This window comes from Anopheles coustani, chromosome 2, assembly GCF_943734705.1.
Source record: "Anopheles coustani chromosome 2, idAnoCousDA_361_x.2, whole genome shotgun sequence".
Taxonomy (NCBI): Eukaryota; Metazoa; Arthropoda; class Insecta; order Diptera; family Culicidae; genus Anopheles; species Anopheles coustani.
In genome coordinates, this window is record NC_071289.1 from 94697674 (window position 1) to 94841852 (window position 144179).

The 144179-nt window shown below is 37.2% G+C and overlaps 11 protein-coding genes across 14 annotated transcripts; 6 read left to right on the forward strand and 5 right to left on the reverse strand.

Moving 5' to 3' along the window:
• Positions 1-6605: 6605 nt before the first annotated feature.
• LOC131262072 (uncharacterized) lies at positions 6606-7386 on the forward strand. Its single transcript, XM_058263988.1, has 3 exons — positions 6606-6716; positions 6813-7145; positions 7207-7386. The coding sequence occupies exons 1-3, from the start codon at positions 6673-6675 to the stop codon at positions 7370-7372; spliced, it is 543 nt and encodes a 180-aa protein (XP_058119971.1). The 5' UTR covers positions 6606-6672; the 3' UTR covers positions 7373-7386.
• Positions 7387-7475: 89 nt separating this feature from the next.
• LOC131262070 (serine/threonine-protein kinase mos) lies at positions 7476-9339 on the forward strand. The gene is made up of 3 exons (XM_058263985.1): positions 7476-7736; positions 7813-8205; positions 8274-9339. Coding segments are annotated over exons 1-3 (1287 nt in total). The 5' UTR covers positions 7476-7734; the 3' UTR covers positions 9166-9339.
• Positions 9340-9377: 38 nt separating this feature from the next.
• On the reverse strand, positions 9378-13126 carry LOC131262071 (tafazzin). 2 transcript variants are annotated; one of them, XM_058263986.1, is made up of 6 exons: positions 12730-13126; positions 12357-12513; positions 11193-11321; positions 10569-10812; positions 10227-10479; positions 9378-10164 (listed from the first exon to the last, which is right to left on the reverse strand). In XM_058263986.1, exons 1-6 carry the CDS (start codon positions 12739-12741, stop codon positions 10114-10116), a joined length of 846 nt encoding a protein of 281 aa, XP_058119969.1. In that variant the 5' UTR covers positions 12742-13126; the 3' UTR covers positions 9378-10113. The 2 variants fall into 2 exon arrangements, with proteins under 2 accessions (XP_058119969.1, XP_058119970.1); XM_058263987.1 differs by lacking the exon at positions 11193-11321.
• Positions 13127-13724: 598 nt separating this feature from the next.
• LOC131267042 (ubiquitin carboxyl-terminal hydrolase 43) lies at positions 13725-20296 on the reverse strand. Its single transcript, XM_058269793.1, has 7 exons — positions 20210-20296; positions 18857-19436; positions 18097-18327; positions 17898-18032; positions 17673-17807; positions 14925-17612; positions 13725-14834 (listed from the first exon to the last, which is right to left on the reverse strand). Exons 2-7 carry the CDS (start codon positions 19361-19363, stop codon positions 14784-14786), a joined length of 3747 nt encoding a protein of 1248 aa, XP_058125776.1. The 5' UTR covers positions 19364-19436; positions 20210-20296; the 3' UTR covers positions 13725-14783.
• A 1635-nt stretch (positions 20297-21931) lies between these two features.
• LOC131265892 (monocarboxylate transporter 12) lies at positions 21932-23442 on the forward strand. Its single transcript, XM_058268232.1, has 4 exons — positions 21932-22003; positions 22077-22550; positions 22617-22895; positions 22957-23442. Exons 1-4 carry the CDS (start codon positions 21932-21934, stop codon positions 23440-23442), a joined length of 1311 nt encoding a protein of 436 aa, XP_058124215.1.
• A 295-nt stretch (positions 23443-23737) lies between these two features.
• On the forward strand, positions 23738-25323 carry LOC131263355 (otefin). Its single transcript, XM_058265542.1, has one exon. The coding sequence runs from the start codon at positions 23820-23822 to the stop codon at positions 25209-25211; it is 1392 nt and encodes a 463-aa protein (XP_058121525.1). The 5' UTR covers positions 23738-23819; the 3' UTR covers positions 25212-25323.
• Positions 25289-27754, reverse strand: LOC131263356 (xyloside xylosyltransferase 1). Its single transcript, XM_058265543.1, has 2 exons — positions 27670-27754; positions 25289-27585 (listed from the first exon to the last, which is right to left on the reverse strand). Exon 2 carries the CDS (start codon positions 27277-27279, stop codon positions 26044-26046), a length of 1236 nt encoding a protein of 411 aa, XP_058121526.1. The 5' UTR covers positions 27280-27585; positions 27670-27754; the 3' UTR covers positions 25289-26043.
• Positions 27755-28336: 582 nt separating this feature from the next.
• LOC131266334 (uncharacterized) lies at positions 28337-29276 on the forward strand. Its single transcript, XM_058268807.1, has 3 exons — positions 28337-28593; positions 28658-28739; positions 28816-29276. The coding sequence occupies exons 1-3, from the start codon at positions 28573-28575 to the stop codon at positions 29106-29108; spliced, it is 396 nt and encodes a 131-aa protein (XP_058124790.1). The 5' UTR covers positions 28337-28572; the 3' UTR covers positions 29109-29276.
• Positions 29254-60076, reverse strand: LOC131266333 (serine/threonine-protein kinase N). 2 transcript variants are annotated; one of them, XM_058268805.1, is made up of 13 exons: positions 59245-60076; positions 53790-54111; positions 52311-52768; positions 35782-36796; positions 35532-35722; positions 34153-34414; positions 33851-34107; positions 31949-32626; positions 31689-31878; positions 31440-31621; positions 31253-31360; positions 31043-31183; positions 29254-30974 (listed from the first exon to the last, which is right to left on the reverse strand). In XM_058268805.1, exons 1-13 carry the CDS (start codon positions 59263-59265, stop codon positions 30831-30833), a joined length of 3969 nt encoding a protein of 1322 aa, XP_058124788.1. In that variant the 5' UTR covers positions 59266-60076; the 3' UTR covers positions 29254-30830. The 2 variants fall into 2 exon arrangements, with proteins under 2 accessions (XP_058124788.1, XP_058124789.1); XM_058268806.1 differs by lacking the exons at positions 33851-34107; positions 34153-34414.
• A 1264-nt stretch (positions 60077-61340) lies between these two features.
• Positions 61341-63402, reverse strand: LOC131262653 (conserved oligomeric Golgi complex subunit 6). Its single transcript, XM_058264706.1, has 3 exons — positions 63188-63402; positions 61666-63120; positions 61341-61601 (listed from the first exon to the last, which is right to left on the reverse strand). The coding sequence occupies exons 1-3, from the start codon at positions 63377-63379 to the stop codon at positions 61371-61373; spliced, it is 1878 nt and encodes a 625-aa protein (XP_058120689.1). The 5' UTR covers positions 63380-63402; the 3' UTR covers positions 61341-61370.
• Positions 63403-96070: 32668 nt separating this feature from the next.
• Positions 96071-118497, forward strand: LOC131267504 (potassium channel subfamily T member 2). 2 transcript variants are annotated; one of them, XM_058270397.1, is made up of 24 exons: positions 96071-96160; positions 96725-96799; positions 97086-97169; positions 98078-98172; positions 98432-98615; positions 98818-98907; positions 98983-99081; positions 99455-99633; positions 99693-99833; positions 100404-100553; positions 100652-100851; positions 104271-104525; positions 104598-104751; positions 105759-105899; positions 106930-107035; positions 107135-107350; positions 107436-107599; positions 107690-107801; positions 107886-108071; positions 108385-108516; positions 114332-114537; positions 114617-114902; positions 114972-115157; positions 115217-118497. In XM_058270397.1, the coding sequence occupies exons 1-24, from the start codon at positions 96140-96142 to the stop codon at positions 115457-115459; spliced, it is 3705 nt and encodes a 1234-aa protein (XP_058126380.1). In that variant the 5' UTR covers positions 96071-96139; the 3' UTR covers positions 115460-118497. The 2 variants fall into 2 exon arrangements, with proteins under 2 accessions (XP_058126380.1, XP_058126381.1); XM_058270398.1 differs by lacking the exons at positions 96071-96160; positions 96725-96799; positions 97086-97169; positions 98078-98172; positions 98432-98615 and having other exon boundaries at positions 98821-98863.
• The last annotated feature ends 25682 nt before the right edge of the window (positions 118498-144179 follow it).

Genomic DNA, 144179 nt, shown 5'->3' on the forward strand with positions numbered 1-144179 from the left:
CAGTTTTACCCCACTTTCCTGGCTGCTTGCAGGAGGTAAACAAATTTCCAACCAACTGTCAAAAATATTACTACACCCGCTGGGCAATTTCGAGCAATCCTTCTAAAAACGTCCTGCATTTGTTTCATCCACATACAAAAAAGTAGAACGTTTGTTCCGATATTTCGAGCTGCCTAGCTGGCGGTTTCTGGCTCGTTACATGGTACCACTTCTTTTTTCGTTGATCTTGATTTCGCTTTTCTCGGCGTAAACTCGGAGAAGTTGTAGACTGACCGTACAACTAAACAAAAGTATTTTCTGGTCTTAGATAAAGATATCTTTCATAAATTAATAAAACCTGGATGATACAGGTAAAAGCTACTGTACAAAATCTAACTTTCTATGATATTTTTGATTCAACCAAATGTGGAAGCTTTTTTAATTCAGAACAAATCATTTAAACTTAAGTTAATAATTCATGTGTTTGATCGTGATACATCACTTTAAAAAACTAACGAAGGCAACTATTGTTTGAGAATCACCTTTTTAAAGATGTTGGTAAAATTTATGTAGAGCAAAAGGACAGATAAATTAACAAATTAAATATTTTACGAAATTGTAAAGAAAAGTCGAGCTTTTTTCTTTGTTTTTTTTATTCAAATAAGATTTCGCAGGTAATTTGCTGATATTATATCAAATACTTATGTGTTTCCCATGATGACATCAAACAAGATAATATTGATTAACGACGAAAATGAGTTAATAGATTCATTCAATTCATTATGGAGCATTGCATACATATTATTTTTAATGTTATATATTAAACGGGTTGCTGTTGCTAGGAAATGCAACTTAATCGTACAATGTATGTCATACGACTACGCAAACATAACTGAGATCATTTGTGGTAAATTGAATCGGTTAAAAGTTCGTTTAAGCAGATACAACTGGATTAGTCGTAACAGTGACTGATGTAACATTTCCACCACTTGAATGTTATTCCTTCAATTCTTCAAGGTTTCCTACGAATTTAATGCTTATGACTTGGTTCACAAGTTTTTCGTGGTAGGTTTTTAGTAGAGCTGCAACAAATCGATTTTTTTGGAAAATATAAAACCGTGAAAGTGACTCATCTCGTTCGTTCAACCGAGTAAACCTGTGCAGTCAGCGGATTTGGACATAGGACAGCAATCGAGTTAACCAATAAATAGATGGTCGAGCAAGTGAGTAGCGAATGCGGACGAGCGGTTCAATCGAGCGGTATTTGGCCATCCTATCCTAGCATGATTTGGTCAATCAGGCCACACCGCCGACGCTACCGGCCATTTAGTACGAATAACTGTTCATATCACTCCTTGACCTACCAGATTTTCTAAGGCATACGGTATAACTGCAAACCAATTTAACTGAATTTACATATTTCAATACGCATATGTCCACGTTTGCTTGCCCTGAAACGGCAACTTTTTTCAATTCGTGGTAGGCTATCGAATTCCTCAACGTAGCCGACTTGAAATTGAAAAAGTATTGAAACTTTACTTCATGAACTAGGAAGGGGTCATAGCAAACACAAAATATATCGTTTTTCACTTCCGCTATTGGCCGCTGTATCGTTTTTGATCACAATTATTTTTTTACGTTCGTAACCACATGGTCTGTGTGGTACATACCATCCTAAACGTCTCGATGATGTTTATCGTGGCCTAGTAGATGTGTTTGGTTTTCGTAAAATTAAGTAATTTTATGCTCAACATTAAACACAGTATCGGGAACGCAAGGGTAAAACAATAAATGAATCTAAATTTCAAACAGCTTTTCCTATTGTAATAACACTGTTACAGCAACACTATTTTCCTTGTTCAGCATAAACGAAAGTGTTAGAAGGAGAACAAGAAGAAACACTGTTGCAGTTGTGCAACCAGCAAACGAAGAAAATATCTTTCAAAACCAGCAAGCGAGCGAGACCTACATGTCCATGTTTTTCAAGTGAATTGCTTACTCGACTTATCAACGGAGATGTGAAAGGACACGTATGACAAAAAATTCAAACCCGATGGAGTCATCGGGCACCCAATTAGAGACCAACGGGTCATGATATACACTGGAACTGCGATGCTTTCAGCTTCAATGATTTTGAAACATGTGGTAACGGTTTGTTAGTCCTGCACCTCACGGCCAAATTATGTTCGACGAAATCGACGATTGTAATTCGATGAACGACTGTTTAAAAATCACACATCAAATAAATGAGGTTACGCCTCTACCAAACGTTGATTCAAGTCGAGCGGTAAGCGCGTGCCACGGACCGTCAATGTAAAATTACGTGGCGTGAACGGAGCCCAAATGTGCAACGCATACCGGTGTTACTAGACCGGGTATGTTGAACAATAAACGAAAGGCTGGCTTGTTCTGACTACTTATGCTACTGTGTACACGTGATGCAACCACAGGGCATCTGTACGGCAATGGCGTATGTATTTCATCCAGAGCGTAATTGAGCTGCCACAACGATCTCTGGTGCATTGCCACGGTGGTCTGCATGAAGTTAGAACGAGGCAAAGCGTGCGAGGCAGAAAACGTTACTGTACCAGTCGCGGGCCGGTTGGAAAAGGTGTTACTTACCGTTGCTGAAATTGATATGCCGCGTTGAAGTTGATGATAACAACATTTACGGTGTGGCGGGTGCGATGCGATGGATGAAAAAAGAATACAAAAAAAGAAACAAAAAACAATAAAACATCAAGTTCTAAATTTTTTGGCAAATGTAAATGACCTAAAGCATAACAAAAAAACATAATAGAATAAGACGAAACATAGGATATATGCATCTCAGTAGGGTCATAAATGATAAGATTCGTTCGTTATCATAAACACATAGGTCCAATTTCACACGAAACATTTTGAAACATTCTTTCATTTTTTCTTTTTTTACATTGCCTATGCTTAGCTTAAGCCTTTTTCCAAAAATCACGTCACTGCAAACTCACGGAAATGGTCTATTTCGATAGCGTAACGAGTGGAAAGTTCATTCGAAAATGTAACCAAAAGAAAATCGGCTGCTCACCAATTTCCTTTCCGCTTCACAAACGTGCGGTCTGAAAAATATGTTCCGATATGTTTGTGTGCCTTTCGATGATGTGAATGGAGAAAGCTGTTTAGATTAGATCGTTTTGTTAAAATTACAATTCAATACGGTCGGACTGACCGACATGATGATGCCAGGAAAAGTTTGAAAAGTTTGAATCATAGCGTGGAACCGACTCCTAGCAAAAGAAAACGAGTTTCACTCCGGCAGGCGTTACGGACCGTGTAAGTGTAAACAACGACGCGATAGGGCAATTTTCCAGCGTCTGTGGATTCGCTTTGTTTCATTTTATATATTTTTCTCGTTTCTGCTGTCTACCGAGATGTGAAATCACGTAACTAGGAAGTGATTTATGTTTTAATTATCAAGAGAAAGGGCAAACAATCTGATAAACTGTTTGTAACTTAAACTCGATTAACATGCAACAGTTCATACCGTATTATAACTAAGTTTTTCGATTAGTCAGTCCGTATGGGACATTCAGTCTGATGGATTATTTGAAAATGAAACAAACAAAATGTGCCGACATACAATTTCTATACAGCGACACAAAGAAAATTGTCACAAGAAATTCCAGTGCGAATCACGTTCTTTTGCGACAGGTTGAGTAGGGGTACTTACGGGATTTAATAATGTTATTTTTAGCAGTCTCAATCTTGAGCGTGATCTTATTTTCTGCTTTGGAACCCATTCTGCGCGCTATTGCTTTTCCAAATCCCTCCGGTATCTGTGATCGTTAGCTATCGTAGAGGTTCAAACCAATTACTATTTATCACTGCAGGCCGTCTTGTTTATTACTTTACGGTACACTTTTTTATTTGTCCAGGCACAAGAAGTTCAAGTGATCAAAATAAAACACTATTACTAACCACGAAACGAAAGCTGTGGGAAGATTCGGAGCAGAAAACTATTGTTGCGTAAAATATGTCAATCACTTGCAGTGAACGAAAGTAGGGGGTCTTCTGAATATGCGAGAAAAAGCCAAGACAAAAAGGAAAGAAGATTATGATTTGCTGTGCAAGCGAAATTGGACGAGTTATGTTGAAGCTGGATGGCGCCGACACATTATTAACTCGTTCAACATAACACAGCAAGGAAAAACATAAATCACATCCAAAACACTAGCACCAGTTGCGAAGAAGCGTAAACGGGATTCCAAAAGTAATTCTGTTTTGTTTAATATCCTCTGGTAATCGAGGATCGAGTCGGTTATGCTCTCGTTTCAACTTTCCCTCTCCGACTACAGCACCATTTATTATGGTCACATAAACTGCTGAAATTGCTAGATTTTATGATAACGTTCTTTCACCTCGAATTTAAGCTGTTTGTTTAGAGCCATTTAGCTTGCATTTGTTTCAAAACTATACGATTCGCAATTAAGGCAAACATGGCACAATTTTTCTCAATCTTGGAATAGTCTTCTTTCTTCGGTATCGCGTGGACATACCCAAAGAAAAACAAGAGAAAAACGCGACTTGCTCCAACACACATCCGTTCGCACTGGTGGCCAATTTGAACTAAACGACTCACGCAACGGCAGCACAAAATGCTGACGCGCAAGACGTCGCGCAGCCATACCCGACGATCTCCGAACAAACTCGAAGAAGAGGGAGAAAAGAAAAGGTAAAAAGCCAACCAAGTGCGGATATGAAAAGATCGTTAGCGTGGTTCGTGCTGACGTCACTTTGACCACCAAACAGATGTAACAAAATCATTGGTTTATGTTTCCAAACTGAGGTACTATTTCTTAAAAGATGAATGTCATCGTTTAAGGCATGTAACGCCATAAATGTATTACCTTTATTCAAATTAAACCATTAGTCTTTATAATGTTTTAATTGCTCTCGTAGCATTACAATTGCATAGCATTACAATATGCACACTTTCGCATAAATGTCAGCGTTAAATCTTAGCTTAATGAATGGAATTGAATTGAAAAATACGTGTTCCAACCTATGGAGATTTCGGGGTCCGCGACCGCCGAGCGGTAGCGCCGGTTAGAAAATCGGCACATGAGCGCCGAGGCTCACCACCTCTCGACGACGTGGGTTCGAATCCCAACCGAGACCGAACCCTCCCCTATACGGAGAGGACTGACTATCCACGTACACAAAGGGAAAAAGTATTGTAAGCCCTTAATGGGGGACAGGCATGACCAAGACGGTCGTTACGCCAAGAAGAAGAGATATACGTCACCAAATTCAATAAGATGATTAAGACGATAATAAAAATAAAGAATACCGGCAGCAGATATCCGGAGTATCGAAAGGAGAGATGACAAACGGATAGCATGAAAATGTATATCAGGGTTTGCAACTAGACTTCAAAACTAAGGAGGTTTGCAGTCTCCAACAAAAGCAAATGGAGCACATTCAACGTACTGCTTCAATCGAGTTTTTGGAGCCTTCCGATTGCATATTTTTGGTCCAAATCCTATGGAAAAAGAATGAGCTATGTACAAGAACGTTGAATGTATAGAGCTACGCTGAGACGATGAACAAAATACCGTTTGACTTGGGATAAGACGAATGTGTTTTTTTTACAACATGCAGTCTATAGCATGAACTAATTGTGACAAAACACATTGAAACACTTAGTTTTTATACAGGGATAAACGGGATCCTATGTACTTAATATTGCGCCCACAGTAGGAACTGTACAATTTGTAAGGCCACGTGTTTCGCTACAGCTACAACTAAAACCTTGGAAATAAATCACAGCTTACGACCACCTCTTGTGGCTTAGCTTCAATTTCTATCATAAAGCCACAGGGTAGAGTAATTTGTTCGATTCAAGTGCGATTGCACCTCGACGTGGCGGTTATTTACTCGGAAAGTTTCCTCTTTTCAGTACCATAGCCAAACTGAGGCAAGGATACGTAAGATTGTGATACAGGACAAGTCGGAACGATACTAAAATTTGGTTTTTTTCAACACGCAAACTCATAAAACTTGATTGTAATTTTTTGCCAAAGCGAGTGTGTAGGTAACAATCCACCACAAACTTCGCGCCAACTTGTAGAACTTTCGTGCCGGTGGATCACAACGACGCTAAGTTCCATAAACTGCCCTATAAAGTCGTACCTTCAACCCCCCCATTCTAGCGTGAAGTGAGACTTCTTTGATGTAGAACTTCGTTGAAGCCTCCACAACTTTCAGCCGTCAATGTCTAATTCTAGTCCAAGCGTTATGAAAAGCAGAGAATAGGTTAGGCTGTTAGTACTCGTTCGTGATGGTTTCATGTATTTTTTATATTCCACCCCAACAGTGGCACCCTCAGGGCAATAGAAAAGTATTGGCCTCTGGTCGAAGTGTTAAACTACTGACAAACACAGAACGGTGGATTTTTTGAAAAAAGAAACACACCTAGCCAATGTTCACTTTTGCCGTTGCCGACAGCGATTGAACGGTTGGGCATCAACACTGTGACCTATCTAGAGTGAAGTGGGCAAGTGAGAATATCGTTCCAAACCTTAACAAGTTTACCACACCACCGATGAGTGAGGAACATTGAAGTCTGTGAGTTAGTTCATAAACTACCACGGTACGGTACGGTTCGCTTAAAACAAACTGGTTGGATTAAGACGTTTGCAACGGACGCATCAAAGGATGGCTGTTTGGGGGAAAGTTAAAATTGCCAGTACAACCACAACGTAAGCAATGCAAATAGAAAACAACTGCCAAACTTACCATTAGACCGCTGTTTGATTACGTAACGGTTTGATTCCGATCTTTGTCTAAATCTAAAGCTCCAAAGCTCCTCTGACGCGCACTCCAAGCAAAGCCGGTGCATTGTTCAGCGAGACACTAACGGCGGCACTGGGGAAACGGAAGAGTAAATTCAAGGATATAACCGACGAGCTCAATCAGCATATCAATAGCGAGGAACGAGAGGAGCTGTACCAGCGTCCACTGTTCAATGCGGATAAGATTCGCCGCATGATGGAACGCATCGTTGAGAAGCAGTTCGACGTGGACGAAGAAGAAATGCGCTACGTTTACAATCCGGCTAAAAACTTAAAAATGTGCCAGAATATCTCGAAACAGATTAAGGATCGACTGAAGGCAATGAACTTTAAACGGTACATGTAGGAAACAAACTCGGGTTCGATGGATTTTGTGACATTTTGCTCTTTTTTGCAGTCATCGCATAATCAGCATTGCAACGATCGTTGAGAAACAGCAGCAAGGAATACACTACAAAATGAAATATATTCTAGACCCTATACTAGATGATTATGTGCGCCTGTACCATGAAACGCCACATTTTTACATTATTGCAACAGTTTTACTCGTGCATAAGGACTGACGTGCATTTTAAGTTTTTTTAAAAATCATTTTGGATATTTTTTTATTTAAATTGGTTTGATTTGTAGTGTTTTCCAATTACTACATTTTTATCCGACATTTTGTTGCGTGTGGAGAAAATATGTTCCTGGCACCTTGAGGTTAGATGTAAGAGCTTGTCAAATCAAATAATGGCTGATCTTTTGAAGGAAAAGGCTTTGTTCAAGCGGCCAGTGCACCGAGCACATCTAAGCAAGCACATCTAATCCGTCCCATGGACCAAATCCGCCTAGGAGCGACGTCAAAATTCGTCGGACTTTTTGACCGTGAAAGTTGGCAACGTGAGAGTTGCACTGGTGTGACCCATGGTAGAGAGGGGTGACCATGTAAGTGATGTTGTATCAGTAATTTTGTATTAAAATTTTCTTTTCAAAGGGCACTTTTACTGATTGTTTTGTTCAGGGCATCTACGAAACTTCACGTACCCAAACTAGATATCAGTTTCGATACACCCAATCGAGACCAATTTCTTCGCGAGGATTACCATAGCAAGCGTGATACCTATGAAATTCTAGGTCGGGGCAGTTATGGTGTCGTAATAAAAGCGTCATACCGGGGCCGCCCGGTGGCTGTGAAGATCCTGGAGAAAAAATCCTGTCAACAGCCTCGGTACGATACTCTGATGAACGAAGCAAACGCGCTTTACGTCAGGCACGATAATGTTGTCACTGTGCTCAAAATAGTCTCTGAGGTCCAGTATGGACTGGTGTTGATGGAGCGATTCGATGGCCACTGCTTACAGCGTATACTGGATAACCAACGTCAGCTTCCAATCCCTTTGCAACATAAGCTGTTGTGAGTATACGTTTACACTAACTCGCAGCAAAGTTTCTTTCGCGCTCTTGATCACATGTTCACTCTAGGATTCTATGTGATGTTATCAACGGATTGTATTTCTGTCACCTCCACCAACTGATACACTTGGATGTGAAGCCACAGAATGTAATTGTCACAATCAACCCTTCAGCCAATTTGGACCTAAAGCACAATGGGAGAGCTGCCTGCTTGTGTGTACGAAAATATCTGTGCAAACTGTGCGACTTCGGTTCATCGATGATGCTGACATCCTGGCGTAGGAACGAAACACTAGTCAACCGTGGCACGATACGGTATATGTCACCGGAATTATTATGTGGCCAACAGCGCACGGTTGATGGCGTTTCTGAGCGTGCCGATATTTATTCCCTCGGCGTTACGATGTGGCAGTTGCATGAGGGGCGTTTTCCCTACGAGGACATTAAATGTAATGAAGTAGTTGCATACAACGTAGTAAAGAAAGGACTACGACCTGACAGTGTCTCCACTGTACCGATTACATTCGGGAAGCGATCCACAAATCTGCCCACCCGGGGGCGCTGTTTGCACTGGAATGTTCTTCTTCCTGGGCCTTATGTTGGTAGCATGACTTATGACGCCCGCTACGAGTCTGAAGCCGTTGATAATGTTCTCAAACAACAGGGTATTGCGGTGGAGTACAACAAGAAGGTGCAAGGAACAAAAAGTTATGCTCTTGATACTATCTGTTCTGAAGCAACAGAATCAGACCAAGAAATTCCAACTGCTAGGATTCGCGCCTTGTTTGTCAATAACGTTAGGATTCCGAGGCGGGGGTGTAATCAAATCCATCAGATGATCCAAACTTTGTACAGGCAGTGTTGGCTCACGGATCCGTCCTACCGACCCGATGCGATTACGGTTCGTAACACCATCAACAAAGCGTTGGAAAAGTTTGTTTATTGCAAGTGTGTCAACTGATTCACCACGCGAACAGTTATTTTAAAGTGTTTTTGTGTCTGTTTGTATTGTATTGTTTGGTTATTTCCGGTTAATGGAATATTGCAACAGCGTAAATTTAATAATTTAAGTAAATTATTAAAAAGTCGTCGTTAGTTTTTAAGCTTGTCTTCTAAGCAAGTATTTCTTTTAAGATTTAAAAAATAAATATTTGTGATCTCTTGGCAATTGAATCCGATATAAATCATTTACCATTTATTTAAAGCAAGAATTTGTATTGCCTATTATTTTCAAAACTATTAATGTTTAAGAAATTGATACCGCCTTAGGAGCCTTCATTCTGCTAGGTTAAGTCGAAAAATATAAATGTAGCTCCTACCGTCCACCTTACATTAAACAGTTATTAGGAATAATATAACAGACAAATAATCATCATGGACGCCATATCAGGTTCATCTTATCAGCGATGCCACGACGATTGGCTCGGGTTTCTGGAGTTCAGCAGATTGTGTATAAGCATATCGCACGTGCCGAGCAACAAACCAGCACACACTATGGTTCCCATCCATCCACGTTTGCATATTGTCTGTAGAAGTACGTTGTTTTCTTCTAATAAATATAACAAACCTTTTGTCTCTTTCGACAAAACGATAGTTTAGCATCTTTTCGTTTCCACTACATGACTAGAACACTAACCAACGCCATAATTCATTATGGTCCTTCGATAGCCGTGTTTTCATTCATCTAATACGCAAATGCAATTCAATGCTGAATGGAATTAACAAGAGCTATGCTAATGGCTTTATCGGCGCACGATGTCGAAAAAGCAACTCTCAAGTGACGTAAGCGTAGAATCGTCAATAATTTCCGAAAAACGCTTCCTAATTCAACTCTTATAATGAAGACTTTGATGGTGAACATTGAGGCATGTCGTGGATTGGTCCGTTCTCCTTGCAGTCACCTACAGGCTCAACTTTTGATGTGTTCATTGTGTAATCGTTCAGTTTCTTCTTTGAGTGTCTAGAAAAAAGGATTAATAATAAATTGATTGCTTGGACTAGGGCATGATCCTATTATCTTACCATCATTTCTTCTTGGATTTTATCGGTGATGATTTTTCTCGCTTCCTCCTCATTAACCGGCGATGAACGTAACCTTTCCATTAAATTGGCCAAATCGATTGGTTTCCCAAAGTTGTACGTTAATTTCTTTCCCATGCGAAGATAGTAAGGAGGTTCATTTGGAAGAACGTCATCCATACCGATGTGCCAAATCGGAATAATGATAGGTAACATGGGTGTTTCATAAATTATTCGGCCGACACCCCACTTGAATCTGCAAAATACATGGAATCATGGATAAGTGAGCAAAATGTTTACAGCATTCTAGTATTCCAAAATACCGCCATTTCAACTTAGTCTTACCTGAGGTCCTCCTTTGTCATGTTAACTTTTCCCTCGGGAAATACGTGCACCCAGTGACCCAGTTTAAGTTTCTCTATGCATAGATCGACTGCCGGCTGGTAAACACCGGCTCCACGAACAACCGGGATGCATTTTCCGTACATGAAGAATAACGAATGGGCTTTGTTGGTAAAGCAAATATCATGTGCAGCCATTGACCACCGTATAACGTTTCTATTGCACACATTTCGCAGCTTAAGTAACCCTACAATGGATAACCAGCCGACAAAAGCGGGAAAATGTAAAAGGAAAGAAAGAAGACAAATTATTCACTATACATAGAACATCGACCAGGGCTATTCCCACAAATACGTAAATTGGACATGGGCTAATTACTGGTATCAAGGAGTCCTTTGCGTCCACAATGAGGTTGAGGGGATCGAGAATTGAAAAGTAGTAATAAACAATTGTTTGTCAAAATAGTATGTTAAAGATTTTCAAATTCCATCGTCCCGTAAATTAGGTGACCCATGCAATCCATTTCCGACGATGCGGTTGTCCATGCGAGATTAAACGTGATCCTCATAAGTTATGGACTGTTGCTAGGCTATTAATTACTGCAGTTAACATTCATACATCTCTTACCCCAAATGCCCGGATCATCGAAGCATGAATGATGGTTGGATACCGTTAGCAGAGGTGTTCCTTTTGGCCGCTTTTCAAGTGCATTCTCCAGGACTTCGATGTTGTGTACACGCGCTTTGTTCAGCCATACTAAGCGTGGAAGGGGTGGGCATTTAAACAAGAGAGAATAAGTTGGTACGTAACGCTTGGTAGAACTGGTGGATAGTAAAGGTGTACGAAACGCGATAAAAATATTCCTGCGACCCTCCACGGTCCATGCAAAATTATTACATAAAACGATCCCTACATACGCATTTGGTCTTGCCGTCGTTGCCATAGGCAAAAACAAACGTCTGTAGAGTATGAACGGAAAAGAAAGTAATAAAACCGGACTATACGCGAGAGACCTTGAAGAATCACTGTTGCGCGCCGCTCTGTTACCAGCACCTTTGCGGGCGCTATAAATGACTACTGTGCTTTGTGTTAGTTTGATTCTCTAGTGCATCTCCCATTCTTTGTATGTTTTTCATTGTGCGACAAATCCATAGCTTATGATCAAAGTAATAACAAAGAACCATTAATTTAGCTGGTGGGAAACATTAAGAATACACATTTCATTTGATGACCCCTCAACGAGAAAAAGCGTAAGTTTAACAGATTTAATTTGGCACAAGCGCCGAGCGCCAAACGGATGACCAAGGGTGTTGTGCAAAGTAAAACACACATAAAATGAAGCGTATGGGGCTGGAAGCAGAGCTACGCGATCAATAAAAGCCGTACATTTTCGTCGACCAAGTCGAGGTGAGATTTTCGTAAGTTGCAAGGGCATTGTGCAATTAAGTCGTCAGATTTCGTTATTTTCGGACAGACCGAACTGAAATGCTCTACGTTGTGGCCAAGTAGGTCATGTAAGGCATATCCATAGCTGTCCTATAGTAACGCTGAAGAAAAGATCAGTTTCGATAGCCGAAATTCAGCTTCGTTTCAGGTCAACCATAACTAGGCGAAAGTGGCGACCAAGGTTTGCTTACATAATTCCTACATATGAACGTGGTTCAATGCGTGCTATGCGCGCGCACAGTTTCCCACATGATTTTACGAACTTCCATTTCATACGGGCAGGCAAGGATCGAGTTTACGGGGAAACTAGTAAAAATGCAAGGCCTTTTTGAGAGCAATACTTACCGATGACAATTTTGGACAACAATCCCACCAGTCCAATTACTCCAGTACTGGCAATGTGCCACAATCGGTTTGGTCGACGAAGCCGTGGGAAAATCCAGTCAATATTGTACGGAATGTGCGGCTGCTGGACAGCACCATTTGGTGGTGGTACTGCTGGCTTCAGGAACAAATTAAATAGAAAGGAGCTCATGTTAGTCGCGAAACGTGGACACTGACTGACCAATATGTAGATGACCAAGCAATCGGGATCGATTCAACCTATCAGACTGCCCCTCGCGTGTAAACTGATGCATGACTACCTAGCGGCCACAGTCTTGAATCGTATCATCTTTGCGGTCACGAATGCTTTATTCGACGTCGTTTGTTACTGTACCTTGGAGTTCATGCTATTGCCTCGGGGATCCGATTCGAGGGCAAGGAGGCCCTTCCGCAGCGATTGACTGGTTTAATTTAATTAGATGAACTATCGTTCTCCCACCACCATCCGGCCCCTTGAGTCCCGGGCGATGCACGCACCACTATCTTAGGAGGTTCATTCACGAAGATCCCCTGTAGTATTGCGACCCGACGACGGCGTTGTTTGTTTTGTTTCGCTAGACCATTTTACTCTCATCGAATAACGTCACGAGGATGCGAAGGATTACGGAACGTTGCAACTTAGCAGATCTATTCCCATAGGGCTCCAGTGCTCTTGCGGGAAACGTAAACAGCACCGTTTGAATGATCTTCACGTGTTGTTTTTGGACTATCAGCAGACACTGTGAGAGCTTTAACTTTTACTACATCGAGCGCGCACAGTGGTAGTATAACAATGGCTGGAGGAGGGGGCATCATTTTGACGTTTCTTTTTTTCAATGACCAAGTCCATGTATTTCAGTGTTTCGAAATCAGCATGTATAAATAGGATATGCATGTGCTAGTAAGTTTTTTGTTATTATCTCTTGCGATCGAAAAAAATCAAATAAAAGCATCTTACAAACCGTCTCAGTCTCTTATACAAGAAGGCGCAGGGCTAATAAAAAGAATGATATAGCTAATGGCCTTACAATTCTGTCAATGCCGAGTAGCAAAAATATACAGAATGATTCTACCTTGTATGGTTAACAACCTTGGCACAATCATCTGACTTGCTTACCTTGGATCGCGTACGTTATCAAGAAATGTTAGCAAAGGAATGAAACTGCAAAACATTATCATCCAAGATTACAGATACACTGCAGTACCGATTATGCGAAATCATTGGCAAGGCAATTGGCGGATTTATAACGAAAATGTACAACTTTAGTTTAACACAAGTATCACAGCACTTATAGTAAGAAATGTGGTTAACAAAAAAATAAATTAAATACGAACTCTTTATTAGTCGTTAGTTCGACCTCTTTTATATTCATTCAATAATTTAAAAGTTTGGAGAGGTGACTTCTCACATTTTGCAACTTCGCTCCCTTCATTTTTCTACCCTGAATTTATTATAACTAACATTAAATTGTACTTGTCTCACTTCATTCATAGATGCTATGCTATGATTTGTAACTATTCGCACATTCGCTTTATATTGCACAGTAATTTGAATGAATCCGGTCTGACTGACTGGAAGAACTGGCTAACGAACGTTCAAAATCGCAGCATAAATCTGCCTGGGAAGGAAACAGCACGGCTTGCTTGTATTCGAATTTGGAATGGTTTGTTTGAAGTGCATTTGTTTTCCTGATTTTTTCTTTCCGACTCCATAGATGTATGTTTTTAAATATTTCTTTATGCATATTATATCCATCACTAGCGAGATCGCTTTCAAAGCGCCTGAAAGTGACGGGCCTGGTAAAATTTAATGGCTTTTAATATTAGCTTAGTAACGTAGTAGCATGCGTATAAATCTAACTACAGCCGTTCTCTTCCTGCTTCGTTTTAGGCCCTACTTTGTTTCATTACTTTGCAATATCACTACCTCATCTATCCACCATAATTTCTCACACTACAACGTCCATTTGCGCACAAATGATCCTTTTTTCATTTAATTGACCACTCATTCAAAGATTCTCACAGAATTATAAAAAAGAATATAGATAGATTCTCAAAGATAAGCAAGTTCCAGTATTTACAGGAATAAGGTATGCGACCATATGCATCCAAACTTCGGGTCGATTTGAAGATAATTTTAGCAATTATATTGCATACAAACTGTTCGGTTAAATATGATAATAATGCGATAAGGTAGGAAATGATATCGAAACGAAAGTAATACACACTAAAATAACATGAGAAAAAGCAAAATATTACAAAACACATTAAAGTTAATTTTTAAAATCTTCATCATTATTGATGCAACATTATAACGATCTAAGCCCTACAGAATGCTCCTATTATTGACAGTGGTTTGCGCACGTGATGTTTGCCTCCGCTTTTGGTGTATGGTTTCCACTGCATGCATTAATTTTTCGGTGACACTGTTATCAACTTGTGAGGAGTTACCGGTGAAATCTGGAAAAGAACCCAGAAAGAAAGAAGGTCAATTATTTGCATACATGTATAATCGATACGATAGTTTGGTGTATAATGCTTTAGCTTTACCCATAATGTACGACTTCCACTTCCAGGGAGAAGTTCATCCGGATCATCGTCCCCGTCATCAAGCATAACTCGATCGAGACCGTGCCCTTGTTGATCGATGAACAGAAGAGTATCCTTACTGCATGTATTTGCACCTCGAATTAACGATACAGCATCGTTGGCATCGATTACATTTTTGTATGTTGCAAATGACGAGGGTCTATGATGAATTAGCTCAGACACATTCTCACGCCATAGGATGTCTTGATACTGTTGAGAAGATGGCAATGAAAAGCGTCCACCGGTGCTGTGGACCACTGAACTAATGTTTCCTCCTAGTTTATGGTCAACCATACGATCTAGCTTTTCTAGACGTACAGAAAATGGTTCCTTAGATACCAAATCGTTTACTTCTAATATTCTTGAATCGGTGCCGGAAGTGCTGGTTGATCCAGAATAATGTGTGGTAGTTGTATCAAATTGTTGGAGTGGTAGCTTTTCAATAACCATCTCTTCAGCTGCCAATGACTCCTTGGCCTCTTTGGCATTATCATCGTCAAGTGCGATTGTCACAGCTGACGACAACGAAGCCGGTAAATGTATGCACAAGTTAGGTGATATTGAATCGGGGTTTTCGTATGTGTCTAATATTGGTTTTTTCACTTCAAGAATTGGTCGTTTTTCGATTGACGATCGATTGCCGTCTTGGGAATAATACTGTTTTTTTACAACCGTACACGAATTGTTGACCTGGTGTAGTCCGTTTTGGACTTCAACAAGTGTTTCAAGAAGTGGTTTATCAGCAGATCCCAAAACTGGAGGATCGCTATCAGCAGTCGATTTTGTGTCAACCAATGTGTTCTTATTAGACTCTCCCACTATTGAAGCTGCAGGAGACTTGTTTTCTGTTTCAGGAATACTGGCTGTAGTTGTGGTTGATGATGAGGAGGCTGCAGTGGAATTGCTCAGTGTTGATTTTATGCTCCGCTCTATTGTTGCAGACACAGCAGTAGCAGCATGGCTGTTGACTGGAGGTGGGACAATTATTTTCGATACCCAATGATCACCCGAGCTGGAACTAGAGCTTCCCGAGCATTCGCCTGTTGCCCCCTCACCGGTGTTAGTCGGAAGTTTCCTTCTTTGGTAAAACAGTAGGTAAGCCTCGTTGTTAATGATTTCCTCATCGATGCTGTCATTCGGCACGTGCGCCACACGCTGATCGTCGAAGCGATACCATTGCCCATCGTATGGATTTTTACAAGCGGCCGTATAGTGACCCGTTTCCAGTGTATCGCCCTGGTGGTAGCAAACTGCATAAAGATCGTACCGGTTGTCCATGGCAAACTGCCGACGTCCGTTTGCAGCATTTGCACCGGTGGAATGTGACTGTATGGAATGCCCACTACGCTTTATCTTGCGCCAAGGACTCCAGCTGTCTGAATCGGAATATCCTCGATGCTGGTTTTGATTCAGAGCTGCATTTGCTTGCGGACCAGGTGTCTTTTGGAGCGAAAGATCGCGCACCAGATGCGGCGTCATGTCAAAGCCACAGAGCGGAAATTTTACAAGATTTGTCAGCTTTGCCGCTTGAGTGCTGGATCGTAGCTGTTGCTGTCGGAAACGTTTCAAATGTATCACCATAATATCCGGTAAAGACCAGAGCCCGAGCGTCTTCACCACGGGAAGATATTCCTGGCAATGTGGACACTTCCAGGCATTGTCTTGTCCAAGCGTTTCTGCCTTGGTGTAGTGTTCGAAGCACTGCTCCAACGTAAGAGTAGAACTTGCTGGTATTTTCTCCTTCATCTGGCAAACACTCTCATGCTCCACGAATGCATCGCTCATATCACTAAAGAACCGCTCCGGTTCCGTCCACTCGATAAGAAGTTTTACGTGAGCAGGTCCAGCATCGGATGGTAGCACCGATAGAGCTAAGTCAATCATCTCCGTAAATAATGGATGCTCGACTGTTGTCTCCAACCACGTATCGACATCGCAGGAGGGATCCTGCAGGCGCATACGAAACAAGTTTTGTGCCGGCGTAGCAAACGTGAACACGTCCGATCGTAGTATACTGGACATCTCTTTAAGTAATAGCTTCTGTAGTTCACTGTAGGAAATATCTCGGTTTACAATCAAACAGAAAGGCGTACCGAAGCGTTTCACGCAGCCGTTGTCGTTCGAACCGGTCGCGACACGTTTGCCATTACAAAGAAGCAGCAAAATTTTCGTTCCACTCGATGCATCCTGCTGTCCCGCTGACAGCCCAGCCGGACACTCTATACAGTATAAAGGATCGTTTTCATGAACGGATGACATGAGATGTGAGTCGCAAAGCACGCGATTAAAACCCGTCTCGCAAATCTCTGTCAGAATCATACGATCGAGCCCAATCCCGGTATCAGCGTGAAGTTGCTCCCGCAAAGCTAAAACGGGTGAACCATGCGGAATACCTAGGCCAAGCTTCACCTGTTTCGGTTGTTGCGAGGCGTAAATAACTTTTACCAGTACTGGTTGTTGGGACAGCTGCGGCAGTGGTACCGACAAACAGTAAAAAGGATCGAACGTATTGCTCTGTTTGCCACAAGTAGGGCAGGATAAAGACGAGCGAAATTGGGCCTGGAAGACGGCCTGCACAAACGAATTGTTGCATCGAACATAATTGGCAAGTGTTTCAGCTGCTATCACCTCATCCGAACGTCCATTGTTCTGCAAAACGAAATAAAGAAAATTTAGTAGATCTGCATGCCTTAGTCTTCAACATCTTACCTTTATTGTTTTATACTTTCGCTTCGTTGCCGTATTCAAATCCTCATGAACTTTATCCAGCAACCAAAAGAGAAACTCTTGTGCATCATGCTGTGTAGAACTTCTGAATTGACTGCCATACCTATCCACCACAGCCTACAACGGCGATCAAGTGAAAGTAGAGAACTTGGTTAGAAAGTAGAGAACTAGGTAGAACGAAGCAATATTTTATCAACACTTACGCACCTTAAAGTTCGAACTATAGTCTGGAGCATCTTTGCACGTCCATAGTGATTTTAGCACCAGCGCAAGCTGTTCTGTTAGTTCTCCTTTGGTACCGAACTTTTTGGCATTAATTTTGTTGCGACGCTTCAAATCAGCCTTTAGAAAAGATAGTAATCTTGTCAGTCTCATTTCCTCCCTCTACTTCTAAGTGTAAGCTTACTTTGTACAGATCCAAAACGAAATACTGTGCCAGAATGTCCGTATGGCTGAGGCATTGTAGAACGGCATTCATAAAGCAAGTATTTCCATGATTTCTGAGTCCAATCACACCCGGCACGGTGTCTGGGGGCCACACAAAGGCACTTTCTGCTCCGTTACCTCCAGCCCGAGCAACGCTTCCATTTAGGGTGGCTTTTTGTGATGATTGCACCCTGTCGAATTTGTGGTTGTTCTACAAATTGGACAAACAAAAAGAGAATGAAATATCATTGCCAAAACCCACGTTTCGTATACTCTGTCTAGGCCCATTCCATGGCGCGAGCATTTCTGTTTTCAGAGACATTACAAAATAGTAGGAGTAAATGCCAAATGTATCTCCAACGAAATGAGATACAAAGTTGGGGAGATGGGCTGTAGTGCTCGAAACATAACATGTGTGATACACAATACGTATGATTGAATGATTGAGAGCAATCAACAGAGAAAAAGGTCAATTATTTCAGCAACCTCCAGTAGTGATATTTAAACGAGCAGAATATTTCCGATCTACTACGATGCACAAGATGTAAAAATACTAGGCTATGCTACGCATAACCCATATTCTTTAAATTGTTGTCTTATCGGAATCAGAATATGAAAGTATTCCAGCTCTACCAGCAAGAAGGGTGTCCATTTGGTCGTTCTTTTGCCCGCGCCATGTAACACACCCCACGTTGCAAGCTTTCTATGCCATGCCAAATAATCCATGCAAAACCACTTACCACCGTACGGTTGACATATGTCATTTGTTGTGCAATGCGATTGATAAACTTTTTCACTGATAATCGGCGAAAAATTTTTTTGTCACTGTGCCCTGCCACTCCTTCTCCTTCGCCATCTCGTGGACCAGCCATTTCATCTACTACAGACGTAGTTTTTAATTTGTTGTTACTGTTGCTGGAAGCTTTGTGGGCGCCGTCATGCTGACCAGACGATGCTGATGAGTACAACCTCGACGTATCAGTGGCCGACGACACATCACTCGTCACGTTTTTGCTGTTATTACTTCCATCCCCGTCACCATTGCTAGTCTTGGACGCAGCAGCTTCACTATCGTTGCTATAGCCACCACCCAACCTATTGCTCACTTTCGGGGTCGAGCTTCGCGAACCTTGAAACGGATTTCGCGGCATAGAAAAGGCTCGCTTTAACTTGCTGCTTCTGATCCGGGTGCTGCTTTCAGCAGGGACTGCCTCTGGTGATACTTCCTGTGCATTATAATTCTCCATTGCCGGCCTACTTCAAAATTGTTTCAGGTATCCTGTTGTCGTCGTCAAGGTTGACTCCTAATCAGGTCACGAGCTACAATCACAATGCATACGCAAGCACGCATGCATGGCACGCATAAAATACGCGTATTAATAACCTGCACTTGTATTACTTTCTGCAAGAAACTGTCATCCAATTCACTTGCGTCTAAAAACAGCTCGCGTTGTTGTCAGAGGTTCTTCAAATGGCTGTCCAATTAATGACTTTAAAAACCACGCGTCTTCAGGCATTCAGGTGTAACGAAAACATTCAGTCGCTAGCGCACAGGCTGCAGGAGAACGAGTGAATTTAATGAAGGAAAACGAACACAATTGTACGCGAACGAACGCGCCGGAAAGGTACACACAACCACGGGACAAGCGCTCATCATGGCCCATCATTCCTACAGGGGTTAGTTTAACTATGCCCCGGATGGTCGGAACACTTGACTAGGCTGGCGGATGCAACGTATCCACACACTATATCGGTTGACATTGGCTTAATGTATAGAATGTAACGCTATGCTAAATACCACACATCACTGAGCCAATTGTTGCCTCTTTGCAGTAGCTGAAGATGAAACAAGCAGTAGCTAAAGCAAACCGTTTTTGCTACGATAACATGTTGCGACAAGTTTGTTTGGCAGGGAAAAAAATATGCGACAAGACCACCACTCAATGAACTAATTTATTTCGCTCGGCGTAACTTTATGACCGAAACTTGCAGTGACCGCTCCCGCTCCATGCACAAGCAACATGAAGACAAAGTTAGCTTTCTAGTTTTCTAAATTGCTAGTTTAGCTGGTAATCGTAGCTGGTGCGGCTTACATTGATTGAGCATTCGATAAACTGGATTCAATTATCGTACGACACTATCGGCCCGTAGGTTCGCGTAGGTACATATTCAATCGTTTTCACAAAGATGTTTTATCACTTTGGGCACACGTTTTTTGAAGAAACTTTCTTTTACTTTGATTCATAACTTTTTGGTATGAAAACAACGAGACTAGTTGTCGAGAAAGCCGATGTCGAGTAGTGTTGGCAGAATCGGGATTCGGAAGATTTGAAGATTCGATCCCTAGACGGATTCCAAAGATTCGAATCCCATTTGATGGATTCTAAAGATTCGAATCCCTTCTGACAGATTCTAAAGATTTGGATCCCATTTGACTCTGGTCGTATACCGGTAACTGTATGAGTAAAGAATAAACTCTTCTTAGTTTTAAAGTCCCGTGTTGAGATGAGGTTGTAACTCTATTATTTTAAGTTGCACCTGAAGCATTCTTTTTCAAATGGACTCTAAGCGAAAACGGCACTCGAACCGAGGTTTATTAAGAGCAAAGCCGAAGTCTTGCCGAGGAACCATAGCACAAGTTAGTCGAACTATCTGAAGATGTGAAGAAAAGAAAACAAAGTTTTCCCAAACCCAGATTTGAACTACGGACCTGCAGAACATCACTCATGCACTTTGTATTTATAATTGTCAATTTCTGCGTGCAATCACAGCTAGCAATATTTATTTAGGTAAACTGAAAGTAGCACAACATCTTAGTTGAACCAAAAATAAAAATCTTAGTAGCTTTAATGTTTTCCCTCCCTCAAGGGCTTCAGGCTAGTTTGCAATAACAGTTAACTGTATTTATGCGTAACTTGTTAAAGCAGAAAAGAAAACACGAATGGCACTACACTGAACAATTAGATCAAGCAGTTGAACCGTTGCTCCAATAACTTTAAACCAAATATGGTTTAATTTCAATAGAAAGAATACTTTGTTCGTATCAAATGTGGAAATAAATTATTATTCATCTAGATCCAACTAAATATGGCAACTAGTTTAAATTAAAGCATCACGCGATTGAGTGTGTAACATGTTTCTTTATCTTGAATCCTATTGCCGATATAACGTGTTGCATTCGGATCACAGTGTATTGGTCAAATTTTTCATAACGCTAACTACCCGGATATAGGCGAGTTTACGAAAATATTTTTGCAGAGAATACACAAGCTTATGTTCGGCAATTTTGAGAAAAAAAGTCATTTGCTCCAATTTTGAAGACAAGGGGTCATTGCACGGAGGGAATTTGGTGCATTGTTGGCTTATCATTCATTGTACATATGCACTTACCACATTAAAATCCTTCTTTTGGAGGGTTTGCTCAAAATAATGATAACGATAACTACGATAAGATTAACAATAACAACAATTAAATTCGTCGCACGTTTGACTTCGCCTGCAGCTTTCATCACCCCGTACAGAATCACTTAGATAAGTTGAAAAATACACGTTGCGCTCACGCAGGTACCGTGCTATTGGTGTTTGGATTTATCTCGCAAAGCGGAACATCCGTAGTGGTTGTGGGGCTAACTAACTGTTTGCAAAGAGGAAAGATAAAATTCAGCAAGCCGGTCTAGGTAGGAACTAAAATGAGAATCAGTTGCAGGCAGCATGCTCCGGCACTTAGACATGGCAGTATCATGTTGTGAATCACACCGGCAAGAGCATTGTTTCTAATATTTTGAACTGTTATGGTGAATTAAAATAAATTAGGAATGCGTGCATCAAGAGTTCCACCAGATGGTGGCTATGGATGGGTCGTTGTTACTGGATGTGCTCTAGTCAATGTACGTATTGAGATAATTCATGATGTCCTTTAGCTAGTACAAAAATTACTGTGTCTTTTTAATGTTTTATTAGGTATTCAACCAATCTTTAGTGTCTGTATTCGGTCTCATGTTTGCTGATTATCTTACAAGCCTCGGGGAACATGCGTTTGGAGCTGCGTTAGTGATGAATGTTTGCAACATTTCTCTAAACTTCTCAGGACTGATTACTGGTCCTATAATCAATAAATTCAAACCACGGAAAGCTGCTATATTAGGAAGCCTTTTGACAGGGACAGCACTTACTCTTTGCTCATACAGCTCTAGCTTGTGGCAAATTGTACTTTCTTACAGCGTAACATTCGGATTTGGACTTGGTTTAATACAATCTTCCACGTTTGTCGCTCTTAATTCTTACTTCCGGCATCGTAAGGGTCGGGCAGTAGGTTTTGCGCTGGCAGGAACCGGAGTTGGTCAAATACTTATGCCTATGCTGGTTCAATTTCTTCTAAGTAACTTTAACTTCAGAGACACTACACTTATAATCGGCGGATTAGCTTATCATGGGGTAAGTTTTAACAGAAGGTGCTTAACTGAAGGTTGTAAAAAAATGATAATTTATCTATATTAATAGGTGGTAGGAGCATGCCTACTACAGCCTGTAGAATGGCATTTGAAGGAATCCCCTGGAGAGATCAATGAGGAAAGTCAACCTCTGCTTCATGATAGCCGCTCTTCGCAGTGTACTAATGGTAACACGTGTGGAAAACAATATGGTGCCTGGTCGAAACTAGCTTTATTAATGGACATTGCCATCTTGAAGCAGGTGTCATTTTTAAATTTAATCGTGGGCCTAGGACTAGCTTATGTTGCTTCTACAAGTTTTTCTCTGTTTTTCCCCTATTTTCTTCAGGTCGGTTGGTTCATTTTTTTACTACCAGTAGCAAACGACTAATAAGTTACTTTTTCAATAGACATCTGCCAATCTCACTATGCTTGAAGCTGCCAACTGTATGTCAATGCTATCCACGACTGACTTAATAACGAGAGTGACGGTCCCAGGTCTCGTGGACAGGATGGAATTTTCGCATCGAACTACCTTCCTTCTGGCTGGAATTTGTCTAGTGGTAGCGCGTTCAATTATGGCTGAGATGCGTTCCATGATTGCACTATTGATAACTTCTGCATTTTATGGGATCTTCCGGTCAATCACGATTGTTAACCAAAACCTGACAGTGGCAGAATATTGCAGCAAAAAGCGAATCGAGAAGATGCTACCAAACGCATTGGGATTCAATATGGTTACGAAGGGAATCCTCGTTCTCAGTTTAGGTCAGGTTTTGGGATGGTTGGCCGACTTCTCCGGAAGTTATTCGCTCAATCTTCACGCTCAGAATCTCCTGCTCATTACAACGTGCATATTATGGCTCTGCGAGATGTATTTCAGAGATGATAATTAATAGCAACAAATTATAACTGTATGTATTGTATTATAACTGTATGTACTGTATTATAACTGTAACTGTATGTATAACTGTATATGAAAATATAGTGAATAAATGACATCAAGCAATCTTTAATTGTTTCAATTTTCAAAAACTGTTACAAAAAGAGTTTACAAAACAAGATATTCCTACCCCTCTGATGCTGAAAAATTGCTCGAACTAAAGTACACTGCAGTTTAAATTGTGCTTATTTTTCAACGGTTGCCAATTGACATTTGGCATTGTTGTTGGAATGCTCAGCGAGCATCAAAACAGTTAAAAGCGTCCGACTTTCATGATAGCAAGTCTTGTAGAATATTTTTAATTGTTGTTTGTGTATCGCGATTGCAGAAATGGAGGAAAACTACGAGGATATGTCGAACGATCAGCTGCGCCTGAAGCTGTTGGAATACGGGTTCAACAACATGCCGGTGACGAGCACGACGCGGAAAGTGCTGATCAAGAAGTTGAGAAACCACATATCAGAGAACATAGCTAAGCTGCGGCGTGAGACGATACATGTGGCTAAATATTCATCTGACGATGATAGTGAACCATTGGGCAATGTAGCTTCGGGCAAAAAATCGCAAACGAAAAAGGAGGCAACTAATAGGCGTGCTACAATTGCTGGAGCATCAACGAAAATATCTAAAGCAGCTTCATCATTGCAACCAGCATCGAAAGGGCCTGCAGCGGCAGCCATTGGAGATGGTGTATCTGCCGTGCAGCCGTCAGATTCAGGATCAACATCGAAGCGTCGCTCGGGAAGAGTAACACCCGTTAAAGGAAAAAGTGCTGTAGATGCCAAGCTGACAACGATACCGCCGCAAGAAGCTGTCATCATGGAGGACTCGGATGACGATATGGTTCCACTGACGCAATTAAAACAACGCGATCGTAAATCCAAGAGTCCATCACTATCTAGGACGGATATGCTTACAACCTCCTACATACATCAGATAGAGATCAGTAAAGCCCCTCAAGTAGAGTCGATTGTTGAAGAAATGGAAGTAGATTTACCGGAACCAACCCAGGAACCATATTTGGAAACTATTGTACTGGATGACTACGACGAAGTTGAACAAGAAGAAATGCCGCCCCCACGGCAACCATCTCCTAAACCTAAACCGGTTGTGAAAGAAATCGTCCACAGCAAAACGACGCATCAATTCGACTTTCGTGGAACGTTTGCGGATCCAGAAATTAAATCAAAGGAAGTATCTGAATCTTCATCAATACATTATGGATTTGGTGCTGGATCTCGACCCTTATCAGGCATCACAACACCTTCCCGGAGTAGTACGGCCAACGCTCTTAAGGATAATACGGAGTCTAGATACGAACCAACCGATTCACCGTACCTTAGTGAATTTACTAAAAGGCTGTCTCGTTTACGTGCCGAAGCTGTGCAACTCCCAAGCAATGCCGGGAGGACAAGGGATTCGCCGTCAAGAAAAACCATGATAAAACAAGAAAGTAAACGTGTTGATATCCGTGCTTCGACTAGATCTGCGTATGACTCTAAGGATGAAGCTTCAACATCTCGCTTTAGAGTAGCTAATCGACAAACGTACGCCCCGCACTCCTTGGAGCCGATGCCATCACAAGGCAGGACGGAAGAAATTCGAACTTCCATGCGACAGAGCTTGCTGGCACTTGATCGGAAGTATTCGATTAAGAAGAAATTTTACTGCTTCCTTATTTTTCTTCTGGTTGTATTCTTATTCGTGTTTTTCTTCATGTGAAACTCAGTATTGAGTCCTTGTCATTACCTGTCTTTTTTCTTTCGATTAACGAATTGTACACTCATTCGTTTTTGTAATTCTGTTCAATAAACTATATTATCAAAAAGGGGAATTTTCTTGCCTTTATGTTTTCTATACTTTTGTTCAATTCACACTTTATTGCCATGCGCCGACGACATGATAATCGTATTTCGAAACTGCTTATTGCACTCTTTTATCGTTATGTTATGTTTGGAAACTAATAAAGGAAATGTAACGACGAAACAAGTGTCAATAATAATTATATACTTGTCTAGTTTAATTTGATTACATAGTCCGTCCATTTTTTTATAATGGAATGCACTTAAATAACCCGCTTACTCTTGCTCAAACAAAGACAAAAATAAACACTGGAAAGCTAGTAACAGAAATAAATTCTTAACATTTTGCAACGTGTCAAATGCCATGATGTGTTTGCAATACACAAAACCACATATTTATAGCACACAATTGAGATGTAGTTTTTAGTAAAACCGTTACATACATAAGCGAGAACGATTACAATATTGCTGGAATGTTCTGGAAGAGCAATTATGGTAATGTTAATGGACTTAAAAACTGTTAGCATTATTTGCTATAACTATTTGACAAACTATTTGTGGACACTATTTGTGGTTAACAAAACATCCGTATCGTAAGTACATGAGAATGAGATGATTCGATTGAGATCTATACTTCTATCCTAATATTATTAGACCTATGGACAACATAATCAACATTGCGAACAACTTCCGTGTCCTCCAGAAAAGAGCAAGCAAATCGATGGAAAGATTCACCTGTTCTAGATGATGTGTTACTCTGGCGCTCGTGTGTTGCAATTACCGTGATAAATTTTAACTGTTCCCTCGCAATGAAAGTAACTGTCGAAAATGTCACTGTAACCATGCTCTCGCCACCACGTGCATAATTGCCGGTTCCAGACGCAATCTAATCGATAAATTAATCCTGGAAATTCGAAACCCATCAGTGTATAAAAATCCTGATCACCAAGATGACCCTGAAAAGAGTACTTTTCAGCCATATTTTTAATGGTGTTCTCTTTAATAATTTCCTCATACAACCGTGATCGTCGAATGCGATCTAGATGCAACATGACTACACCCGAATTCAATCCAGGGTACCCTAACCGTTGTCTTACACTGGAGTGGATTGAGTTTTTGCTATGGCCTTCCTTAGCCAGTGGTGCATCGTCCAGAGGCGGTAATTTTTTTAAATAATACGGACTTCCAAAGAGCGTGTGCGGATTGTTCATTCTATACCGCGAGAGCACATGACGGTAGACTGGTGTTAATTCAGGTGCCAACCCAAATAGCTGATCCGGTGCGAAAGATTCAAATTGATCAAACAGTTCTTTAATAGATGACCTGAATACGACATCACAATCGATTAGTATGGCCAGTTGCATGTTTCTGTCAACAATGCGGTGCATTCCGAGGGATAGTAGAAATAAGGCATCGCTGTAATAGCTACCGGATCGGTAGTTGAACAACGTAGACATACTGTGCACTATATCACTGATCTTCTCCGCACAGTCGCGTACGTCATAGAGCGTGTAAAATGCCGTCCGGTGAAATCGTTCAATTTGCTGCTTGATCAGCTCTTCGGCCGATTGTTCACTCTGCTCGTCGGTGATGATGTGCAGATGCAATTCGATGGTACTGTATTTGAGTAAACTACGAAGAAACAATTCAAGCTGACTGTGGAGAATACGATTTTGGCTTTCCTTTGTATAGATGATGAAGACGTTGTACTCCGTTTCGTTTAGCCCTTTAGAAATGTATTTCACTCGTTTTAAGCGGTTTGCGGATGTTTCGCTTCCTGCCTCATTGCTCACAGTGCCGTTTTGTGTAAAGGTGTGGTGATTTTGATGTACTAGAGCTGAAGCCACTATCCCACTCATGTGAGCCGTTCTTGAACTGCCGGTTTCCTTCGGCAGGATACGGCGACTGAAAATGCTACTGTTGGCATAGATAAATAACAGGAAGCCACTGGCCACGATAAACACCAGAAGAACTTTGTTCATGCTCATCTGTCCTAACCGTGGCGGTGCGAACCACCGCCCTCGCTGCCAACCGATAGCCAGCCCGTTCTCGTTTTGCGTACCAAGTGCGATTGCACAATGTAAGATTTGTTTTACCACGATAGTCGTCAAATCCTTTTCACAGACTCGCGAGTGAGTTTAATGCTTTTGAACGAAAGGAAGCTGGTTTCATAATCACCGAACGTTGGAGGAGCCTTTTGCCTATTGATGTCGCACACCGTATCCTAGATCCGTCTCTACATTGCTTATCGATCCAATTCCGTCTACGATAACCGCTGCACATTCCCAAACAAGCTAAAGGCGAAGATTCGTAGAATCCCGATCAGTCGTTTTTACCAATCTTTACAAGTATAATGTATCATTTTCTTAGACAATTACCTTTACGTCTGATGTAAACCATGCCATACTTCACGTCAAATGAACCAAATGCTACAGGATTGGAAAAATATTCTCGATACTCTGGATAACTGATATTCTAGAAACCAACGTTAGATAGCAAGAGGTTGCCTAGTCTAAGTGCACTTGACAACTAAGTAGTCCACCATAATTAAAAAAAGCACACTGTATTCAGTTTATTGTTTGGCACCCTTTGAAATTTAAATGGCTTCCGTGGGAGGAATCGCTCAGAAACCCCCAAACCAATCTAGTGAAGTTCTACTCTAAGTTGATTTTAAAATGATAAAGAAATGTGTGCATACAGGGTTCCCAAATAACCGTAAAAAATGAACGGATCAACTTTGACAGAAGCTTTGGTAATACCTCAAAAGCTAACCTTTATTTCTATTGAGATTGGTTTTGCTGCTTGTCATCCACCAGTGATTCGATGGAAATGTAAATAGCACAGCAAAGACGAAAATCTTCATTCCATAAAAAACCTATTTATTTTAAACAAATTGAAAAAATCACGTGATTATGATGTGTGATGCAGCCCTTCGGAAACGATATAGCACGTAAACATCATTTGAGGGAATTTGTCAACATGGTCTTTGATTATGATGACGATGGGTAAAAAAATGAACAGGGACTTTTTATTTTTATTATTTAATTTTACTCAGAAGAATGAATGAGTCTACATAGTTTTGAGACACGCGCGTGTAAATGAGGACAATTGCAAGAACTAGTAGTATCTACACATCTCGCTGTAGTTCTGTCAGATGGGATTCGAATTTTTAGAATCTGTCTAGGGATCGAATCTACGAATCTTCCGAATCCCAATTGTGCCAACACTGCGCCGTATCAAACAACAAATAACATTCGAGAGGAGTTTGCCATCGACGATCGATGGTTAATTTACAAGAAATTGTAGGGTTCGTCTGTAAAGGATATGCGAGTCCCGTAGTACAATAATCCTCCTTTTTGTTTACAGCTAAAATCCATCCGGTCACTGGGATGCAATGATGAGGCAATCTGTTGTACTACCTATCGTATCTATGTGCACCTCTCGGAAGGTATATTTAGTTCATTCATAGCGGTATTTTCCGATGCATAAGTTAGCAAAATGTAATATAATGTTTTACTTTGTAGAAAGGAAATTTCACGACGTCCGGTACTATTATGACGAAAATCTCAATGGAATATATTTGACAGCCAAAAGAGAAGAACATGTGGCCAAATTCGAGGTTTTCCTTCCAGTGCAGGTTCCGGGGGAACTTTGTCTACTGGATATAGCGCACTATCGCAAAGTTGTCAAGCGGTTAAATCTCGAGGAAAAGGATACTATTGTGCTGGCCATTTGTGATTCAAGTTCTACCGTGCTGCTTTATGAAATTACGGCAGGTCTTCATTCACTGGGCAAAAGATCAATGATGAAATGTTAAAATATACGATAATAACCTTATAAAGCATCATTATTGTTATAGGTGAGGTTTTAGGTCAACATGCATACAACATAGTTTGCATGTTTGGTACATAATAATTGATGTCGAAAAAGGGTTAGTATAGAAAATACTATTGTGCAGTATATAGTTTTGACAAAAAATACCTGTTTATTACTAAATAGCATTCATCTGGCGAAATTGTTTGTTAGTGCTGTTCGCCACGTCTTTTTAATTTATTTTCGCTATAAAATTCTTTTCCAAATGTATAAGTGGTAAAGAAGAATTCAAACACAACATGCTCGAGACCAGCGTATAACAAAAACGACCTCATCTAGTCTTCATCTCAAAAAATCCTTTCCCCTCCCTACTGCTTAAAATAAAAAATGCATCATAAATAACTTTTCGCAAAGGCTGAGCGTACTGGGCGTCTGTATTTCTTTTGGGGTAACGGAAAATATTAAAAGTAGGAAATGAAGGCTAAGAGCAGCAGAAGGGAAAGCAGTATGCGCATAGTTTCAAAGTTTTTCTGATCAAACCATGGTCAAGCTATACTGGAGCCATAAAGCATGGAGATCTTTACGAGCTGGAATACGGTTATCTATTAATTTTAACAAAATGTTTCGATCTATGATCAGTATTCTTCCTACTGGAAAAAGGGTCTTCGTTGGTTCCCTGAATCGATGCATTGCAACCATGAACATAAATAAACACACGGTTTAGTTTTCGCATTCCATAAGCAGTCATTTGCAAAAAAACAGAAAAATCACAAGCTCAATATATGACCAACAACAAGCTCGTATATAATGAATACCTGTAACTCGAAATTGGATAATGCGCTCCTCACGCGAAAGGAACTCAAAGGAACAGATTGAACCGAATTATTTTTAAATTAGAATTTGATCATGACCCGTGCGCTGTAACTTATTGTTGAAACGAGCCATGGAATTAGTAGTAATCGTTATTATTAGCAGTGTTTTCAAGCCGATTATAGTTATTTAACATTTAATAATAACATTGTTTTAAAATAGCAACAGCATAACCGGAACATGTTAGTCAGCAATTATAATAATAAACATATTGGTGTATGCTTTCTGTACATTCCGGTTTTATCGTGTTGTTTATAATTCCTTTTTTTAATACGCTCTAGCTCATTCTGAATAACTAGCATTGGTTCGTGTGATACGTTGTTTGTGTGCTTAGCGCTTAGCGGTACAATTTCTTACATGTCTTTTCTTAGAGCGTGCAATTAAACGAGTCTAAATAAAAGTATAATAGCAAAGTCTGATTAACAAACAACCTAGAAGGCACTCCTTGTTTGCAGCCAAGCCGCTACATGCTAAGAAGATCTTCCATGCACTTCGTGTTGTCTTCCGTCGTTTTGTTTTATCTTTATAGGATGGTAGATTTCTTTTTATTTTGTCTATCTGCTCAGGGAAGGGGTAGGAGCGAGCTAAATTTCTGGTGCAATTATCTTGCCGCCTCCTATTCGCCACAACAAAGCAACGAACGATCTAGCAATCTCAATTATTTGCTCATGAGTCTTACTCGCTTAAAGCGTAGGAGGGAAGGTAAAATCACACCTGATCTAATTTTTCTGCGGATAGGGATGTTAATTTCAGGCGGTGTGGAAGATTTTAATATACTAATAACAAACATTAAAAAAAATTTCCACCAACTTCCATCAAAATTTGTATACTCTTCTCTGGTTCCTATTTTTTCGCTTTAACACCAGGCGGCCATGTACGTAAAGTCTTTAAAGTAAGTCTGTTCGTTCTCCGTTAGGATACGCGGATCTTTTGGAGGTGTCAAGGCCGGTTTTTCAGATGTAAATTCTTCATCAAAGTTTGAAACATCCTCCGGTGAGCGCTGAAAAAGAAACAAACGTTACATACATAATTTGTCTTTTTACATGTAGGAATGTTTCAACTGCTTACAATTGTTGGCACAAACGGTGGCTTCACTTTTCTGAGCAATAGATCATCCCAGCCAATGTTGCGGAAAAATGCTTGGCGCTTTACGTCTTCCGCGTCCCGCTCCGATGAACCAAGTCGCCGTTCCGGATTCTTACGAAGCAACTTTTGTCAGAAAAGAAAATATAAAATATATCAAAATTCCTTGAAGGATTTTGCATCATTTTTACATACTCTTCTCATTATTGCAATGGCCTCTAGGGAAAGGAATCTTGGATAGCGAACTTCATCGTTCACGATCGAATCAAACACTTCTTCCTCATCGTCACCGGGGAATGGGGACTAGACATTAAAAAAAACAACAGAAGTAAACATGAGAATGACCGTAAGGGAAACCGAATGCAGTTAAATCATGTCTTACCTCTCCAACTAACATTTCGAATATGAGCACACCCAAACCCCACCAGTCGACAGCACGGGTGTAAGACGTTTCTGTGAGTACTTCCGGTGCTAAAAACTCAGGTGTTCCACAGAATGTTCCTGTACGATCGCCAAAGCCCATTCCCTCTTTACACAAACCAAAGTCAGCAATCTTCACGTAGCCTGGAATTCATATATAAATCTTTTAAATTCTTTTTTACGAGGAACACAAAAAATAAGACATTTGTACCTTCCGTATCCAGCAGCAGGTTGTCTAGTTTAAGATCGCGGTATATAATTTTGCTTTCATGCAAATATTGTAAACCAAGCACAACGCACGCCGCATAGAACACGGCCCTCGGTTCCGAGAATACATCCGTGTGAATGTGCATCATAAGATCACCGCCGGCAGCATATTCCATCACGAAGCAAACGTGTTGCTATATGAAAACATTGACCAAATACGATAGAGGTAATAGAATAGAAGATAATACACACGTTTCTACTTACATCCGTCTGGAAGCAGGAAAACAAGTTAACCAGGAATGGATGGCGCATAGTGTTGGCCACCTCAAATATGCGTTTTTCGCTCAGCAATGATTCAACTTCGTCGCGTGCAATTATGTCTCCCTTCTTGAGCGCTTTTATAGCAAAATATTCACCCGTTGTTTTGTACTGAGCTAGTATCACCTTACCGAAGTGACCTCGCCCCAGCACGCTCAACAGTCGGAAACTGTCCAAGGATAAGCCTCCACTATTAACAGCGGCATTTGCGCCACCACTAACGGCTTGCGACTGGCGGCGGCTTTCGTACGCACTGTCACGGTACTGCAAGGTCCTGGCAGCTGGTCCTGGTCGTCGGTTAACTGGAGGGCCAACAGCTCCTGCCACGTTGTTTCCAGACCCATCTGCCAACGACGAAATACCACTTATATTTGAAGATTGACCTGTGTTAAGTTGCTGTGTTGAGGGTGGTAGAGATTGGGGCAATTGTTGTTGCTGTTGATACAAAAACTGCTGCTGTTGCTGTTGATGGAATAGATGTTGTTGTTGAGCCTGTAAAGCGGCTGACGCGGCTAAAGATGCTGTCTGAGCCGCGATTGCTGACGAAGGATGATGTTGGTGAGGGGCCACCAAATGTGGTGGCGGAACTACGCTGCTGATCGAGAGCTGATCAAATGGGAGGATCTAAAACAAGAGAGTAAATGTTTAAGTTTAAAAGATCGTCAATAACGAAGAAACACACATCGTGAGTTGTGTAATAGAAGCAACCCAAAGTAAAATTTAGAGCTACAAAACGTAAGCAGCAGAAGTGATCAAGGCGATGAAACATAAACGATTCGATCATGGCGAAAACATATACACACTGTTTTGAAGCAACTGAAAAAAATCTGTTCGTTAGGAAAATTAATACTAAAAAGTAAAGCATCAATATCTTGTCATTATCTCAACCAACAATATTTAAAACCCAGAAAAAAAACTTGACAGGCAAACGCACGCACGCACTTTTGTTGTGAAAGAATACTTATGTCGCCCCAATTATACAATTAAAAACACATATCACACATACCTAAATAGGAATATATTAGTGATGAACACAAAGATTTTCAATGGTTCGCTGAATGGCTCGATTTCAAATGATAGCAACATTCATTGAAAGCATCTTAGCACAGTTCGTTCATATATGGTACTTGTTGAAACTAATTAACAGCATAATCTTTAATAATTCGTTTCATTTCAAGTTTAACTCACTCAACTGACTATGACACTACAATGAGAATTAAGGTTAAGATTCTTAATGAACTAATTTAATTTAATTTAAAATTTAATCAGTGAAATAAAACATTTCGTTACAAGCGCTGGTTTGACACTCAGAAAAAGTTTGACTGCTAACTGTAAAGCCTTTGAAATTAAGTCTAATAAAATGGTATGAAATGCTTTGTTTATTTGTCATATGATAAGAAAAGAACATGCTATTATTTAAAAAATACGAATTTTACAATATAAGGTAATATTTTGAAAATTGCTACTATGTTGAGCTTGGTAGTTAGAGGCTCGGGGGAAAATTTGAGAAGAAGTCAATATAAACACAAATGAAACACAAATAGGGTTTAATTAGATAGTGTAGCATCCCCCCATCCCAGCCTGCCTTACTCTCAGTCAAGTTAACGGCGCTCACAGGGTTACCAAGACTTTAACTTTCGGTGTAACCGACGAATAGTTTTTGGATCCAATTATACAGGCGAGGTGGGGGTGGGAAGTTGTAAGAATATGCAGAAACTTTAGCAAAAATGAACAAGCCATTGAAAAAATGTGAGGTACGTAAAATTATCCCCACCAAAGATTGTCTATGAAAATGCGTTTGGTTGCTATGGTATAGATGAAAGTGTGGTAATTAGTGTAGTCTCTGACCTCAATGATGCTGTCGAACGTTTCCTCTTCTCCAGGAAACTGAACGTATTGCATCTGACTAGGTGCTGGCGACGGTGGTTCCTCTACGATCGGACTTCCCGTGGATGACACGGTACTGTAGTAACTATCTCGATTCTGTCGGTAATCTTTAATACCGTAAACATTACCATCTTGCACGCCAGTTCCGCCGAAGAGAACGGGGGGTGGTAGAGCGAGCAGCGGACAAAAAAGATCCCCGGAAAGAGATTTTTGTAATACTGTCGTCGAAGGAAGCGGGAGGGATTTAATTTGAGCTTCTTGACCTGACGGTAGCGTAATTCGTCCACTGATTACAGGTGGAGGGGTTGCCGGGAGCGCAGGTGGAACATCACAATAGTTATCTGCAAACGACGATGGAGGACTCACGGTGGTGGAAGGACTAGCTTCTATATCACAATAGTTTTCCTGCCCACTTCCTGCTGCCGACTCTAGTCGTTGCGGCTGTAGTTCGTTTTCATATAAATTAACACCATTAATACTATCGTGCTGGTTGAGGAAATCGAATTTGCTTAATGCATACTCCAACTGTGCATGAGAGAAAAAAAGATAAAGAGGTAGAGAGAAAGAAACGCACACATTTTCGCGAGAGAAAGAAAGAAATATAAAAAGAGGGAAATAGAAAATATTACACCAGGCGCGATAGAAAAACCCAACTGAGAAGTGTTAAAATTTATAAGTTTTTCCAGTCCAGGGAAAAGTCCAGTTAACGCAAAAATGGAACGAAGTTTATTATTTACATTCAACAGTAGACACAAAAATCGACAGCAAAGTATTGTTTTAAACATTTAATCTTGAAAGTATTGTTCTGAAACGTTTTAAATCTCTAGTAGAATTATTACATCATAATGGGAATGTTGGGAATGCTGTACAATATTCTATCCACTTACTAACCCTTTTCTGATTTTTTCGAAATGGATGACTGAGATAGAATGGCTCTGTGTTGGTACCACAAGTTTTTAATCTGCGATTGGGATTAAAGTGCAGGCTTCGTGATGCATCTCTTCTTTTTAATGTCATTTTCGTCACGTGTTTACAACGAGAGGCACAATACATTGCACAGCATAGGCGTGTAACTTCCACATTCTTCGATGAAAACACAAAATTCGACCAATTCCAAAGAGTACGGTTTCGCTACTGAATCACATTTATCAACATAGGAAGAAAAAGCTATGGAATGATAAAGGGACAAGCACAAGGTGGATATGAACTACAGAAAACAGTAAAATGTCATGGAATAGGAAACACAAGACCAATAAATTCCCCTTTATAAATGTTCGGCTTCCTTCCATTATCTGAACGACATAATGTAATCGTGATGAGATAAGAGATAAGTATTAATCTTTTAAGGAACCAATGAAAAAATACGATGTCAGTGTGGTAAGATATGCAACATCGAATTATCGGGGGCAAGGCAAGAAATAGTGATAAGCGTTTAAGCTAACACAAGTGTCATGGTATTTCCTTTTCGCCAATTCCCGCCAATTATTGGTCCACCGACAAAAGTCGCCAGTTCTTATTATCTGACACCGGACGGTTCTGTCTTAAATGAATCCAATCACCAGGAAACTCTTCAGTGTTCGGTTTCAAACAATTACTCAATTGTATGGCACTGAATTTCTCTTTAACGCAATGTGGAACTTACCTCGTGATCGATTTTTGGTGATGTCGCCTGTCGGGGCGATGGCATGGGTTGTTTCTTCTGCCTGAAACTGGATGGCGTACTCATCGATTGGGATGGAGGTAGACGTCCACCGGAGAGCACACTAGGAGTACCTTGGATTTGCAAGGAATGAGAAGAAGGACTTTCAGGCAGTACACTCACTCCATGGATACCTTAAAAGAGATGAAGTCATAAACTATCTGCAACCAGACTGTTATTTGGTGGATTATACCCAATGGTCGTCCTCCTCCCAACCCGACAACATTATGGTCAGCCGTTTCGCCTAGCGTCTCTGCCGGATCTGCTGAGGGCATTTGATCATAAGCAAGTACGGCAGTCGTGCCACTGGGTGTGCAAGGCGCCGTGGATGGTGTACTGGCGAGGGCACCTTGAACCGATATTCCTCCTGTTGAAGGTGAACTGCTTGTGTTGCGCTTCAGCAACCGACCCCAGGTGGCAACGTTGATGTTCATTTGTTTAGCTCGAGGAATATTCTTCACTTGCTGTTTATTGAATATCATACGTTGACGTTGTAGCTTCGGTTTACGCGATATCATTGGGTTGAGGAATTTTATCTCTGCAAATAGCACACCCTGCGGTTCGAGCTGCAGCGCCATCCCATGTCGAATGTCGTCGATAAATTCCTCAAGACGAAGAAACTTTACTGCACAAAGGGAACGCCAATCGCGCCAGTAAACTCCGATTTCGAGCTCACGCGAGCGGTCTAGATCAATGCTGAATCGCTGATCCCAAGCCTGTTGCGAACAGGGTCGCCAAGATGTTTGTCCGACAGTGATGTTGTCCAGCTTGATCACGGCCATAATCTCCGAAGAAGTTTCATCCTTCACACTGTAGCTTTTCGATGAGCTTCTGCTAGTGACACCCTTGACAAAACTTTTTAGATCTCCGGGACTAGAAGAGCCGGAGTCCTTGTCACGTCGTGAACGTCCCGGCACGTCTTCGAGTAAATCCTGGCATCCCATCAGGCGGACCTCAAGCTTACCAGTGACGGCCGCACAACGACTAAACGATTGCTGGTTGTGTGTCGGTTTGCCCTGCAAACTGCCACGGAACGAGTTGCGCATAGTGTACTGTACAGGACCAGGACTGGATGCTTGTACATTTTGAAGTTCTGCTTTCAGTTGCTGCGCCGTTGGACTGTCCTGCGGCAGCTCTAAACGACGCAACTCGAGGGCTTTGCGCAGCAAGTCAAGCTTACGGGATGATTCCGACAGGCGTCCTTGAGCCTTTAAATAAAAACAAAATGAAACAAAACAAATGGCGGTTACTCTATGTTTGTTAGTGCACATAAGTATTCATCAATGTGATAAAATTTCCCTCACAATGTGAAGGATATTTAACATCCAGAACGCATGATCACACTTTTAACATTGTTTTATTGTTCATTTTTTTCATTGTCATTGTTTTAACATTGTTTTCTTTCCTTTTTATGCTTACATTGCAGTAAATCCACTTTTTCTCTCATGTTGCAACGGATGAGGGATCAAATTTATATTTGTTTCTATCAATTTAAAATAACCCCTTCACAGTCCTGCCAAGTTGAGGGAATGGCTTCATCGAGGTCGAGGAAAGCAAAAATTTGGTTCAATTGCATCGATTGGTGTCAAAGAAATCAATGAAAACTGTAAAAACAGATAAGAACGTGAGACAAAACTGTGAAGGGGTTAAACTGCACTAATGAAGAGAGAACATGCATTCATATGCAATTTTTGCCAGATAAATGTCTAATAAAATTAAAGTGCTATTTCGGTATCCTTTTTTGTGTAACAAGTCAAATCCTTCAGAGCTGGTTTCTCATGTGAAACTGCCGCCGCATGTCTACAATATTGCTTGGGGTACCCGTTTCATCTACGGAAAATGCCCGTTCTCGTACACCACCAGTTCCGCAACCCATCTCACGCTCCACGATCCACCTGCGGCAGTGCGCACAAAGACATTCTGGATTTCGAACTGGACCCATATGAGTACCTGGCTTTCGACGTCCTTTGATTAAGTTTCCAAAACGTCTGGCAATAGCTAGATATTCGTTAGTATAACCTTCCACAGGAGAAAACTCGCGCGGTTGGTGCTGGTGCCGCTCTTGCAATGTTGCCGCAAGTACAGCTTGTTGCTGAAGTAAAGTCCGAGGCTCCTCTGCTGGTCGTTGGGAGGCGCTTTTAACTGTAGATGGACTGGAATCACTGAACTCATTCAAAGAGGGGTTAGACTCGTGGTGTACCGTGTGTAACCTCAACGACGATGGTGAATCGTCGTACACAAAACTATGATCCGATTCAGTGAGATTATTTTCCGAATCACTATGTAACAATGTTGGTGATCGTTTTTCCGGATGATTGGCGTTGTGGAGTACCAGCAGTTTACGTTCTACAGCAGGAGACTTCCAGTGTTGCTGATTCCACACATGCTCCATCTCGAGTATGCGATAGCGATCCTCGCTGTTGTCGTACTCGAAGCTATCCGACTGCGTTCCCGAAGTTGCACTTCGATTAAGTTTTACGTCTCGATTTGTATTCTCCTCCAGCCCTTGGGCATCATCCTCATAAATGCCGCCTGCCATTACAATCGATAGACTACTCCCGGTAATATCCCTCCGCGTAGAACGATTTGACATAGCGTAGTTTGAGCTAATTGTATCGTCGCTCGCGTCACGCTGGAAATATATGCCGAAGTCTTTCACCTCGGTCGCCTTCGTTTCGTCGTTGCCCAAATGCTTGCTAAACAGAATGTGCTTCGATTCGTTAATTTCATCGCTCGCCGCACTTTTTTTATTTCGTCCATGCCTGTAAGGCATTCCAGCGGATTGTTTCAGACTGCCGAGGGTGGAAAGCGTGTTTTGATCTAGAAATTATCGAAAAAACAATGTTCACTAGGCGTTTTTAAACGTAGGGAAGTCAAAGATTTGAGATCCATAGACCTCACTCCTACCGATTGTTTGCTGCATCAATCGTCGCGGTACGTCATGCTTTCCAGCCCGCCTATGCCGCACCTTCATCTCATCCGACTCAAAGATAGTCGGATGACCTGTGTTTGAATTGGATCTTAGCTCCTTCATGTGACTCGTATCGAAACGACTGCCTGACGAACATGATGACGATTTGTCTCCTTTTGAGCCCGGTTCATCGTCATCGTTTGATGAGTAGCATGAAGAGGAGGATGATTCGGCATCGGAACCGGTGCAATATACATCGATATGAACTGTTCGGGGTTTTTTTTTTGCTGTAGATGTATCCAGAATACTGGATTGTTGTGATCGGATCGTATTACTCGGCGAGTTGGAAGAAATTGATTTTCGCTGAAGCTAGAAAAGTAAGTAAATGAAAAATACTCCTAATTTATCCCGGTTGGAAGGAACAATGCTAGCTTTGACTTTGCCTTACGTACCGAATCGATCCTATCATCACGCCTGCGTGGCGGTGGGGAAAGAAGAGTATCCCCGGTGATCGATTTTTGTGCCGAGCGGCGACGCATGGATCCCCCCTGTTCATATTCAGATTTGATGTTCTTGCTAGTCGGATCGGTACACTCCCAATCGCTGGTTTGACAACTAACATCTTTGCCGTTGTTAGGAAACTATGTAGAACAAATTCACGTTCAGTCGGAAAAAGAAAACGCAGCATTGGTTCAGCGTTTTGAAGATGCCAAATGATATAAAACAAGGGTTACCTTTTCTGGGAAATTCGTACTCTTATCAACAACATTGTTTGAGGATTCACATTTGTTTATCATGATCGATAATGCATCGGTCGTTGGTAGCAGATCTGTGCAAGCGGTTAATACGATGCTGCAGGTACTGGTACATTTAGGGAAAAGGTGAGCCTGGTCGCTCGTGTCACCATCAAGTAACGGCACCGCATTTTCTGGAGGTGTCTGTTGTACGATAAAGTGCCAACAATGTTATTTTCAAATTTTTATGTTTTTTTAACTCTTCCTTATTTCGATAGGTCAATCGTTTTCAAGCGTTTTTTTTAATACTCTTTGAACTTTGTTTAAAGGTGTTAAGTAGTGATGCTATACAGTCAGTTTGATAAAAACGTTAAGAAATTGTGGGAGTACACTCTGTCAACATTGGATCAGAGGAGACTGCTTTGCAAAACTAAAACCATCGTCAGACGCCCACCTTCGGGCATATTTGATTGTATGACCTGGTCGACCAAGGAAAAGTATGAAAAATACAAAGTCTCTCACCTGACCAAACGCCACCCCTGCCGATGGAGTAGGTGATGATGGATCGTTGTTAAAAATAACGTTACTTTTACCAACCGAGGAGGAACTACTGACGGCTAATGGAAAGGTTATGGACGAAGTTGAGGCTGTTTTTTGGGAATTGTGTTGCAGCAGGTTGTCTGGCGTGCTAAATTTATAAACAACCTTCACTGGATTACTACTACCAGTGGATGTGCTTATGTTGTCCGGTTGAGTTGGTTGTGGCGGGGAGACACCTTCATGATCAACTGTGACTCCACCGTCACCGATGTTACGTTCTGCTGAATGATCCTCTGAAACGTTGTTCGTTTGCCCGCCACCACTCACTAAAGACTTCTCCTCTTTTACTTTACAGTCGGATGCACGAGTGGTAGGCGCAGCAGATGCAGACGATGATAACGTTAGCTGCGCATGCACGGTCCATTCGGCTGTGATTTCAGAGGGTGGGCCTAAAGAGATGGATCCCTTACCACTGGCTGCACTTGTCGTTCCTGACATGCTGCGCGACGACGAAACACAGATAGAACACTCTCATACACTTTTACGTTCAGCCGTGCGAAAAAGGTGTTTCCATTGAAATAACGCGCGAATAGCAATAAGAATCCTGAGGTTTGTTTTCGTTTGCTGGAATGATGTTTGACACTTTGACCGGTTATCTCACATTTATATCTGCATAATATGATGTACCAAATTTCCACCCGGAGACTTACACATCGATCATTTGATTTCGTAATCAGCTAAATATCAGAACTCAACAGGAAGAACGCCGGCATAAGCCTACAGTGCGTGCGTGCTTACGAGTATCTTTTGTATTTTTCTTCTTTTTATGATTGGTAGGACGTATACACGTTTCTGCTCGCTTTTTATACACCAACATGAGAGTGTATAAAAATAGCTAAGACGATCCTCTGAATTAATGATTTTGTTTGGTGTTCGACGCTGCTCTAGTTCCTTGGAGTGTCGTTGAACGTCGCGCACTTGTTGGATACGACACAAAATTAGCAAAAACTGATCGGAAGGGACGTGTCGGCAATCGACCCAGTTTGGTTTTACTTTCCTTGAAATGGAACCAACGTGTTTAGTATTCGATTGAAATAGGATGGCGTCACGAAACAGATCTTGTTCTCACGGCGACAATAACCATCCAAGCCATTCTGATCTAACCAACCAAGACATTCTGATTTTCGTCATAACAGAACCTTCGTAACATTTATCGTTTCGAAAAAAAATTCCACGTGAAACACCAGGCGGCTCCATAATCAACGAAATATGTTTTCCGGATGATGATTTGCTCAACATATGGGTTATGCTCAAAATACATCACACGCTTATTATGGTCTCGTCTCAGTTTCGTTAACGTTGAGCCAGACGCATGAAGAAGCTCGATTTACTGCTTTAATATATTCGTCGATAATTATTGAACCTTACAATATTGAAAAATACAATAAGTTCTTTTTTCTCTAATTCTTAGTATATTATAGATAGAATTGAAACCCGAATTAGATATTCGAAATGTTGCTATGCTATTAAGTTATTATTAAAAGATAATACACAGCGACACTTGTTGATCTACTTCATTACATAGCGCGCCACTTGGTTCGACTTTAAATTCGTTTTGTAATCATCGTCTTTTATCGTACACCACCGTAAATATAATTTTTGAACCTCGACTCGGCTTCCTAACAACCGATCGCAACAGTAGAACTGAGAAGACTAACACCGAGAGTGCATTTATCTCGGCTCTCACCGTTTGCTTCAAATATTCATGCATATGTCAAAAAGAGATGGAGAAGGTGAAAATTATTCCTCTTTCATGCTCGTTTGTTTAAACGTAATGTTGGTTGATGGGGAAATAAAAACCACATTTACTACGTTTCCTATTCCTTCACAATAAAAATATTCATGTAAGCCATACGTTACACGTGAAAATACAAAAGCAAATATGTTTATCTTAGACTATTTAGGTTTTTACATGACTATAAATTCGATGAATATAGTAATTACTGCTTACGATTGTTTGTGATAGCCTCCAACTGTTATTACATACTATAGTATCTAGGATATAAACGACGAAAACCAAAATGCAAATTTTTGTAATTTTTGTTTTCAACGATAGAGAATATTTTGTTCTTCAAATTGACACGTCACTCAGTTATTTCGAAACCGAACAAACAAAAAGAAAAACGTTTTACGTAATAACGCCGGTATTAGAAGCCATAAATCAACGGGTAAAAACTAGGGTAAACATTTGTCAAAATTGCATCACAATCTAAAACGATATGGGGGATAACTTCATTTAAATACTTGAGCGTGATCTACTACTTTTTCATGGTGAAGATCACGATTCACTGATTTCAAAAGTGTGGCTAATAAATCGACTAACCATGTTCACATTCCTCGTAATCAAACCACAGTTCCTTTTTTATGTAAATGTTAAAAGTGAAATAACTTCAATAACACTGCCGTCATGAAACCGAGCTTTGAAATCGGACTATTCTTACTTCAAAAAACTGATTTCGAATCCAAAGCTGTACAAACAAATAGGGTATGCAACGCGGATCAAGAATATTCCCAATTTGGGACGGAAGCATAACAACGTAAAACAAGTCGGGCAAACTATAGACACTCGGTCAATAGGTGTAGTCAATATACTAGAAACTTATGGACGCGTCTGACTACGGTTCACTTTCAAGTAGATAAAATTAAGTTAAAACAATCTTTCGTTAAAACAATATACGTTCTTAGCATATAGTAGTTTTTGAACCTCTAGCAGAACGCATATTTTAAGATACTAAATAATTCAGTGTACATAATTAAAAACAGATACAAATGTGGCTATAACCAATTTGATCATATATAGTGTATATACTTGTTTTAATGCTTATCTATAATGATTCAATTACACGATATGCCAAGGTAAGTAACAGTAAAAAAGATGTGATGTAAAATGTAGACATAGACAAATTTAATAATTTCTAACAACATGAACAGAGATTAAACCGATCTAAAAACACCTCGCATATGCTTGCCTCGATCTCGAAAGACTGGATCACAAACAGCAAAACGTGCTAGATTGGAGAATTAAAACGGTAGAACTTTAATTAAAAAAAGCGTATAGGGAATTATTTAATTTTCTTCAGTACCAGACAAGCGTAGTATATTGAAGGATGATTCGATCAAAGCGAGTTTGACTGATTGGTTTCGCTTGTGAGCGACATAGTACAAATACTTAGTACGAGTTGCTGCTTTCGTTGTACTAACCTTCGACTTCGATCGATGTCGCCGATGACATTTGTGGTGACGACAGTGATGACGCTGCTGCTCTTCCTGCTGTTCTAGCTGCAGATCATGTTGACCAAAACTCAGTTGGTTGTGATCTTTAGAATGGTAGTGATCATCGTGACCGTACTTTTTTAGACGACTTCGTGCATGGCGCTTGTGATCGTCATAAGTTTCCATAGCACAAATTATCGAATGTATATCGTGAACTTAGTTTTCGCTCCTTGGAGGGTAAGCTAACAGGGGAAAGCAAATTTGTACATTCGCTCGCTCAGCTTCTCTCAATTAATCATAAACCACGAACCACTAGCGTCGTTTGTGTACTGCCAAGGTATCTTATACGAACCTCTAGTTTCTCATCGAAGCAGTATGCGATGGCAGAGAATACATATTGTTGAGGCGGCACATATCGAATAAACTCAGCTCTTAGATGAAGATTTTCTCCATTCTCTCAGATGCCGAGACACGATGCCTTTTGAGTTGAATTTTTATTTTTCCTGTCCCATGCCTTTCGAATCGTCAAAAATAAATACCAAGGCACGCGTAACTACATATAGGTAACACGCGTTCCCAATTTTGTGTGCACGGAAACGCAAATGGAAAGATGCGCGCGTGCGCACATATATACACACACTTTTACTTTAATGCTCATCAAGGCGAGCACGGGGTGTTGCTAAGCTAGTGAAAATTGAAATCAGGACGTTGATCAGTAGCACACATTGAGCAAATTGGTAAGTGGGACATTCGGAAAAAGAATAATTGGAATTTGAGAGCGACGTCAGTAGGAGGCTAGTGCACAAAAGTTTATGTTAAATTTCCATGTTTCCTCCGTTTTTAATATCTACTCAAGACTTAACATACACATAACAAATTTTACTTACGTAAATTCATTTCATCTAACATTTCAGCGAGGGATATGATAGTGTTCTTCAAACAAAAAGAAAGTTTATGTGTTTTTCTATCAAACCAATGGCCATCAATTGTTACATACTCGTTTTACTTTCTAAAATTCCATGCCGTATAGTATACAATAATAATTCAATTCTGATTGAGCAAAAGTAGTGTGAAGCGGAAAACCTGCAACACTCATTTATTCAGGGTGTCCACTCAGATTATGATTTCAAATTCCCGGTTTTTTCCCGGTTTTCCAGGTTTTTTCTAGTTTATGCAGGTTCACTACATTTCGATTGCTTATAGTAGATAAACTTGGCTGTTATATGTCTCTATGGTTTTTTAGGTAGGTCAAAACTGCATGTAAGTTATGTGTTAAAGAATACTTTAAGGAAATAACTTCAAAATTTTCAAAAACAAAAACTATTGAAAAACCGAGGGAAAACAGGGACAACACATACGGTTTGGGATTATAGAGCATCGTAAACTGAACTTTCATTGCAACAACACACATTGCTTGAGCGTATATATTTTAAAAGAAAATCCTTATAAAAATGTTAAAGAACAACTTCATTAATGACATAAATAACAAATTAATTTTTAATTCGGCTCAAAATTAGAAATGAAAAATGTTTTTCCTTCGCTCATAGAATTTGCTTAATCATAACATTTTTCAACAAAAGAAGGGAGATGTAGCATACCTGTTGTACATCTTCTAATATTTCTATCAAAAGACACGTTCATAAACACGTTGATACAAATGATTCACGTTATCAAAATTTTATGCAAACACACCAACAACTCAAATGAGCTATATTTCACCAAGAATAAAAACTGATCAGCACACTCGTCTAGCGAATGCCGCAATACAATGAGATCCCATAGCAAAACAACCAATACACCAGCTAGAGAGTGGTTAACAGTTAAAGGTAAAACAAAAACCTTTATCCATATCAAACCATTGCTGACAAATAGAATGAAACATACATAATTATTTCCGTATATCTGCAAGCATATAAATCGATCAGATCACATCCGAAAGGTACATCCATAGTGACACATTCATAACAAGTGAAGCAAGAGATTGCACCGCGTGCGATCGTCCCGAAACAAGCAACCTTATAAACTCAACAGGATAAAGGATCTCATCAGGAAATATTGGTAGAAGGACAGGAGTTTGCAATTGAAATTTCAAAGGACGGATTTGAACGCTGTGAATATTTTCGTACAATATCATAGGAAGCGATTAGCTTTTCAGCTAGTAGATTTACTAGATTTAAAGTAACTGTTTTGGCTACTATCTGAAGCATATACAAAGACATTTGGTTGCATTGCTATTTCATAGCGAGTGTTTAAACAGATGATCAATGCATTTACAATTTCAACTGGAAATCCCCGTTACCATGTTACCAATGTTAACCCTCGATGCGTTTGTCTTTCGTACACATTGCTTCCGTGGCGACAAAATCATCATGCTTTCTCGCTTTGCCTCTACGCCGGCACCACTGGAAGAAACGAAAACGCAATACGGATACAGTGGACCTTCAAACACAAATGTCGCCCTTAACAATTGAAATGTAGTGACAATTTTACATGAAAATATAATTACGCTACGAGAATAAAATATGTAAATCTCAAAAAAATATTATATGAAAAATATTCCCGGTTTTTTCGGCGAAATTCCCGGTTTTCCCGGTTTTTTCCCGGTAAAATTGAATTCAAGGTTGATTCCCGGTTTTCCCGGTTTTCCCGGTTGAGTGGCCACCCTGATTTATTATTTATCAGTCCATGTACGAATCTTCTGTCATACAAAATGGATCGACTCGTATGAGAAAAGAACAAAGCACGTTCGCATAAACTAGCATCGAACAATTTGTCAAACGACGGAAACCGAGATGGACGAAAACCGGGGCCAGCCTGTATATGTTTCTGGATGAAGGCTGCACATGAGGAAGACCGTTACACTCAGTTTCGCTAATCATGGCTACCAACAATATTCATATCCCATGACTTCACACAGAAGAGTAATTTCTAACCGCGAAATCATGGACATTGTGATCTAGAATTTCCAATTTCGTTTTTTACGAGATTTTTAAGAAGATTTCCCATATACTGCAAGTATGTTTGTAAACAGTTTTTAAGCCTACTGTTAAAACAATGGCGGAGCAGAAAATAGCTTGGACTCGACCTCTCTTTTTACCGATCTTGTTATCGATTCTTATTCCTAAACTGACCGAAAAGTAAGACATTCAATCTTTTTTCAGATGTCCCGTTTGACGATTTGCACAGTGTATTAGCATACTATCGGCATCCTCGTCAATAAACGTTGTAGTTCACCGTTTTTCGAAAGAAAGATTAAGTTTCGTGACGTTAATTATTATTATTTAGTTTAGTTTGAACGGCCTGGCCGTATTAATGCTTCTTCAGCATTCTTGCTTGTCTTGCTCGATTGCTCAATGCCTGATACTTGGCCTGGCAACCGCCCTACCGAACAAGACGTATAACATTTACTACATATACAAAGGAGAAGGTCAGAGAGTGATTCCGAACTCCCTGGCGAAAGCGAATATGATCCATGCATACTTGTAATCTCTCTGTCCCAAGATGTCACGGATGGGGGTCACAGGGACTCTTCCAGCCGCTCGGACGGCAAATAGTTCGGGTCTGGTCGTGACGTTAATAAGATCGCAGAAATAATGGCATACTTTTACCATCCACAATGATTTTGAAATATGTCCCATGACATTTTCGTGTATTCTATTTAATATTTTCATATTCATGTTATTTTATAGTGTGGAAAAATTAATTCACGGAAAAAGGAGGTAACATTATAAAAAATTAAAGCCAAAAGACAATAGTGCCGGCAAAAGTGAATCTAGCGAACAATCATTTCGTTATCGAATGAGATTGAAGGAAAGAAGGGGTTTGTTCGAGCCGTAACTGAGCGATCTTTTGCGTATTAGATCACGTCATATCTGTTGAGAGCGTTTTTATGCTGTCACGTTTCCCTTACGGGTATTTGTGCGCACGCTTCGATCCAGAAACAATATTGCTAAATGCTACGAACACATTCATCTTATTATGGTACATCCAAACCATGCTTTACCTAAACGAGAATTGGTTTTTAGTCATAACTCGAGGAAGCATAGACGTTATTCCATTTTATAAATGAACTTTTGTTGAAAATTTAACGTCACAAATTAAACGAAAAAATTGCTCTATTTTAGTATGTGAGTGAAGTGAAAAGGGGCTTAAACTATGCAGTTAAAGTCCAAAGTTAACCAGAACACCTCTCTACATCACTGAACCTCAATCCCGTTGCACATTTATGGTGAGGAATAAAGCACCATTCGAATAACAGCGACGACTAATATCCCATCGTTATTGACCAAAATACTTGTGGAATCTATGCCTCGGTTGCAACAAGTGCAAAAGTATCTAAGGTGATCATAAAAAGCACTCAAGTGTTATGTTTTATTTCACTTGACACCAATTTGCCCAATACATTAGAACATGTAAGGGACTGTATGCAAACAGATACCAAATGAAAGCATGAATGCAATTTTCCAAATCCATACGTCTGTATATAGTGTTATAACATACAATTTGAAGATGTGTCGCTCAGCGATAAGATACGATATTCGTGTCATTCGTACGTGGATTTTTTTTTAATGCAACGTACGGATTAATAACTCTGAATATACCATTATTATTATAATTACACTTAACACCATATCGATGGTTCACAAATCAAACAAGTACATCCCTGCCTACAACAGAGTGTGCGTGCGGTATACTGTTGAACGCAGGCGAATAGGTTTAAAACTACGTTCACCGTGCAGTATTATTTCAGTCGATCGTTGTCTGTTGCGGTGTGGCCGTGGTGTGTCGAATAAGATCATCATTCCCTGCAGCTATTGACTGAGATGAAACCCTGCTCAATAATAACAATGCTGACCTTCACCCTGACCTTCACCCTGACCGGTCTGGTGTTTCTGATCGGTCATGGTGACTCAGCAAAAATTGTGTGTGTTTTTCCTACTGCAAGCAAATCACACGTTATGGGTCCACAAGCACTTCTAAAAGAACTAGCTCGACAGGGCCATGAGGTAGGTACAGGGTAGCAGAGGAAACAGGTTTGAAACGGTGATGAACATGCAAATTACTAATAACGTGCTATTCCCTCAGGTAACCATGGTTAGTGCCTTTCCATTAAAGCAACCCCCGAAACATTATCGCGATGTGTATATACCGATTGAGGAATCATTTTCATCAATAATGGCCGATTTTATGCAAGGCGGCAGCCGAAACATGATGAAATTGTTCCCGCAAATTCTCAACGCTGCACAGGAATCTTCCAACAGAACTATCAATGCACCGGAATTTCTACGTCTTGTTCGGGAGGAACAGTTCGACTTAGCGATCGTAGGGTATTTCATGAATGGTTTCGTTATTGGTGTAGGAGCACTGTTTCGTTGCCCGACCATCCTTTACTTCTCTGCGGCAGGGTCAGGACTCACCAATGTTGTCGGCAATCCGGTTGAAGTAGCTGCCGTACCGCATATGCTGTTAGGTCAACGGAATCCAATGACATTTTTTGATCGCACCGTTAATTTAATTTTGTATTGGGTGGAAAAAGTTATGCTGCTATACATACATCACAAAGAACTACCATATTACGAGTAAGTGGAAATCGATAGCTTCCAAAACATGAAAATTAACCATGTCTTGTTTTCAGATTCAACTTTCCCGCAAATAAGGGCTTCCGTAGCTACGACGAGGCTCTCCGAAATGTATCGCTAGTACTGCTCAACACTTACTTCACGCAAACTGTTCCCCGTCCGTATCTTCCAAACTTGATAGAAGTAGGAGGCCTTCAGATAAACCGAAAACCAGAGGCGCTACCAGAAAACCTTCAACAGTTTCTAGATGATGCTGATAGAGATGGAGCCATCTTCATCAGCTTTGGTTCAAATCTGCGGAGTTCCAATTTACGAAAAGATAAGCTAGAGGCGATCTTATCAACGATCCGCAAGTTGAAGCAACGAGTCATCTGGACGTGGGATCAAAATGAATTGCCCAACAAACCGGATAACGTGTTCATTGGCAAGTGGCTTCCACAAGACAGTATTCTAGCTCATCCGAACTTGAGACTGTTCATAACCCACGGGGGCTTGGGAAGCATTACCGAGGCCATGTACCATGGTGTGCCGATTGTAGGTATTCCTATGTTTGGGGACCAGGACGGGAACGTTGCGCAAGTTGTACGAGAAGGCTGGGGAGTTTTCGTGAACTTTGACGAACTAAGCGAATCTCTACTAACTGATGCAGTATTAAAAGTATTGGAAAACCCTAGCTATCGAGAACATATACACACACGAGCTATTTTATACAAGGACAGACCGATGGCTGCGATGGAAACAGCTGTTTTTTGGGTTGAATATGTTATTAGACATCATGGAGCGCAGCATTTACATTACCAAGGAGCGGATTTAAATATGGTGCAATCTGCGTTGTTAGATGTGTATGCGTTCTTAGGAGTAGCTATGCTAGTAGTTTTGAAAGTTATTGTTTTTTTTATTCGTAAGATCAAAAACAGCAAAACCTCAAAGCACGAATCAACGATATTGTTGAAGAAAGAGATTTAAATTTGATAACATAGCTCATTACATAAACATTTTCCAGTTTAATCGAAATGACGAAACCCAATCAAAAGTATTTCAGTTTTATCTCAATGTGTTTCTTGGTGTTATTTGATTATACTGCCCGAAACAAGCAGAAAAAACACGAAACAATTTATACGAAAGCACTTCTACCACAAACATAGTAAAAGCGGAAGCCCACACAGACCATGAGACCCCAACACCATTCTGTAAGTAATAAAATTTGACTGACACACATTATCAAACACACTACAAACCACTACGAAGTAACAATATTCAACTCCTTATATCAGCTGATCACGCTCATGGGATGTATAAATGCGAGCACGATGAGAGCTCATCAGTCGTTAGCGAAGTGCTAGAGGAGACGGCAGTGTATTAACAATGCTGTTCGTACAGAGTGGGTTGGTCATATTGATGATCATTGCTTTTGCACAGACTGAAGCATACAGAATTCTTTGTATTTATCCGAGTTCCGGTCGGTCACATGTTCTAGTTGGACAAGCGCTCATGAAAGGTTTAGCAGAGCGTGGCAATGACGTAGGATTTTTTGGAAAAAGCTAATGCTTGTGATCCGTATACATAGGTAGAAAAAAGTAATTTTCTTCTTTTTTCATTTAGGTTACTATGATCAGCCCATATAAGCTTTCCAAACCTGTGGCGAACTATCGAGAGATCATCGTTCAGAAAGTAGAACTGAGCAACATGACGAAGGATTTTCTGCAGAAAAACACCGGAAATTCATTAATGGGTATAGTGAACCTTTTTCAAAGCCAATTTCGCACTGCTGAGATGGCCTTGGAAGATCCAAAGCTACAAGCGATCAAAAATGAACACTTTGACCTGGTGATCGTCGGATATTTTGTTGCGGACTTTGTTCTCGGCCTAGGACCACATTTTAATGCTCCAACAGTGATACTTTTTTCTGCCGGATTAAGCAAAATGACGGCGGATTTCGTAGGTAACCCGAGGGCTATATCCACCGTGTCGCACATCATGATTGGTGGACGTGGTATGAAGGGATTTAAAGATCGACTTACGAATTTTCTTTTTTCTGGAGTCGAGAATGTGATAAGTGCGATTGCGTCATATGCCCAGGCTTCTTATTATGAACGATTCTTTCCTTCCGATCGCTACCCAACATACGAAGACGTCCGTAAGAATGTATCATTGGTGCTGCTAAACACACACTTCTCTCAGGCCATGCCACGACCATATCTTCCAAACGTGGTAGAGGTTGGTGGATTGCAAATCAAGGCAAAACCAGATCCCTTGCCAAAAGATATACAAGAGTGGCTGGATGGTGCCGAACATGGCGTAGTTTACTTCTGCCTAGGATCGAATCTCAAATCAGCTGACCTTCCCCAAGTGAAGTTGGATTCCATCTTAAAAACGTTTGCCAAACTCAAGCAACGCGTGTTATGGAAATGGGAAAGTGAGAGCATTCCAAATGCACCTCCGAACGTACTCTCCAAATCGTGGCTCCCGCAAGACGATGTGTTGGCTCACAAAAATGTGATACTGTTCATCTCCCACGGTGGTCTCGGAGGAGTAGCTGAAGCAAAATATCATGGCGTGCCGGTGCTCGGCATTCCGATCTTTGCAGAACAGTTCCAGAATATTCAATCGATGGTGGAAGATGGCATTGCTTTACAGCTCGACTACCAGAAACTTGATGAGGAATCCTTATCTCGCGCAGTCAACACAATGGTTAGTGAGCATCGATTTAGGAATACCATAAAGGAAATTTCCAGGGTCTATCGAGATCGTCCTCAAACTGCTTTAGACCTAGCGTGCTACTGGGTTGAATACGTGGCACGACACAAAGGGGCTCCGCAGCTACATTATCCGGGAGCTGATATGGGCTTCTTTGAGCTACACTCGTTGGACGTTATTGCTTTCGTGCTTGTTGTATTTTATATATGTTTGACAATTCTTAAACATTGCGTTAAATTTTGTATGCGTAAAATATTCCGAACTTCCGCAAAGATTAAAATTAATTGAAAAATAGCAACTTGTAAATTACAACATAAGTAATTTAATAAAAGAGATACGGGTTTATCTAAACCAATCCTATTTTTTATTTAATTCCTCAATACTGGTCACTATATTGGCCAGAAATGTATTGAAATATATTTTACCTTCTGCCTATATACTGCACCTTCCAGCAAGCAGCTGTGGTGAATTGACAATATGCTACAGAACCTTGCACATACGATTGTGGTGATAGGACCCGTCACGAAGGGGAACGCGGTTATCATCAACAGTAATAGAGGTTAAAAGCAATTCAGATAAGATACACTTGTCGTTGGGTTTGGTCAGTATGATATTTCAGGATGGAAGGGCATCAAATCACAACGTTCCTTTTCAACGCACATACGAGCGTGGCAAATACCATCAATTCGTAAACAAGATAAGGAAATTGTAATGGTTGTGAATGAACAAATCTACAAACGAAGACGTCGCAGATACGCTACTATGAGTATCGATGGGTATTGGTATGTGTAACAGTGTATCTGTGTTTGGGGAAAGTTTTTGTTTACACCAGTATAATTGTTACACCAGTAAACACTGTTCCGAGTTTTACTCCCCGATGAAATATTCCAATTAAATTGAGTCACTGAAGAACAAGATGGCAAATTCGATGTAGTTCTAAAAAATGCGCAATTTAGACAGAAATCGATAAAAAAAACTTCTTACTTACCTCTTGCAATGCTTTCTTGTCGATCGTCTTTGTACTTTGTAGAGTACGAATTACATTCTTTGCTCCATCAACCACTGCCGCTTCTATGCGAAGTCTGTGGCGAAGCTCCTCGATACGATCTTCCAGGGATGTTTCCAACTCTTGTGGGTTCTTTGACGCGGTTGCCGAATCGCCTCCATTTTCATCGGATAGCTTATTGTTAAGCTTATTTTGACGAACCTTAAGTATTTTAAGTCGCAGATATTCAATTTTCGCTTTGGAATCAGCCAACATTTGATGCGCTTCGGCCAGTAACTTTTTATCCCGTCCGTGGTGTCCGCTTGAAATTGATTGGATCATGTTTTCGGCACCATTTTTCACTTTGGTCTCAATGCTGAGCTGCTTTTCGAGTGATATTAATAGCTTGTCATTAGCTGTCAACTCGGGACCACTTGGTATAACGGTGGATAGTATTGGATCTAGAAAAGATATTTTTTTAAAATTGTAACAATAAAACAACTTTAGTTTTGTAACAAAATGACAATTAGTCTCGAGCATAAGTGTGTGAGTACGGATTAGTTGGGCTACTAAGTATTCATAATTAGATTATTGTTTGAATTTCAATTCTCTTTTTATTTTTATTAACATTAGAGACTTCCCGGTTGACAGAAATTTAAATTGTTGCTGGTACCATGTAGTTCCAGCAAGAGTCCCAGCAATCTGCCATGGAAAAACTTGCAGTAACTACATGACAGCTACAAAAAAAATTAGTTTTTGTCACCCGGGTTATTTTATGGATAGAGCAAACTTAAACGCATTGACCGCTTTTATGAACTTATTATTAACGACTCTTGAAACCGGAATTTGACATCTTATGATCGTTCATGGCAATTGTGAATTTCGGTAATGATTCTATACACTCAAATATGCGATCCTTAAGGGCACGGTAAACGAAGCGTAATCGCTGGTCTCTCGTGTATCGTCGATATTCAGGCCAAGCGTCATCTTTGCTTTGTTTATGTTTTGCAATTTGGTAAAAATGGCAACATTTCTTGAAGCTACTGCTATTATTTTGTTGTTTATTGTTAAAAATACAAAAACTACGCTAAATAATCATAGAAATTTTATAAATAATCACGAATGAATGATTATTTACGATTACGCTTCGTTTCCCATCCCCTATAAACTTCATTATCGGCTTGTCAGATTAGATGCCGGTTTGTTGTGGGTTTTATAGATGCACATTATGTACACAAACATAGCCAGTCATTGAAAGATTCATTAAGATACATAATAAACCTAAGCTACACAACTCTAGTAACGGGTCCTTGTGTAAATATGCCTTGCCATGTAGTGTATGGTGGTGTTCTAAAACATCTTCAGTGCATGTATTATCAAACACAAAAATCTCATCGCAATTGACCCCTTCAAAAACGTGATACGGATAAATGTTAATAAGATAGATGATAGATGCATACTAACAAATATTTCAATACGTACCTTGACCACCATTGTTGCTGACACTATTACCCTGTGTTAGAATTATTTGACTTTCCAGCTCGTGCAGTTCCGACTTGAGCTCTGCCAGTTTGTTGTTGCTTTTTTTAACAATCGAGGCAACGTCGGATAGTGAACGACGATCGGTTGCAACTTCCCGTAACTTCTCCGCGCCTTCTTTGATTTTGAGCTCTTTACGAATTTCGCGCCGAATCGCCTCTTTGATTTCCTCCAGCCGATCAGGAAGGAGATGCTCTGAAACATTGTCCGACAAGCCATACTTGTGGCTTAGTTCGTATAGCACGGGATGTTTGATGTACTCGCCCTGATTGATGCAAATAAAGTAAATATGAAACATAAGATTTAGTCAACAGTCAAAGTAGTATATATATAGTATGTATACTCTACATTCGTCTCATGAGGTAAAGTTACATACTAGTTTCTTTAATCAAACCTGGTATTATCGTTTAATACTCTGCATTACACCCTTATTAGACAAGGAATTTATCTGTCATATTTTTCCAGAAGTTTTCTGCCAAACGCCCCGCCAGAGCCTACTTTGATAGTAAAAGTCTGGGAAAGATGACAGATAAAATCCTCGTCTAATAAGGGTATTACTGTTGATTGGATAATAGTTGCAGAGTACTTGGCAATCAAGCTTTAATTTGTTTCAATTTCCCCGTAAGTTTTTGTGCGTTTTCCCCTGTATCACTTTATTAAGTTCGAATATCGTTCTACCTTGCTATTTATGACAAACTAATTTAAAAGATAATGTTGTAGAAAAATTAAAATATGATTTATATTAAAAACTTTGGTTAGAGGTTAAACCATTCACGCAAACGTCCTACTTTTTTGTATGGAGATGAAACACAGCAGACCTACGTGTCAAGAACGCTCATTTCACTGACAAGTTCCTTTTTGACACTGATCGGTTACGCTCTCCGTGTCTAGTTATGGGGTCATGTTTACACATAACGCCGTTGGCGTTACAACTTCAATTTTGCTGCTGACGTGAAAGAAAGTGTGATTTACAAGGAATGTTGCTGGATCTAGTAGTTGATATGTCAAACCCTGTAACGTGTACATGATTCAAATAGCCCTGAATCCGCGCATGGCTTTAAACAACACGGTGAAATAACAACCATTTTATATATCCAGTTATTGTAACTATAAAATTAAAACATAACTCTCAAGTAAACAGTGAAAACATAGCTGTCAATCCCTTCGTCACCGAGAATCGTCGAGGCGTCAAGCTTGTAAAACATATTTTAGCTTTATTTCAAGTTTCTTAATTTTTTTCTTCAGAACAACAACCATTTTAAAATTGGTTCAATTTGAAATTCTAAGACGAAGTTTTTACACCGTAACTGTTCCGTAACCGTCAACAAACCCCACTACAATTTCGGAATTGAAAACTGTGTCGTATCATGTATAATCATGGAACAATTTGGTCTGATTTTCACAACACCGTCCAACAATTGCTTTATAAGCTAAAATACAATTTTTAAGAGCGGCATGCTTTCTTGTTGTGTTTTTTATTTTCACCGCAAACTTCAATATGTGGGTATCACTGGAATTAAAATGTACATTACATGGTTCCGAAATATTGAGTCACAAATGAACGAAAGTTCTTCATATATGTCGATGTTCAAACACGAAGAATGCTCGATTGATACTGAAGCTACGGCTTTTTCACGATCGATCCAACAATTTGGTATGATCCGTTCCACACATATAAGCCAAGCCAACAAGTAGTGCAATAACATAACATAACAATCTTGAGAAGAGAAAACCTGCAACTGCAGCAGTGTGAGAACGTGTGAATTTCTCATAGCCGCGGGTTTTTCGTAATACTGCTCTGCAATAGACATTGGAGAACCGTGCTTAGTTACTGGCTGCATATCTTGGTTTTTCACATATGGTTTCGGTTTTGATTTTTCCGTTACCCGATTGTACTGGTTTTCTCTATCCCACATTTGCTTTCATTCAATCGATCTGTACTATCTTCTCTTTTTGTCTGTTTTGTATCTTATTTTCTGTTGTTTCTCTTTTAACATGGCATTGTCTTTTTGTTTTATTATATTTATTCTCTCATTCGTTTCGTTATGTTTTCATTACTTCCGTATGGCTTCATGTAAAACTCTCGCTTCACTAACAGGCAAACGATGGGGTATGCGAATTCGCGGAAGAGAGCCACTAAACTCTTTACGAAAAACTGTTGCACGGCTTGCTCTAGATCAGAGGCCGGCAAAGTATGGCTAGCCAGCCGGACATATAATTCATGGGGAATTTTTTGAAAAATAAAATGAACCGCACCTGAAGAAGCGGTTGCTGCATTCCGAATTCATGTTTTGAAGATACCTCAATCAGAGTGGAAAAATTGCTTCGACAATTGGTTCAGGTGGGAGTGTATTGGTTATTGGTGTATTGGTTATATTCATGGGGAATGTTTTGAAAAACCATAAAGTGATTTTCAATGATTAATATTTAGCAACCCTCGTAAAATGCAACTAACGAACAGTTTATGTTGAAAAAGAGAAAAATTCAACGGAAATAAGTATCAAAATTGATAGTTGAATGTAAAACTGTGGAACTGGATATTTCAAAATGTTTATGTTAATTTCTGGGTAAAATGAAAATATCAAAACAACATTTTGAATATCTTTCTCGCGGTTTTTGGTTCTTTTCCTATGTAACCTCTTTCAGGAAACGTTTGCCGAACCCTGCTCTAGGTAATGCCAGCTATAGGTACAGCTATTGATTTCACTAAATGCGACACAGATGAGTCCTATCATTAGAGACGTAAACAAACCGACAGTGCCTAGCTTTATTTCACTACTACAGGTACTACTATCAGCGGTATTGCCTACAATTTTCAAGTCATACGGAGGAATGAAAACACCGCAAAATCGTCCTAAGTTCACCTTTCTGGGGCCAAACGTCAACACCAATAACAATATAAAAAAATTGCGCGCTGGGGTTTTGGTAGCCTACCGGTCAGGTTACAGTATGAATTCTCTTGCACTCAAGATACCTGTCAAGACAGTCAAAGCTAGCACTATACTGGACATTTATATTTCCAGTGCTTACATACGCCTCGAAGGCATGGACCTTGTCCAAACCCGGTTTGCCGAGTTTGGGAGGAATATACTTAGGAGGATTTTTGGCTCAGTATGTGAGGACGAACAATGACGCGCCTTATAACGCATAGAAGGCGACGTTACTGTTGTGCAGCGAAATAGAATCCCCAGACTATACGGGGGGTCATGTCATGAGAAGTAAGATTCTTTTAGGCTGTCCCAAAGGAGAGAGGACGAAATAAATTTGTATTTGTAAAAAAGGCGTAGATGAAGCCGTCAAAAAAGTAATTACACGAAATTGTACTAATTGCATTAATTCTAGCTTAAATGAATTGAGATAGAATCAAAAAGGTACTACCTGTTTATAAAAACTCCCTTAATTGGACATTGGTCATTTGTGAACTTAAACGGGGTTATACACGCTAAAATATGATATTTTGCAGTTTTGCACTAATCGACAAAAAGCATTCATACGTAACGGTACAGATAAGCGATACCGATATAAAAAATGCTTCCTAGACAAAGATGATGAACTCAATATAAATCAGTTTTTTGCAAAAAGCCACATTCGGGCCTTCAGAAGCATAATGTTAATTTATTATGACTTCGATTGATAATGCTATCTCCCATTGACGTCATATTTTTACCATTGTATTAAATCGATTCCGTAAAAAAGCAGCATATGGGCTTATCTGCGTCTTTTACAAATTTGAACTTTACCGTATATAAGAAAAGTACGAGAAAAATAACTAAATTCACATTCCATTATTATACAATTTGTTCATTTTGATGCGTCTATCAATGTCAAATCAAAACAAAAAGGATCATCTCAAAACAATAATATTTAATGGCGCAAAATCCCTTAGTGAAACCAGGCCTCCCTCCTACAGCTACTGTAACCGTTAGACGGTATAGATCAGTGGTCAGCTGTTCGTATTACCGGGGGTTACTAGGTTCGCTATTACAACACGTAGTTGATGACAATATGAAGGGTGTAATTTAATAATTTGCAAACATTTTGCATATGATTTAAAAAATATTTTCTTTAATATTAATTTTATTCATCTGCGTCTAATAAAATATTATTTATCAACACACGAAATAAAGAACCGTAAGGCAATAAAACTTTACTTTACATGCTAACCTAACGATTGTGACTTCAACAAATTATAGTAAGGCATATAGAAACATAATAATATCTGATCAAAAGCGACATTACCGAAAGTTACATCGCTCCGATAACGATTAGGATGGTTATGTAGCCACCCTAAATTAAACTACTTGCCCTCGCTTTACTGAAGCGTGGAATTGATAAGGGACTAATCAGAGATATATTTCTTATCATAACATTAGCTTGCGCATGCAAGCAGTTCTGAATCATTCCAAACTACAGTAACATTTTTTGGTCGTTGAAACTAACTGACCAGCTTTTAGACAATCTTCTTTAGGTAATCATACTACAAAAATAAAACATATGAGAAGCATTCACACTTATTATCACAACGATTTCCAATAAAAATTTTAATAGCTCATTCCATACCAATTTTATCCAATAAAAATACAAAATTTCGAGCGAATAGGGCGAGTGAGGGAGATCTGGCTCATGTATGTAATTTTGGCATGGAAAAGAATGAATTACCACGCTGATTTCTAATAACTACACTCTGTTATCTTTTTTACGGTGTGAATATCGATTTATTCTAGTCAATAGTAGTTTTTTGGAGCGATTCTATCAATATTTTTTTAGCAACAGGTTAAAATCTAGCTGTTACTTGTTCAACCTATAATGCTGTAAGCAGATACTTGTACTAGTAGTTCTCCCATATCAGAATATAAGCAACCACTGCGAAAAAAATCGGAAGTAAGTTTTTAAGAATGATCAAAACGTTTTTTGAGCTCGAAAGTATAGATCTTGCTGTGATCTTGTGTGTCGCTATTGGTGCAGGTTGTTGTATCTGACAATCTATCCAATATACATGGAGATCCAACACTTGGGTTGATAAACTTAAAATCTATTTTTGGCTTAATTTAAAGTCAATGACTAATTGTTAGATTCAAATGAAAAATAAGTGAAACTTAAACGAATTGCACACCGTTTAATTTGTGCTACATGCACATCAATCTTGATCTGGGAGACTTCCACAGCGATGAGTTATCAATTAGTCTAAATCTATACGTAAGCTAGTCGTGCAACATACCATAGCTTCTACTACAAGTTATTTTTCATCACTCAGTAATTGTGAAAAATCGTACATATTTCGATTAGTTATTCAAGAACATGAATCTTGACTATGAATCATCATCTAACATTCTCCCTAGAGGCAGCTTAGTCTACGGCTTTGGACAGTTTTGTGTTGAAATAACACGTACGATCATACCTGATAATATGAATCCGCCATTTTGAGACGAAAGTTTCGATTCAAGCAAGACCGCAACAGATTGCGTCTTTGTTCCTCTCAGGCGGGTATTTACGCTTGGTGTGTGTTTCTTTCTTGATCACTCGCACACAAGACGTCACAATTTAATCAACGGAAGCGAATTCCTTCACACAGGCAACACAGAAAAAAAATGTACACTTCTCGGAGAATGTGATCCCGGCTATCTGAAATTCATCTCGAACTTTTAACAAAACCACGCATCGCGCCACGATTGGAAACAGTTTCCAAAACACCGGATTAAATTATCTTTCATGCGCACCTTTGATTTCAGGACGACCGAAGACCGGTATACGAGCTATTACTACAGTTTTTTCACAGCAACACCGAAACAATGAAATGTTGTAAGATGTAAGTGTTTATGTCACAAACAATATACATATAGTCGATCGACGCAAACGAATGAATGATCTTCCAGCGGCCAGCGTAGGGATCTTCTCGACGAAACTTTCCCACGACAGAAAATTCCACTTTAACAATTATTTTACGAGTTTATTCTTAATCACAACTGCAGGTAGTTTGGAACTGACACACAATTCCACGGTCAAGCAACTTTTCCTTCCGTCCTCATTCTCGTGGTGTTGTACACGCACACACACACACACACACGTTTCTGAACACTTTCCCATGCACTGAAAACATGAATTGAATTGCGCTGCGTGTGGATTTTCTTCTTTTGTTCGTACAATACTGCAAACTTTTCACTTGTAGCAGTCAAAGTCCTTCCTGTAATTGAAATCCTGGTTGATTCCAATGGAGCGGAAAATGTACATTTCGGGGCTATGTAAACCGTATATTTAAACCAACTTAATCTCGTTGAAATGGACGGCGGAAAAAACTGTCCTCATTGCACGCTTTGGAACGAGTGCGAGGTGTGGCGACGCGGATCCACTCGAAAGCACACGACCAACTGACGACGCGGATAGTGATTAGGGTGGATTACCACTTTTGTTGGTGAGAATATACACAATTAAACTTTTGAGCATCATACCGCGAGTGATCTCATAATGTTTTGCGATTTTAACAGCTGAAACCTAGCTTCAACGTTGGAAAAGCTATTCACAAATCATTAGAAACACAACAAAACAGGAACCAAAAAGAAGTGCGTTTGGGTAAATCTCGCAGACTGGGACCATGAAAACTGTTGACTCGACCAGCATGACAGAACGTCTTAATAAATGCATGGAAGCAGGATCAGGTAAAACTGTCAAAGGAATTTTGACAAACCCACTTTGACAGTACCATTAACCTTCAGCTGTCCAACCAAAGTTATAACTTTGTTTTTGGTTACCTGTTTGGTTAACAGAAATTTACATTTTTGCTGCTATCATGTAGTTCCAGCAAGAGTCCCAGCACTTTGCCATGGAAAAACTTGCTGTAACTACATGACTGCAGCTGCAAAAAAATTTATTTTTTGTCAACAGGGCGGGTAGTTTTTACAAATCGGTATGGAAATGGCAATAGTATGTAAAATGTATTTACTACACAGGTAGATGGGTGCAGATGTGTAGGGTAAAATTTGTTTCAACATCAAATTAATATACTTAATGAATTTTTAAAATTATAAAAATTATACAATATTTTGGAAAACACCCTCAAGTATGTATACGACGATACGACAATCCGATCAAAAGTTATTTGAAAATAAAACTCCAACTACTCGGGTAGGCGGTTGAACGGTTACCTTTGAAAATTAATCACTACATTACAGTGTACCATACAAAAAAATTGGTACGGTCAGGTGTCAAAAGGCGATTTTGTTATGGTGCGCTGCAACCCAGAAGTGCTGGATAGCATTTGATATGGTACGCTTGTCAATTGACCGTACCAGTTTTTTGGTATGGTACGCTGTAATGTAGTCGCGTGGTGATTCTCCGGAAACAAAGACAGTAATGGAGTAGTGAATAATTGCGAAAATGGTATTTGATAGTGATTTTTGATAACGATTGAACATTTTGTGGTATTGGCTGGTTGAGGGAACAAGGTAGGTTTAACTTTGTTGTTATAAACTCAGCAGAACGCTAATTTCTCGCTTTTTTGTTGTTACTATATCAAAGAACATTAATTTATTAGCCGCATAATAATTCATTTACGACCTCTGGCGTTTTAGCCAGAATTAACTCTGGATTCGCGTATCCATTTTTCGGATCATGGATACGTTCGTAGATTTGTCGATATAAAGCAATAATCACATTGAACGACCGTTTTTGCACTGTACCTCGATGGCTGCTGCTGATGAGAAGGTTCACTTGTGGTAGCAGCAGAATTTCTGGAGTTTGAAGAAACTGTTCCAGTTTAACCTAAACGATAAAAACATTGAAAATTTTAACAGCTTATCCGTCATTTGAAGATCTGATCACTTACCACAAATGTATTAAGATGTTTTTGTTCGATCTGAGAAGAGTTTCCTTGTAAAACTGTATATATTGGGCCAAGATTAAGATTAGCTACAAGAGATGATGCTTGTTCTGAAGTCAATGTATCTATCTGGGCGTCGGATTGAGCACGTAAACGTTCTAATCGCTCCTCCATGTATTCGTATATAGAAATTACACTTTCGATTTGATACAAGGAATTTAGCAAATAAACAGCCATGTCCGTTGTAGGCAAATGAGATGCCGATTCTTGCACGGATTGTAGAAGAGGATCGATCACACAACCGACAATTTTGGTAATGTCTTTTTGACTACCTGCTACCATACTGGCTACCGAAAGAATCTCCTTCAGTAGGTTTAATAATCGACCCACACTGGAAGAAGGAACCAAATCTGATAGAGGAGGCTCAAGCCCAGATCGATTCTCATTAGCTCCATGAAGTAACTGCTTTATCTGAAATTTGAGACTATTCAAATAGGTAGTTTCTGAAAATATCTGCATATCAGCCATACACTGCTCCAACTGGCCTCCTTTTACGATGTTAGTAATCATGTTCAGGTAGAACTTTACCAAATTGAATATTGAGTACAATATGATCGTATCCTTTTCGGCATTTAGTATCGCCTCAACTCGCACTCTGAGGGGGTGACACACCCCATCCGAAATGTTGATCATTGCAGATTGAACCTGCTCCGAAATATCTTCCTTATCGCAATTTCTGACAAGCATCTGTAGATTTTCCTTCTCTGGCGGAAGGATTTGGTGAATATAAGCAAACATATCCCCTATGTAACGTTTTGAGTCGTGAGCTAGCATCTCTATCGGCCTCGGGTTTCCACCCGGGCCTCCTGTTGTAAGTGCATCAATGAAGCAACGAACAACCACCGATCGCCGTGCGGTGGAATACTCATCAATTACGTATTTGAATAAAACTGGTCGATCTTGAAGCCTTGCCATAGCCTGTACTATAAGAACGCCCATCTCATTTGATTCCACGTTCCTGCAGTGCGATTGCGTCCAGCGGTAAAGGCGTTCCAAGGCTGCCTCTTGATGGAGTGTCATTTCTTCCATTATGTCTAATGCCACTGTTTGGTATCCATTTTGCATCAATGTACGACAATCGGTATGAATGCTTTGCACTCGATCCAATACCTGAAAAAAATCCGCTGCTATTGGGGCATCGCGTTTGGAACCGTATAACATCTGATGTTCGGTTAATGACAACTGGAATCGCGACAAGAACCCACAGGCAAGTTTCTGTTGTACTTGCAGCTTATTGTTTTCCTCCTGTAATGCATTTGACTGTTGTATCAGATCCTTGGTTTGAGCCTCAGTGTTGCTAAGTTGCGATTTCATGTTTTCGACAGATAGGCTCATCGAATTAATATCATTGCAAATGCCATCCAAAACCTCCTTTACGTTTTTCAATGCATCTAGAAAGTTCTGTACACAAAGAACGAATCATTCGCTAAGGAACATGCCACTTTTTAGCTAAATTCATTATACCTACTTGATTGATTTCCAAGCTTTTCTTTTCAATTTGGCTTCTCAAGTTACGCCGTGTTTGAAGAGTGTTCTCCTTGAAAAATGACGAAAGGTCGGACAAAGCCTCTAGCGTTTCTCGGTCATTTTCGATGCGCGATTCAAGCACTTTATTCAAGCGCTGCTGAATATAATCTTCTTTTGATACTGCTATCGCCATTGCTCAAGATAATTTTTGTGTTTCTTTTGGTCACTTGATTGAGTTTGCTTTCGTGTCCGTGGACGGTGACGTGCAGTGCTGGAAGATTCTGGATTCGGAAGATCGAAGAGTCGGATTCATTGGATCACATGAGTCGTATTCGAATCAGATTTTATTACAGGTTGCCTCAGTCTTCATCGACTCCGCCCGCTAGGCGATTTCGAGCAAATCGTCCTAAAAAAAATCATACGTGACACAAACATCGAGCAGTTTTGTATGGTGAGTACGACGAAGTAGAACGATATTGCTCAAAAAACATCCTACATTTGTTTCATCCCCATACAAAAAAGTAGGGCGTTTGTTCGCGCGTAGAACGTTTTTAGGAAGATTTTCGGAGGATTTCGAGCTGCCTATTGGGGGGATTATGTCGTTTGACAGATAGTTCGTAGCTAATTTAAAGTATCGTGCTTGTCCTTCGATCACACGATTTAATTCGGAAAATCCCAGAAATTGGAAAACTGTAGTAGGGGGACGACGATCCCTAAGAAAATGGAAAATTGTAGCCTACTGCTTCCTTTTCTTCTTCTTATTTTCCTTCTTCTTCTTTTTTTTCTTCTTCTTCTTCTTCGATGAGGATTTAATCCAGTGCGGCTATTGAATCCAGATTCCTAGGCCTTCGCAAGCTAATCTGGAAAGATAGACCTCTATTGAGTTCAGGACCGGCTAGTAAGGCCATATGTTCTGATTTTGTGTGTTTATTCTGATTTTCTGTGTGAGTCTCAGTTTGACTGCGACCATGCGGTCAGGTTTACCCTGCTTCTCGCTAACCTATTTCAGGAAAACCGTGCAATGCTAACCACACTTGTGCGCTGGTGCGCTAGGCAGCTCGAAATATCGTCCTAAATCGCAGGCCGAAATATCGTCCGCAAACAAACGTCCTACTCTTTTCTATAGGGGTGAAAAAAATGTAGGACGATTTCGAGCAGTCGTCCTACTTCGTTCTACTTGCCAAATGCCATGTAGGACATTTTTAAGAACGATTTGCACAAAAACGCCTAGCGGGATCCCGCTAGGCAGCTCGAAATATCGTCCTACGCGTGAACAAACGTGCTACTTTTTGTGCGAGAGTGAAACAAATGTTGGACGTTTTTGAGAAGTCGTCCAACTTCATTCGTTTCACGTAGGACGCCCAGCGAACGGCGGTACACTGAAAATCGAGCAGTTTTTTGCCTTTTTCTTTCGGACCCCCCGATTTCCGCTTAACGGGGGGTCGGATTACACGCACACCACTTTGAATTGAATGAATGAAAGAACTACATTAAATAATGATTGAAAATTTATGAATTGCAATGGGTTGAAATATGATAGCAATGCGTTATCACATTAACACAACAATCGCAATAATGCCGTTAATCGCTGTATGCATGTTGTACGGGTTGATTAAGTTAAATTCAATTTACGTATGCTCGTGAACGCACACAGCGATTGCTACCAATTTCAAACGCTTGTAAATCTGGAGACCGTTACATTGCTCAGCTGTAACCAGCTGTGCCAATAACATGGAAAAAAAATCATAACACACACAAACAAACACAGGTCCAATAAGAGTGAAAGAGATAGCACATTTGAGGCATGCTCTTTTTTCACACAGCAGAAAGCATTGAAAGAGAATCCTCCACACGCATACAATGCATATGCCTCCCGCTTCACGCACACCATCAACCGGTTTTTATTCCGCGTTATCCGCAAATGCATGGCCCAATGAGGAAGAAAGAGTCAGGGCATAGCTTCAATAGCAGCTATCTCGATCTTGTCCACAGCAGAGCGTCGTGGAGATGGGATTCTCCCTACCCTCGCCTGTAAAATGAACTGATTCGAGCAAAACCGTTCGCTGGGCTGTTTTGAGGACGATTTGCTCGAAATTGCCTAGCGGAATCACGTCAAAGGAATCGAATTTTTAGCGGGATATGCACGGTTAATGGAATTCGGTTACCTCTGTTGTTGTAAAATTACTAAAATGTTTACTTAAAACCGACACAATTCATAACAACATAATGGTAGTTCAAAAAGTAAACAAAAGTAACTGGACTGTCAAAAAATTCTTTTATTTTTCTTTTGACGATTTGTCAAAATCCTCTTTACGTGACGACCAAAGCATTAAATTAGACTATGATCTCAACAACCACCAGTATCAAATGAGCAGGGTAAAAATTTAAACAAATAATAGCTAGCTTCTGTAGGAACCACACATAAGACAGTTATTAAACTTTTGCCATTCCACCATTCCATTTTCTGATATACCTAGCTTTTGTATTTATTTATTATATTTATTTCCCGGCAGTGAATAGAGAATAATCGCTGCTCACGATACTTATCTTTATATGCTACGAAAACGAGTTATTAATTATTAGGAGCAAATTGTTTCTCAAACATTACACAGCCATATGTGCAATTTTGAAAGTAAACATAATTTTGAACATTCATTTTATGAAACGCATGCATGCGAAGCCCATACGTATGGTAGACGTACGTATTTTGCTGACAGATGGCTAAGAAGTATGATTGCATAAGCATTTTTAGCGCAAATCGATATCAGTTCACGTGTTACACCGGTATTCAACTGGCGATACTGGTTTTGGATTGCTTCTGTTTTAAGATTTGAGAAATATCAATAAGAAAAATTTAGAATAGAAGAAAATGCCGAAATAATATTCGAGAGTAAATTGTAGGAGAAATAATTTCCGCTCTCAGATAGAACATTTTTAATGAAAAAGTTTGCACCACGTTAACGATTGGAAAAGTAAAGCTTCAAGGATTTCACATAGAGCTTTTCGAGGAGAACCCGGCGTGCTTTTCGGTTTAATGAAATGTTATTCTCTCATCAAGGATCTCCGAAAAGAGAAAATGACTTACACGGAGCACACGGAGTAGATCTACAAGACTTTTTTCCTTCTATCGTTACTAGAGGGTTTTACTCACTTTCTGTGTGTTGTAGGTCTCCACGAGAAAGGCTGGAACACGCAATGGTTTCGGCAGCACAATTCAGTAGTATTCGAGATGTCTGTTATACAATATCGTGTAAAAGGCGATTCTCTAGTAGGCGTTGTGTTACTTCCTCTTATAGTTGCTTGATTAAACGTAAAATCATCTTTACTAACCTGCCAAATATGGTTATTCGACCCTAAGTTTCGATTGTTAATCCATCGGAAGCAGGTAATCTTTTGCCATTGCACGTAGAATGTCGCTCTTAAAGGTGCCCGTGAACGGTTTGTTATGTACATAAAGTGTGTTATTTTTTGCAACGTTGCCATCACCCGCTTATGTGCGCCCAGAACGTGCCGATACAGTCGCATGATGTTTTAGGTGCAATGACACTTTAGAAATGTTTGCCGGGTTTGTTGAGATACACTTGCATACTTCAACCATCTCGAAACTCGTAACTTGCATCACATCTATCACGACGGATTGTGTGCCCGTGTAAAATTTCTTAGTCCTCTCTCTCCGTCGGATGCACTAGTTTTCTTTTAATGATAATTGTAATGCCACTTGTGGACTTGTTACTAGTGTCTTGAGATTGTAAGGCTCGTAGAAAGCTTCCTTAGTGCAGTGTGTTTGTTTCGTCCGTACGTTTCGGCAGTTCGTTGTGTTCTAGGCACTACTTGTTGGTGTGCGGTCCTCATGGTATTGTGGTACGGCATGGTTAAGCGAAGTTGAAGATTGCATTTTCACGATGACGCCCGTCTGTATTTTTATCGGATTAATTTAACTCAGTGTACCATAAGTTAACTATTTTGAAGGTGCGAAGAGAGCTTAACATTCTCAAATTAAATATGCTAATGAATCGGAGAAAGAAAGTAAATTGAACAATCAAGGCTACAGTTCAAAAGTGTGATGATTAAGAAACGTTTCCATCACCGTCGTTTTCCAGATAAACTGGTATATGTGTGAAGTGGAAAAAGTTAACCGTGCAACAACTTAAGATTTTTCCGTTTAGTGTTACAAAATTATAAGCGTATAATAAATGGTGTTTAAAGATGTCTTTTATCAGCCCAAGACCGCTCAGCGGTTGTAGCGCCACATAAGTATTCGTAAGAAAGTGAGTAAAGAGGTATTGCATTAAGTCCTGATTACAGTTAAATGCAATATCGTTAGTTGACAAACAATAACGTAAAACATTTAATTTAACTGTGTCATCCAAATGTTCAACGAACTTCTGTTAGGTGAATGAAAAATTAGTGATTATGTTACGATAGAACGTTATCAGTGAATATAATTTATTTGTTACTTTTCTACGATCAGAAATATAGATAGTATTTACCAATTTTTAACTATTAAAGAATCTCATGTTTCGGAAGAAATTATTTTCATATTTTAAATTTTTTTTATGATGTTATCTTGTGGAATAATTGAAGACATTTGACCAATGCGTGTATGTATATATGTGGGTAAAATTGAATGCTCCTGTAAAAGCGACGACGTGAGCGATGAATTTCATAAGAATAGAATCTATTTTTAGAGCACACTTACAAACCATTTAAAATATTGGTTCATTCGTCCTTGGCCCCTATTGAAACAACCGCGTAACACATTAGTCACACAATCTATTACCAGTTGGAACAAATGTACGCTGAGTTTGAAAAGATTTAAGAAATGAATTCACTCCAATGCTGATTAGTTTAAGACTAAAATATAGGAGGTTACAAAAGGTAAAGTATACCTCACATACTGCTATACGTTTGTTAAAGATGGTTTCAGATTTTAAAATATATTATTTGATGAGTATTAATTGCCACATACGAAATGGGTTTGAAATGGAACGATCTTTGAATCATTGTTTAACGTGGTTGTTAGAAGCAAAGTAATATCACGTCTGTCCCCAAAATTAATCAAAAAAAGAGAAGAAGTATTTGCTACATACGAAGCAAAGTTTTATGATATAATTTAGCATAAGAAAGGTCCAAAAGTTGGATGGTAGTTTTGTAATTTGATGTATTGGTTTTGTATGACCAGTTCATCCCTATCCTAAATAGTTAAGCATGCTGAAAACTTATGTTAAGTTTAGAAAAATCTTAGTAAAGAGAGCACAGACAAGACATTAGTGAAGATATTCAAATCAATCACACAAAACCACTATACCGTTAGAAATTAAATTTGGTACTTTTTTAAATGAATCCAATGAGTAGACTTTAAAGACTTAAGATGCAACGACTAAACTTTAAAGACTTACGAGTAAATGAAATAAATTCTTACATTTTAAAATTTATGGAGGTTTAAGCTATGCCGTTCTTTCTGATGTAAATAAATAAAAAATAATAAACGTTATGCTTCACCATCATCATCTTTGAATAATCGAGATCGGTGATTGAATAATACCAGGTGCTGCAAGAAGTGTTATAATGTCGAACCTGTAAAATGAGAAGTATCAGTGAATGTTTGTTGTTAAAAATCTTCTTCGATGGTCGCGACCATTAAATCTCTTTAATGTTCGCAAATCTTAAAAAGAATGCTCTGTACGATTATATGCTTATGATTATATACTATTTATTTTTAGTGATATCATTACGACAATTGTGAATTTGATGTATTTTAATTTTGATTATTCTACGGCTCTATACGGTTCTCACATAGTCTTTATATCAACAGGAAAGTTTCTCAAGTGGTTTTACATCTTCGAGTGTTTAGTGTGATTTCAATTCAAGTTTAATGTAAGTGAAGAATGCAGTTTTCGTTAGTATTTATTGTACGTGCTGATTTGTGTTATTAAATACAAAAGAACCGATATTTCTCACCGATGCTGTAATATCGGGTTGAACATCTTTTTGTCTAATGTGAGTAGAGTTCTAATCAGCTCACCAGATTTGAATACCAAAAATACGGCGATACATCGACCCGGTTTGTATCGTTCAGTGTCATTTAGCAGTGTCATTTAAAGTGTTCATTTGAAAGGCTGCGGTTTTTGCTGACGAGCATTTCAGTGGAATATATAAAAAATTACCGACAAAGTGTGGCAACGAATCAAATCGCCCCGGCCGCGAAGGGCCGTGGGCGGATATGTGATCCCGCGGACGGAAGGTCCTCGGGCTAGCATCAACGTCATGGAGGATACAATCATCGAAGTGGTGGACCGGGACAGTATCCAACAATCGCGAATGGCTTTACCACCTCGTTACCGCTTCCGCGATCTGTTGCTGGGAGATTTTGCTTTCAATGACGATGGTGAAAGGTAAATCTTACTTTTTAGTACTGCTTTGTAGTTTGTATTTTTCCTTCACCTTTCATAATATTTAATCGCCAAGCACGGAATTTGCCTCACTGAATTCTGCGACTGCTCGTATATTACGATGCCGGCATTTTTCGATTTAGAAAAACAAAACGGAGACAAATGGCTCATAAATTGCTCACAAATCTTCTTCTTCTTGGCGTAACGATGTCTTGGTCATGCCTGCCCGTTAAGGGCTTACGAGACTTGTTTCCCTGTTGTACGTGGATAGTCAGTCCTCTCGTACAGGGGAGGGTCCGGTTTCGGTTGGGATTCGAACCCACGCCGTCGAGGTGGTGAGCCCTCACAAATCTGTGACATTTAGATCGTTACATTATGGGATACGCAAGTTACACTAAAAGCTATTGCAGCCTCAGTAAGGATTTGAACAGATTTAGTAAAAGTCTCTTGAAAAGCACTTCAAGATTGTTGGGTGGTTCAAGAAAGGTGTATAAGTGGTTCATATAGCATGGAATCATGAGAAGAGTATTTGTACTTATTCTATCGAAATTTTTCTGGTTTATGGTAATAAAAAATACATGAAATTGAATGTGGGTTTATCTACTGCCAACTTGTGTACTGTTATTAGTTAATACTATTGGCTGTACCTGCTTCAATGGATTTTCTTTTGTAAGTTATCAGTACCACATGGTAAGAAAACATTTAGTACCGGACTTGGATATTGATTTGCCTACGAATCTAATACCTTTCCTAAATTTATATAACATGATTGATGGTAGTTTAAGATAATGTTTTTGATTTACTAACAGATAAATCTCCGTAAATATTAACTTGTAAACAAAAGCTTAACTTGAATTTAGAATGAAAACTCACCTTTTACATTACAAAACAGTAACATTATTCAGATTCGGTTAAAAATATTTCAACCCCATAATATTGCAATTTTCAATCATAACTCTGAAACGTTGTACAACGATCATTACAAGAAATTCACCAACCAAATTGGAATGACTTAAGTAAAAGGAAAAAAAAAGTAATGAGCATTGACATAAAAAACGAAATAAATAAAAAACGAATTCATTAATATCATTCAGTGAATATAAAATAGTTTTTTGGAATGAGCAGACAGAGCCAGCAAAAACTGATTTGATTTTCATAATGAGGAGACAAAATCAGAACAAACACTTTCCCTATGTCAACTTTTATCTTACATCAGCTTACACCAATGTTCAGGTTTTAGATGTTTTTTATAAACATAAAAAGGCTATAAAATAATCAATGGTAATGGTTTATTCAAACGTTTCTCTTACACTAATATATCGATTTGTTGCCTTTGCCAAGCAGCAGAAGACTACCTTGTTCTTGTTAAGTTACTTCACAAGTTAATGTAGGGCGCAACGAAAATCGATTGTGGGGAAAAAATGAAACCTGATTATTCGGGCACGTTCTAACAGCTAGAATGCCAGACCCATTAAAGCAAATTGTGGATGATTGGAGTATAGCATGGGTTGGCTGCTGTTTTTACTTAATACACGTTTACGGTAGATCGATAATCCTACGAATGAGAATTCAAGGAAGAGCGGTGAATTTTTGTAAGGAGTGTTTAGGTAGGGCTGTGTTGTTAGCGGAATGATTTCCTTAGCTGTTTCTGAGGTGACCACATACCCTATAGTTAATCTATGTATAGTTGCTGAAATCGTTCATTGAGCCTTCCGTGTTCTACCGTAACTGAGCAAATATAGCAAAACAACGAATTTTTGTACATGGAAAGATCTTGAACATCTATTTTATTTTAGGTAGTATCAATAAACGTTTTGGTGTTGATTGTTTATGGTCAATATGATTGATGTATTGTTTCTTTTGTTAGTAATTTGCTGAAAATAAATTTCTTTATCGATTTAAAAACAGCAAATAACTGAGCGTTTTCTTGGTTTTTTATCTTTGTTAATGTAATCACTGAATTGAAACTCATATCGCTGTTTTCTAGCTTATGAAATTTGTGGAATGCTTAATCCTGTGTACGCGTGTGGTTCGTTCCGGCCATTCTAGTGGACTTGCCAACATTAAACAATATTGTTCGATTTTATATGAAATGTTACGAACTAGCTTGACGCCCCGGCGTTGCTCGGTGAAGAAGGGATAAAGAAAGGAATTATGGTTTTAATTAATACTTGAGATACATGTTTGAATTTAATAGTTACAATTACGACATATTTAAAATGTTTGATATTTCATCAATTTCCCCGTGATATATAAACCTTAGTGTAACTATGGTCGATACACCTTGACATTTGTTTACATGCTTGTTTTGTTTGTGTTAGTAAAACTGAGTTTAAAATGTCTAATTTATATGCTTTTACAAAAAATAGTGATCAAACAAACCTTCAACAACATCTGCAGTACTTAAACTTAATGTGTGAAAAATTTCAGAATCGACGGTTCAGTATTGGTCGAGTTTTTAGTGTACACAGAACTCCATACAAGCTAAAATATGTAGTAGATGTATTTTATTGCCACTGGTTTTAACACCTTGTTGACGGGAGACGAAGATCTTCGTCTGTTTTTGACTCAACGTTGAGACGGACATGTACGTTGTACACATACCACCTTGTTGGCCCCGGTGACAGCAGCTAGTGTTGAGAAAAAAACGCCCGTCAACAAAGTGTTAACATTTTCTTAGTTGAGCAAAGCTCTTAATATTTTATTTGGAAGCATGTTTCAGACAAGACAGGTATAAATTAAACACCAACCGAGAACACGATATAAACAGTCTCGTTGAATTAAAAAAACTATCAATACTATCTATGAAAAATTAGGCATTGTTTATTTCAGGCTTATCAATTGGGTAAAGAGAATCCAAAGACAGATTATTTACTGGTACAAACGTTGTCTTCTTATCGGAGGTGTAGAGAATAGGGCTGGACCATTTATTTGTCATATAGCACTCTAATGATTTAATAAATGTCATTGTCTGGGTTGATAATATTGTTTTTTTGTTTCCGTCGACTGATAAGATAACACGATCGTTTGGCTACCTAACGGTTGACCAACCTGCATAATTAAATAAGCAATTGTGCAATTTAGGTGTACGGGTGGTGACTCTATTGCGTTCCAGTTTTTTCCAGTACACCCAGGTGAAGGTGATAATTATGTTGGCAGTTTGATTCACGATTTTGAAAAGTGTTTGGAATAATCCAGCTGGAATTTTGTGTGGTTTGAGTTTACTAACATAGATTTATATTAGGAATTTGTTCAATATCATCCACAACTTTGTATGATGGACCATATCGATGGCAGTTGCACATTTTCATCAAAGGTGATTTCCGAAGATAATCGTCATTGCTATCGGTATGTACATTTTCAAGCTATTTTGTGAATTGTAAGTATTGCTTTGGAGTAGACCAACGTGGTTGAAACTCGACTAACTGTATCATTATAGCATATGAAAAATTCCAAATATGATTGTGTCTCCCGGTAAAACGTATATGGCTAAATTCTTAAGTTGGGTAAGAGTAGAAACAACAGTCAAATTACTTTTATAGCTATTCTGCTAAACGTACCTTCATCTGTCTCACGGATAAACTGAGGAAGTCAACATGGAGCCGAATCACAAAAAAAAAACAATTATGGGATCACAGCTGTGTTCGATATTATAATACCAGCGGTTAGTGGGTGGTTCAACTTATACAATTGTTAAAGTGGAAGTCTAACGATGTCTTGTACAAACACAAGATAGAAGTTTTCAGATATATTACTAAATTCCTATATTATATTACAATATTATATATTATTCTGGAAAATTAATTTTGGCTTTATACAAACATATAAACTAAACAATTGTATGTGGAATTTGAGGTACTCTTCTTGTGTTACATGTTTCGTGTCACAAATGTGTGCTGCTATTATTTTGCTCACAGCTGTAGTTCTTGCGGATGGTAAATAGATTTGAGAGCATGAATAGATGAAATTAAATTTCATGAAATGTAATGATTTCCAGGTCCGTTTTCAAAGCCGATATAAAAAAGTCATAACACGCGATAGCGTCGAGCTAAAAGATAAATTGATTGGAAGAACAAACATCTGGAAAGTTGTTATAAACATGAGATCGAGCTTTATTTGGATTGCACATCAGCCGTACCGAAGCTTTTTATTCAATCTAACGAATTTCCATATAAAGCTAGAAGCTTTGTGAAGCGAATTCATGGGTTTGAAACATAAAAAATATATTTGCTCGGTATGAAACACCAATTTTCGTGAGTGAATGTGAGTCGAATATTCACTTACATTTTTCATCAGTACATGGAGGTGCGCGTGCCGTGGGAAAATAGTTGTAGAATATGTTTGTTCAGTGCTTGGGGGCGTCCAGTAATGATAAGGAGTTTTTAATCCTGTAATAACAGAAAGCTGTAACACATTATATCCCTTTTGAACATTTTGGATTTTAATAAATATAAAATGATTGTCCATTTAAAAATGTATTAATGTATAAGTGATTTCCATTGTATGAAAACTTGTTCAAAGACGGAATAGTGTTCAATCTGTGTTTTAAATCTAGAAACAATTTAAAAAATATGCAGTTTTTAATGTGCCAGGTATTTTGTGATCTGATTTAATGCAAAACATTCCAACCAACCATGGTTTTGGATTGTTTGGAATACCAATACCATATGTATGACCGCTCCCACAACTTGTGATTAAAGGAATAAAACTCCAAAGAGGCTTTAGTTTAAGACAAAGTTCACTCTCAAGCAGAATGAACTACACGTGAATTAGACTTTTAAAAAAATGTTTTGAGGCCTTGTTAGGTTCGCATACAAATACTACGTACGAGGTAACGTAAAGCGTGGAGGGTAGAAAATGCAGTATACTCTTAGAAAAACGAGCACGTGACCTGCTCGCGATGGCGTCTGAGCTATGAACTCGCGAGCGAAAGCATGCCGGGCAAGAGTGACATTCAACAGTGTTTGTTTACAGTAACTCGTTCAGGGTCATGGGCATCAAGAGGCTCTCAGTGAGTAGCTTGTTAATTTGTTATCACGTGAGGATGCGATTTATATGCTTTTTCCATAGTTAGACAATATGCCTTGAAACTGTAGAAAAATTAAAACAAAAGATTCATAACTAGTGTTGCACGCGGGATCATGAACAATTATCCTAGCTCAAAAGGAGAAATACTCTAGGATTCCCAATTGAGAACTCAATATCCGTGAACATCCCTTCTCCATGAACCAGCTGTGATGTGATCTGCTACAAGCGACAAGTATTTCTTTACTACGATTGTATTAGTGTGAAGTTATCCTTTCGAAAAGTTAGCTGGGCTCGAGGAAAAGCATAGGCTGTCCCGTGACCGTAGCATCGAACGGCTGTCAGTAGTACCCGGATTGTACTCCGTATAACGCGAAATTTTTACTGCAGTGCGAAGATAATTTAACAATTTTTCGAAACTTTTAGTGTTTCAAAGATAATCGGAGTCCTTTTTAGTTTGGTTTAATGCCGGTGAAAAATTGTGCTAGGAAACTAGAGCAACTAAACATGCTTTAAAGGAATAGAAGTCTTCGTTAGCATGACAATTTGATATAGAAAATATCAAATGGAGATTATGTAAATCTTGTTGCATTACAGCAACTTAATACACGTACAGTTCTAATCAAACAAAAATACGTACAGTTCTAATCAAACTCTACCACTGAGGCGATTCAAGAGTTTAGAATGAACAATTTTTTTGCGTAATATCGAAAGTGTAATAAATACAAGGACAGGACAGGTTTGCAATAAGCTCGAGGAGTAACTTGTTCGCTGCACTGGTTTGTTCCATCCTTTGTGACGCTAAGTGATCAACAACGTGAACAGAGTTTAGTGACGTTCAATAAAGTTATCTAGGAAAGTGATGCTAATAAGTTGGTTTCAATTTACCGGCTTCTTATGTCTCTATTAGATTTTTTGTCTAAACCGAAATCTGGATGTGTGCGGCCTCGTTTTGCGTTTTTGGTTGGAATTCAAACTCACCCTACCAATAGAGTTTTTAGCGCTCATTTACTATTGTATCAATTAATGTTTACGTGATGTAATGTAAACTGCTAATTTTAGCTGCTTTATTTATTAACAGTTTTGTCAGCCCTTGTACTATTTTGTTGGTTCCTGGAATTTTTTCTACAATAAATTATTCTAGCAAAAACTTGAGTAAAACTCCCTAGAAACTACACGGTGAAGATTGATTTTCGTTTCACGGTTCACCATGTGGCTGCACCATCATGTTGAGTTTTGTCGATATTGGGCATACAGGTATTGCTTATACTATATGTACCAAGGGCTCATCTGAAAAAAACACTGTAATTCTTTTCGTTATGTAGAATGCAGTGGGTTTGTAATAAAAAAAGGAGAGGAATGATTTTTGTTTTATATAACTCTAAATATACTTTCATTTTGACAATTTATGTAGAAGATATCTTTGATCTACATGCAAAAAATGTCTTATCACGAGCCATAAGCATTAAAATGATTCCGTATGTTAACCTTTTCAATATTCATATTTATGCAATTTCATCATTTTTTATTTTAAAAAATCAGAATGAATACTTTTGATGGTCATATATAATATAATAATATTTAAGTATTTTACTCTTGGGAGTCTTTTCTAATAAATCAGAAGGGTTTGAACAGCAAACAAATATTTATTGCATAACATTATGCAAATAAAATCAATTCATAATGAGTATTATATATTTGAGTATTCATTATGAGTGTATGATATGTTTATGGTTCTGCAGACCATTTTTGTGCATTTGTGTGTTGGAAATCGTTATAAAATTAATCTTATATAAAACATATAAAAACGCTTAAGTTAATACATAAATGAAAAAAAAATATTTGATGTATCATACTCGGAACACCTAATACAAAGTGTAATTATCTGTCTAGGGTGATATTTTTTGCTCAAGGTATTGAAAGCAATGGGGTAGCAGTGAGGACGTTACATATTGTTTCCAAACCAAATCCAACCTGATACCTATAATACGATTATGTGTTTAATGGCCACAGTTTAAGCTTAAGCAATAACACAAAACTGAGGGGTGAGGGTAACTAGTCGGAGATCGAACAAGAGCTTTAAGCAATACAGCAATCAGTAACATACTGGAGCTTTGTCGAGTTGGTGGCCAAAGATCGATTGTTTCGATAGCAGCTGTGCAAATATAAATCGTGAGTGGCGTTGGTTAACAATTATATACACTCTGTTAATTTACTGTGCATAACAGGCAAAAGTAATATGTAAATTAGTGGATAAACGTGTTTTAAAATAAAATCATATTATGTTGTTTTTTCCAAGCTTTCAGTATGTTATATTCAAACATAATGGAAACGACACTTCATTCCTAGCGGAGACTACTTTTGTGTTAATTCATAAGTGCGTCGTGTTGATACTCGTTACCAATGCTTCATACACAGCTACATCAGTGTTCAAAGAATAGTGGTTCGAATTTACAGCCAGCATAATGATCTAAAAGATGGTGTTTGGGTGCACAGCCCAAGTTGAAAGGGTTCTCTTCTGTTGCCCGAGTTATATGAAGAAAGTATATTTACAAGACCATCAGAGTGCAGCAGTGAATCAATAGAGGGTTGGGGAATCAATATGAGCAAATTCCATATTAGTTACAGTGCCCTGGGTATGTCTGAAGAAAGTTGTAACTCATTCAGCAATGCAAAAGCATTACGAGTTGTAAATTTTCCACCAGAAACGTTCGATGGCACATCTGTGGGAGGTTCACGCAGGGGATCGAAGTTTTTGCAGCGACCGCGTTCTATGTCCGCCTGGAGTGACATTAGCCGAAGCAGTATGCGGTTAGATGAGCGGTAAATATTTTGCTGATTTAATTATCAAATTGCTTCTATAATAATAATAAAAGTAATAATCATATCTTCAATCACTCGGTGAACTTTTTGGTTTCATATCAAGCTTATGTACCTTTTTACCATTGATACCCATCCGATTATAGTATTCTTTAATGAGCTTTGACGGTACTAAGAAAAAATGACTTGCATGTTTAATTTCAAATGTTTTATTCAAATAAGAATAAGCACCTAAGATTTCTTTTAAAGATTTATACAAAACAAAATAAACAACAACCAATTTCAATTGTTCATTGAGGACTCACCAAGCATTATGGGTTAAGCAAAGTTTTATTTTACTTGTAACTAGATGGTGTTTGCAAAGAATAGCCCAAAGAATTGAGCAATATAACTCACGGGTGTGAGGGGTTTTACCATTATTTTGCATCATTCCACAAAGGTTTTATAATAAAGCAGAATTTAACCGACATTGCACGTTTACGTTAACAAAGTTTGTTAACAATGTTATCGAAATGAAGCGTTGACGATTTCTGGTAATTTGGCTATGTTGATTAAATTTATCCATATCATATTCAGTTTCACGTTTTTTACTTCGACATTTAATTGTTTAATTAATCCAATTTTATTCTTTGTTTCATTACAGGTGAGTAATCAGATCGAAACTGCTGAATTTATTCTCATAACTGAGTACCATTTATTTTCATGAGCAGTGAGTATATTAATTTTAATTTAACCTTGCTTATAGTCGCATGCACATAATGGTATCTAAATATTAAACATAGTAAAACAATACGCAGATTAATCGCGCTTTAAGCTATTGTGTTACGCGGGGTCCAAACTACAGCGCGACATCGCCTGACAGGAGCTGAACTCCATATAAAAAAAAACCTTGCGCGATGTCTCGCGAATCGCACTAGGTTTTTTTTGCATGGAGTTCTGCGCCTGTCAGGCGACGTCGCGTTACGCGACGGTGCAGTCTGGAAAGCGTGTTAGAGGCATCAAGAGGCATCATACAATAATGAGTCAAAGTTAAACATTATGCGACATGAATTTAAATTACCTCCACTCTTCCTTTCTATGCTTAGTCTCTTGAACGGTTTGAAGTGCAGCTCACGCCTGCATCGTGTGCTGGAATCGAAAAAAAAAATCAGATAAATAGAGAAACACATCAACACTAGACTAAAGTTTCGTTGAAGTTGATTATGTAATTAGCATTGAGAAAGGAAACGTTGCCTGTTACTTGCGAGTTATTTGTAAGTGTTGAAGAGTGAAGGTATACCACGTCTTGTCAGTACGACCGTGGCACGGGTAGTTCGACGTGGCAGTGTGCTACTTTTACAATAAGTGAATGGCAGCGGTCAACCATATTTCGGACACAAGGCTGAGGGTCTCAGACGATGTCGAGTACATCTTACGTTTATGAAAACCTTTATAATAGTTCTCTGTGTTTTTTTTCAACTTCTGAAATCCACCGGTGGCTTTTGACTTTCTGACTAATATGAGTTACGTGCATGCGCATTAGGAGGAAATTCTCTAAAGTGAACCTTATCATGTTTCAATAACAATTTCGACACTGGTTCATTTTCCTGATGGATGAACTAGTTCCAATGAATGTGTGTTTTCCTTGTGAGTATCATATTAGAAATGAAAGTTTAAACACGAAAGAATTTATAAAACAACATAGACCTACCAAAGAGGAAGGGTACATACACCTGTTGAACTTTTTCGTCAATAAATGGATTTGAGGAATATATGAAAAATGCTTTAGCAAGAACCCATCACTTGGTTGAGATTTGAGGCTATTCTATCGGGATTCTAGAGCTCAATCTCTAGATCGTTGATTAGTAGGGTTGGAAATACCTTATCTTGTTAAAATATATTATCCTAATAAAATGGACAAGTTACTTCTGATACATATACTCAAATGATAAAATTGACCACAGTTTTTTCAGTTGTGTACTCAGGAACCGAGTCAGACAGTTCACTTTTGGATATGGACAGCGAGCGAGATCAAACATAATTTTTCTAGTTAGATTTTGGGTATTCTTTGGAATTGCTTCATGATTGTAAATTTTCACCTTTGCTAAAGCTTTGGTAGAATATGTTTTCTTTTGAATTCGGAACAATCGGTCGGTCTGATCTTTCCGCTTGAAATGCTTACTATTCACTTGCAAAAGTGTGTATTTTTCACCGTGCAAATTATTTCTCTCGTGGTCCAAATTAACTAAAGGATTTACTCATTTGAGATCGATTTCAAATGTATTATAGGATCATGTGTGATCTGGATATAATGGATTACAAACTATAATAAAATATAATGGATTACAAAGCTATAATAAAACAATCAAGTCCAAGTTTGGTCTTTGTTATAGAAATATTTTGGGTAATGACATTTCTCGAGGGCCCCAATTATCCCACAGCTTAAAGCCCCTGCTCATTGATCAGCCTCTGTGTGTACTAGTAATCAAACAAACTACCCATCTGTTTAGTTTGGTACTGATGTCAGTTCTGATTCATCCAATTTCATTTTACAGCATCGTCTTATACTTTTTAAAACTAACTTTTGAAATTTATGAAAATATTTTGAGCCTTGGATAATATTATGGCAAAAGTAAGTCTTTTTTCCTCTCTAGTCTGGCCGGAGCAAAACCTAAGTAGGACTAATCGAAATATTTTTCGAGTTCATCACTGTCATCAAATAGACGAACAGCTGTGCAGTTTACATTAGACTTACGTTTTCGGGTTTCTTCATCTTCTTCATCAAATAAATTTGTGCACGTGTTAAATACCAATATTTTCCAGTGAAGGACGATTTTTTCATAATCATAACATGCTTCACTTGTTCTGTTTACAGTTTCCACGTATAACACGTGTGTTTACAATTTCCCTCAAAGTTAAGGCCAGTCCTGGGATGTGTATGAATTGAAAATGTGTGAGAAAGCAGTGGGAGCCAGAGTGTGAGAGATAGAGAGAGAGAGAGATAAAGAGAAAGCGAAAGAAAAATAGAGAGAGAGATAGAGTGCAAGCGAAAGGAGAGAGAGAAAGAGAGATAGCGAGAGAGAAGGGAAGTATAATTACAAAACAACGATGTAGTCTGGATAAACTAAAGTAACATTTTCCTTTGTCGTTCGTACCTGGTTTTCTCTTATCGATTTCTTTACATATTCTCACAGGTATTATAAATTCAATAGTAATCAACTTGATCGCTTGATCAAAACCAATACGCAAATCGAAGATCTTCTCATTAAGGCGAATCTTTAACGATTCTTTCATGCATTGAGATATCTTAGTGTAAACAATAACTGTTTTACGATGGATTTTCTTGGAAACCTCGACGCACCGCTATTAAATCTAGCGTCACGTCCGAATCTAGAGCCAGCCGGGACTATATTAATAATCAATCTTTGGATATAACCATTATTTTCGAAAAGAAATTGAATTTACGTTGATGTTGCGTGTGAATTTCCCTTTTCCATTTAATATTTAAGGTACAGCGAATATGTGTGTGATAATGTGGTACTCTCTCTCCTGTACATATTAACCATTTTCATTTCGTTTCCATACTCAAAAACCTAGAATAATAGCTTTGAAAGAGTCAACCTTTCTTATAAACCTTTTATATCTCTCAAGAAAAATGTTGGCGCGAATATAAAAAGCTTCGCTCGCTTCACACAACGTACTTCCAATATTGCAATGAAAATGGAAGAGCGCAGTCTCGTTCAGTTTTTTTTCTTCAAGTTCACCTCTCTGCTGTCCTTGGTAGGTCATAAGAGAGCCATTGAGAGTTTTTCACAAAAGCTCAAAATTCCTACAGAGCAACCGCGAGAAAATTGTACTGCGTCTGTTCGATGGAGAAAAGCGGTTGTTGCCGGTTCAGAGTGTTCATACGGCTTATATTATGTTCAGTTGAATTTCTAACGTCTTGGTACGAGACAATTTTCCCGTTACGGTGCGTGTGTTGTTCGGTGAAGGCGATGTGCGCGCTTTTCAGTTCTGGAAAAAAAATGATTTGATACTTACAGGATTACTGCAAATCTCTTTCCAATTTGTTGACGGCCTAATCAACCTTACTTGAAATCTGACAGTGTGGTAGTGAGTTTTCATAAAAGATCAAATTTTGGTGCGCTTTACAGAGTGAATGAGTTTCTTTTTTTTGTCGTACCGATTTGTACCCTCAAATGTATCTTCGCGAAAATCGAAGAACCTGAAAAGTAGTATTGGGATTTCATTAAAACTAACAAAAAGAGTGCCAAACCTGGTGCATTGTTGAACAAATTATCCTTTTGGTCCGTAGTCATCCGTGACTTTAGCGATGGCTAGTATTAAGTGAAGTGAATTGTGATGCATGGAAAGGTTTGAGTGAATTTGATTAGTTCATCGTTATTGCCGTGTTTAATATGATATTTCTCTTTTTACGCTTGGAACTATGCACCAGGAAACACAATGGAAACGAAACGAGGGATATTTTGAACGGGTCAAAGGAAAACTTTGTCTTACTCTGTATATTAAAAAAATATAGGAAATGAAATAACATTTTTTGCTCACCTTCATTTGTAGGAAAATCTATAGGAATAACAACAGTTTGGACATATCCACTGATATGTTTATATGAAATTGCTCTCAAACGCTTGTTTTATATTGGAAGGCTATACTCCTTTATTCATTTTTGTCACATGCTTGTGTTAGTTTTATGGTGTGTGTTATAATGTACGTTTTGGCTAACAATTAACTTTTGATATTTCTACAGCAACAAGCTTATTCAACTGCAGATATATTTGCGAAATATCTTATGATAAACCAGGTGATTTTAAGAGATATATACGTTAGTTTGATTTGGTATGATTGCCTCCGTTGGAACCATTCTTAATCGAATATGAACTTTATTAGAATGTAGATTTTATGTTACCTTTTTTGTTGTAAATTGAGATATTTGTGCTAGTACCATGAATAACACAAATGATTGGTTTCTATTTAAAAGCTGTAGATCTGTGAATTTCATACTCCTTGCTCGGAATTCTCCTCAGTTCCGGTGTGCTGTTGTTGGAGGAAGTGCCATTGCTGTAACATTGTGGGCAAGTTTGATGTGTATGTGTGGTTGGCTTCCGTTTGTGATTTAACTTTGCTCTATTTTCAACACTGTGAAATACTTTTTACTTTTTTCATTGTTTTTCGAATTGTGAGATTCGAAATTCGATTTGCTTGAAACCAAACAGATTTTGTCCTTGCTCAAGGTTTAGACATGACATAAGAAAGTAACGCTCCAAATTTATTGAGTTGTATTTAATTGAAACATTCAGTTACGTTATAAAAATTGGCATAAAAAATAAATAATTCTACGTGATTTGCACGTCTTATATACCTTTAAACGAATGGGTTGCAAGATATTGATATACTGCAAGATATTGATTCATTTGCGCATTGATTTTGTGTACATTTATCGATATCTGTGCCAGATTTGAAAATTTCAAATAAATAACAGTGATACTATGCAAAAAATACTTTAATAATTATGACTGCGGATGATTTTTCTCACTGACGCCTATAGCTTTATTATATGAGTGTCGATTTATCCTCCACGCAACATCTTTATTGTTTTATGTTATACACCATTTGTATTATAATACGAAGAATTCTTATAATTCTTATAATTTAATTCCATTCTTTGCATTCTTATAATTTAAAAACTGTATTCATATGGTGTATGAATGTATTACAAACATCATATAGTCAACACATTTCAACAACAACAAAATTCCTTAAAAAATAGTTAGCAAATAATATTGAACCAATAACAGACATGTTTCTATTGATCTGTGCAGGTTGTTTCGATGAAAAAAGCATTGAAAATGTCCGATAAAGCAATGGTAAAAGGTTATGCATAATCAAAAGCAGAATCCGAATAGCCGATGCCCGTAAGCGGCTTTGGAGAACTGTTCCATAAAGTATTTTTAGACGGATGAATACACCCTTTCAAAAGAATGAACGTGTGTTAGTTTACTAGAAAAGATTCCATTGTATGAAAGTGGAGGTGGAAATAAGGTTAAATAATCAATATCGTCAGCCCGAAAGCTTACAACCGTCTCAAATTCATGTTGTCGATTAAACGAAATGCGGAGATAAATCGTATACAACGTTAGCACATTGTTGACATCACGACAACGAGAAGCAAACAGTACAATTTGTAAAAACATATCTAGAGAAGAGAAAGACGTATTTTGAAACATATTAGTATATCATGCTTCTGGCCAAAACTTAATAGGTCGGAAAGTTTATGCAACGACGCTTTAATATTTTTCTCTGGGAACTCGTAAATGTTTGGTAAATGTAAATTTAAAAAGTTCAAATAAAGCAATCATTTATTATTTGTAACTTTCGTAACTATTCTAGTGTAATTGTTTTAAAAAGTTTTGAACAATTGAATCCGTGCATGGCTGTAACAGTTCGTGTTTAAATAAAATTTAAAATTTTGGGAGTTTTTTATCTTCAAAAGTGCGATGATAGTCTACTTTTCGATTTCCCGTATATGCGTCTGAAGACTTAAACTAGTTAAGTAATAGTTAACAATCAAAAATCAAATGGCAGTTAAAAACAGTTTACTTCTTGGTTCCTTCACCTATCAATCAACTCTCATTTGTTTGTTGAAATTAGTCAGTCAATGTTTGTTTACAGAGTTTTCCGACATTGCCAGAGAACATTCATTTGCGTCGTCCATGAAATATTATCCTCCGATCGCCTTGCTATCCTCCGTTCGGTAATGCGTAGCATGTATAAGAATGAGCGGATGTATGCTCTTTGCTTTACGTCTTCTGCTATACTCTCACTGCTAGCAACAGAAGAACTTAAAAATAACCACAAAAAACCATACATTGGAAGACCAGACAAACGGGGGTATCCATCAAATGTTTAGTTTGCCAATGGTTGATTTCCAATGTGATACCCACCGGCCTTGGAATATATTTGATTGTTTATTTATTCTTAGTATAAACAGGAATAAAAAATTTTTATAACTGTTCAAGAATAACGTTTTGTCTAGCAGGAAAATGTAAGAATTTTTTTTCCAACTAAAGTATCAAATGAATGCAAGAGCGAACCAACTGTCAACCATATTTACAACGTTGTTGCCTCAAAAAGTGCTAGAAAACTGCAGTCAAACGTTTCTCATCGAAAAAGTATGGTTATTACTGCGTTATCCCTCTGGTCACCAATGGCGAAATGGCGAAGTCACTGCACTGTCAAACGAGCATGACTTCCCGCTAGACAATTTCGAGCAAATCGTCCTAAAAAACGTCCTCCGTGACACAAACATCGAGCACTTTTGTATGGTGAGTAGGACAAGTAGGACGATTGCTCGAAAAACGTCCTCCTTTTGTTTCATCCCCATACAAAAAAGGAGGACGTTTGTTCGCGCGTAGAACGTTTTGAGAACGATATTTCGAGCTGCCTAGCGGGTTCCCGCCTGGCGATTTCGAGCAATCGCCCTAAAGTGAAACAAACATCGAGCAATTTTGTATGGGAAGTAGACGAAGTAGGACGACTCCTCGAAAACATCCTGCATTTGTTTCACCTCCATACAAGAAAGTAGGACGCTTGTTCCGTGAGTAGGACGTTTTTAGCACGATATTTCGAGCTGCCTAGCGGGTGTCGAGTGAAAGTGGGTCCGTTGGAAGAAATGAGCTAGCTCATATCACTGAGCGGTCATTGTGTGGAATTTCCAGTCTATGGCGTGTTTAATCCCATTGATTTCAAGCAAATCATTCTAAAAAATGTCCTACGTGAAACAAACATCGAGCAGTTTTGTATGGTGAGTTGGACAATTGCTCGAAAAGTAGGATGACTGCTCGAAAACGTTCTACACTTGTTTCACCGCCATACAAAAAATAGAATGTTTGTTCGCCGTAGGACGTTTTAAGGATGATATTTCGCGCTGCCTAGCGGGACTTGATTTGAAAGTGATTCATGTCTTGTGTTTTTACATCTAAACACAGACATTCATTTTTTATTTTGCTTTGCAAGAGAGCTAAACGTGGTAAGGATCATTGAGGCATGGTTGAGGTTTATCAGTTTAATAGAACCGTTCATTCACAGAGGAAGTAAGAAGACTAGAGTTGTGTAAATCTGATTCAGATTCATGAATCTTAATGAATCTCTGCCTATGATAAAATCGGGGAGATTCGTGACAGATCCATGAAAGATACATGAAGCTTCTTTTAGATTTCGAAAGATTCATTAAGCTTTGAAGATTCGAATCCGCTAAGATTCATGAATCCATCGGAATGAATCTTAGGGGAAAGATTCATATGAATGAATCTCACCAAAAGATTGATTAAGCACAACACTAAACAAAACACAGTTTTACATCAAATGTCATAAATACAGTCAGTATCCGACTTACGCGGATAATGGGGACCACAGAAATCCGCGTATCTCGAATATTGCTTGACACATAGTTTATACTAGGAGTTAAGAGATCGAGCTTTTGTGTACATGTATCATAGGATATTCAAATTTTTTCTTTGTCCATTAATATGGATGCAATGCAAGCGTATTCAAACAACATAAATTGCAACAAACGAAATAAAATAATTATGCAAATGCATAATTTACATATTTATTCGTATGGTTGTACATCCCAGGAATTTAAATCGATGTAATAAACCCAATCTACTGTCAAATTTTGAAAACCGCGTATCTCCGAATCCGCGTAAGTCGAGAACCGCGTAACTCGAGAACAGACTGTAATGTGAAATAAGTTATTTCTATAAAAAATATTGGTCACCTGTAATAAACACACAGTGCAACATCACTAGTCATATTGCAAAGATTCTAAGATGCATAGTTTTAACCTTGTTGAAGTATAATCTGACTTCACTTGCCGTATCGACATGAGGGGCAACGGTAAAATCAATGTTCTCACAATCTCTATCATTTCCCAGGCTTTGATTAATGATAGCCTGCTAGGAAAGAGGGCATAGTCAAGTTAACGGTTCATCTTAAAGCAATTGTTTGACTGTTTTCTTCATCTTATAATCGTTAGTAACCTTTTCCGTGTTTGTATTGCGTTTTTTTCAGAAAAATATCAGAAACGTTTTCCGTGTTTGTATTGCGTTTTGTCGGAAAAATATTTCGATTTTAGAATGTGAATAGACCTAATTAAAGCGTACCATCAGTTTTCAATAATTTCTGTCCATTAACTAGACTTTTTGCCTTTGTGTTCGTCCTCTTGTACAACGGAGGGCCATTCTCGGCTGGGATACGAACCCACGCAGTTCAGGAAGTGCCGGTTTAACCGCTCGGTTCTCTTTGCCCCTAAAACTGAAAACTAGTTTTACTGAACTGAAAATTAATACTAGTTTCTTTTCAATTATAGTAAGTTCGATCTAATAATAATCAATCGTTCAATCCTATCTACAACGCAAACAATAATAAAATAAAACGTATTTTAACATACCGTAGAATAAATTATGTGTACATATTGAATGGTTCCATTCGGGGGTATATCATGAGTTTAATATGTTATTATATCGTTTATTATCATGTAACATTCTCTTTTACAGGACCAAAACTTGATAGATTTTAGAAGACAATTTTAGAAACGTTTTACCATAGTGTCTATTTACTACAAAATACGTATAAACATTATATTTCAACCTATTTGTGAAGGATTCCGAGAGATTCCTCTTGTAGAACTAGAGATAATGTTCTGTGCTGCGAAATGATAGGCACTATTAGATCCTGATCCTGATGCCTTGTTTTAAAAACTAAGTGAACCTACAACAACTAGCAACTAGTGTCAATTAAAAAAATTGAAGCGCCTACTCTAGTGTTTGATATATATTACACTAACTAACTTAATAATATTACGGGGAAAAGTTTGTGAAGTGGAACATAAATTTGTGAGGATAGCAGTGTAATCGAGTGAGCATCATTTTACGGTTATCATCAATCTGAGTTAGTTAATTTCAACAAAAGTAAGCTATCAGGTATCACCAAATTATAACAAAAAAAGGTCATACTGCCTTTCGTTTAATAAAATTTTTCGTTTGAATAGTTTTTTTTGTAGATGTTTCATGAATAGTTTGGTTTCAGTGTTTTTATCATAATGTTATACATAACATAAATAGAAACACCTCTCTGTCTACCACACCTCCTTGTGTCAAATGATGCGTGCTTTTAATTGTGTATGTGCATTTAGGTGTTGTGTATTTCGATACCATGAATTCGTTACGTGATTTTAATGTGAACGTGCTGAAATAATTGAAATTATGTTAAAAAGTGGTAAGCTGCTGACAAAAATGTTTTAAGTTCTAACTGAAAATGAATTTAGCCTGCATGATAATGAATATATGTCATTGGCATACTTTTTCAGAAAAGTGTGAACGGGTATTTGTTCCTACAGCTAGCATTTTACCAAAAATAAAGAATGATATGATTGAAATTTAATTAACTCTCTAATTGACAATTTGTTATTAACAATAGAACCATGCAATAGTTCATCAGAAAAGTGTTTCCAATTTTTGACGAATGGTTGTCAAACCCATCTCGTCTGTTGTAAGTGTTTCTCGTACCTTCTATAGCTTCTTTCTTCTGTTACTTTGCGTGTAATATCACTGCTATTTTTATCTATAAAGATTACTTTATTTATTTAAATAAATTTTATTTTCGTTATAGGTTTAAAATAGTCAAATAATGTATGCCCAGGTTATAAATTGCCTTTTTTGCCTAGTGAATCAGCCAAAATTGAATTATAAAACTAATCTCATACTCATATAATCTATGTGGCCTACGCTGGATACTTCGATGAATTATTTTAGAAAGGAACAGTTTTTTAATCGTTTATTTATTTTTGCTGTATTTAGTCAACTCGATTTTGAATATTTGTTTAGAATTTTCAAAATTTTACTACTATAAGTTTGCCTGAAAACATTGAATTCACGTACTGTAAGAATTCTTATAGTTTTCTTTTATTTTGAGCGCTGCGCTGACTATCCTCGTATGCAATGAGAATCAGTCGCGTAGTGGGCAAGACCAACATTCGTTACCTGGACAGAAATCAAAGTAAAACCGTTTTTAACTACTAAACATGGACAGATTAAATTGAATTCGGATGTTTAAAATTCTAGAGCATCCTTAAAGGAAGGGGTTTTTAAATAAAAATAATGACGAATTATCCCTAGGATAGACCTGGTTTTGAAACCACGTCTTTTTCCCGCAAAATATCAGAGTAGTTAGCTAGTTTTCTACACCAACAAAACTATAAGTAACCAATTAATTTATCATGAACCGAAATATGCAGCACTTTAAAAACCCATCAAAACTAGCATCCCGTTCATGTAAGACATGGTTTAACTATCATTGCACTTGTCATGGAATTATTTCACTGTTAGAGAAAAAATCTGAATGTGTTATTTTAATAATGACCTTGGTTTTCTTGGATATATTCTAAGATAGATGTTAGCAAAGAATGTGCTAAAAAAAATACTACATTCTGAATGTCGTTTGGAATTGCTGCAATTATGGTTTACTGACTATTTTTTACCATCTGTTCAGTACTAAACGCTTCGATCCGTTGACAGATCTTTCGAGCCCTTTCGACTGTAATAAATGCTGGATATTGTTTGGCTAATTAAATGTATTATTATATTCATACGCGTGTTCTACGAGGAAACACTTTGGTGCATATATAATTGTACAATTAATCATTTCTTTAGTACTAAAGCATTAGTCAATTACACTAAAGCAGAAATTCGTTCCTTGCCAAGAACACTATAAACAAACAGTTTTTTTCTTCTTCGAGCGAAAAGGTGTTGTAAATGCATGCAGTAGCAAGAGTGTGTATTTCGCAACCATTTGCATATAAAACGAGCCACTTGTCATGGTTTTTCACTCAAAGAACATATGCCTTCCACGACTGCTCCTTAATTGGAGGCACTCTTTTGCCTTCAATCAGTCTGCATACTCTTGTTTATAAGTGGTCGCGGCAGTCGTTCTTTTAAACATCATCTGAGTACACTAAACAATGGTATGAAACCGTGCACATACTCCGTTAAGACATTTCCAAATAGCCTCGGTTAATAACGAATAGAAGAGTCCAACTGGCATTAACTATTGACATTTTAAACTTAAAAATTTGTGAATCAGTTTTTTAAACATAGGTTCACTTCTCTCTATTCTAGCTGGATAGAGGCAAATTTCGTTAAATTAAAGTTAATAAACTGAAAACACCTCAAGCGAATGTAACCTGATTAAACAAATATGGTAAAAGTTTCCTGCATTAAAAAACTTATCCTATTGAGGCTTACCTAATTTGGCATTTATTAGATTTGCTTGGAACATACCATTCAACATATAAAACTAATATCTTGAAGCTGATTTTCATGGAACATAAGTGTAAAATACTTATGACTTGTTGTTAAAACCTTGTTTAACTATACGAATAAGAATATACCAGTTAGGTATAAATAGTAACTGGGTAATTTAAAAATGTTTTGTTGGTTGTATGTCAATTATACGTCGAGCAATGTATATTACCATTTATCAACTGACCTTTTAAAATTTAGCTTTCTTTGTTATGGATTTATGATTTCGCGTTTGAAAGAAATTAGACATTTATTATTTCTTCACGATACAAATCAAGTATACTGACACATAATTGTTTATTTTTTATTAAGCACATAAAAGCAGATTCGTTAAGCACGTTTTAACTTTTACCTTTCTTTCTCTGGGATACATACTCAAAGATTTTCCATTTTGTTTCATGCGTTGGTATCATCTATGCCTTGAGCTTTTATTACATCTTCTACTATATGCTTGCTTTTTTGAGTCAAGGATTTCGCATCCATCCTGCTTGGTTTTTGTACTGGTTTGGCTCTTGCCTGTCACTATAAATTGAGATCCTCCCTTTTATACTAAGCAGATCATTTATTTGTGTATGAGTATTAAGTGCTTGTATCTCTAATTTGAATCATGATTCAACTATTCGAATATGGAATATATGCTTCCAGTAGAAAATCAAACTAGATGTTCTAAAATCATCAAATTATCTAATCATTATTATTTTTCTTCATTTTATGTTAATGATAATTAATTTGTGAATACTGTCAATTATACGCACTGTTCTACGGTACCTAACATGTTCATGGACGGACGAAAAATCGTGATTTATGTAATTATTTCGGTGGAAACGAAAGAGCAGTATGTCGCTATTCTTCTTCCGGTTGCACAATCTTCAACGCGAAGAGGCTAACAAAAAGCGTAAAAGGCAACAACAACAACAACAACAACAACAGCAACGTCAACGGCAGCGACGAGGTGCAAAAGTCTTCCGAGGTGTTTCCTGCAATTCTGGCGTTAGTCATCTTACACTTGGGCCATCGCGACTGTTCGAGAAGACACCCATGAGCCCATCGGACAGTCTCGATGAGATCGCACTGCAGATCCCAAGGTATTTTAAAGTTCTTAGGATTAATTTTGTTTCATTTAAGCGTTTTATCCGACATAGGAATCAAATTTGCAATTAGAGTTAATTGTGTGCGTTGATTGAGGGGTCCGCGACAGTCGAGCGGTAGCGCCGGTTAGAAAATCGGCCCATTAGCGCCGGGGCTCACCACCTCGACGGCGTGGGTTCGAATCCCAACCGAGACCGGACCCTCCCCTGTACGAGAGGACTGACTATACACGTTTAACAGGGAAACAAGTCTTGTAAGCCCTTAACGGGCAGGCATGACCAAGAGGTCGTTACGCCAAGAAGAAGAAGAAGTGTGCGTTGACGTCATGAATTCAAATTCCACAGACCGGAAAAGTGGGTTTAATACCGAAGTGTGCAAACATTTAGCTTAGTACATCAGTTATCAGAATGGGAAAAATAATTATGAAAAATGTGCAACAGAGGAAAAATCTAATGAAAACAAGGAAATAAAAGGAAAAGACTACATCGAATGTATAATGTACAAGAAAAATTACTTTGGTACGGTATTTTTCACTATAAGCTATTGTGCTGCATCGTTATAAAACACCAATTCCTATTTTTATAAAACCCGGGAGAACACTTTTAATAACTGAATGCAACGATTGCCAGATAAAAATCACCGATTCAAATTGTTCTAACACATGAGAAACCATACTTATTTATGTTGGGGACATCCAAGAGATACGAATATTCTTCCGATAGAAATGAGATAATCCATATTTTTTGCATGAGCATATGTAAATACATCGTGGGTCCGTCTCATACAGCTGCAATATTTACCCCAATGATGGTACTGAATCCTTTGAGAAATGCTCAACTGCACTCTACTAAATCTGTGGATGTGATGTGAATCTGATGTGCATTTTGTACGTCACTCAGTTTCCAGTTTCAATAATTCACTTAGCCGTACAAAACAGAAGATACATAAAACTACGATGCACACCAGAGATTTGGTTGCATTGTTAGTAAGAGGACCCTGAACAAAAACTGGTGGATTTACAAGGGTAATGATTTGGTTTGGCATTAGGTAAAAAAGTGTCAAAGCTGAGCAAAAAGGGAAAATACTGTGGAGGAGGAGGAGGAGGAGGAGGAGGAAGAGGAAGAGGAGGAGGAGGAGGAGGTGGAGGAGGAGGAGGAGGAGGAGGAGGAGGAGGAGGAGATCCTCCAATGTTGAAAATTTTGTAATTCGAGTTTTTCATGTATAGAAAATTGTACCTGCCGGTTAGTATTAGGAGAAAATAACGTTCTCTTCCAGTGGCTCATCTCTTTTCAAATTCTGCACTATACTTTTCATTGTTATTGTATCGGGGTTTCTCTTTACCGCTCTACATTTCTTTCTTTTGGAATGTATCCTACTCTGATTTTCTCAAGCATCATGTCCATGTTTCTATTTTCACTCATTTTGACTTCTCACTCTCAAACTCTCTCTTTGCTTTCTCCAAGAATCAGCTGTTTCTAATAAAACACAATTGTTCATGCTCCATAGCCGGGCATGCGGGTAAAGCACCATGCGTCTCCACTGAGATGTGTGGCGTAGTACAGTTTTGCACCCATGGAAACCATTATTATACTCCACGACGCAATATAACCTGAAGTTACACAGCAAACTGCTTTTCTACGGAATAGCTTTGCGTGAAGTTACTTTGATAATAGGCCAGTCAATGACGGACGGATGTGATGAAGCGTACTACAGTATTCGTTGTGAGCATATGTCTCTTCTCTTCAATCATCCTAGTTATCGGGGTGCCCGGAGTATACGTGTCGATAGGTCATGAAACTGTCTCGTTCTACTGCATGATACGGTGCTGTATTTTTCAGTTGTTAAACGACCTTTACCGCGTTAACATCACTGACTACTTTAACACGTGCACTTATTGGTGAAGCTAGATGCGTTTCCTTTTTTTGTTGAAAACCACAATCACCTGTACGTTAAAGTGTATGTGAATATAAAATTTGACGGGTCACATACATGTGTGTGCGAGGATAGTATATCCTATGGCCTTGGTAGCTGAGATATATTGAATCACACACTGTTCAGAATACAGGTCATCGTTTTAGTTACAACTGAAATTTCAATAATTTTATTGCAGCAATAAGTATATTAGTGCTAGAATACGGAAGCCGTCCAAATTGAGGTATTGTAGGAGTTGGATGTATACGGTTTGAACTTATTAGCTTGAGCATTCTTCGACTTTTAACAGTTAATAAGAAGCTGTATAGGATCAACCTTAAAACAATAAGCTGTTGAAATGCAATACATGTTTTAGTGATATTATGCACACTTATGTTATTAGTGATATGTTTTAGTGATATAGAGTGTGATTTTGAAGTGTTCACAATCGGTTTAAATAATTGTGTGCAGAGCGCTAAGCAATTGTTAAACAATGTTTTAAGAAGAAAAAACTGGGTTAAATTTGAAATACAAAAAGGGTTTCAATGCGTTTGTTCATCGTGATTGTGATGATTGAAATCAACACAGAGCTCTTATTAGAACGTGAACTCTAATTCTTTTATTTTATCACACGCGGTCATAGTTGACGCGTTTTTAAATTGTCCCTTATGAGAGGGATGGATGTCAGTGAATATCGATTTTCTGCTAAGATATCGATAATGAAACTGATAAGTTACTGTGCAAATAGATTGTGTTTGAAGCTCTAGCAAAAGGTTTTTCCATATATCACATATATCACATGATAAAAAGTTGGCTGAAGTTGTTGGCTTTTTGAGGTGTACCTCGTTAGGTGTTTGTGTTTTAATTAAAATAATTCTACTTTCTAGTGATACAAGCAGGTCTAGTTACTGCATAAATTATACCTGTATTAAATTTAACTTAAGAAGTGGACCGGAATAGTTAACAAAATAAGTGATTTGCTGAAAAATGTTGGAAAGAAGATTAAGAAGTGTTGTTTAAATTCAGTTTATTGTTAATGGTATAATATTTGAAAAGAAACGGAAGATCCGAATAATCTAGATGCCTACTGCAAAGGGTAATTCTTCTACATTTCACTGTCCGGGAGAATTTATTATGGCAGCAACCAGTCGCTACTCATCCTACAACTGCTTGACCTCATGGGATTCTTACGATAAAATACCAAGGTGTGTGCTATATGGAATATTTTATCTAACTGTCTCACTTACCCATCATGCACGCAATTATATACAGGTGCCATTCTTACCATGAGTGAATTTGAAAAACCAAAATTATTATGGTTGTAAAAAAATACAAGACGGCTATGTTTGGTGAGTATACACGTATTTTATATATCTGGAAAGAGTGATTTTGATTATGAAATAATCCTCTGTCGAATGTGGGAAACAAATAAAAAAGAGAAAAAATAGTTCGACAACTTATAAAAGCTTTGACCATATTACTTGTGTGGTAGCACAAATTCAGAAGACATAATTATTTATTGTGGATGTAAAGGTGAAGTTTTTTGCGTGAACTGTTCCCTCATGTTGAAATATCAATAGACATACATGACTCTACAGAACCGTAGAAGCTGAAATCTAGACCATGGTAGCTGTAATGGTAGTACAACACAACATTATTGAACTATAAAAATTACAAAGTAAAAATATGCGAATACAAATGTGCTTTATATCTTCATAGATATCTCGTTTTGGGTGGGTGTATGGATTAAATCGAGAGAGCGCAACAAATAAACAAAAAATAAAACTTAACAAAAGGGAGGGAGGGGCGGGGGGGGCTGGCATGACCAACAAGGTTGTTACGGCAAGAAGAAGAAGAAGAAGAAGAAGAATGTTATTATTCTTTCTTTTTTGGCTACAGGAATCTTAAAAGTCCATGTAGCAACTTTGCTTACTTGGTTTTACAAAGTTACAAACTGCTAAACAGAATCGATCAAGCCTTAAATAATTTTCACGGCCAATTCTTCCTCGTTATCATGTTTTTGCTGCTAAAACTATTGTTTGATGGTGTTACTTTGTATTTCAGACACTCATAAACCTAATCTTTATCCTTATAACATTCCATCGTTCTTACTCACATACGTGTTAAAAAACACTTAAATTTAAAGGAAGATTATTTATTTTTTTAAATTTAAATTATTTGGAGTCTGCTATTGATGTCACCAGTTTGCCTGTAGGTTCACGATGCATAATTATAGGTTCAGTGAATAACAGAAAAACTACAAAATACTATGCAGCTCTCATAAATATAGTTTTATGCGGCTAATTTGCCCATGCGTAGGGAGTAGAATATTTGCTGAATGAGGTAACGAATGAAATATTATTTGTAAAATCATTTAAACAATGGTATAAATAAAGATAATGATAATAAAGTAGAAATCGATAAACGCAGCAGAAAACCAGGTACATTGAACGATAAGAGTGGTAGACAGCACCTGTAGCTTAAGAAACTGCCGTGTATTTGAAATGAAAAGCTCAAAATATTAGTACTACAAGATTAATTTGATTAGAATTTCTATTTAATTGGAAAATTGTGCTCTTTTTATTTCTTTCCAGAGTTCGAGTGGAATATTATGTAAATGAAAATACCTTCAAAGAGAGGCTGCAGCTATATTTTATAAAAAATCAAAGATCAAGTGAGTAACCAAATTTATCATCGTCATAAAAGTGTACATTAGACTTCATTATACTGTTCACTTAACTTCATTATGTCATTATTTTTACAATGAGACAATTTGCTTAATATAGTCAGCTCTTTAATCTCAGTGTTCGAAACAATAATCAATTATTTACAAAATATGTAACGCAGCTAGCTTACCTAGAAAGTGGATAGTAAAAGCAATCATTCTACGCTGCATTACACCAATGTAGGGTTTGTTTTGCTTTTCAGTTGTTCCAGAACAAAATTAATGTAAACAGCACGTTTACTCTTTTAATATTTATTTACTTTTTCTCTTCATGCTCTGGCAGGTTTAAGAATTCGTATTGCTAATTTATTCTTTAAATTGCTGACCTGTGTCCTATATATATTCCGGGTAGTTACGGATCTCAATCCAACGTTCGCAACTTGGTAAGTTTTGCATAGACCTTTAATCGTAATTGCAATAAACATCTTAAACAATTAATTTTTCTTATTTTTTTCAGCTACGGCTGTAAGGTCGGTAATAAGACAGAATTTATATGGTCAGCGACGCGAACCGAGGAAGCATTTCAGGAGGATCCCATCATCAATTGGGATGCCATCTTATGGGTGAATCGACCAACTGAGTTGTGGGCAGTACAGTTAGTGTTGGCACTGATATCGCTTACCGAAGCACTGCTGATGGCGTACCTAGGATATAAGGTGAATGTGTTTAACAATCGTTTACATTAGATAAAACTGATACGAAACAATTGCATTTTGTAGTTATATACTCATAAGTCATAAGTGAAGAACCTAGCTGAATTGTCATATCTTGAAGCATTGACACTTATCATCCCGTTATCGGATGAAATTTCATTTCAAATTTCATTGGTTTTGATTGTAATATCTCCTGTAATATAGTATTTCAGTATTCTCTGCATAAAAAAATATAAAAAGAATTTGCTACGACGGTCAATCTAATCATCACGCTTTTTTCTAATTTTCAAGCCTTTGTTATAATAGCCAATCAGTACATCTTGCAATTTTTTAAATGTGCGCTAAGGCATTTTTTTGTGACATGGCCTGGAACATGGTATCATTGCTCGCATATCAAGACATTGCCAAAAATAGTCGAGAAACTGCAAAAAAAGTGAAAAATGTATTTATTAAATGGAAGGTGTATAAGATTGCTTAAACGACTTACATCAAATGTTGTTCCTTCACATAATTGGTCGATTGGTTCCTTTTCATGGAGTGTAATTTTATGCTTTATCTTTTTTTCAGGGCAATATATGGCAGCAAATTTTATCATTTCATTTTATTCTAGAACTTGTCACAACGATACCATTTGCGGTTACGGTAAGATTAACATTTTATATCCTTTTGTTATCAAAAGCTCTATATTATACTTATTCAAAAATCGTGCACACATTTTATGATACACGAACTTACCACCAAATTTTGTATTGTAATTAATTGCTTTCTGTATAATATTTTTTTATTGAACATACAACGAAAGATAATGATATTTCATATCCGAATTTACATATCATGTTTCAATTTAAAACCAATAACTAATGTAATCTTTGTTTTTCTTATCTCTTTTACCCTCCAAAATTGAATTGTGCCCTTTGCTGCATAATAGATTTTATGGCCCCCGTTCAGGAATTTGTTTATTCCAGTCTTTCTCAACTGCTGGTTAGCGAAACGTTCACTCGAAAATATGTTTGTGAGTATATTTATACTATCACTGGAAATCGTAATTTTGGTTAAAGTATTTCCCGAGAAGTTTTCTTTATACTGGTTTCCTCACAGTACATTAAGCATCGAATATAAATAATCAATCAAACTTGTACTCTAGCGAAAAACTTGCTTCACTAGAATCCATAAATATATTTTCATCTTATCAAATTGACTGCATTTAACAATGTTTTCCTTAAAGGGGTGGGGTAATAATTATTAGTATAACTTTAACTAATAACTATTATAATAAGTATAATTTTATAACTATTAGTAAGGATAATTGCTTATCAAACGATGTCATGTTTCTATCACTGTTACTAGAATAATGTAATTGTTCATCAAAGTAATTGTTTTGAAAATTTAAATTGACTCCGCTAAAAAAATCGTTAAACAACTAATCCTGTATATCACACTATTATTACGAAACATCTGTATTATTGAATTTATTCAGGATATTCCTTCTCAGCCTGATCAAATACCAAACATAACAATTTGTCTTTAAATACTGTGCCTTAAATCTGCATTCTGCAAACTGCCACTGAAATGCATAATTAGAGTACATTTGACTCTCTTGCCTTTGGTGAAACTTTAAAATCCTATGGCATATATTTAAATCATATGGTACCACATTTAAAGATTCATTCTTGCTGTGCTGTCGCTCCCTGCTCGTTATTGCGTTCCTCAGTAAAAAATCAAAAGGATTCAGATTTATTTGTCAACAGAGGTATTTGCCATAGAATGTGTTCATAATAATACATTGGATGGAACAGATATGAAAGTATGCCGAAACTAGATTAACCCGACGCTTGCGGACATAAACTTAACTCTTCTTATGTCTTGACAACAAGAAATATTTTGGATATATAATTATAAGAGCTTTTTTGTACTTCCCAGAATGATCTGCATCGCGCAATGCAAAAGTCGCAATCGGCATTGTCGCAACAACTCACGATACTTTCAGCAACACTTCTTTGTTTAGTGTTTACGAGGTAAGTTGGAAAAAGTTGTCTTGTAACCGGTTATGATTCAACTAGAGGAATCCATATACAAATTTTTACTTCTGAATAAGATTAATTAAGATTAATTAACAATTTACCTCTGCTAAGATAGCGTAAACCATGCTTAAACTAGATTAAGCCAAATATGATCATCTCACATTTAATATCAGTAGAATAAAAATATTAAGTTCTTGAATTTTTAGCCATTAAATTGTCAGATTACTTTTACGTGACTATCTTGTCTTCACAGCGTTTGTGGTATACAGCATTTTCAACGGGCAGGACATCGCCATCTAAATTTGTTCCAGAGTACCTATTATGTGGTAGTAACTTTTTCTACTGTAGGCTATGGTGATTTTGTACCCGACATATGGCCTTCTCAGCTCTTCATGGTCATCATGATATGCGTGGCATTAATCGTACTTCCGACGCAGGTTAGTGTAAAGTTGTGTTTTTAAGAATGTCCCAGGGTGTGGCTGATTTATGTCATGTTCAATGGGTCATAATTCATTGATAAATATACGTATTAAAATATTGCCTTTTGGGCGCATATATTTTAAAACAAGTTTCGTCCAACAAATATTTACCATATGATTGATTTTGTTTTGCGTCAACCTTACTACTTCTCTGGTACAGTTTGAGCAGTTGGCTTTCACTTGGATGGAACGACAAAAGTTGGGCGGTAGCTACTCATCCCATAGAGCGCAAAGCGAAAAGCACGTTGTGGTTTGTTCGACAACGCTTCACGCCGACACTATCATGGATTTCTTGAACGAGTTTTATGCACATCCGCTCTTACAGGATTATTACGTCGTTTTACTCAGTCCAATGGAGCTCGACACAACTATGAGAATGATCCTTCAGGTACCAATCTGGGCTCAACGCGTCATCTACATACAGGTATAAAAGGAAATGCAGCATTACTAGCCGATTTAACGATTATAATTTTGAAATGGATGTCAGATGAGGTTGGCTTTACTTATTCACTTAAGAATTATTCACAATATAGAGCGAGAGGGAAATTGGTACTAGTTATCTTGTTATTTTGTTATCAAAACATTACGTTATGCTCACGATATCCTATAAAAATATGTTGCAAATCATCCACCATGAGTGGAATAATTTTTAATAGCTATATTTTTATTATATTACATCACTTGTTAGGAATCGTTTTCTTTTTATTTATTATTTATTTTATTACAATTATTTCTTCTTTAGTTTATAGCACTCTTTTAGTCAAGCAAACTTATTCTTCTATATGAATTTTACGTAGGGCTCATGTCTCAAAGATGGTGACCTAGCCCGGGCCCGTATGGCTGAAGCAGAGGCATGCTTTATTCTGGCGGCCCGTAGCTATGCCGATAAGACAGCTGCTGACGAGCACGCAATTCTTCGGTCATGGGCAGTAAAAGACTTTGCACCCAATATTCCGCAGTATGTACAAATTTTCCGGTAAGGTTATCCAATAAATGCCAATGATATGGTTTTTAAATTCACTTCATTTTTTCCAGGCCTGAAAACAAATTGCATGTAAAATTTGCTGAACACGTTGTCTGCGAGGACGAATTCAAATATGCACTTCTGGCTAACAATTGTACATGCCCCGGAGCGAGTACACTTGTTACACTTCTGCTACATACATCACGAGGACAGTAAGTGTTACTAGAGCAGGTGCATGCACTGGAGCACACTTTTAAAAGTTGCCCTTGCAATTTTAACAGCAACTAAAACATTTGGGCGTATATGTTATTTTGTTAGGTACAGCGCAGTCTGCTTGATCTGGGCGTTACCGTTTCAAACTATGGTGTATGAGTAGTTGATTAGGCTTTTCAGTGTAATGGTACAAAACAGTACTGATAGATGCATAATTTTTCTCAGAAGTGCATTACAGACAGATGACTAATAAACCAACTTTTGTTGTTGAACGATGTATTCTTTAATATTTTTTTTGGGTGAGCTCACTGGTGGCAATAGTTTATATAGTATTTTTTTACACATTGCCCAATTAATAGTACTATGTTTTGTACTAACTTCGACTGTGAAAGTAAATGTAGCAAAAAATTTCAAAGTATAAGAAAATTAAACATTTTGCTTGACCTGATATACTAGTATACATGAAATCGCAAGCACCGACTCTTTTTTATTCGATAGACTAAAATAAGCTGGTTTGCGAGTGAAGGATTTTAACACAATTTATCTTGTTTCATATGCTATACTCTCAGGGAAGGACAACAATCCGCGGAGGAGTGGCACCGGCTATATGGCAAGTGCTCGGGGAACGAAATTTATCATATCGTGCTCGGGGATAGCAGGTTCTTTGGGGAGTACGAAGGCAAAAGTTTCACTTACGCTAGCTTTCATTCCCATCGCAAGTAAGTTGTTTTTAATACTAAGAGTTTTTATTGAGTCTATTGCAATCATGATCCAAAAGTTCAAGATCTCTCACCATTATTATTCAAATTAATGCCAGGTATGGAGTAGCTTTGGTTGGAGTACGTCCTGCTGAACTTCCTGAATTCTACGAAGATACGATCCTGTTAAATCCCGGCCCAAGGCATATCATGAAGAAGGATGACACTTGCTACTATATGAGCATAACCAAGGAAGAGAACTCTGCTTTTGTAGTTAACCAAAACCACAATCAAAGCCCGGATCAACCACCTAAAGAAGGTACGTGGAACACCAAAAAATATTATATCTACACTTTTCACAAATTTTCCATCGATTTCAAATATAGTTATCCTCGAACAATACCACTTATGTTTTTTATGGCAATAAATCAAAATTGTGTAGCTTTTTTGAATTCAATAATAGGAAGGCCATTCTGTGTGGTAAGAGTAATTAATTTCATGGTATCACGAATGATTTGATTTTATTTCATATTCAATTTATTATACGTGGTGTTATTTTCTGTTTTTTGAGTTGCTGAATGATGCGTGTAAAAGACAAGCTTCAGTGTCTTAGTGTTCGCTACGGACTGGATTAATGTAGTTTGATAGGTTTAATTTTTTACACGCTTAATAAAGTTTGTGTTCCTTAGTGTATATTACTAGCTACATTGAAACACATCAACTGGTTAACACTACAGGCACTAGACCATTTTATAGTAGCTAAACTTCAACACTTTTAACCACGAGAGGAGAAATTGTTTTGGACGGTATTCATCACCATTTTTATAATAATTCATTTAACAGTAAAAGCCTACATTGTGTTTTATAATTCCTACTTTACATTTTGATTACAATGAACCTTATACCATTGGGAAATAAAACAGTTTTCGAATATGTAGCATGTATTTAAAATAAACTCATCCATTCAATGCATTGAAACAAAAATGGTGTTGTCATGAATGAAATTGACATACTGCACTTCATACAACCTCTTAATTCTTTTTTTAATTGTACCTATCAGTCTCCTCAAACAACAACAACGACATCACTAACAACAATCACAACATCAACAACAACACCAATGGCGGTGGTGGAAGTGTTCCTCTCATGGCCCCAGTGCCTTCGGTCTGCGTACGTGTGCCTCATAGTCCCAGTCTTAATTCGGTCAACTCAGATAGTCCGGACTCACCACGGGGTTGTAGTAAACCAGCAATCGACAGTAATGACTTCACGACACTGGCCGTGCGTGAGTGATCTCCAAAACTTTTCGATCCGCTCTCAAATCTAATCTAGCCATTTCCTAGCTACCTTATACTAGCCATCAACCCCTTTTGGATTGATTATTTTCATCCATGCTGCTGAATTTTTTGTCTGCCAGCTTGTACTTTATAGATCGTCCTCGTTTTCGTAACGTTATTATACCAGGTTCCTTTCCATATTTTCTAACTAATACTTACTGTGTTGCCTTATTCTTCTGGCTCTATTTTACATACTTTATGTGTGCATGACTCTGAGAGAAATTTGCTTTGAACTAACCGTCAAGTATATTCCATTGTCTTCTTCTTCTTCTTCTTCTTGGCGTAACGACCTCTTGGTCATGCCTGCCCGTTAAGGGCTTACGAGACTTGTTTCCCTGATGTACGTGGATAGTCAGTCCTCTCGTACAGGGGAGGGTCCGGTCTCGGTTGGGATTCGAATCCACGCCGTCGAGGTGGTGAGCCCCGGCGCTCATGGACCGATTTTTCTAACCGGCGCTCGGCTGTCGCGGACCCCATCACTCACTATTATAACCGAATAGCAATTGAAAAGCGATCTTTCATACTGTTCAAATGCTTCTTTTTTCAACCAATGGATTTCCAAAAGATGAATCCACACAGGAAACAGCATAATCGTTGTGGATAGTTTAGTGTACCTTTCACCCTTACTCAAAAACTTGCGTGCAATGTTAAAAAGTCTAAATTACCCTTTCCCTCAATTATTAGGATAGTGACATGTCAATAATCGAAACAGCGATTATTGATCAATATTTTTTCCATTCGTACAAGTGGTTACTTTAAATTCAACGTAGTGATTGATTTGCACATTATATCCGTTTCGGTTTATAATTACAGGTTGACCCTGGTTTTCGTCGACCTCGGTTTACGTCGTTTGACAAATCGTTATAGTAGCATACTTTGTTATTTACTCATACGATATAATGCAGTTTGTATGGCAGAAGATTCGAACATGAACTTATAAACGACTTGGTGCAAGTTTCCCGCTTCAGACTGCTTTGCTCAATAAGAAATGTTTTTTAATTGAATCATTGAATGTATTATTGTAAAGCTACACGGCATGGAAACCAAGAAATTAAAACGAAGTATAAAACGATTCGTGGCCATTGATTTGATGGAAAAACACACAAACTTCGTTTGTGTTCGAAGAACACCATCAAATCTACCGTTAAAAGTTCGGATGAGATGAATGTACCTAGGTAACGTTTGTTCTGTGTCTGTTAAGAGTTCAGTAGGTATTATAAACATAGAAATTATGGAAATTTGATATGAATTTTTGGGCGCTAGCCCCGGGTTTCATCGCTGTCAAAGTACCATTCGGTTATTAAAAACCGAGGCCGGCTTGTATCTCACCTCATCGGTTTATCTCACAAGATAAACTTACATGGCTTGATCTTTTACCTTTTATCACCTAGCTATCTGTATCCTTTTGAGACTTATCTATTAAGTACAACTTATTGATTCAATGACTCATCATTGGTATGAGTTATTTAATTTTCTATCTATTGCTTAACTTTTCTGTTACATTCATTCATACCAGAACGTAGATAAAAACACCTCCAAATATGGAAATTCAAACATGAAAATGAACGAATAATCGCAAAACCCAACCTACTTTTATCACCATAGGTGGTTTCTTATTATCCATATAAAACAATTCGCCATATAAAAAAGTTGTCTTGTTCTCCACAACAGACATATCCATCAAAACAGCAAATGTTTTGCTGTTGTACTGCGTTTTATTAATAGGATACTGCCATATTTGATTATATTTGATGACGTTTTAGTGAATGTGAGTTGAATTGAAGCGAAATTAGCAGTAATGGGTGGGCAAGACAAAATACGTCAAATGTTTTATTGTTGGATCTAATGGTACACCTAAAATAAAACTGGTTTCTGTGTTTAAGTCTTCAAATTTGAAAATAAAATGTTCTAATAGGTAAAGTTGTGCGAATACGCCGGCAACAAACTCGACCAATGAGTATTGGGAAACCCCCATGGGTGCGTAAATTTAGATTCTACCGAAATCAGACGTATCCCTTTACGAGAAGACTGGCCATCTACATGAGAATCGGGAAAAAAGTTACCAGTGGCATCACTCATTCATTCATTGAGAATCATTGTTTAGAATGTCCATGTCATTAACTCATTTTATATATTTGATGATCCAGGGTACATAGACTTGTGAGCAAGAGATGAATGAAACTTTCTTTGTATCTCTCTTAAAAATAATTCCATTGCATGCATGTTCTTGGTCTTCTGTTCATCTTTGCTGTAAGAAGCTTACTCAAACTGTCTACCATTATGTTAATTATTGAGTATTTAAGATATGGTTATAAGTACAAATAAGTATGGGATTAAATTTGCATAAGATAAAATTAGTCACACAATGTTTAAACCCTAGTATATCTCACTCTCATTGCAGCAACAACATACAGTGAAAGTATCGCAAACAGTGCCACAAACCCAGCACTACTGAGCAATTCAATCCCAATAGCAGATGCAAAATCAAGCTACAAGGATGTTTCTTCTTCTCACGCGGCCGCAACAGTTAACAACTCTACAACCACTACACAATCAACACTTGGACCTCCTGCCATCTCTTCTGCAAATCATCTCGAAATCCCGAGCAGTAACAATCCGAACCTTCTAAGTCCAGACATTTTAAATCAACGTAGAGGTAGCCCCTTGTCCTAATATCATTAAATAATCTGCAGCTTACCTTCGTTTTCTTTTATTTATCTATACATAGGAAGTCGGCGACCATCGATTCTTCCGGTTCCGGACATGTTCACCTCATCGTCGTTTAGTATTTCTGGAGAGGATGGCATCGATGGTGAAGACAACGAGAGCGACGATGAAATCGACGATGATGTTCCTTGGCGCTCACCGTCAGAAAAGATTGCGTAAGTATTTCAGATCGTATGTAAGTCGCTATCATAAATGTACCTTGAAATACTTATCAACCCAGTTGCCATTTATTTTTAACGTCAGATTTACTCGTCAGAAACCGCGTTCCAGACTAGCCAAGGACGCAAATATGTGAAAAATAATTGTACTTGTAATGAAATACAGTGAGAATTTAGCAATTACAAAATTGCACCAGTTAAGGGAAACCAACTACCAAAATATACTCCAACATATGTCAAAGTTGTGTTAAATGTATATATTTACATAATTTTTATAAATACAAATTTATTTTATATAAATATATGTGTGAAAATAAGAGAAGCAGTATGCTTGCTTGCTATTTCAAATGTTGTTGCAAACAATACTACACCAGACTAATAGTTGAACGCATTCATTTAAGGGCTGTTGAAAATGATGGAATAGGGATCAAAAGTTGTGCGAATAAGAACCTCTTTCGGAATTGCTATGCAGGAAGTATGAGTTGCGGGGAAGAAAAGTCGAACATATGATAACGATAAACCATCACTTCTCAGATAGATGTGTTTATGTGGCTTTTTACACAACCTTTTTAACGAATATTTAATTCAATGTAAAATATTTATAAATAGATTATATTTCTAGTATTTTCTACACACAACCATGAGTTTCTTGAAGTACTTCTTAAATTTTTTGATTTATCAGATTTCTTACAAATTCGTATTATTGCCTGATCTTTCCTTCTACTTCTTTTCTATTCTCGCAAATCTGCACGTCTTCTGCACGAATGAAACTCAACTTCGTCGAATAATATCGAGACTTCTACCTTTCCCCAAACCATTTTTTCTAACACCCTTATTTTTGTAAAATGCACAAAACTAATTGTTAATATCGTAAATAACCATGATCTTTCATCAAATCAATATCACAACAATCCCTGTTGAATCCTTTTTATATAATCATACATCTTCACACTATTTTTGTACACTTTCGCCTTTCGAACCCCACAACAAAAATTAATCCCTAGTACCGGAAGTGTAGATCTCTCACTCTTGCAAACGGTTTCGTTCGTCCTGAGTTCATCCGACGAATCACAATGTTGTAGTACAACCTCCAATACCAAAGATTCTACTCACACACCCCCTGCATGGCATACTGATTGTTCCCGGTAAGTGTTTTTCCTCTTCCACTTCTAATGGTTATTTGGTATAAGCCACCATAAGACGAGGGCAGTAATTTATGATTTTGCTTTCATTTTTGGCTAATATTGTTAAAAATTATTATTTTCTAACATATAGCATATTTTTCTTAATTATATAAATGTATGTTGATATATCGAATATATTTATATATAGTCACTCATAGTGCCTTTCTTATTTTTTCACTGTTCTGCTTCTGTAGAAGATTTTACATTTTGCATTAAATGTTATTTTGCATTCACAAATATATGACTACGATTATTGCTACAGCATCCTTATTAACTCCAACACTTTTCCAAGTTTTCTTTTCCTTTTTTGGTTCCACTTTAACAACACTCCTTTGGATCATTTTTGCACGATCAACTTGCGGTTCTATGCTGGCTGATATAATTAAATCATAAAAACTTCATTATATTTAAATGATATGAAGGAGTGCAACATAGGTAAAGTGAAGCAAACGTTATTGGCGATGTTTAAGATAGCAATCCTAAATTTTCACTCAAATGTCGTATTTTTCCAATCTAGCGTTATTAGTACGTTCTGTTGTAATCAGCAATATAAAGTAGTATTGAAGCATGCAACAGTTTATATTGAAAATTAGATCAGTGATAAGCTTGAGAGAACAAAATACTAACGAAAAGAGTTCTTTAATAGGATTTTGAAGAATACTAATTTTAAAAAAGAATAGAAATCTTCTGTTAAAAGTAGTAAACTATCGCTATTGTTAGTCAAATTTCATGTGTGACAATTATTTTTAATTCAAACGTGTTTCTGGCGTTGTATTTCAAAATGACCTTTGCTATTTTGTAACCAAACAATGAAATTCAGTATGATGATTGTAATTGTCGGACGTAATGTACTGGAAAATTTAAATCCATCAGTAACAAATTGAAACGCATTGTTAAATTACATTCGCAATAATACGATCTGCTATTTGTCATATTTAATCAAAATGAATTCAATATATTTATAATGATCTACTTTTGAATATTGTTTTAGGATTGTAAAAGGATTTCCACCAGTTTCACCGTTCATCGGCGTTAGCCCTACGCTTTGCTTTTTGTTGAAAGAAAAGAAACCTCTTTGCTGTCTACAACTAGCTCAGGTTAGTAACTCTTTTCCCACCTCTTTTTACCCACCTTAGTAAAACTTATGAATTGCTCTTGGATATCGCATTAACAATTTATTTTCTATGATACTGTAGGTCTGCGAACACTGTAGCTACAGAAATGCCAAGGAGTATCAGTGGCAAAACAAAACCATAATTCTAGCTGCCGACTATGCATCGAATGGAATCTACAACTTTATTATTCCTTTGAGGGCTCACTTTAGATCAAAAACATCCTTAAATCCTATCATTCTGCTGCTGGAGCGAAGGCCAGATATAGCTTTCTTAGATGCAATTTCCTATTTTCCTCTGGTAATTATCAGTTACTCAGATAGATACTTTCTAAATGGATTGAAATATTGATTCATAATTTATTATTTTTATATTTTTTCTTCAGGTCTACTGGATGTTGGGCTCGATTGACTGTCTCGATGATCTTCTTAGAGCCGGTATTACTTTAGCAGAGAATGTTGTTGTTGTCAATAAAGAACTGTCTAATTCAGCAGAAGAAGACACATTAGCCGATTGCAACACAATCGTTGCAGTTCAGACTATGTTTAAGTAAGCATTTTTCTGCGATGGGGACGAAATTGTGCCAAATTGTTTACAATGTCTTCGAGAACTGACAGTGAACTTTTTTTTAATTTTCAGATTTTTTCCTAGTATAAGAAGCATCACCGAATTATCACAAAGCTCAAATATGCGATTCATGCAATTCCGAGCACACGATAAATACGCTTTGCATCTTAGCAAAATGGAGAAGGTATTGGTTTCAACTAATTTGCGAGCGAAGTCTACTCACGAGACTCTTCCCATCTTTTCATGTGAACAAATCTCTGACGCCCAGCGAGAGAAAGAACGCGGTTCGCACATATCATATATGTTCCGTCTACCGTTCGCTGCTGGAAATGTGTTTAGTGCTTCCATGCTGGACACATTGCTGTATCAAGCTTTCGTTAAAGATTATGTCATTACGTTTGTTCGTCTACTACTTGGGATCGATCAGGCCCCGGGAAGCGGCTTTCTTACCTCGGTAAGGTCAGAAAAATCCTGCCAAAAGCTCATACCAAACATGAAAAAAGCTCCTGTAATAAATTATAGCATAGACATCGTACCATGTAAAGTAAAATAATCAAAGTTTAATAATTTTTCATAAACCTATAGGTTTGATGTGTACTATCAAACCCTGTGTACTATTACAAACCAGTTGATTAGTTTCAATAATATAGTTTTATGGATTCAACAAAAAAAATCATCAACTGTTATTCCACAATTTGAACTATAATTTAACGTTTATTTATTCTATCTTGCTCTACGCTACATTTACATCTTGTTTAATATTGCAGATGAAGATTACAAAAGACGATATGTGGATTCGAACATACGGTCGGCTGTACCAAAAGCTCTGTTCCACGACATGTGAAATTCCTATTGGTATCTACCGAACGCAGGATACGTCAAGCGCTGATGCATCACATGTGAGTAATTCACCTGTCGCCGAAAAGTGGCGTCCGTTTGGATCATTTGGGACCTTTAAACATTGTGTGCGGTTGCGACCATCGGTGAGTCCAATTCATTAAAGCCCAGCAAGATAAACGAACTTGACAAAAAATCCAAAATAAACTACATACAAAAGATGTCTTAGAATCTCTTTTGCTCATCTCATTTTTTTATCATATAAATCGTTGCTGTCACTCATTTGCAATTTATTAATAATTCATCTCACTTTTAGTTATGTCTTTTGTTTATCATCTTGGCTTACATTAACAAATAGTTGACCATTTCGAAAAAGTTTCTTACTTCAAAAACGATTTTTTGTTAAAATTAAATTGTTGATTTCGACTTTTTTCTATTTATATCTTCCGTCCTGTTTTTTTGTGTACTGTTTTTGTTATATCTCTCAATCTGTTAATAATACCCCGTTTTCCCTGTCAAGTTTATTTAAATTATAACAGCCAAACGAGAAAATTTACTCACTCACATTCATACTTGACCAACGTATGTTATAGCCTAAACACACTGGTAATCAATGGTGGCATTGCTAAAGCCACTGTACTGTCAAACGAGTGTGCCGTTGGTGAAATGAGCTTACTCAATACACTAAATTGACAGTCTAGTGACTTTGCCAAGCCACCATTGGTGACCAGTGTGATAAAACAATTACAAAACACATAGAACTTCAGCCGCTTTTTTGCATAACGGTATGAGATTTTTACGAAGATATTCCGCATACCTCAAGTATGTCTGTAAATACTTTTTAAACCAACTGTCACAACAATGTCGGAGGAAAAATGGCTTTGACCAGTCCTCTCTTTTAACTGATCTTGATAATACACATCGTGTTGGGAAATATGATGTACCCAAAGAGGTATAAGTCTTCGATATTAAAATTCAATCAATATAATATTTTTCGTATCTATTACAGTTTGCCTTTCATTTTGTTTGTTGAAATTTTATTCTCTTCGAATCATAACATCATTATAATCTTCCACCTTGCTTCACTTAACTTTCTAGACAAGGTTTGCTCTATTACGGCCCTTTTTTTCTTCAACTTTATTCAATCTAGTGTAATTACTATACATCTTTGTCTTACAAGCTTACCTGAATTTAAGGTTATTTTTATAATTCATCAAACAACACTAAGTAAAAAACCTACCAAAGAGTAAAATATGTCTTAAACCAATGTTGGACGAGTTATTTGATCGCACACGCACACAGTGAGTTTTTATACTAATATTGTTCATTTTATGCATTACTAAACATTTTCAAATTTAATATAATTACAAAAAAAACTTATTAGTTAGATTTCACTAGTTTTGAACGATGTTTTAAAAGTTTTTTACTAACAAATTATCTATCTTTTTGTTTTAACAATCAGCAACTGTTAGAGAGTATTGATCTAACTGAAGCAAATGAAATGATATAAATAAACTTTTAGGCGTATTCAATTTATCATGTAGTCATAGGATTTCATACAGTGAGATTAGTAAACTAAGCGTGATGAAACCACGGTTTATCGTATTGGCCTCCATTACAATGCAGATGCTAGTTATATTTATCCTGCAACGTCATACTGAAATCATACTAAAAAGTATTTTCTTAGAATTCATTTGCACTGTCACATGGAACCTTCCATGATATTTGTAATATTTTTAGATGCTTTAGTAATTTTGACGCTTCTGGTAGAATGTATTATATTAGCTGAGTTCATGTTAACCACATGGAATGCGCATTACCTGAAAAGATATAATATCATTCTTTTTGACTGTATTGTAATCATTGGGTTAATCGTTTGGTAATTTGTTTCATAGAGTTTTGTAAAAGGATTGGTGATTGCTTCTTAGTAAATTATGAAAATTACCATTTCAGTCAATTAAATTTCAATAAACATTTACTATATGATATTGGAAAGACCATTTCAAAAGGACTGCTTTAATAGATTTAGAGTTGTTGGTATCATGACTCAGTTATCGGCGATTTTCGTACATCTCTCAACATTGTTGACCATGAAAAATGTTAATGTGCGCATTACATGTTGTAAAAAAATCCGCTTTTATACTACCTACACTTTCTGCCTTCAAGTAGCGTGCATTTATGTTTATATTATAAATCATGGTTCATTGTACGTTTTTATATCACTCTCAATTAGTATTGATGAGCTTGTCGAGTTAAACTAATTTTCCATCTGATTTGAAATCTGTTCATATTCTATTTATTGCTCGCTTTTGAAAATCGCGCATGTTTTAATGATTGAAAAATCAATACAAATCACCTAAACATGTAGTATGAGGAAGAAGTGGTTACAACCACCGCCACCGCTAGCAGCACCTCAGCCAGCGGTGTACCGATCAAGGGCGTTGCAGAAGCGAACCTTCGAGGTGTAACCTATCGTCCACCACCAGCGACGATTCGCAAATCATCGTCTTGCCTGGGTGGATGCACCGCGCGTAAAGGATCCAGTGTAAGTTCTTTACTTTATCACTGTCTCTCATTTATGTATGCTCTTTCTGGACACCACCTACGTTTTCCACACTACCTCAGTCTCTTAGCTCTCTGTTCCCCGTTTAAAAAAAACTCTTTGTTAGAACTAAATTCACTACGCTAAAGCACGTTTTCAATTGTCGTGTGCAAGTTTTGCAACAATTTTCCAAAATAAAACACTTCAAAGGCAAACTAAAAAAAAAATTTAACTTACACAATGCTTTAAAACAACACGATACCCTATTAAATATAGAGCGTGTTAATAGTAATTATGTGGTCTTGACGGTTTATTTTTGGGCAGATCTTATAAGCAGTGCTTTATTCTGTTTGTGTAAACACACTGTTATGTTGTTATGACACAGGTCACTAAGGCAAGGCAAATTGATTGAATTGCAAAAAAGAATGACGCCTGAGATGGTGAAATGAGCCTGCTCATACCCCACGCTATCATTGTGTGGGATTTCCTGTATTTGACGTGTTTATCTTGATTTGAAAATGATAATTGTTTCTTGTTTTTCTACAAATAAATTATATCGATAGTTAATAATAATCTTGTAGTTTTTAAGTTCTCGCAGGTTTACAAACGATTGAATTGTTATGTGAATATAATTTTTGTTTGCGAGAATTCAGACAAGTCCAGGTAGTAGTTCTAAATTGTCAAGGTTTGATGTAGATTTGGACGGAGGCGTGTACGTTCCGTGCTTCTTCTCACAACGCAGCATTGATTGCAATTCATCTGAACAACACTTGGTTACAACAAAATGGGTCAACGTGCAACACAGCGCGTGAAACAATCGATGTTTTGCGTAAGCTATTATCAGGCATGATTCGTTTACGCATCGTTACGTCAATTGCCACCAATATCATGTGATATCGATACACTTTTTCTTGTAGGGTTGTTACAATGATGCCATATTTTACATATACTGGCATTAGCAGCAAAAAAATCGCGTCGATATCTCACATTTTTTTTTGTATTTAACTCTAATGATAGATAATACCTAATGAAAGAGCCTTTAGCTGCGTAAATTGGAGTTTTAACCAGTTGTTAGTGTTAAATTTTGTATCCTTCGTCATTGAATGTTATTTACAAAAATACTATCGTAAGGATATTTGTCTTAATAATCATTTTATTTTCATATATCTGTAACGCTTCCAACTTTTATGCTCTGGTTGCTTCGAACGTGGTAGTTTAATTGATCGCACCGTTCACAAACTAATTTTTTATTCATTTTTTATTTATTGCACATTTTTGGTTAATATTGTTCTATCGGTTCTATCGCTCTTTATTCTGTCGGTCTTCAAATATTGGTCAATATAGTCTTGCACTATAAGTAAGAACATGTAATAAGCGTTATTGTTATAAAAATGTCTTCCAAATAACGAACGATTCTTCTTCTGCTATGGTGTAACGACTATCTTGTAAAGACTGTCAACTTTAGAAGGTCTGTCCTCAGCGCTCATGCACTGGTTTTTGACCAGCGCATCCGCTCATAAGTCTTACTTACTTATGTGGCGCTACAACCGCTGAGCGGTCTTGGCCTGACGAAGCTCCATCCGAAACCGCTCACGGTCGCTCGCCACGCTGGTCCAATTCCGTATCCCGGCTTTATTGACGGCTTCGTCTACGCCAGGGGTCTCCAAACTACGACCTTCTCCTCCTTGGGTAAATGTGGCCCAATGCTACGGTTATTCCACCCAATGCGGCCCGCGTTAAAAAAAGTTTTGAGACCCCTGTTCTACGCCATCCTTCCACCTCAATTTAGGCCTACCACGCCTCCTTTGTCCTTAGGGCCAGCCTAAAAGGACTTTACGGTCGTACGGTGCCATTCTAATGACATGACCAGCCCACCGGAACCTAGCAAGTCTAATTCGCTGTACGACAGAGAGGTCACCGTACAGCTCTTAGAGCTCGTCGTTATAACGGCTCCTCCATTGTCCCTCCTCACATACGGGGCCAAAAATCCTCCTGAGCATCTTGCTCTCGAACACGGCTGCTCAAAAGTCTGAGATCCTCAAAAAGAACTTCGTTTTACAATAAAAGTTGAACCTTGACTGTCTACTGTAGAGGGTATGTGCCTCAGCGCTCATGCACTGGCTTTTGACCAGCGTATCCGCTCAAAAGTTGAACTTTGATCGAAAGTATGAGAAGGAAGACATAAAGATCTTATGACATCGTAGTTTAGATATTGCATTTGCACTTATTGGATTCATTGCAACAAACTCAATCATTTGGTTATTTTCATATACATTGTGAAAATTAATCAACCTACCGAAACGGTAAGTACCTTCGCGCTACAATTCCGACTGTCGAGTTACAATCAACTTGAAAATCAATTAACAATTGTTCTTCTTTAGGTGAGATTATAAAATAAGTTTAGAATATTATTCTTGTTGTTCCATCATGCACCCTTTTCAAACATGTGTATGCTGGAAGTTCCAGTAACAGTTTAAATAAAAAAGCATGAGTAGTGTAAACTATTTGCTCATCGGTTAAATCACTTGGACTGAATGATCGAATTTAACAGCGATGGAAAATACCAAGCAAATGTCGGATGGAATTCCGTAAGCAGAGATGACATTCCGCGAGCAAGGAATACCACATGTTTTACTTCAAGTGTCATATATGTTACAAGCTACGTTGCACCGTCATTATTTTATTATTCAGTATCTTTAGTATGGAACACAAACACTATTAGAGCATATATGTTTTTCTGCTGTGTAAAAAATCACCTCACACCAATGAAATATATTTGATTCTATCAATTCTACGTGATTCAATTTAAATATGATAATGAAGATTTTATTTTCGTCACATATCCCATGTAAAAAATCCATATGTACACCACTGCATACATCACATGCATAACCACTGTAAAATGTAGCATATGTAGGTTAATGGTACAGCATTCCTTCATCATTCCTATGTCATAAATACTTTCTAACGTTTATTAAATATTACTTCATATGTTAACCTAACTAACTACGCATTTTACGTTATCATTATTTGAGTTTACAAATTTTATCCCGAATTGTTGATGTATATTGGTGGAGGCTTTTGTTTCGTTCAATTTTATACTGTGTTTACATCATTCTATGAAGCACAACAACGCTTCTATTCGCACACTGTGGCGCACTGAAGAAAAACAACGCGACTTTATAGCAACAGTTTCATAACACCTTTTTAAGATGGGGTTTATTCTTTTTTCTTTTTTTTTTCTCAACCGCAACAAAATTTGAAATTATATGCGGAACGCCATCTACGTTCCTGGGTCTGTATCTGTTCCTGCTCGTGTTAATACTTTTTTGCAGTATTCGATTAACATAGCCGACGAAGCACGAGATAACCACGTACAGCAAATCGAACGTGCTGAGATCGCTAATCTGGTACGCAGTCGAATGGAATCATTAAACTTACCGAGCATCGATTACGACGACGTGAGCGAAAAGCGAAATCATCTCTCGTATGTCATTATCAATCCGTCGTGTGATCTGAAGCTAGAAGAAGGGGATATCATGTAATAATTGTATAAACAGTAGTAATCATATAGCAGTATCGTTTATAAAGGAGTTTTCACGTGTTGCTTCTTTTTTCAGCTACCTTGTACGACCTTCTCCATTCTCTGCGCAAAAAACGTTCGAGCGCCACAACTCACGGCGCAAATCCAACATATCTTTCTGTTCCAACATCAATCTAGCGGCGGCGGCCGGCTCACGTCGCGGCTCTGGCATCGGTCTGAACACCATCGGAGGACCGCAGCCGATGTCAGGTTACGTAACGCCCCGGGCGCCTCCGCTGGTCACAACAAAATCGAATTCTCTATCTCTTCCAGATAGTCCTAATGCATTGGGACAGATGCGAGGAAGGAGTAATTCCTTGAGGGTATGCACCTGAAAAGCCGATGTCCCGCTGTAAATGATGTGAGATGCTTCGTTTCGTTTTTTCTCATAGATTGACAGTGACATTCTCCTACGACGCTCCAATTCACTGAGGCAAGGACTACCGAACATTGGAGCATCGGGACGACGAAAATCATCGTTAGAGGAAATTGGTATAAGTCACTTCGCTACACTCATGCAGGCAACAAACCATTCTAATCCGATAAAGATAGCTCTGAATGGCAGTATTGGCTTGGAGGTAAGGCGTCGTTAACGTATAGAATGTGTATCAAATTATAATTATTATTTATTCTTCAGGTAACTCCTCCGGAAGAACCTCTTCCTATCATTGGTGTTCCTTGCTTAAGCGGTGGAGTTAATCCTTCGACACTCGGCGGTTCGGGGCTAGCAGGTTCGACGATTGGTGGGTCTACTCTTGGTGGTTCGTCGCTCGGCCTAAGTACTGCCATCGAGTCAAATAATAGCGCGTCTACACCCAACATTCAGATGCAAAACGAATCTTCGTCACAACCACAGCATTTACATGGAACGATAGTATGATACAACCTAATGTGGGGCCGCAGGCTCCGCTCAGCGGTGCGCAGCAACAAGTGGATATAGAACAAACCAACTATCCATCCTGTTAAGCAAAAGTATTAGTTTGTATGATACAACCTAATGTGGGGCCGCAGGCTCCGCTCAGCGGTGCGCAGCAACAAGTGGATATAGAACAAACCAACTATCCATCCTGTTAAGCAAAAGTATTAGCCTAAAAGACTCACACATTTCGTAACATTTCATTGCAACTATAAGTTAAAATCTCGTAGTTTGAGCGGTGGAATATGTGGTACTCCCGCAAACTCCTCAAGATAGCTGATTACTAACCCAGTACAGTACCAAAAAATCATATAAGGTCGATGCAAACAGATGAAATTAAAGAGGTAGGAAAGGCAACTAGTAACGTATAGCAATCAAGGATAGAACTATATGGTAGTATGAAACATGACCAACGACAATGAATCGCGAGCGCAATAATATAGTGTGCGAGGATGGATCGAGTTGCTTCAAAGTTATAACGTAGATACAATTACTAGAACAGCTGGTATAAAAAGGAGGACCGAAGGATAAAATTAGGTAAATTTTGTACTAAAACAATAAAGTAGTAAACGATTACTTTAAGTAGATATGAGAAGATTACCAAAAAGAGATGTTCTAGATGTCAAAAACGTGGCTATGCTTAATAACAGCGACGGGAAGTGGGAGCAAGGTTAGAGAGGATGAAATTATTAATTGATATAATCTTTACGTCTTCTTCTTTGGCAACCGCATCCGGTCATGCCTGCTCTTTAAGGGCTTACTGAACTTTTACCCTTTACGTACGTGAATAGTCAGTCCCGGTCTCAGTTGGGATTTAAAATGCGCTGACAGGGTAATCCAGCACTCGTGGAATATCCTTGCTCTTTTATACAAATATATACAAAATTATCATTACCATTCACGGGTAGCTTTACCAGTGCAAATCGCATTTTTTCTTAAAACTAGAAGTTGCTATATTTAAGAATATGGAGGTTAATATATTTTCAATAGAAAGGATGTCAATAAAATGGGCAACTAACGATCGAAAAGAGCAATCATATCGTATAAAAAGTTAAGACGGTCAAAATGTTGGGCGTGTGTCGAAATTCCGCCGTGTTTCCTTCATTAATATATATCAACATTATATATTCCTGATTTAATTTCTTGCTTAATTACTTCATGAAGACAATTGTACCATTGACTACTGTTGTTGTTGATGATTTTAATAAAAATCGTCATTCAACAATAGTACAGTACGTAGGTTAGAGTTTAGCAAATATTTACAGAACGATTTCTAACGATCGTCCGAATTATGCGCCTAACCCTAAAAACCCGTTATTTTTATGATAGCAAGTGAACACAGTTGACTTTGCATGTGTTCCATTTTTTTATCTTTTTATTTTTCATATTTATTAAATATCCATAACCGTGACTTCTCTGACTTCCTATGAACCTGCAATATATGGTTGTCAAAACTACAACCTGCCCAACAAACCCACGCTTCAATCCGACACACGAACACAATCGATTGAAATTGTTGACACCTTATTACCTTAGCTAGTAAGCTCACATACTCTTAAGGAGTGTGTACGGTACATTTTAGTTTATTAATTAGAAAATTGTCTCAAGCTAGCCCGGCATAATTTGAAAACCGGCATCTGGGCCAGCAATTCAAATATGAGTCTAACTCAACTTCTTCTTTTATCTGCAAAAACTGTATTATAGAAATAAGACACCACTGAAATCATGAAGTCCCCACTTATTAATTGTGATAAATTCCCAACCTTAACCCACATTATCACCAAATTTGAAAATTACAAAACGAGTACACCATCATTTGCATGCTATTTAATAGCCTTAACTACACTTTGCTGTAGATTGCAGCTGAAGGTCAAATTCGCAATAAGCGGTTTCCATCAGGTATCTGGTTAAGTTTATTTTCCAAAAACGAAGTTAGCAATTGATTTAGAAAATGTTGTTCATAGTAGTGCATTTGGAAAACTTTTTGGCTCATAAGAAAAAGTAGAGATAGTATTAAAATAACTCGGGAATCAGAACCGTCGAAACTCCTATATTTTTGTACCCTAACCATTTACACTTTATACAATTTTGTTTTCCTATTTTGTATGATGAAAACCTTATGACGTATACAAACATTAAAACTAAACGCAAACTCACATAATAAGATTTTAACCAACAACTGCGAGATTGGTGTAAATAAAATTGTACAGACAAACACGTAGAAATAAATTAAGCATAAAACATAATCTAATGTAATCATCACAATGAAGGATACGTTGGCAATGAGTGGTTCTTATTTTAGATTTGACGTTGTTTCTCTATCACTCTCATTAAAACTACACCAAACAGGCGGTAGACGTTACAAATGCTATCTGATAAAAAGAAAAATAAAAACATCGCTTTGGTATACTGTAATCGCTTTACAATGCTAAAAAGGTATTTAACAAACTGGTAAATACAACGTTATAAGTCTGTTTTTTGAAAATCGCTGCCAATGTAAATTATTTGGCAAAAGTTTATTAACGATATATCTTGTACAAGTTTACGCAAATGAAATGCAGTTGACCTGAATTATGAACTAGTTGACTTATTTTTTACATATGGCATAAGTTTAAACACCATCTCATTAACAAGCAACATGAGACCAATTAAAAAAATCTTTTTATTAAATATATGAGTAAAAGGAATGAAAGTAAGCATAGTAAACAAATTTCATATTCATATAAGCTTGCCAATAGATATACTCATAGAATGAGGATATCACAATCACCTTAAATCATTTAGAGGTCCAAACACAGAGCATTTAATATGAAAATATAAATAGTTGAGTAGGCCTTGAATCATTACGAACTTGAAATTACATTAAAATTACTAGGTCAAATGGAATTTTTATTGAGAGTGTCCAAGTTCATTTCAAATATGCTACAATCTCTCAAAAAATGCCTTAAATTGAGTTCTAGTGAAAAATAAGCATCATAACCGAATGGAGTAGTAACTCGTAGTAGGAGCCTTCATTGATTGGTCTTTTGTATCATAAGGTCTTTTGTATCAAAGCTATAGTTCTCCGTTGCATTCGAAAAAAGTAGGCACTTGTTTTAAGAACTGCGATTGTCTTCGTCGATGATAAAGATAAGTGAGAGGTCAGTCAAAGTAAATCATTTTAATATCTCTAGAAGCAGTCGTATTTTTCTAGACAAAAATTTCGGCACTATGTCACACAAATAGAATCGTAGTGGTCTTTAAAGTCTCAGACCTTATGCTCATGCAACTCATTCTAGAAGACAGCCTTTAGATCGAAAAAACAATGTTATAACATTGAACTTCGTAAAACAAGACAGCTGTATTAATTGAAGAATATAAATAAACTTTTATTAAATCTTGATCAACTCGAGAATAATTTTATTTGATTGTTGTGTTTTCACCAAAACTTTAGAAATATAATTCAAATAAGAAAATTGATGAAATCAATAAGCAAGAAGTGTCTCCCAAGCCTCCCATTTTCAAATGCTCAGTTAGAAACAATGTTAATGCAATACGACAGGTGAGTTCATCTTCAAGTCTTGTTTAGGTTCTCGGTAATGTTCTTGGTAATCAATCAAATCTCTCTAATGAGTAACTAAGTGAGTGGCTAATAATGGCCAAAATTCGATATGGATATATTTATTTTGTTGCATTTTTTCTAGTATTCGTTCCAAGTTTGGTGACGATCGGCCGATCCATCCCGGAGCTACACTCACCTCGTTGCCAGCCCCCTTCCCGCCATCGGAGATACGAGTAATAGTGAGTTAAGAATGGGGATAAATTAACTATAAAACTTGAGTACTATTCATCTTATTTAGTTTTGTGATATTTGAAAAAGTCTTTTAAGAGAAATATTGACTAGAGTAAGAAATTTGCTACTTTCTGTAAACACAGCAATGATTTATGTGAGATCAAATGTACATAAATTAAAACAAATAGTTACCACTAATTTGTGTTTTGTTTTAGCCGGTCTTTTTGATCACTAGCTTTTTGCTCGGTTTCATGGATTTTACTATTTATTTTCTTAGGTGAAAACTATCTAGTAAAAAAATAATTAAATTGTTGTCTTATAGAAAACGCTTTTAACATTTTTTCCAAGTCCAATTGGGCAGAAACTATCATATTTCGAAGCATTCGGCTTTAACAAGTCAGCCCAATAAATTGTAAGTCATAGTATGCTGATGCATTATTTCGGCCTGACTCGTAATGCACATGCTTGGGGCCATGATAAAATTTGAAATTGTTTTAGAGACCAATTTTTTCTCGTATTTTGATGATCCTCAAATTTTTCCCATGCTTTGCTACGTAATGAAAAAGCTGTTTGGTAATGTTTGCCATAAGTGTATGCTCTTAGTAATTTTGAGCGTGTTTCTAATTGTGGTCAAATTGAAAGTGTCAATCATGCTCGGTAAATTTGCGATTGTACACATACAATTTAAAAAAAACCTTAAAGTGCAATTAGGCTGTTTTAACTGAATTCGATTATTTATAAATAACATCATTATTGTAATGGATTGTGGAATAAAAAATATTTATTTATTTATTTATTTTTCGGCTGGAATAAAACATATCAGCAGATAAGTAATGGTAAGTTATCGGTTAAGAGATGGTAAGTTATCGGAGTTTTTAACAGGTTTTTTGTCTACACATGTAGTGTGATTTATTCTTCTTCTTGGCGTAATGACCGTGTTTGATCATGCCTGTTCTTTTGAGGGCCTACTAGACTTTTTCCCTTTGTGTACGTGGATAGTTTTCTAACCAGCTTCACCCCTTGGCTGTCCCCCAACTGATTGATCTAATCTGATTTATTGTATATCTCAAATCATTGACTTTATCATGACTTTATGACCTTGTGAGTGATCTGGTATTGTTTGTAGATGATCAATCCTAAGCATTTCGTAGATTTTGTTAAAATCTAATGTCAGATTGCGGTAGGATTCAAAGGTTGTCCAAAACCCAATTGTGGTTTCTAATAGACGACTTAGTTTCTCATGAAAGCAGTACTGTCGAATGATTTTCCACAGCTCTTCTATGGTATCGTAGGTAGCGGTGAAGTCGATACTGAGATATGATGCTCTTGACTCTTAAGGAGGATATTTCGTTGAATGAAGATCTGGTCATTGTTGAATTTGCCACCAAATGTTTAACCGTCGATTAGCCTGATGACCTAGTTTCAACCAAACTGTTTCCTCACGGAGAAATACAATGGTGGAAAATCGTGTCTGTAATGTCTGCGGTTTGAGTGAATATATAGAATTGAATAATGCACTGTTAGGTAAGATCGTTGTTCGTTGATCGTAATGAATGGGGTGATAAATTTAAAATGTAATTTGAATGAATCATGGATACGGGTACCTTTGAGTGATAAGTATGCACCTGGTATTATAAGGCTTGGTTCATTTAGAAATGGGGCAGTTTTTTTGAATGATAGCTTAGCACTCCGTGAACAAAAATGGACAATTTTTACAGCATTTGGTGACAAAAGTATATACTTTATTTGGTCAAATTTTCACGCCATTTAGTTATTCATGCTCCTAGATATTCTACATGCAAGAGGAGCGAAAACCAATTGTGCACAACTATCTGCAGAATCCATCAGTGTCATCTCGGGAGCTGGCAGAACTAAAATCGAATCTACCGTTACGTGAGTAAAATTTGCTAAATCTACCGTTACGTGAGTGATTTAAAAGTACAAGAAAACACAGACGGACTCGTCAATTGCGATTGAGAGTCATTCGGAAAATCAAAGCTAACCCAAATATCTCGGACTATGATTTGGCCAAAAATCTTAACCCCGACTGTTACGGCACGTCTAACCAAGTAAGTCCCGCGAAGGAAGACCTCCTTGCTTGGTTATCGGTGTGCAACGGGAAGTTATGTTTCTGCCCGCAAATTGTCAAAGACCCTCGATCTCTATTACTTTTCAGCTACTTGCCTCTGCGTGTAGTGGAGGCCTATACTTTGAAAAGGCAGACTGGGTGCTTCGAGCTTTCGGATATGGCAGTGAGTGAGAACGGATAAAAACCAACGAGGTTACTCTAGTCGGAGTTTGAATTAACACTAAATTTATTTCGAAATTGTAGCTCCTTTTATACCAGAATTTCTTCCTGGTATGGAGTGATGTTTACATAGATTGTGATAATATGTGTGGAACGGATAATTCTCACGCATTGATCGTGCATTGTTCTTATTGGAATAGGAATAGGACTCTTTATCCTAGTCCGCTTGGTGTGACAATTGTTGCTTAACTATTTCCCTTCGTTCGCTTCATGCGTGGAACCGCAAGCGTGGCACGCATGCCTAAACGTCTCGTTTCCGGTGCATCGTGTCCCTTTCGTTTTATGTGTTTATTTGGGCACACGACCGCACCTGATGCCGAAAGGTTTACATTTCGTCCCGAAAGGTTCTGATTTCGATTTGTTTGATGAGCCGCAATCTACATGCGACTCGAGCACAACGTTGGTGCATCAACACCGACCGCTCTTTTGAACGGCGAATCCAACTCCAAGCAGGCTTTAACTTGAAACAAAAAACAATTGCCAAAAACCGGGCTCGGAAGTTGTACGATCAGGTGCTGACCAAACCGTATGGTTGCACTTTGATGGACCATGGAACCTACATTAAAGCCGATTTGAAACAAATTCCGAGCATTAAATTGTATAAGGCTTATTTTGCCATTTGTTAGGTCTCATGATGGTCCAGTTATGTTTTGGCCTGATCTAGCAAGCTGCCATATTAACAAGGATGTGCTGCAATGGTACAACGAAAATGGTGTGAAATTCATATCAAAAACGCTGAATCCACCGAATTGCCCCGAGATCCACTCAATAGAACGATATTGGGCAATAATGAAACACAAATTAAAGAAGAAGGGCGCAGTAACGGAGGACATAATACAAATAAAGAATTGGTTTAATTTACTGACCAGAACAGTAACTTAAGCTGCTGTGCGCCATTTGATGGGCGGTATGAACAGAAAAGTGCGAGAATTTCTTGGTAAAACCGAAGTATAATTTTTGTAATATTTCTTTTAAATATATTATATCAAAACCTATTATTCATTCGAACAAAGTTAATCAATTGGATTGCTGGTATAAAAAATACACGCAAAACAAAGTGCCCATTTCTAAATGAACCAAGCATTAGAAGGCCTACTGATTGGTTATATCAGCAATTGCTTGGTCAGGAAGTGGGAGGAGATGAGGCAATAAATTGGTAACAAGGTATGCATAGCTACAGGTACATGAATTGTGAGAGAGAGAAGGAAGATCGACCGAGGTAGTTAAAGTGTTGAGGGTACCTCCTGGTGCGCCTGTGCTCCTGGTACAAGTCGGAGCGGTAGAAAAATGTACAAGTGTCGGGTACCAGTCTGGGTAAACTACCAGGCGGAGGTAAAATACCAAGGTGTATACAACAAATACCAAGGTGTATATACCTCAAATACCAAGGTGTGTATGATCATGTTTTTAACTACTAATTAGTAGGCGTGACGAAAACAGTGTCATGGCGTAAAGATGGCGTAAAGATGGCGGTAGCTTTTGCCTAAATCTGCTGCCGCGATGGTGGCTTCTTTTTGAAATTCGGCTCGTATTAGCTCGCCAATTATTGTGCATTGCGCATCAAAACATGAAAGAAAATAAGCCAAGTGTGAAAAACGAAGAGAATGTTTGTTTCATCTTGTAAATAAAAATAAATTAGAGAATTAAATAATAAGAATTATTTTAATCATTAACTTTATCTCGTTATAGGTTTTATCCATACATTGTCCATCGAGTGATGGTAATAAAACAGGATTCGAGATGGACTATCTGTTGACGTGCTGGTAGGTTTTTATTTAATAGTTTTAAGTTAGCATTATTTTAATCATTGACTTTATTAAATACACTACAACTTTATCTCGTTATAGGTTTTATCCATAGATTGTCCATCGGGTGATGGTAATAAAACAGGATTCGAGTTGGACTATCTGTTGACGTGCTGGTAGGTTTTTATTTAATATTTTTAAGTAAGCAATATTTTAATGATTAACTTTATCTTGTTACAGGTTTTATCCATACATTGTCCATCGGGTTATGGTGATAAAACAGGATTCGAGTTGGACTATCTGTTGTCGTGCTGGTAGGTTTTTTTTATTTAATAGTTTTATTTAGTATCTCGTTTTAGGTTTTATCCATAGATTATCCATCGGGTGATGGTAATAAAACAGGATTCGAGTTGGACTATCTGTTGACGTGCTGGTAGGTTTTTATTTAATAGTTTTAAGTTAGCATTATTTTAATCATTGACTTTATTAAATACTACTTCAACTTTATCTCGTTATAGGTTTTATCCATACATTGTCCATCGAGTGATGGTAATAAAACAGGATTCGAGATGGACTATCTGTTGACGTGCTGGTAGGTTTTTATTTAATAGTTTTAAGTTAGCATTATTTTAATCATTGACTTTATTAAATACTACTACAACTTTATCTCGTTATAGGTTTTATCCATAGATTGTCCATCGGGTGATGGTAATAAAACAGGATTCGAGTTGGACTATCTGTTGACGTGCTGGTAGGTTTTTATTTAATAGTTTTAAGTTAGCATTATTTTAATCATTGACTTTATTAAATACACTACAACTTTATCTCGTTATAGGTTTTATCCATAGATTATCCATCGAGTGATGGTAATAAAACAGGATTCGAGTTGGACTATCTGTTGACGTGCTGGTAGGTTTTTATTTAATAGTTTTAAGTTAGCATTATTTTAATCATTGACTTTATTAAATACTACTACAACTTTATCTCGTTATAGGTTTTATCCATAGATTGTCCATCGGGTGATGGTAATAAAACAGGATTCGAGTTGGACTATCTGTTGACGTGCTGGTAGGTTTTTATTTAATAGTTTTAAGTTAGCATTATTTTAATCATTGACTTTATTAAATACACTACAACTTTATCTCGTTATAGGTTTTATCCATAGATTGTCCATCGGGTGATGGTAATAAAACAGGATTCGAGTTGGACTATCTGTTGACGTACTGGTAGGTTTTTATTTAATAGTTTTAAGTTAGCATTATTTTAATCATTGACTTTATTAAATACTACTACAACTTTATCTCGTTATAGGTTTTATCCATAGATTGTCCATCGGGTGATGGTGATAAAACAGGATTCGAGTTGGACTATCTGTTGTCGTGCTGGTAGGTTTTTATTTAATAGTTTTATTTAGTATCTCGGTATAGGTTTTATCGAGTGATGGTAATAAAACAGTGGTAATAAACAGTGATGTGATGTAGTGTGATTTGAGAAATAAAATAAATGAATATAAGGTATAATAAATATAGGGGTAATATATTGTTAAATCTGACGAAAGAAAAGAAAGAGAATATAAGGTATAATAAATATAGGGGTAAAATGTGGTAAAATAAATGAGGTAAAATAAATAAGGTAAAATGTGACGAAAGAAAAGAAAGAGAATAGAAATTAAGTTGCTTCTATATATTTTAATTTGAATAAATCTGCCTTCCATCCATTCCATCCAATTAATAGTTCGTTTTGGCAGTGGTGTACGCAGCCACCTTTATGATAGTTGGTGCTGCCTTCGGTGCAGTTGGTGCTTGCTCGGTGCAGTTGGTGCTTGCCGGTGCAGTTGGTGCTTGCTGCCACCGTCATGATACATGTCAGACAACCTACAACATATTGAGCTGGCAATTTATATTTTTCCTCTCTCATTAATAAGGATTTATTTATAACGTTAGTGTAGTTCTTTTTTCTATCAGTATTTATTGTATTGTTACTATTTTATATTGACCGGATGTCGATCCGAACCGGTTATCATACGTTATACAAACCTTGTTAATAACCGCATGGCTGACAGATTGTCATCTGTCATCTGTCATCTGTGAAGTGTGTCAAGTGAAAACATGTGCATACGCATAGTGAAGCGCTCGCATAGTGAAGTGGTTCAAAAGTGGAACGCAGTGGCAAAAAGTGGAGCACAAAAGTGCATAATGCGTGTGCGTGAGTGAATGCAGTATGCATCGGGTGCAGTGCGTAGTGCGTAGTGCGTAGTGCGTAGTGCGTAGGCTGTGTGTTGCTGTGGCTAGCTTAAGAGGTTAAGAAGTGGAACGCCGTGGCGTTGTTGACGTGCTGGTAGGTTTTTATTTAATATTTTTAAGTAAGCAATATTTTAATGATTAACTTTATCTTGTTACAGGTTTTATCCATACATTGTCCATCGGGTTATGGTGATAAAACAGGATTCGAGTTGGACTATCTGTTGTCGTGCTGGTAGGTTTTTTTATTTAATAGTTTTATTTAGTATCTCGTTTTAGGTTTTATCCATAGATTATCCATCGGGTGATGGTAATAAAACAGGATTCGAGTTGGACTATCTGTTGACGTGCTGGTAGGTTTTTATTTAATAGTTTTAAGTTAGCATTATTTTAATCATTGACTTAATTAAATACTACTACAACTTTATCTCGTTATAGGTTTTATCCATACATTGTCCATCGAGTGATGGTAATAAAACAGGATTCGAGATGGACTATCTGTTGACGTGCTGGTAGGTTTTTATTTAATAGTTTTAAGTTAGCATTATTTTAATCATTGACTTTATTAAATACACTACAACTTTATCTCGTTATAGGTTTTATCCATAGATTGTCCATCGGGTGATGGTAATAAAACAGGATTCGAGTTGGACTATCTGTTGACGTGCTGGTAGGTTTTTATTTAATATTTTTAAGTAAGCAATATTTTAATGATTAACTTTATCTTGTTACAGGTTTTATCCATACATTGTCCATCGGGTTATGGTGATAAAACAGGATTCGAGTTGGACTATCTGTTGTCGTGCTGGTAGGTTTTTTTTATTTAATAGTTTTATTTAGTATCTCGTTTTAGGTTTTATCCATAGATTATCCATCGGGTGATGGTAATAAAACAGGATTCGAGTTGGACTATCTGTTGACGTGCTGGTAGGTTTTTATTTAATAGTTTTAAGTTAGCATTATTTTAATCATTGACTTTATTAAATACTACTTCAACTTTATCTCGTTATAGGTTTTATCCATACATTGTCCATCGAGTGATGGTAATAAAACAGGATTCGAGATGGACTATCTGTTGACGTGCTGGTAGGTTTTTATTTAATAGTTTTAAGTTAGCATTATTTTAATCATTGACTTTATTAAATACTACTACAACTTTATCTCGTTATAGGTTTTATCCATAGATTGTCCATCGGGTGATGGTAATAAAACAGGATTCGAGTTGGACTATCTGTTGACGTGCTGGTAGGTTTTTATTTAATAGTTTTAAGTTAGCATTATTTTAATCATTGACTTTATTAAATACACTACAACTTTATCTCGTTATAGGTTTTATCCATAGATTATCCATCGAGTGATGGTAATAAAACAGGATTCGAGTTGGACTATCTGTTGACGTGCTGGTAGGTTTTTATTTAATAGTTTTAAGTTAGCATTATTTTAATCATTGACTTTATTAAATACTACTACAACTTTATCTCGTTATAGGTTTTATCCATAGATTGTCCATCGGGTGATGGTAATAAAACAGGATTCGAGTTGGACTATCTGTTGACGTGCTGGTAGGTTTTTATTTAATAGTTTTAAGTTAGCATTATTTTAATCATTGACTTTATTAAATACACTACAACTTTATCTCGTTATAGGTTTTATCCATAGATTGTCCATCGGGTGATGGTAATAAAACAGGATTCGAGTTGGACTATCTGTTGACGTACTGGTAGGTTTTTATTTAATAGTTTTAAGTTAGCATTATTTTAATCATTGACTTTATTAAATACTACTACAACTTTATCTCGTTATAGGTTTTATCCATAGATTGTCCATCGGGTGATGGTGATAAAACAGGATTCGAGTTGGACTATCTGTTGTCGTGCTGGTAGGTTTTTATTTAATAGTTTTATTTAGTATCTCGGTATAGGTTTTATCGAGTGATGGTAATAAAACAGTGGTAATAAACAGTGATGTGATGTAGTGTGATTTGAGAAATAAAATAAATGAATATAAGGTATAATAAATATAGGGGTAATATATTGTTAAATCTGACGAAAGAAAAGAAAGAGAATATAAGGTATAATAAATATAGGGGTAAAATGTGGTAAAATAAATGAGGTAAAATAAATAAGGTAAAATGTGACGAAAGAAAAGAAAGAGAATAGAAATTAAGTTGCTTCTATATATTTTAATTTGAATAAATCTGCCTTCCATCCATTCCATCCAATTAATAGTTCGTTTTGGCAGTGGTGTACGCAGCCACCTTTATGATAGTTGGTGCTGCCTTCGGTGCAGTTGGTGCTTGCTCGGTGCAGTTGGTGCTTGCCGGTGCAGTTGGTGCTTGCTGCCACCGTCATGATACATGTCAGACAACCTACAACATATTGAGCTGGCAATTTATATTTTTCCTCTCTCATTAATAAGGATTTATTTATAACGTTAGTGTAGTTCTTTTTTCTATCAGTATTTATTGTATTGTTACTATTTTATATTGACCGGATGTCGATCCGAACCGGTTATCATACGTTATACAAACCTTGTTAATAACCGCATGGCTGACAGATTGTCATCTGTCATCTGTCATCTGTGAAGTGTGTCAAGTGAAAACATGTGCATACGCATAGTGAAGCGCTCGCATAGTGAAGTGGTTCAAAAGTGGAACGCAGTGGCAAAAAGTGGAGCACAAAAGTGCATAATGCGTGTGCGTGAGTGAATGCAGTATGCATCGGGTGCAGTGCGTAGTGCGTAGTGCGTAGTGCGTAGTGCGTAGGCTGTGTGTTGCTGTGGCTAGCTTAAGAGGTTAAGAAGTGGAACGCCGTGGCGTTGTTGACGTGCTGGTAGGTTTTTATTTAATATTTTTAAGTAAGCAATATTTTAATGATTAACTTTATCTTGTTACAGGTTTTATCCATACATTGTCCATCGGGTTATGGTGATAAAACAGGATTCGAGTTGGACTATCTGTTGTCGTGCTGGTAGGTTTTTTTATTTAATAGTTTTATTTAGTATCTCGTTTTAGGTTTTATCCATAGATTATCCATCGGGTGATGGTAATAAAACAGGATTCGAGTTGGACTATCTGTTGACGTGCTGGTAGGTTTTTATTTAATAGTTTTAAGTTAGCATTATTTTAATCATTGACTTAATTAAATACTACTACAACTTTATCTCGTTATAGGTTTTATCCATACATTGTCCATCGAGTGATGGTAATAAAACAGGATTCGAGATGGACTATCTGTTGACGTGCTGGTAGGTTTTTATTTAATAGTTTTAAGTTAGCATTATTTTAATCATTGACTTTATTAAATACACTACAACTTTATCTCGTTATAGGTTTTATCCATAGATTGTCCATCGGGTGATGGTAATAAAACAGGATTCGAGTTGGACTATCTGTTGACGTGCTGGTAGGTTTTTATTTAATATTTTTAAGTAAGCAATATTTTAATGATTAACTTTATCTTGTTACAGGTTTTATCCATACATTGTCCATCGGGTTATGGTGATAAAACAGGATTCGAGTTGGACTATCTGTTGTCGTGCTGGTAGGTTTTTTTTATTTAATAGTTTTATTTAGTATCTCGTTTTAGGTTTTATCCATAGATTATCCATCGGGTGATGGTAATAAAACAGGATTCGAGTTGGACTATCTGTTGACGTGCTGGTAGGTTTTTATTTAATAGTTTTAAGTTAGCATTATTTTAATCATTGACTTTATTAAATACTACTTCAACTTTATCTCGTTATAGGTTTTATCCATACATTGTCCATCGAGTGATGGTAATAAAACAGGATTCGAGATGGACTATCTGTTGACGTGCTGGTAGGTTTTTATTTAATAGTTTTAAGTTAGCATTATTTTAATCATTGACTTTATTAAATACTACTACAACTTTATCTCGTTATAGGTTTTATCCATAGATTGTCCATCGGGTGATGGTAATAAAACAGGATTCGAGTTGGACTATCTGTTGACGTGCTGGTAGGTTTTTATTTAATAGTTTTAAGTTAGCATTATTTTAATCATTGACTTTATTAAATACACTACAACTTTATCTCGTTATAGGTTTTATCCATAGATTATCCATCGAGTGATGGTAATAAAACAGGATTCGAGTTGGACTATCTGTTGACGTGCTGGTAGGTTTTTATTTAATAGTTTTAAGTTAGCATTATTTTAATCATTGACTTTATTAAATACTACTACAACTTTATCTCGTTATAGGTTTTATCCATAGATTGTCCATCGGGTGATGGTAATAAAACAGGATTCGAGTTGGACTATCTGTTGACGTGCTGGTAGGTTTTTATTTAATAGTTTTAAGTTAGCATTATTTTAATCATTGACTTTATTAAATACACTACAACTTTATCTCGTTATAGGTTTTATCCATAGATTGTCCATCGGGTGATGGTAATAAAACAGGATTCGAGTTGGACTATCTGTTGACGTACTGGTAGGTTTTTATTTAATAGTTTTAAGTTAGCATTATTTTAATCATTGACTTTATTAAATACTACTACAACTTTATCTCGTTATAGGTTTTATCCATAGATTGTCCATCGGGTGATGGTGATAAAACAGGATTCGAGTTGGACTATCTGTTGTCGTGCTGGTAGGTTTTTATTTAATAGTTTTATTTAGTATCTCGGTATAGGTTTTATCGAGTGATGGTAATAAAACAGTGGTAATAAACAGTGATGTGATGTAGTGTGATTTGAGAAATAAAATAAATGAATATAAGGTATAATAAATATAGGGGTAATATATTGTTAAATCTGACGAAAGAAAAGAAAGAGAATATAAGGTATAATAAATATAGGGGTAAAATGTGGTAAAATAAATGAGGTAAAATAAATAAGGTAAAATGTGACGAAAGAAAAGAAAGAGAATAGAAATTAAGTTGCTTCTATATATTTTAATTTGAATAAATCTGCCTTCCATCCATTCCATCCAATTAATAGTTCGTTTTGGCAGTGGTGTACGCAGCCACCTTTATGATAGTTGGTGCTGCCTTCGGTGCAGTTGGTGCTTGCTCGGTGCAGTTGGTGCTTGCCGGTGCAGTTGGTGCTTGCTGCCACCGTCATGATACATGTCAGACAACCTACAACATATTGAGCTGGCAATTTATATTTTTCCTCTCTCATTAATAAGGATTTATTTATAACGTTAGTGTAGTTCTTTTTTCTATCAGTATTTATTGTATTGTTACTATTTTATATTGACCGGATGTCGATCCGAACCGGTTATCATACGTTATACAAACCTTGTTAATAACCGCATGGCTGACAGATTGTCATCTGTCATCTGTCATCTGTGAAGTGTGTCAAGTGAAAACATGTGCATACGCATAGTGAAGCGCTCGCATAGTGAAGTGGTTCAAAAGTGGAACGCAGTGGCAAAAAGTGGAGCACAAAAGTGCATAATGCGTGTGCGTGAGTGAATGCAGTATGCATCGGGTGCAGTGCGTAGTGCGTAGTGCGTAGTGCGTAGTGCGTAGGCTGTGTGTTGCTGTGGCTAGCTTAAGAGGTTAAGAAGTGGAACGCCGTGGCGTTGTTGACGTGCTGGTAGGTTTTTATTTAATATTTTTAAGTAAGCAATATTTTAATGATTAACTTTATCTTGTTACAGGTTTTATCCATACATTGTCCATCGGGTTATGGTGATAAAACAGGATTCGAGTTGGACTATCTGTTGTCGTGCTGGTAGGTTTTTTTATTTAATAGTTTTATTTAGTATCTCGTTTTAGGTTTTATCCATAGATTATCCATCGGGTGATGGTAATAAAACAGGATTCGAGTTGGACTATCTGTTGACGTGCTGGTAGGTTTTTATTTAATAGTTTTAAGTTAGCATTATTTTAATCATTGACTTAATTAAATACTACTACAACTTTATCTCGTTATAGGTTTTATCCATACATTGTCCATCGAGTGATGGTAATAAAACAGGATTCGAGATGGACTATCTGTTGACGTGCTGGTAGGTTTTTATTTAATAGTTTTAAGTTAGCATTATTTTAATCATTGACTTTATTAAATACACTACAACTTTATCTCGTTATAGGTTTTATCCATAGATTGTCCATCGGGTGATGGTAATAAAACAGGATTCGAGTTGGACTATCTGTTGACGTGCTGGTAGGTTTTTATTTAATATTTTTAAGTAAGCAATATTTTAATGATTAACTTTATCTTGTTACAGGTTTTATCCATACATTGTCCATCGGGTTATGGTGATAAAACAGGATTCGAGTTGGACTATCTGTTGTCGTGCTGGTAGGTTTTTTTTATTTAATAGTTTTATTTAGTATCTCGTTTTAGGTTTTATCCATAGATTATCCATCGGGTGATGGTAATAAAACAGGATTCGAGTTGGACTATCTGTTGACGTGCTGGTAGGTTTTTATTTAATAGTTTTAAGTTAGCATTATTTTAATCATTGACTTTATTAAATACTACTTCAACTTTATCTCGTTATAGGTTTTATCCATACATTGTCCATCGAGTGATGGTAATAAAACAGGATTCGAGATGGACTATCTGTTGACGTGCTGGTAGGTTTTTATTTAATAGTTTTAAGTTAGCATTATTTTAATCATTGACTTTATTAAATACTACTACAACTTTATCTCGTTATAGGTTTTATCCATAGATTGTCCATCGGGTGATGGTAATAAAACAGGATTCGAGTTGGACTATCTGTTGACGTGCTGGTAGGTTTTTATTTAATAGTTTTAAGTTAGCATTATTTTAATCATTGACTTTATTAAATACACTACAACTTTATCTCGTTATAGGTTTTATCCATAGATTATCCATCGAGTGATGGTAATAAAACAGGATTCGAGTTGGACTATCTGTTGACGTGCTGGTAGGTTTTTATTTAATAGTTTTAAGTTAGCATTATTTTAATCATTGACTTTATTAAATACTACTACAACTTTATCTCGTTATAGGTTTTATCCATAGATTGTCCATCGGGTGATGGTAATAAAACAGGATTCGAGTTGGACTATCTGTTGACGTGCTGGTAGGTTTTTATTTAATAGTTTTAAGTTAGCATTATTTTAATCATTGACTTTATTAAATACACTACAACTTTATCTCGTTATAGGTTTTATCCATAGATTGTCCATCGGGTGATGGTAATAAAACAGGATTCGAGTTGGACTATCTGTTGACGTACTGGTAGGTTTTTATTTAATAGTTTTAAGTTAGCATTATTTTAATCATTGACTTTATTAAATACTACTACAACTTTATCTCGTTATAGGTTTTATCCATAGATTGTCCATCGGGTGATGGTGATAAAACAGGATTCGAGTTGGACTATCTGTTGTCGTGCTGGTAGGTTTTTATTTAATAGTTTTATTTAGTATCTCGGTATAGGTTTTATCGAGTGATGGTAATAAAACAGTGGTAATAAACAGTGATGTGATGTAGTGTGATTTGAGAAATAAAATAAATGAATATAAGGTATAATAAATATAGGGGTAATATATTGTTAAATCTGACGAAAGAAAAGAAAGAGAATATAAGGTATAATAAATATAGGGGTAAAATGTGGTAAAATAAATGAGGTAAAATAAATAAGGTAAAATGTGACGAAAGAAAAGAAAGAGAATAGAAATTAAGTTGCTTCTATATATTTTAATTTGAATAAATCTGCCTTCCATCCATTCCATCCAATTAATAGTTCGTTTTGGCAGTGGTGTACGCAGCCACCTTTATGATAGTTGGTGCTGCCTTCGGTGCAGTTGGTGCTTGCTCGGTGCAGTTGGTGCTTGCCGGTGCAGTTGGTGCTTGCTGCCACCGTCATGATACATGTCAGACAACCTACAACATATTGAGCTGGCAATTTATATTTTTCCTCTCTCATTAATAAGGATTTATTTATAACGTTAGTGTAGTTCTTTTTTCTATCAGTATTTATTGTATTGTTACTATTTTATATTGACCGGATGTCGATCCGAACCGGTTATCATACGTTATACAAACCTTGTTAATAACCGCATGGCTGACAGATTGTCATCTGTCATCTGTCATCTGTGAAGTGTGTCAAGTGAAAACATGTGCATACGCATAGTGAAGCGCTCGCATAGTGAAGTGGTTCAAAAGTGGAACGCAGTGGCAAAAAGTGAGCACAAAGTGCATAATGCGTGTGCGTGAGTGAATGCAGTATGCATCGGGTGCAGTGCGTAGTGCGTAGTGCGTAGTGCGTAGTGCGTAGGCTGTGTGTTGCTGTGGCTAGCTTAAGAGGTTAAGAAGTGGAACGCCGTGGCGTTGTTGACGTGCTGGTAGGTTTTTATTTAATATTTTTAAGTAAGCAATATTTTAATGATTAACTTTATCTTGTTACAGGTTTTATCCATACATTGTCCATCGGGTTATGGTGATAAAACAGGATTCGAGTTGGACTATCTGTTGTCGTGCTGGTAGGTTTTTTTATTTAATAGTTTTATTTAGTATCTCGTTTTAGGTTTTATCCATAGATTATCCATCGGGTGATGGTAATAAAACAGGATTCGAGTTGGACTATCTGTTGACGTGCTGGTAGGTTTTTATTTAATAGTTTTAAGTTAGCATTATTTTAATCATTGACTTAATTAAATACTACTACAACTTTATCTCGTTATAGGTTTTATCCATACATTGTCCATCGAGTGATGGTAATAAAACAGGATTCGAGATGGACTATCTGTTGACGTGCTGGTAGGTTTTTATTTAATAGTTTTAAGTTAGCATTATTTTAATCATTGACTTTATTAAATACACTACAACTTTATCTCGTTATAGGTTTTATCCATAGATTGTCCATCGGGTGATGGTAATAAAACAGAGGATTCGAGTTGGACTATCTGTTGACGTGCTGGTAGGTTTTTATTTAATATTTTTAAGTAAGCAATATTTTAATGATTAACTTTATCTTGTTACAGGTTTTATCCATACATTGTCCATCGGGTTATGGTGATAAAACAGGATTCGAGTTGGACTATCTGTTGTCGTGCTGGTAGGTTTTTTTTTATTTAATAGTTTTATTTAGTATCTCGTTTTAGGTTTTATCCATAGATTATCCATCGGGTGATGGTAATAAAACAGGATTCGAGTTGGACTATCTGTTGACGTGCTGGTAGGTTTTTATTTAATAGTTTTAAGTTAGCATTATTTTAATCATTGACTTTATTAAATACTACTTCAACTTTATCTCGTTATAGGTTTTATCCATACATTGTCCATCGAGTGATGGTAATAAAACAGGATTCGAGATGGACTATCTGTTGACGTGCTGGTAGGTTTTTATTTAATAGTTTTAAGTTAGCATTATTTTAATCATTGACTTTATAAATACTACTACAACTTTATCTCGTTATAGGTTTTATCCATAGATTGTCCATCGGGTGATGGTAATAAAACAGGATTCGAGTTGGACTATCTGTTGACGTGCTGGTAGGTTTTTATTTAATAGTTTTAAGTTAGCATTATTTTAATCATTGACTTTATTAAATACACTACAACTTTATCTCGTTATAGGTTTTATCCATAGATTATCCATCGAGTGATGGTAATAAAACGGATTCGAGTTGGACTATCTGTTGACGTGCTGGTAGGTTTTTATTTAATAGTTTTAAGTTAGCATTATTTTAATCATTGACTTTATTAAATACTACTACAACTTTATCTCGTTATAGGTTTTATCATAGATTGTCCATCGGGTGATGGTAATAAAACAGGATTCGAGTTGGACTATCTGTTGACGTGCTGGTAGGTTTTTATTTAATAGTTTTAAGTTAGCATTATTTTAATCATTGACTTTATTAAATACACTACAACTTTATCTCGTTATAGGTTTTATCCATAGATTGTCCATCGGGTGATGGTAATAAAACAGGATTCGAGTTGGACTATCTGTTGACGTGCTGGTAGGTTTTTATTTAATAGTTTTAAGTTAGCATTATTTTAATCATTGACTTTATTAAATACTACTACAACTTTATCTCGTTATAGGTTTTATCCATAGATTGTCCATCGGGTGATGGTGATAAAACAGGATTCGAGTTGGACTATCTGTTGTCGTGCTGGTAGGTTTTTATTTAATAGTTTTATTTAGTATCTCGGTATAGGTTTTATCGAGTGATGGTAATAAACAGTGTAATAAACAGTGATGTGATGTAGTGTGATTTGAGAAATAAAATAAATGAATATAAGGTATAATAAATATAGGGGTAATATATTGTTAAATCTGACGAAAGAAAAGAAAGAGAATATAAGGTATAATAAATATAGGGGGTAAAATGTGGTAAAATAAATGAGGTAAAATAAATAAGGTAAAATGTGACGAAAGAAAAGAAAGAGAATAGAAATTAAGTTGCTTCTATATATTTTAATTTGAATAAATCTGCCTTCCATCCATTCCATCCAATTAATAGTTCGTTTTGGCAGTGGTGTACGCAGCCACCTTTATGATAGTTGGTGCTGCCTTCGGTGCAGTTGGTGCTTGCTCGGTGCAGTGGTGCTTGCCGGTGCAGTTGGTGCTTGCTGCCACGTCATGATACATGTCAGACAACCTACAACATATTGAGCTGGCAATTTATATTTTTCTCTCTCATTAATAAGGATTTATTTATAACGTTAGTGTAGTTCTTTTTTCTATCAGTATTTATTGTATTGTTACTATTTTATATTGACCGGATGTCGATCCGAACCGGTTATCATACGTTATACAAACCTTGTTAATAACCGCATGGCTGACAGATTGTCATCTGTCATCTGTATCTGTGAAGTGTGTCAAGTGAAAACATGTGCATACGCATAGTGAAGCGCTCGCATAGTGAAGTGGTTCAAAAGTGGAACGCAGTGGGCAAAAAGTGGAGCACAAAAGTGCATAATGCGTGTGCGTGAGTGAATGCAGTATGCATCGGGTGCAGTGCGTAGTGCGTAGTGCGTAGTGCGTAGTGCGTAGGCTGTGTGTTGCTGTGGCTAGCTTAAGAGGTTAAGAAGTGGAACGCCGTGGCGTTGTTGACGTGCTGGTAGGTTTTTATTTAATATTTTTAAGTAAGCAATATTTTAATGATTAACTTTATCTTGTTACAGGTTTTATCCATACATTGTCCATCGGGTTATGGTGATAAAACAGGATTCGAGTTGGACTATCTGTTGTCGTGCTGGTAGGTTTTTTTATTTAATAGTTTTATTTAGTATCTCGTTTTAGGTTTTATCCATAGATTATCCATCGGGTGATGGTAATAAAACAGGATTCGAGTTGGACTATCTGTTGACGTGCTGGTAGGTTTTTATTTAATAGTTTTAAGTTAGCATTATTTTAATCATTGACTTAATTAAATACTACTACAACTTTATCTCGTTATAGGTTTTATCCATACATTGTCCATCGAGTGATGGTAATAAAACAGGATTCGAGATGGACTATCTGTTGACGTGCTGGTAGGTTTTTATTTAATAGTTTTAAGTTAGCATTATTTTAATCATTGACTTTATTAAATACACTACAACTTTATCTCGTTATAGGTTTTATCCATAGATTGTCCATCGGGTGATGGTAATAAAACAGGATTCGAGTTGGACTATCTGTTGACGTGCTGGTAGGTTTTTATTTAATATTTTTAAGTAAGCAATATTTTAATGATTAACTTTATCTTGTTACAGGTTTTATCCATACATTGTCCATCGGGTTATGGTGATAAAACAGGATTCGAGTTGGACTATCTGTTGTCGTGCTGGTAGGTTTTTTTTATTTAATAGTTTTATTTAGTATCTCGTTTTAGGTTTTATCCATAGATTATCCATCGGGTGATGGTAATAAAACAGGATTCGAGTTGGACTATCTGTTGACGTGCTGGTAGGTTTTTATTTAATAGTTTTAAGTTAGCATTATTTTAATCATTGACTTTATTAAATACTACTTCAACTTTATCTCGTTATAGGTTTTATCCATACATTGTCCATCGAGTGATGGTAATAAAACAGGATTCGAGATGGACTATCTGTTGACGTGCTGGTAGGTTTTTATTTAATAGTTTTAAGTTAGCATTATTTTAATCATTGACTTTATTAAATACTACTACAACTTTATCTCGTTATAGGTTTTATCCATAGATTGTCCATCGGGTGATGGTAATAAAACAGGATTCGAGTTGGACTATCTGTTGACGTGCTGGTAGGTTTTTATTTAATAGTTTTAAGTTAGCATTATTTTAATCATTGACTTTATTAAATACACTACAACTTTATCTCGTTATAGGTTTTATCCATAGATTATCCATCGAGTGATGGTAATAAAACAGGATTCGAGTTGGACTATCTGTTGACGTGCTGGTAGGTTTTTATTTAATAGTTTTAAGTTAGCATTATTTTAATCATTGACTTTATTAAATACTACTACAACTTTATCTCGTTATAGGTTTTATCCATAGATTGTCCATCGGGTGATGGTAATAAAACAGGATTCGAGTTGGACTATCTGTTGACGTGCTGGTAGGTTTTTATTTAATAGTTTTAAGTTAGCATTATTTTAATCATTGACTTTATTAAATACACTACAACTTTATCTCGTTATAGGTTTTATCCATAGATTGTCCATCGGGTGATGGTAATAAAACAGGATTCGAGTTGGACTATCTGTTGACGTACTGGTAGGTTTTTATTTAATAGTTTTAAGTTAGCATTATTTTAATCATTGACTTTATTAAATACTACTACAACTTTATCTCGTTATAGGTTTTATCCATAGATTGTCCATCGGGTGATGGTGATAAAACAGGATTCGAGTTGGACTATCTGTTGTCGTGCTGGTAGGTTTTTATTTAATAGTTTTATTTAGTATCTCGGTATAGGTTTTATCGAGTGATGGTAATAAAACAGTGGTAATAAACAGTGATGTGATGTAGTGTGATTTGAGAAATAAAATAAATGAATATAAGGTATAATAAATATAGGGGTAATATATTGTTAAATCTGACGAAAGAAAAGAAAGAGAATATAAGGTATAATAAATATAGGGGTAAAATGTGGTAAAATAAATGAGGTAAAATAAATAAGGTAAAATGTGACGAAAGAAAAGAAAGAGAATAGAAATTAAGTTGCTTCTATATATTTTAATTTGAATAAATCTGCCTTCCATCCATTCCATCCAATTAATAGTTCGTTTTGGCAGTGGTGTACGCAGCCACCTTTATGATAGTTGGTGCTGCCTTCGGTGCAGTTGGTGCTTGCTCGGTGCAGTTGGTGCTTGCCGGTGCAGTTGGTGCTTGCTGCCACCGTCATGATACATGTCAGACAACCTACAACATATTGAGCTGGCAATTTATATTTTTCCTCTCTCATTAATAAGGATTTATTTATAACGTTAGTGTAGTTCTTTTTTCTATCAGTATTTATTGTATTGTTACTATTTTATATTGACCGGATGTCGATCCGAACCGGTTATCATACGTTATACAAACCTTGTTAATAACCGCATGGCTGACAGATTGTCATCTGTCATCTGTCATCTGTGAAGTGTGTCAAGTGAAAACATGTGCATACGCATAGTGAAGCGCTCGCATAGTGAAGTGGTTCAAAAGTGGAACGCGAGTGGCAAAAAGTGGAGCACAAAAGTGCATAATGCGTGTGCGTGAGTGAATGCAGTATGCATCGGGTGCAGTGCGTAGTGCGTAGTGCGTAGTGCGTAGTGCGTAGGCTGTGTGTTGCTGTGGCTAGCTTAAGAGGTTAAGAAGTGGAACGCCGTGGCGTTGTTGACGTGCTGGTAGGTTTTTATTTAATATTTTTAAGTAAGCAATATTTTAATGATTAACTTTATCTTGTTACAGGTTTTATCCATACATTGTCCATCGGGTTATGGTGATAAAACAGGATTCGAGTTGGACTATCTGTTGTCGTGCTGGTAGGTTTTTTTATTTAATAGTTTTATTTAGTATCTCGTTTTAGGTTTTATCCATAGATTATCCATCGGGTGATGGTAATAAAACAGGATTCGAGTTGGACTATCTGTTGACGTGCTGGTAGGTTTTTATTTAATAGTTTTAAGTTAGCATTATTTTAATCATTGACTTTATTAAATACTACTACAACTTTATCTCGTTATAGGTTTTTATCCATACATTGTCCATCGAGTGATGGTAATAAAACAGAATTCGAGATGGACTATCTGTTGACGTGCTGGTAGGTTTTTATTTAATAGTTTTAAGTTAGCATTATTTTAATCATTGACTTTATTAAATACACTACAACTTTATCTCGTTATAGGTTTTATCCATAGATTGTCCATCGGGTGATGGTAATAAAACAGGATTCGAGTTGGACTATCTGTTGACGTGCTGGTAGGTTTTTATTTAATATTTTTAAAGTAAGCAATATTTTAATGATTAACTTTATCTTTGTTACAGGTTTTATCCATACATTGTCCATCGGGTTATGGTGATAAAACAGGATTCGAGTTGGACTATCTGTTGTTCGTGCTGGTAGGTTTTTTTTTATTTAATAGTTTTATTTAGTATCTCGTTTTAGGTTTTATCCATAGATTATCCATCGGGTGATGGTAATAAAACAGGATTCGAGTTGGACTATCTGTTGACGTGCTGGTAGGTTTTTATTTAATAGTTTTAAGTTAGCATTATTTTAATCATTGACTTTATTAAATACTACTTCAACTTTATCTCGTTATAGGTTTTTATCCATACATTGTCCATCGAGTGATGGTAATAAAACAGGATTCGAGATGGACTATCTGTTGACGTGCTGGTAGGTTTTTATTTAATAGTTTTAAGTTAGGCATTATTTTAATCATTGACTTTATTAAATACTACTACAACTTTATCTCGTTATAGGTTTTATCCATAGATTGTCCATCGGGTTGATGGTAATAAAACAGGATTCGAGTTGGACTATCTGTTGACGTGCTGGTAGGTTTTTATTTAATAGTTTTAAGTTAGCATTATTTTAATCATTGACTTTATTAAATACACTACAACTTTATCTCGTTATAGGTTTTATCCATAGATTATCCATCGAGTGATGGTAATAAAACAGGATTCGAGTTGGACTATCTGTTGACGTGCTGGTAGGTTTTTATTTAATAGTTTTAAGTTAGCATTATTTTAATCATTGACTTTATTAAATACTACTACAACTTTATCTCGTTATAGGTTTTATCCATAGATTGTCCATCGGGTGATGGTAATAAAACAGGATTCGAGTTGGACTATCTGTTGACGTGCTGGTAGGTTTTATTTAATAGTTTTAAGTTAGCATTATTTTAATCATTGACTTTATTAAATACACTACAACTTTATCTCGTTATAGGTTTTATCCATAGATTGTCCATCGGGTGATGGTAATAAAACAGGATTTCGAGTTTGGACTATCTGTTTGACGTACTGGTAGGTTTTTATTTAATAGTTTTAAGTTAGCATTATTTTAATCATTGACTTTATTAAATACTACTACAACTTTATCTCGTTATAGGTTTTATCCATAGATTGTCCATCGGGTGATGGTGATAAAACAGGATTCGAGTTGGACTATCTGTTGTCGTGCTGGTAGGTTTTTATTTAATAGTTTTATTTAGTATCTCGGTATAGGTTTTATCGAGTGATGGTAATAAAACAGTGGTAATAAACAGTGATGTGATGTAGTGTGATTTGAGAAATAAAATAAATGAATATAAGGTATAATAAATATAGGGGTAATATATTGTTAAATCTGACGAAAGAAAAGAAAGAGAATATAAGGTATAATAAATATAGGGGTAAAATGTGGTTAAATAAATGAGGTGGTAAAATAAATAAGGTAAAATGTGACGAAAGAAAAGAAAGAGAATAGAAATTAAGTTGCTTCTATATATTTTAATTTGAATAAATCTGCCTTCCATCCATTCCATCCAATTAATAGTTCGTTTTGGCAGTGGTGTACGCAGCCACCTTTATGATAGTTGGTGCTGCCTTCGGTGCAGTTGGTGCTTGCTCGGTGCAGTTGGTGCTTGCCGGTGCAGTTGGTGCTTGCTGCCACCGTCATGATACATGTCAGACAACCTACAACATATTGAGCTGGCAATTTATATTTTTCCTCTCTCATTAATAAGGATTTATTTATAACGTTAGTGTAGTTCTTTTTTCTATCAGTATTTATTGTATTGTTACTATTTTATATTGACCGGATGTCGATCCGAACCGGTTATCATACGTTATACAAACCTTGTTAATAACCGCATGGCTGACAGATTGTCATCTGTCATCTGTCATCTGTGAAGTGTGTCAAGTGAAAACATGTGCATACGCATAGTGAAGCGCTCGCATAGTGAAGTGGTTCAAAAGTGGAACGCAGTGGCAAAAAGTGGAGCACAAAAGTGCATAATGCGTGTGCGTGAGTGAATGCAGTATGCATCGGGTGCAGTGCGTAGTGCGTAGTGCGTAGTGCGTAGTGCGTAGGCTGTGTGTTGCTGTGGCTAGCTTAAGAGGTTAAGAAGTGGAACGCCGTGGCGTTGTTGACGTGCTGGTAGGTTTTTATTTAATATTTTTAAGTAAGCAATATTTTAATGATTAACTTTATCTTGTTACAGGTTTTATCCATACATTGTCCATCGGGTTATGGTGATAAAACAGGATTCGAGTTGGACTATCTGTTGTCGTGCTGGTAGGTTTTTTTATTTAATAGTTTTATTTAGTATCTCGTTTTAGGTTTTATCCATAGATTATCCATCGGGTGATGGTAATAAAACAGGATTCGAGTTGGACTATCTGTTGACGTGCTGGTAGGTTTTTATTTAATAGTTTTAAGTTAGCATTATTTTAATCATTGACTTTATTAAATACTACTACAACTTTATCTCGTTATAGGTTTTATCCATACATTGTCCATCGAGTGATGGTAATAAAACAGAATTCGAGATGGACTATCTGTTGACGTGCTGGTAGGTTTTTATTTAATAGTTTTAAGTTAGCATTATTTTAATCATTGACTTTATTAAATACACTACAACTTTATCTCGTTATAGGTTTTATCCATAGATTGTCCATCGGGTGATGGTAATAAAACAGGATTCGAGTTGGACTATCTGTTGACGTGCTGGTAGGTTTTTATTTAATATTTTTAAGTAAGCAATATTTTAATGATTAACTTTATCTTGTTACAGGTTTTATCCATACATTGTCCATCGGGTTATGGTGATAAAACAGGATTCGAGTTGGACTATCTGTTGTCGTGCTGGTAGGTTTTTTTTATTTAATAGTTTTATTTAGTATCTCGTTTTAGGTTTTATCCATAGATTATCCATCGGGTGATGGTAATAAAACAGGATTCGAGTTGGACTATCTGTTGACGTGCTGGTAGGTTTTTATTTAATAGTTTTAAGTTAGCATTATTTTAATCATTGACTTTATTAAATACTACTTCAACTTTATCTCGTTATAGGTTTTATCCATACATTGTCCATCGAGTGATGGTAATAAAACAGGATTCGAGATGGACTATCTGTTGACGTGCTGGTAGGTTTTTATTTAATAGTTTTAAGTTAGCATTATTTTAATCATTGACTTTATTAAATACTACTACAACTTTATCTCGTTATAGGTTTTATCCATAGATTGTCCATCGGGTGATGGTAATAAAACAGGATTCGAGTTGGACTATCTGTTGACGTGCTGGTAGGTTTTTATTTAATAGTTTTAAGTTAGCATTATTTTAATCATTGACTTTATTAAATACACTACAACTTTATCTCGTTATAGGTTTTATCCATAGATTATCCATCGAGTGATGGTAATAAAACAGGATTCGAGTTGGACTATCTGTTGACGTGCTGGTAGGTTTTTATTTAATAGTTTTAAGTTAGCATTATTTTAATCATTGACTTTATTAAATACTACTACAACTTTATCTCGTTATAGGTTTTATCCATAGATTGTCCATCGGGTGATGGTAATAAAACAGGATTCGAGTTGGACTATCTGTTGACGTGCTGGTAGGTTTTTATTTAATAGTTTTAAGTTAGCATTATTTTAATCATTGACTTTATTAAATACACTACAACTTTATCTCGTTATAGGTTTTATCCATAGATTGTCCATCGGGTGATGGTAATAAAACAGGATTCGAGTTGGACTATCTGTTGACGTACTGGTAGGTTTTTATTTAATAGTTTTAAGTTAGCATTATTTTAATCATTGACTTTATTAAATACTACTACAACTTTATCTCGTTATAGGTTTTATCCATAGATTGTCCATCGGGTGATGGTGATAAAACAGGATTCGAGTTGGACTATCTGTTGTCGTGCTGGTAGGTTTTTATTTAATAGTTTTATTTAGTATCTCGGTATAGGTTTTATCGAGTGATGGTAATAAAACAGTGGTAATAAACAGTGATGTGATGTAGTGTGATTTGAGAAATAAAATAAATGAATATAAGGTATAATAAATATAGGGGTAATATATTGTTAAATCTGACGAAAGAAAAGAAAGAGAATATAAGGTATAATAAATATAGGGGTAAAATGTGGTAAAATAAATGAGGTAAAATAAATAAGGTAAAATGTGACGAAAGAAAAGAAAGAGAATAGAAATTAAGTTGCTTCTATATATTTTAATTTGAATAAATCTGCCTTCCA

Bases quoted from the DNA above. Each gene is read 5' to 3' on its own strand.
- LOC131267042 (XM_058269793.1), bottom strand. From the start codon at position 19,363: ATGGAGAATTATAATGCACAGGAAGTATCACCAGAGGCAGTCCCTGCT. The intron at 17,808-17,897 runs GTGCGTAAGTGT...TCGCCGTTGTAG, and splicing joins ACTATAGTTCGAACTTTAAG to GCTGTGGTGGATAGGTATGG. The intron at 17,613-17,672 runs GTAAGATGTTGA...TTCGTTTTGCAG, and splicing joins GAAAGTATAAAACAATAAAG to AACAATGGACGTTCGGATGA.
- LOC131266333 (XM_058268805.1), bottom strand. From the start codon at position 59,265: ATGGCGGATTCATATTATCAG. The intron at 32,627-33,850 runs GTCAGAGACTAC...CTCTTGTTTTAG, and splicing joins CGTTCGACAGCATCATTGAG to ATCCTCCCATTTGATCAGCT. The intron at 31,361-31,439 runs GTAAGACATGAT...TTTAATGTCTAG, and splicing joins TCGAAATGTTAGTTGGAGAG to TCCCCATTCCCCGGTGACGA.
- LOC131262653 (XM_058264706.1), bottom strand. From the start codon at position 63,379: ATGGCGATAGCAGTATCAAAAGAAGATTATATTCAGCAGCGCTTGAAT. The intron at 63,121-63,187 runs GTAGGTATAATG...CTTTGTGTACAG, and splicing joins AAAGCTTGGAAATCAATCAA to AACTTTCTAGATGCATTGAA. The intron at 61,602-61,665 runs GTAAGTGATCAG...TTTATCGTTTAG, and splicing joins AACATCTTAATACATTTGTG to GTTAAACTGGAACAGTTTCT.
- LOC131262072 (XM_058263988.1), top strand. From the start codon at position 6,673: ATGGCTGTTTGGGGGAAAGTTAAAATTGCCAGTACAACCACAAC. The intron at 6,717-6,812 runs GTAAGCAATGCA...CTAAATCTAAAG, and splicing joins ATTGCCAGTACAACCACAAC to CTCCAAAGCTCCTCTGACGC. The intron at 7,146-7,206 runs GTACATGTAGGA...TCTTTTTTGCAG, and splicing joins AAGGCAATGAACTTTAAACG to TCATCGCATAATCAGCATTG.
- LOC131266334 (XM_058268807.1), top strand. From the start codon at position 28,573: ATGGTTAATTTACAAGAAATT. The intron at 28,594-28,657 runs GTAGGGTTCGTC...TTTTGTTTACAG, and splicing joins TGGTTAATTTACAAGAAATT to CTAAAATCCATCCGGTCACT. The intron at 28,740-28,815 runs GTATATTTAGTT...TTTACTTTGTAG, and splicing joins CTATGTGCACCTCTCGGAAG to AAAGGAAATTTCACGACGTC.
- LOC131262071 (XM_058263986.1), bottom strand. The intron at 11,322-12,356 runs GTAAGTATTGCT...TTCCACGCTTAG, and splicing joins GTTGTCCAAAATTGTCATCG to TATGGCTGAACAAAGCGCGT. The intron at 10,813-11,192 runs GTAAGAGATGTA...TATCCATTGTAG, and splicing joins CGATGATCCGGGCATTTGGG to GGTTACTTAAGCTGCGAAAT.
- LOC131263355 (XM_058265542.1), top strand. From the start codon at position 23,820: ATGGAGGAAAACTACGAGGATATGTCGAACGATCAGCTGCGCCTGAAG.
- LOC131265892 (XM_058268232.1), top strand. From the start codon at position 21,932: ATGCGTGCATCAAGAGTTCCACCAGATGGTGGCTATGGATGGGTCGTT. The intron at 22,004-22,076 runs GTACGTATTGAG...ATGTTTTATTAG, and splicing joins CTGGATGTGCTCTAGTCAAT to GTATTCAACCAATCTTTAGT. The intron at 22,896-22,956 runs GTCGGTTGGTTC...CTTTTTCAATAG, and splicing joins TTTTCCCCTATTTTCTTCAG to ACATCTGCCAATCTCACTAT.
- LOC131262070 (XM_058263985.1), top strand. The intron at 8,206-8,273 runs GTGAGTATACGT...TGTTCACTCTAG, and splicing joins CCTTTGCAACATAAGCTGTT to GATTCTATGTGATGTTATCA.
- LOC131267504 (XM_058270397.1), top strand. From the start codon at position 96,140: ATGGCGTACCTAGGATATAAG. The intron at 100,554-100,651 runs GTAAGTTGTTTT...AATTAATGCCAG, and splicing joins AGCTTTCATTCCCATCGCAA to GTATGGAGTAGCTTTGGTTG. The intron at 107,351-107,435 runs GTAATTATCAGT...TTTTTTCTTCAG, and splicing joins CAATTTCCTATTTTCCTCTG to GTCTACTGGATGTTGGGCTC.
- LOC131263356 (XM_058265543.1), bottom strand. From the start codon at position 27,279: ATGAGCATGAACAAAGTTCTTCTGGTGTTTATCGTGGCCAGTGGCTTC.